Raw genomic sequence first — 126,352 nt, forward strand, 5'->3', positions numbered from 1 at the left:
GATCTAGTTCTTCGAAACTGTCGCAGTCAAGAACCAGATCAAAGGGAGACTCTTTCAAAAGGGACAATTGGGCAAATGTACACGATGACTGCAGTAGCATGCCGGAGTCGTAAGCGGGACACATCAAATGTATACGCTAAGCAGTTGGGGTTATATATGATCTCTAGTGGGACAAAGCGGCGGGTTGTGGATACAGCTGCTGGTCTCGGGCTCACTGATACATACCAAAGTATCAATGAGAATGTTTCGGATATGGCCCTCAAGGCGAAGGCAGGTTGATTTATAACTTAAGTTAGATCTTTTCTTCTAACTTTTCTATTAGAACCGCCTCCCACAGCTGGCCAAAAAGCCAAAGACAGTTCTTGTTTATGATAACTTCAACTTCAAAGATACTGTGCGCGAACAGACAATTGGTTCAACTCATATCATGCGGAATCTGACAACATGCCTGTTGGTTGAGAACCCATATTTGCCTGATGAAGGTTTATCCCAATCAAGTTTCGATCCCACCCAACTTCTCTCCTTCAAAGATATCTGTAAAGCCGATGGTTTAAAGCATGATAAAAAACAGCAGAGTATGGACATTCACTTAGTCTACGAGGCCCTGCAACACGTTCATTCTACAAGCATTGACCTGGTTTTCCAATCACAGCCGTCTACTGTCCCTGCTTACCCAGAGATCAACCGTCTATATGCAGGTGGGAATGCAACAAACATTCATCATCTTCGAGCTGCCCCTTTTGATGAAGGAACAATCCAAGGAACTTACGGAGTTCATGAAGATATTTGGATCCGACAGTTGGGTTTCCAATCCCAGCCACCAAGCGAAGACTTCACAAACCGTCTCTGGTTGGTATTTGGAGATCAGAAAACAGCCCAACATATCCGTACTCTGAAGGAGGCACAGAAGAATGCAATTCTACCTTTTGACAGACGGAGATGGATGTTAGGTCCATCTGGACTATTCCATGTCCTTATGAATCTAATACTAACGATCGTCCGTATCCATTTTGATACGGAGCCTACACTACCGTCGGATACAAAGCCTTCACTACCAACGGATGCGAAGCCTTCGGTGCCATCAGATGCAACGCTTCTATCGGATATCATCTACTGGGATCGAAAAGGATATACTCGAGAATCCCCAAAGTTCTACATGTTTGACCCTCTGCTCAGGCAATCATTTTATGCTCGTGTCTTAATGCTATGGTACCATGTTCTTACGAGACGAGGACATATCCAAAAGGCATTCCTTGAAGATACCAGTCCAAGTTCAAAACTGGATCTAATTATCCAGAACCTAGAGCTAGAAGAACTTATCTCTACAATGAAAGAGGTCTGTACACTGGCATTCTCTCCAGAGGCATGGGACACGACACAATACGGACTTGAATTTCGAAGTCTCTGCCGGCTTGTCCAGTTGATCAGCATCTTCCTTTCTTTGCGTAAAGCAGTCAAGAATAGCGACATCGGCTGGATTGACCGTTTAATCGATCCACTTGCAGTTATCTTCCACGCAACTGGACAGCACAAGTATGGTGATGAAATGCTCCATCTTCGTTGGATATTATCTGAATGCGTTTCAGAGAAGATTCTCCGCGACGCAATACTATCATCTAGTCTTGTGAATTTGCATGGCAAACCAGGCCAGTTTAAGGCTATTGATCTAGCCCTTGAACACGTTAATTGCGCATACAAGATTGATATGAAGTTATTAAAGAATTCAACACATAATGCAGACAAAACCTTTGGTAGAGTCGCATTATTAAGTAATGTCTTCTCTAAGATTCGTGGGGCATGGGAGAACTCATTTGGTTTTACCCAAAGCGATCGACATACAACCAAAGCTGATCAACGGGATATCTTTAGTCGCGCCCTTCAACTATATCTACGCAGTCCTTTGCTCACTATCCAACCTCGCGAAGCTGTTGGTTGGGACGCACCTGATATCTTCCGGATTGGTGCTGAGGTCTTGGAACAAAAGGTCAATTCCTTCAACAATCGGATACCAGTCCGCTCTAGTGTCATCCCCCAGACTGATCCTGAGGACCTTAATGAAGAGACGGATTTGAATCCTCATAACTCTGAGATCTCACCAGTAATTACCTACTCTGAGGCTTGTGAGGATGGGCTTGTTAAAGATCATGACATTCTTTGACTGCGTTATCGCTCACTTCATCTATACCCCTCGAAGCCCTCCATATCGAAATTGCAGTTTAATGGAAGTTATGAAGCATGAATCATCCTCAAATAAATCGTGATATCTGTCGCCTGTGACCTACGTAACTGTCCCCTCCATATACATAACTATTCTAATCCCTCTGTCTCTTAGTAAGGCATATCTTAATCTGTAGGCCTTCCTTTTCTAGAAACGGTCCGGGGGTTGAGGTGTGTCTTAGTATAGTATCTCTACCAATCCTTAGTGTTTTTCAAAGATGATAACATTGCTGGAATTCCCTTATTAAGGGCTACAAGATGATGTATATATTATCATAATTCAATGGGTTCCTACCCACCCTATTTTCTTTGAAGTTGGTACAAATTTGGAAATAAAAGGATACTATTAGTCTGAAAAGGGCTATCCGAAGTTCTCCCAACCAAAACACTTCTAAATCTTCTTGTTCTCTTTACCACGCTTCTCCCATAGATCCCTCCCTTTGGGCGTCAACTGTACATGAGAACGAAGACCAGCTCGTTTAGGTGTATTAGGCCTATCTTGTCTGGTGACCTGTCCTTTCTCCTGGTTTCCAGATACTCCCCTAAGCGGCGTCCGACTTCTCTTGTGTATACCTGAAGAATTGTGAGTAGTTCGTTTGGTCGTTTGGCTGCGCGACCAGATGTTAACAGGTATAGGGGCTCTGATATCGGAGGAGATCGTAGTCTTATTATCTGTACCAGAATCTAACTTAACGCTAGATTGTGATACGAACGATGACTCCCCTCTTACGATAAACGAGCTTCCTAATTCCTGCGACCCTTCCGATATCTCCGGCTGTGACGAAAACGAGGGCCAATGGCGGGGTTTGAACGTTTCCCGATACTCATTAAGCTTCTGAGCAAGTAGCTCGTTATGCATGATAACCCGGAGCCCATCCCTATCGTCTGCTAATTGACGACTGCGGACATATTGAGCAACCTTTTCCTCTTTAGGTAAACTGGGATTAGGTATAATACTCGAGTCTTGAGGATTACTCTCTAAGTTTTGAGCAGTACCCTCTGTAGCCTTTCTGGCCAGGGCCTTGATGTTCCTCTTGCACTTTCGTTCCTCTAGTATCGCGTTATGCTTCGAGCATACCTCTAGAACTATCCGGACAAGGAATGCCAGCAAAGGATCGAGGAGGGTGTTCTGATATTCCCAGTTTTCGATGTCAAAGAGGGCTGACAATGCCTCCTGATCCGGTATAGGTACCGTTGTTGAGTTCTTCACACAGGTATACATAGAAGCAATAGCCCACTGCGCTTCTTGAGGAATGACCACCCCAGCTGGAACTGGAATCATTTGCTGCGCTCGTGGGAAGATCGATTCTACCTGTTCAAGGCACCATACAACCAATAGATTCAGCGCAATACCTGCCTTAGTCTCCCTGCCAGGTTTGGTAGACTTGAGGGGGATATCAGGCATTGGTAGCAACTGGAACAATGCTATATTACACTCCTTCCCATTGTAACAGACCTTCTTGTCTGCTCGAATGGGGATAGTATCTGGCTCGCATTGGTCCTCGTTAAACTCCGCAAGGAATACCTGCCGTCTGCATGGCGCGTTTGCAAGAGAACGGATCGTTATTGGGAGGGTTGCCCTATGCTTGAGTTCATCAACAGTCCATGTAGGTAGACTATCTGACTTCCCCCTCTTCTTAGACTTTGGGATAGTTGATTGCGAGTTCTCTTGACTAGCGGCTTCGGTATTATCAGACTGTTGAGAGCAGTCAGACTCAGCTCCATCGCCTTGCGATAATGGCGATTGTGAATAGGTGGTATTAAGTAACCGGAGTGTATTCCGCCTGCCCTTTTTCTTCTGAGACAGTGGCTGATTATTACGCGAACTAGGCATTTGAACAGGATCCTGTCCCATTAAGTCGAACGCATAGTATGGCAGGAATATAAAAGCCATCCCATTGATTGCCTGCTTCACCCGAACAGCCCGACCAACCCGTTGCCAAATATCACCAAGATCGTGGCCGATTGGAAGTCCCCATTGAGCAACCACCATAATATCAGGAATGTCCATACCCATTCCAAGAGCAGTAGTTGCAACAACTACTCTAAGGGAAGAGCATGGGGATCTGATCTTATCGTATAGCAAGTCCTGGTCGTATCGTGAGGTATTCGATGTATATGCACCAACTGCATCCCGAACCATGGCTGGTTCAAACCCTTGAACAAAGAGATACCGCTCTAAGGATGCAGAGATATTGGCTACCGATTGAAGTCCATCTACAAAGATGATCGTTTTCGGGATTCGCTGGAGGTCGTCTTCCGTCCTACTAGTTGGATGCTCTAATGCATGATCAACTAGAAACCATAGCCGTTGGTAAGCCTTGCTCTTTCCTCTCTCAATGGGCAAAATGTTAAGTGAGATATCAGGTCGATCAATTGAGACTCGGATGATCTTAAGTGGCAGTTCATGGTGTGTCTCTTCATAGAAACCACCATAATAGATAACAGCCTGTTCTGTGGCCTTGTTCAAAGTGGCAGAACAACCAAACCAGATGGTATCAGCACGTAAGTACCGACGTAATTCCCTGATCTTGAGATATTCCAACCGGAATTCCTTCCATTGCTCCATAACATGGAGCTCGTCAATTGCAACCACACCAATCTTGTTCTTTACGTCAGGGTTTAACAGCAAATCACGAAACTCATCGCTAGCTGCTTGCTCAGGACCCATTAAGATATGGGTATATAACCCAGCTGCAATCTCCTGTAACAGTTTCGGATTCGTATGCTTGGTCTCCGCTGTAATAAGGCAAGGCCTGGCCTCTGGTAACTGTTCAATCGATCTCTTCTGCTCCTCCCCAAGCTTGCTTAAAGGAATCAACTGGATGACAATTCTGCCAATAAAGATTGGGATAGCATGGAAGATGATGCTCTTCCCAAAACCAGTCTTAGCAGAGACAATAGTATCTCCATAGCGAAAAACAATTCGTCGAAGAGCCCGAACCTGGTTGATACGTGGGAGCCGACCACCCAGGAGTCGCTGCAAACCATGGAAGATAATATCATGCTGGTATTTGATGTTCTTTCGTATTAGACAGGCCTTTACTAACTCTTGCAGTACCGAGCATAACTCTTTCTCTGGTGTCGTTGCAATTATGGATATCCGTTCTTCGATCGTTTTCTCGATAGGAGGTGGTTGTACAGAGGCTAAATTTTGGTATAGGGAGGTTTCACGCTGATGGGCGCGGCCTCGCCGGCGCTTCACTCGCATGGAGGCAGATCTGGAGGTTGATCCTCTATACTTGATGACGCGATATGCAGCTTTAAAACTCTAGTTACAGAATGAACAGTTAGCAATTTGATATTTAAAAGCCATAGGACTCTTTAACTAACTCTTATCTATATTTCATCAACTTCTGGTGCCCACCCAACTTCTCCGTATGATGTTATTCGCCATCTCGACATTTTACCCAAATCTCATCATCTACGCATCCATACACATTTTGCAAGCGTTTCTCAGACGGTACCCAAGACAGTTGCACCCACGTGACTAGTTTGTACGCTAAACATGGGTTTAATCTGGTTACGGTTTAGCTTAACCAGGGTCATGGCTTGGATACCGTCTGAGCCCTAGCTGAGATAAGTGTTGATGCCACCTTCGCCCACTTCATTCAACACTCAACTGTTTCGACTATTCGAGTGTATTACACCACAGCCAAGTCTTCGCCATTGCAAACTCTCCATGTCAGATATTAGAACTCCGATGTCTGTAGAGGGTCTCATTGGTCTTTGGGAAGGTGCTTCCACCCACCCCTTTTCCCCTGCCGTTGGGAAGAACAGTCAATTCGCGGTCGGATTTATCCTCCTACTTTCAGGTATGGGAGCTAAATGGAGCTGGCTGATCAAAGGAATTGAGGAAGCTAACTGTTGGATAGCATTCATCGTCTCTGGCATATTCGCTTTCAGTGTGTAGCTTCCTTGTCCAGTCTCAACTTTTCTAACAGAACGGCAGACCGATCATTAGCTACCGTCCCCGCCCTAGGAATTCCCGCGTCTTTGGCGTTTGGGTATGTCTCTTCCTACCTGTCTATAAAGGCCTGGCTGACCATCCATAGGTTCGGAGCCGTGTATATGATTTGTGCTGTGGGAGTTTACGTTTAGCCTGATACCCCAGAAGAGTTCGCTTCTTTGTACCATAGCAACTACAATTGCAATCGATTCCTCAACCGTTGTCCCAAACCATACAGCATTTGGCATCATGCAACAAGAGGCCGATGACGACGGTGACATTCTCTTCAGCGCCATCTCAAACAATGTTCGGGCGCTATGGCAGCTGCTCCGCTGCATAAACTTTACCAAAAAGGCGCGTGTTTACATTTCCAATGATGGCATCAGTTTTAGCGTGGAGGAGACAAGTGTCATGGATGGTATGTGCGCCCAGGATGGTATCAAACGCCGCAAGCTCTAAGAATCCGTATAGCCTCCGTCCTACTTACGAAGGAGCTCTTCTCAACCTACCGATTCAATCCTCCACCACAAGAAGAACCTGAAGGCGGTCACGATGAAGCAAACGGATCCAGATCCATGACGGACACCCTCCCTTTCGAAATATCCCTTCCAGCACTTCTCGAAACGCTTCAGCTGTTCGGCATCACCGAGCTGTCAAGTACACGATCTGGCCGAGACTTCGGCAGCGCTCCCCCTGCTGGTCCCTCTGCCTTTGATCCACGCGCCATCGGAATGCCATGCATCTGCCGACTCAGCTACACTCACGTCGGCGCACCCTTACAGATCATCCTGACCGAAGGATCCGTCACGACGACATGCGAGCTTACAACCTACGAGCCGACATCGGAGTCCAGCATACCATTCGACTCGGCGGATGTGGCGCTCAAAGTTCTGGTGCGATCCAGCGTTCTCTATGACGCCGTGAATGAGCTGGCGGGAACCAGTTCGGAAAAGCTTCTCATCACTGCATCGCCAAGGGCTCCGCGCCTGTCACTTACTGCGCCGGGCGCACTCGGGAGTGCACTGGTCGAATTCACCGGGGAAGGAGAAAGCGCCGAAAATCTGCTCGAAACGTTCAATCTGCCGTACGGTGTTCGGATCACGAACGAGTACAAGTTCGACTTGATCCGGAAAGCGCTCAGAGCCATGGCGATGGCCAATAAAGTAAGTGTCCGGTTTGACGGGCAGGGTGTTTTAAGTCTTCAGTTCCTAGTCGAGGTGGACAATGCCGCAGGAGGCAAGGTGACCTTCGTGCAATTTCGGTTCGTGCCGTATCTTCGTGAGAATGACAGCGAAGAGGAACGACCAGATTACGGCGAGGATTAGACAGTAGGCGAATGATAATAATGTAGAGCAGACAGATCGGTGTAGTTGAACATGATCATACAACTATGAAATGTACCCCGATTCATCGCCGTTCCTGTCGGCGCCTATCTCTGTCGTCGGGATATCTCTCCCTACTACGATGTCTCCTTCTTTTGTCTCTGTGTTGGTCACGACTCCTACTTCGTCTCCTTTCCCCGGGTCGAGGTCCTCCATCATCATATTTTGATCTTCGATAGTCCGGCTCACGGTTCCTACGTGGACTTATGCTCCGCGACCTGCGTCTCCCACCGTGATGTTCTTCTGGCGCTTCCGAAGGACGACCATTCCCACCCTTGCCCCGTGCCTTGTCAAACACCATACCGTACTTGTCAACCCTTGTGCTTCCCTCGCGGTCTTCCGTGCGATATTGCCTCTTCTTCTCCAGGCCTTGAATGCCGCCAAAGCCTGCCGCAGACTGCCGCTTCGTGTTGGTCGCTGTCCGCCACGTGTCGGATAACCGACTGACACTTTGGGAGAAGTCCACGTGGATGCGATGATCGTCGATCAGGACGTCCTGCATCTTGAAATACGCTTGTTCGCAATCCTTCGCATTCTCGAACTCGATGAATGCGTACTGGAGGGAGTCGCCAGTCCGTTTATCCCGAATGACTTCGCAGCTCAGGATCTTCCCGAACCGGCTGAAGAGGAGCTCCAGGTCTTCGTCGCGTGTAACGGGATTTAACTTGCAGACGAAGAGGATGTTCTCCGGGGGTTTGACTTCTGCGAACGGAAGGTCTCCCATCATCTCCAACGTCAACGCTTGTGCCCGCGCTTCTCTTTCTCGCCGGAGATTCTCAAGGGCTTCTTGGTCCATCTCCACGTCCAGGTCCTCGTCGTCTGCTATTCTGACCGTCGCCATCTGCGCAGGCGTTGGTAGCGGGCTCTTTTGGGGTAGGAAATCCACAAGGCCAGGAGGATCATTGATCGGATCGTCCAGTATGATGGTATGCCGGATGCGAATATCCTTGAGCGGTCTTCCCGCGTCGTCAATGAAGGCGCTGTTGATTTTCTCCAGCACATCGAACCCTTCCACGACCGTTCCGAATACGGCTCCCTTCCCATCGAGATATTCTAGGTCTTCCCCCAGTGTCACGATGAATTGACTCCCCGCCACCCGGTCCGTATCGTCCTCTTTGCCGATGGGCGCGGTGGCCATACTAACCGTGCCGCGCTCATGATGTTTCAATGAGGGTTTGAACTCGGGGGCGAAACTCTTGTTCGATGGCCCTTGTAGCAAGCCCCATATCGATGATCCACCATCGGAGTCGGCACTAAAAGGGCCCAAAGGATCGCCGGTTTGGAAGGAGAAATTGCGCTGGATGGAGTGAATCGGGGAGTAATTGTAGTATTTGATCTTGCAGAGCTTGAGGAAGCTGTTCACGCGACACGCGCACACATGGTTAGGAACTATTATATTCAGCCGAACAACACTCAAAGGTGGTAGGATATCACGTACTTTTCGCAGCACCTGGGCGCTTGATCGACCAAGAGGTCGATTACGATATCACCCAGCGACGTCTCCAAGAGAACCGACATCGTGGTACACTTAAGTGATTTGTGTGGGGAGAAGGGAGACTTGCAGAAGTCGTTAGTGTGCTGGTATACTCTATACCAGAACTTGAAGGGTCATATCAGCATTCATACAGGACGGAATATTCCCGTAGAGAGCGCTGACGTTGAGCTGGGGACGGTTCCGATTTAGCGCCTTGATGCCTCAGGCATACTTTCTGTAACGTCAACACCCAATCAGATGACCAGCTTTCTGTTGTTTTATGTTTACCAACAATGGTCACGTGATAGCAACATCCTTGCTATGTCGCACGTGCCAGTGGTGGCAGTCATCAGTCATCACTGTCTGGACTCTGGACTCGCCCCCACTCTAGACTAACCACCATCCAAAGCCAAATAGAACTCTCCTATCAGGTTCTCCAACAAACCGGAACTGAACAGAAGCGTCCCGTCCGATTCAGACCGGTCACTTGCTGTCGTCAAGGTGCCACAACCTCCACTCCTCTCTCTTTGCGATTCTGCATGTCCAAACGAAGGTCTTACAATAGTTACACTGCATCGCGCCGCTCCCCCCTGCATCCTCAAATGAGTGCGTCTGCCTGCTGTTCTAAATAAGCCCGATCATACAGAAGTCCTGTCTGTGTCTGCAGCAGTTCGGTTAAGGATTGACCGAAGTCGCATTGTGCTCCATGTCTAGTCCGACTTGATCAATCGCGTCGAGCCGTCCACCCACCTGTTGTTCTACCCTGAGGCGGTGTCGGGCCACAGAAAACGTGGTTTATGCTGCGCATCGTGATGTTGCCGATAAGGTTTACGGAAGGCTACTGCTTCGACGGGTTCAACGGTCGCCTTGCAGTATCTCATCGCTGATCCTCCATAATGTTGCTAAGCGATTGACCAGGCGTCTCCGATTTCCCTCGGGATGATTCGTGTCATCCAAGACCCGGAACGAATCACGCATCGATTTGCGCCCTCCACATCTAGGAATTGATCCCGGATGCCGAACGGGATGCAGCATTTCTCCTTCTATCGATACAACCCCTGCTATGCAAGTAGCCAGGTGGCTAAGATGCCTTGCACCGCCGACCTGTTGCTTTTGGCTGTTATTTCTATCATTTCTATGCAGTCAGGTTCTAGCTAAGATGATTCGGCGAGTGCCTGTGGGCTTCCGCTGCACCGATTTCCCTTTTTCCCGCTTCGGTTGATACGTTCTTTAATGTCGAACAGTATTCCATGCAGATTGCAGAAAAAGATACATCACCACTACGACACATGTTGGTGGCTTGGAAATGCGGACCGCTCCGCAACCAACCGCTGTCATTTAGTTAGCCGAGTTCGCGTTTCGCTCCATGCTGCTGTGCTCGATTCTTTTCTGATCTTTTCTGTGTTTCCTTGATTTCAACCTTTGAATTTGTCCTCCTTGGATGTGAAGAGCATGAATGGATGGATGGATTTACTGGTTCTAGAATCCATAATGCAGTTCGCTGGTCGTTAGCGTGACTTGCTCTTTGCATCAAGGTGTCACTTTTGGATCCTGGCGGCCCTGGTTGCTCCCTCTCTAGCCGACAATTCGACCAAGACTCATCTGAGATCATCTCATGCGCCATTGGCTTGGGGTAGCTGCATCGCTCCCTCGTGCGAATCATTCATCAGGTGTGACGGCAAGATTTCCTGTCCACGCAGTGGTCTAGGAGGTCGAAAAGATCAGTTTCCAATTTGCCGGGCCAATTTGTTTGCTAGACCCCTGTCCCTGTAAGTCACCAGGGTGCCTTGCTCGACCGCTCACTGTGCCCACGGAGTAGTGAGTACGTCCAACCCCTGGGAGAGCACAGCCGTTGAAACAGCGGATGGCTGCTTGCGTTGCCCACGGCAAATCATTAACGCAACGCAAACGTCTTCATTCGTAGCAGGTCAAACTTAGTCCAGGGGAAATGACATGGCAACACTGGAGACACCCTCACCTGGCAAGCTAGGAAACCTGCTATCCCAGGTGCACTCAGTACAGTATTCAACACAAAAGATTGAGTCTGGGAACAATACTTGCATTTCGCCACACCCCACTTTCCCTTGTGCCAGCGTCATCGCACGAACGTCACAGGACTCTGCTTCGCTCAATAGGGAGGTTCAGTCCTTGACAGGCTGACGTGGTACTAGGGTTCTGCGATCTGCGCGAGCGCACATTGGGAGTGGGTGCCGTAGCCACGATCCGCCCTGTCGAACTCCGAACCTGTGATCACAAACTTCGACGGATATTGGCTTACGATCTGTACTCCTTTACTATAGGATGGATGTATCAAGCGTCCGGTTGACGTCTGGCCCTGGAGTCACGTCTCGTCCTTACTATCCATGGACGCACCAATAACGCTTGTATCCTCTTGAGGTGTATAAAGCAGTGTTTGCTCTGATTAAACAGTGTCTACGTCCAGTGAGGCTACTTCTGTGGCTTCACGATTGGCCATCGAGGTCCCTGATTGGGCAATGTCTAAGCGTTTGCCCTCAACGAAACCAATACAGCGACTGCGTCCCTGCATACTACTCATGATTTCCAACAAACGGTACGACGACAATTTTGATCCCCCACAATCAACATCACTAGGTCACACACGAACCGAGAGCTCCAATGTGTCTAATTCTCCTGCACTGTCCCAGATCCTCAGATGCTTGTGGGGACCTCGTTACCTATCCGCATTGCATGTGTCTCATTTGTTTGTCCTTCACTTGCCTTTGCAGTGTCCCACATTCGACGAGCATTGGAGGGCGATGTGTCGAGACCACTAGAGTGAGAGCAAGAAAGTGGGCGAACATTTGACCATTCCTGGACTATTTGCAATACGTTGACTGGCTTTTTATTCCACGATGAGTAAACGGTGAGAGCATGGTCAAGCTGTGTTTCACGAGCTAGAAATTTCCTTTGCAATCAACGGCTGTTGTGTCCCTCTAGAGGCATATCAATGAACCGTACGAAAGCCTCAAAATATGGGTGGGCCTCCTTAACCCTGATTATGCAGCTCCCGGTGATTGGACCAGGCGACAGGCGCAGATCAAACCGAATACTGCTCCCCTCGGTTCAAGTTGCACAAATTGCTAGCAATGATTCTGTTCTTCAAGCAACCTAAAGCAGAATACGACACCCCGTAGAATATCTGCTGCATTCACTCTTCTGGATGTTGGCAAGGTTGGTCAACCTCCTCGAACTTGCCGCCTGGTATAACTTCATCCAACCCCCAGCCAGCCGGTGTACTGTTTGTTTCACTTCCTCCACATATCTGACATCTCCTTTAGTTTTCCCTGATGCACGCTGCGATACTTCATATTACGAGGATGGTCTCCCCTTGCTGTTGACCAGTGTGACCATACTCGTTCTCTGCGTCGTCTCTACCTTAAATGTGTCATTTCTTCAACGCATGTTGCAGAGGGGCTCTTCTACCCCTGGCTCTCGAAAATTGCTTCAGTCGCTGATGAAGAGCTGCCTGCCCGCTCTCTGCAATGACACCTGCACTACACCTCCAAGAGCATTTTGACCATGTCGGGGGTCGTTATTCTAATATGAACGTTCAGCATTATTATGCGGATCGACACGGTCCTTTACCCATAGCAAATGGTCACTACCACCGTCCTGACCCCCGATCTTATCCAGCGTCACAGCATCATCGGCCAGTCCGGATGCATCGTGACATGGAGGAAGTCAATCAGGCACCGCCGAGGAAAAGAATTGCCCTTGCTGTAAGTTTCCTTCAGTTCAGCCCCTCCGTCTGCAGCCCAAGTATGAGAGCTGCCGCATCTATGTTGAGAAGGAAAGGTATGAGTGAGTGGGCTAACAGTGATTACAGTGCGCACGATGCAGAAAACGAAAAATTAAATGCAGTGGCGACCCTGGTAATGGCTCGGGGTGTCATAATTGCAGGCAAGCTGGCGTTGAATCTCATGTTTGCCAGTTCAACAGAGTCAGTGCACTTCCCTTCCCATCGAGTTCTTTGTGCTGACAGCCCTAGGTTGGGACAATGGTTGGGACAATGGATTACTCGACCTTGATTGATACGCAACACTGCCCAAGTCCCGTAAATGGATACTCGACTAGTCCGACATCTGCGGACGGGTCTGAGACTGCGATGTCTTCCCGATCACTGCCAGGCTCCTCTTATTCCGTCCCGAGACCTGGATCAAATTACCCTCCTTGGATAGCGGCGACCTACCCCGATACCTCAAGCGCAGAGACTTACAGTTTGATGCCGCCCTACTCATCTTACGGCTCGACCAACGAAGCGGTCCAGTGGACTGGCGGCCAGTACCCTGTTCGTTCATACAGCGCCCGAAGCCTCGTTGACCCCGATCCATCTGCTACCTACCCGGGCCTTCCTCTTACCACAGTAGTAAATGTCAACGCTGCAGCTCGGATTTCCAACATGGACAACACAGCTCTTGACTCGGCTTCTGAAATTTCAGGACAAGAGTCAACGAATTTTGTTATGAATTCCCTTCAGTCGACCTTGCCGATCTCGTCTACTCGCCAACTTCCGATTCCTACTGGCCCTTCCCCAAATGCGTCTACCGTAGGCATCGGGCCCATACGCAACAGCAATATTATTGGAGCGCACTCTGTAGGAGAAACAATGGACAGTACGGCTCATTACACGCGACAAGCAATGTGCTGGCAATCTCAAAATGCAACGGATACCAGTCTCCATGGGACGAATACTGAACCATCTATGTCTGGCTCCGAGTATCGAAATGGATCCATCAACAACGTCTGCACGACCGCAGCCAGCGCGCCAGGCATTGAAAATCTCACGTCCTCTGGTTTCGCTGCAGAGAGGCATGTTTTCGGAAAGCCCTCCTCACCAGACGAACTCCGCGGTCATAAATCTCACAGCACAATCGGCCCGCTGGGCTACATCACTAGCTCCTTTGCCAACCAATCCAACTCGACTGATGCCGGCACAACCCTAGCAAAACTCGAATCAGGGACCCCTCGCCAGTCTGTTAGCAGTGCGTACATTCCAGGAGATACCTCTGCAACGCTTCCAAATGCGGCGAACACCCTCCCACGGCCAGTCCGTCCAACACCAACTGAGTCTGAATCATCGTCGGCCATCCTTCGTCGAGCTGACTCGTCTTGCAATCTTTACTCGTTTTCGACCGACGCTACCAAACGGCCCTCCACATCTTCATCAATGTCTCAGCTGGAGATGAGTGGTGGAGGCGGCCTTACAAGTTCCGCCGAGAACAGTCTCTCCGGATCGTCAACTCTCGTCAGCGGTCATACTTATGCTCCAGTGTACCAAGCACATACACCGCACAATGTACAAGCTTCGCATTCGGAATCACTGGGAGCTGATAGCTCCGTCGGCGGATATGAACGTGGTGTGGCAGTAGGTGGTGATCGAGGTGAATCCAGCAGAGGCTTTTAATTCCATAGCATCGAAATTCTTCTCCAGCCATTGCTGCTCACAACTACACCAGTCGTTTCCTACTCCCTTCGAAAATTTGCTGAATGTATTCTCTTGGTGTAATATGATAAACCTAGTATGAAAGGGTTCAACATTACCGAGGCACTAATAATCGGTGTTTGGAGTTATCGATGTATTAAAATCGAGTGTCGCTGGTGTCCTTTTGTCCGCTTACTAGAGCAGAACAGGGCCTCTCACAGAGCCATTGTTTGCATGCTGGTCGATGGGTACCTAGAGATGCTTCAATTCCACGGCACCTCCAGGAGGTGGACATGGTTAGAAAAAGGATGGGTTGATAAAAGTCAATTGAAGCTTTCGGTTAGTTGCATTGGAATGAATTGCCTGCTCGTGCTTGTCTTTGAATGTTACTGTATTCGCTGAAACTAGAAGCCTAGAGCGACGTCTTTGACGTCTTTTTTGTGAGCATTCCGGACTATGGACAGCAGTACCTTAATAACCAACACATTCCATCTGCCCTCACGCCAAAGTTCTTCGCATGCGCTTCGTTCACTCAGCAACATTAACTTTGCCAACTTCTAGCTGATTTATATCGATTCAAGAGGACGCCTGAGTGCAAACAATATATTCAGTTCGTCAAAAAGATGGCCACAACCACGCGTATAACGCGGAAAATGGCCCGAAGGCATCCCAATGTCGAGTTTGCCGAAATAAACACGAACATAAGGACTCGACCCGTACCAAAATTACCAGCTAAATTCACTATTGATGGGAAAACCCGGCCACGAAAGTTCAACGAAGTCGATTGGCAAACTTTAACACCCTACGAAACCTCACTTCCCGTAGCACTTGTACTCTTCGAAACCACCTACAAAGGCCGAAAAGAGGAGGCAGAAAGCAGAAGAGGAAAGAAGGTTTCTTGAAGCGAGAATGGCTACATTGCGTCATATTCAAAGGATGGCGGGTGAATATTTCGCGGATCTCACTGAGGAGTTCAAGCTGGGCAGAGAAGAATGGGTAAAAAGGAAGATGCCCACAGCAAGTTGCAGAATGAGGCTGAGACGTCGGAAACATTCATGACTCCTCGACAGCTAGCCCATCTCTAGAGAGCCTGGGAAACGTTTTATGACGCTAGGTGCTATTAGCACTCCGCAAGGGTTGACAAGGCTTCCAGAACTATCATCATGGTTGACCGGGCGTTTGAATCGTCACTTAGACGAGATTTCTTTAGATTCAACGAAAATTCGCACTATCGCTACTTTAATACCGCTCGCTTCCACTTGCAATGTTCGAAAACTACGATCCGGTCACTGAACAGCCTGTTGAGAGAGCCTCAATGGAGGATTGGGTGAACTTTTACCTGAGAAACAACTGTGCCACATTCTTACGAGCTGATCAAGTCCAAATCCTCCCTGGGCACATCATGGTTACGTACAAGAAGGCCTTGGAGGACATCTATGAGACGGGAGGTCGCATCCACGTACCAAAGGTCACCTACTACACTCTGGGCGACATAGAGGAGAGGACACCATAAACGAGGCACAATTGGAGACTCCGAAGGACATTGTGATGGAAAAACTTTCGCCATTCCATATCGGCATCTGGGGCATAGGGGCTGTAATGTACCATACCACATTGATGGTGAAAGTTTGAGTAGGGGAAAGTATATAAAGTCAACAAGAGACGTCAAAGGTACAGCCGCACTGATCAATCTACTAGGCTTTTCCGATCGAAGGATTTCGAGAATGTTGTGGAGACCAACGCAAAACTTGAACTATTAAAGTCAATCAGAAACGCACTTCACGATAATCCTATGGCAAGGCAGCTATGCATTAACTGGGATCGAATGTCATACGAATCAGGACTAGAAGTCCAAGGGTTTGTCAAAGACAACGAAAGGACAGGATGTCGCAGACACCGAGGAATCACCTGGCGTGATGGGAAACTCCATGTTGGAGTGCCAACCGGCCCATCTGATCTTGGTGAGGAATGTCCTGTCGATTACCACCTTGAGTCGTGACCATTCAATCCCTATAGGCCGGACTGGGAGGAATTCGAATTGTATTCGGAGCGACTGACGACACAGGGGAACCCATATACTATGGTGCTGAAGCAGAATCTTCGTGAACTGAACACACTACCGCGCGGTCTTGAACCACATGTTGGAGAGCATTTATAACTATAAATGCACAGTACATACTTTTGTGTTATTCCGCGGCCATCCCATTTATGTTCAAAAGCCGGAGAGTGAGATTCCACTGGATGACAAATGTCCTTGCCCTGGTGAGCATCAAGGGTTTGTGTAAGTGCAACGTCATGTTCAATCCAGCCCATTTTACGTTTGCTAGTGAACCTGGAAAGCAGCAAGGTATGCTCGGCAGACGACTGCGATGATTTCCAACAGCAGGAGGCAATGGATGCTCCAGAAATGGGCTCAATATCAAAAAAAGTAGGTGCAAAAATAATCCGAAGTACTGTCCGTTCAGTGTCCGCTAACCTTCGGTACTCTAGTTACCTGGAAGAACGGGAGGATCGCAGACAAATGAGGATCAACCTCCACCGTGACGAGCTCGAAGCGTCAAGAGCCTTTACCACTAGAACGCAGGACCGATATCCCGGAGACGGGCGCAATAAGAGAAAAGGGTGCGGCGGAATAAGGAACTATATTATGCCGGGACGTATATCTCGACCTGGGTGGTAACAGGTATTTAAAAAGCCCAGTGCCTCTCGATTTGTGCAATTCTGGGTACCAATATTCATGAGAGTCGTCGTGGATAACAAGTCCTTGCTCTTCACACTGTAAGATTCCAATTGCCATTTACAGTACGAAGCATTCGGTTTAGAACAGAATTTTAACAATATGTTTCATATAAACTCCAAGAAACACGCAAACTTTCGGCTGTTCAGCTGCGGAGGATCATGCAATAACTCAATTGCCTTGACCTTAACAGGAGTCGAATTTCGCCCCCATGTGATTAGGCTTGTAAAAGTCCCGCCATTCCTCAGATCGATAGTAAGCTGCTCATGCTGCCTCCTCGACGACCCCATGAAATTGACCACCACATCCTCCCCTTTCAAATTTTCGGAGGCCGATTCGATGGTATAGGATATGCCTCCCCAGCTCTTCGGTTCGCGCTTGGTTCGTAGCACTAAGCACTGGCTCCAGGCCGGGATCATGTCTTGTACTGCAATGACAAATTCCTCCCAAACGGTTTTTAGGTTGCCGTGCCAGAGCCGGTTGGGGGTTGATACCGCTTCCGTGTTTTGGCAGTTGCTTTTCTTTGCTTCGTCGGCCCAGTCGACCTGATAGTCCATCAGTCGTCGTGTAAGCCACTGCCTCTGGCCAGCTTCCAGGGTTGCCCAAGCATTGGAGACGCATTCTCGTATAATGTCCGTGGAATCGATCTGTGCAATGACTTCCGTAGCTCCCCTTGATTTCAATCGTCGACGTGCTGGAGCATTCCTTGGCACCCCCTTTATAGACTGTTCCATGACCAAGGAGATGACGTTGATAAATATCCTGCTGCTGCACCCTATCCCAGAGAAGGAAACAGCCAGTGAAGTGGCCGGCGAGTCAATAGCTCCGTCGTGCTGAACACTCTGGTCGTCAAGCATCGTGGAAGGGGCCGAGGTCATGTTTAAGTACGTGGCAAGGCCGATAAGTAATGACTGTGCTCCCGGTTCAAATTTCAACGATGCGGAAGTCAGTACCAGTCCGTACGCGGAGTCATCGGCGGTCGCAGCAGCTGTTTCTGTTGGCGCTGGAGTGGTTTGCTTCGGGAATCGTCTGATAGACGAGAAGATAGTTTGATTGATGGACTGAGGAGATTTGTCTTTAGAGTTCGCCGCATGAAAGAGCCGATCCCTGGCATATCGTCCGAACTCAGCGACAAGCACCTGGTGTAAGGATCGACTGAGCGGGATACCTTCGACTCTATTGGCTTTTGGTAGAACGTTACACTTTCTAGTCTGGAGCTTGGGGGGCAATGTTGGGGGATCGTTTGTGCCTGGTTCTGTGGAGTTTGCCTTGGTCACGATTACATCGCCCAAAGTCCCACTCTCTTCCCCAAGGTAGCTATACTCCCTTAGACGGCTGAGCCCAATTTTTCGCCGGACTCGATTCCGATTACAAGGCATGTTTAGAGAATAAAGCGAGGGCAATGTGCCCAAGCCCGAACCAAGGCTATAGAAAGATGGTAATGTTTGCAACGAGATTGAAGTTTAACGACTTTTAAAAGACACCTGGAGAAGAAAGAAAACATGTCGGCATATATGCAGATTTGCTAGGCATCACAGCATAGCACGAGAGTCCGCGATGGTATTGTCTGTTAGAGAACTTGCATATTTCTTTATGCATTGTGCGCTGCGGCTCCTTGAGACAAGGCGATCGGTCCAGCCTGTAATAGCATTGTCAGACATGTTTCTTTGTACCCTATGTGCTATGATCATTTTGAAATAAGACAGTTGGTCCTCAACACATTGAAGAGGTGAGACATGGGTCTAGAACAGAGTCGAATGCATGAAATGAATTCTAGTCTAAATTCACCCAATTGCGTCAGCATCAAAGGATCCGGCTTTAGAGTTTGATTGAGATATCGTAGAAATCAAGTATCAAAGCCGAGGTTCCGAGTACCGCCATGTATGCCAGGAGGACACCGATACTTTGCAGTTCGGTCATGTGCAGTGTCGGAAGGGTCATGTTGATTAAGCCGGTCAAGAGGTTTGCAAACAAAAAGACCGCTAGGCCGTTCCGGTTGATGGCATTGAGCACTTGGCTGGTCGATCGTTGAATCCTCTTCTTCTCTTTGGCCTTGTCCTCGTCCGAGGAACCATAGATCCAAGGAAAGGAGAGCTTCTCAGCAAGATAGCAAAATGCAAGCTGAGTGCAATTGTAACTTGCAACCCAAAGTACATAAGGAAGATTGGCAAGGCGACGGGACACTGAGAGATTGAGTGAATAGTACTCTGTAGTGATCAAATAAAGTACGCTCCAAATGATTGACCATGACACGAGAGTACCCAGTGCCGTCTGGCGGTACCTCATCGCTTTGGAAATGAACGATCCAGGTTTGTCATCCGGAAAGTCTCGCACCGACCGTTCTCGTGGCAAGATATGCGTGCCAGCGGACCGGCCAGTCAAGAATATCGCGAGATATCCGAAGAATGAAAAAATCCCCTCGCGATTCATGCTTAGGAGGTCATTTCTTGGCGCACTCAACAAAAACTTCTTTAAGTTGGTAGAGTCAAGCGCAATCTGATAGACTGCTGCAAGTACGAATGCCAGCACAGCATAGGATGGGACAAACCTCGCTGCAGAGTCGAACATCGCTACGAAGGGAGGCAAGAATGCCAAAGTGAAGAAGAAGTTCCAATGAACCCCATACTCCGAGACGTGCTCCGCGTAATCTAGCTCTTTGACACTCCACAATCTTGCCAGTCCCAGTACCAGTAAAGGCAGCGAATGTCGAACGCTGACGTAAAGCCGTTTCAATAGTGGCACCCGTTTCCCGAGCTGCCGTTCTTTTAGGATAGCTCTCGCCGAAACCGTTCCCGCCGTGAAGACGAAGCTTCCAACCCCCATATCCATAATGCTCGTGCCCCAGGTTTCGGCCTTGGCGAAACGACGAGGAAATATTCGGAAGTCGACGGCAAGAATCGCAGCACATGTGATGGACATCATCGCGCCACGGTACATGGTAACGAACGGCTTGATGGGTAAGTCAATTACCCCCGTCCCAGAATCGGTGCTAGTGACTGGATACTTAGGTTCAACTCTACGGCTTCGAGCAACGGTTTTCGACGTCGTGGGTCTGCGAGGGTTCGGATGAGTCGCGTAAATCGCGATTGCTGGTGCCAAAAGCAGTGCATGCAGAAGTAGAGGGTGGGATGAGTAGAGGGTAAGTGCAAGCAGCACAACCCCACAATGTAGTATCAGGTCGGTAATGCACGCAGCGGGCGTGTATGGCGTGAAGTACGACATCCGTGACTGAAGAATAGACCAGAGAAGAACCGATGACTGAAAAACGCGACAAGAGTTAGCAATATGAAGAAGTAGCGTAACAAGTTGAGACCCACAGTCATCACCCCAGTGACAACATACACCTCCCATACTGATCCACCAGATAGGTTCGAGACAAAAGCCTCCTTTAAGGCCTTATAGTTGGTTGTCATGTTGGCCGGTGTTCGGTGAAAGGCCGCCACACTATGGGCATAGTAGCAATGGGTTCAATTTATGATTTGGAAAGTTGAAGGAGGATTCGGATTGATGTATCGTACTAGTCATCATCGCCCAGAGCACGGCATGTTGACATCTGAAAAAACAATGCTACGGCGACGTACTTATTCATCTGATGGTGTTTGAACACGAAGCTCTGGTCGTCTATCCACTCCTCCATCAGCTGCGAACCAGAGCGTACTTTGGGCTTGGCATTGGTGCCTCAGGCCACAAAGCAGCCAACCCGGATCTAACCCGGATTTCTCAACTCAACCTCGTTCATTTTCATGGCCACAGGCTTTCCACGAATATTAATATTATTGCCCTCTTCTGGTCTATCTAATACGGATTCCAGTCTCATTCACGGCTGGCCTGGGATAATCCAGCAGGATCGGCTCGATCATGCACTAAAAATCGTTCTCCTTCACCTACCACCACCATTTGGGGCAGGGTGTTATTATTCCTGGGCACGGTGGGCAGTGACTCAGTCTGACGGGACTCATGGGAACATGGTTTTGAGCGACTGTCCCCTCTCGCTAGCTGTGTCTCGCGCCGATTCTTCCCAAGTTATGCCGCCAACGTGGGTGACGAAACACGGTCTACACGGATATCTAGACGCTGCCCTAGGAACCAACATCTCGAGAACTGTACTCTGGACCCAGGCCGGGTCGAACCGTCGATAGAACAAAACAGGCTCTTGGGACTAGGAGAATGCAGGGACCGCGAGGGCAGGCATTCTCGAGTCAAATATCTACATCAGATGACTAGAAAGCAGTAAGTGTATCCCAGGGCAGTGGATTGGGTCCAACTGCAGCGATTGCGAATACAGACATCAACGCTTAATCGGTGCTTGGATGGCTCCCAAATTAGAGGTCGCCTACCCGCTTCAACAGCAGCTAAGATGCACCCGATATGCTTATTGGACCTGTCAAAGGCGCACACCAGATTCCCACCTCGTTAGCCAGCAATTGCAACATTTGCGGTCGCATTACTGATTATTCCTTCGAAGCTTCTTATGAGCATATCGACCAATGTTTCGTCGCCAGTATTCAGAACCATAGCAACTATAGATGACTCGACATCCCAAGTTAGTCTCAAGCACGCTCTGTTTCTTTCCTCGAGTTACCCCCTGCCCCTTGCCCCTAGATATGCAGACCTAAATATTGCACCTTTCACATCGGTCATACCGATTTCGCAATAATTCTACGCTGCGATACCGTTCCTCTTGTTGCACTGACCTAAACACTTTCAATTCGTGTTCCTGTGGCTATCAGGTGGATATTTCCAAATCTTCGTCATGCTCAGGTCAAAACCAAGCCATGCAGAGCTATTACCACCCCTAGAAACGGAGCTCTGCGGGGCCGCTAGGAGATGTGCGGATTCTAACTCGACGACCGAATTTTCTAGAACAAGAGAATCATGCCCTGTCATCCATTTGTCAGACAGGGCTGAGCATGTCGTTAAAGGTGAAACCTCTGGCTCGATTGGTAACTTCGACTATGGATGGTTGGATGATGATCATATTGGGCCTCTCTGGGGCTTGAATGTAAAATGCCCAACATCGTTCCACAGGCAATCACCGCGAGTTACTCTAGATCTGCCCCTCCGCGGAGAGACCAAAAGAATACCGCCTTAGCCACGCGCGGTGCAAGCGTTGCTTAGGCATGCTAGGATTTGGTGATCCATACACCGCTTGCTGCAACTCGTAACCGCGAGTAGCAACATGGAACTCGATATGGTGTGAAGGCCACCCTTTACGATTTCCTTTTTCAGGGTAACAGGAAACGCGGTCTGGGGACCACCAAACACCACCTTGGCCGCCATCATTACACAACAGAGCAGCCATTCTTACCCGACCCCATACCGCCTACACGATCATGGACAGGAATAACCGAAAGCGGTGTTTCCTAAGATTAACACAATCCGGACGCAGCCGTCTCACCCAGTCCAACCTATCTATTGACACCTGTATGCACAGCTTGATCCTTCTTCTCGCCTGGCAAACGATGACCTCACTATCCATCACTCCCTTCTGAACTCTACGTTTCTGCCAGGCCTATCTATCTGCTTCGGCTTGGTTCCACCTAAAAGGTATAAATAGACAAGGCGACCTCTACATCAATTCCAGTTTGCGCAGTCACGATCATATCTATATTAACTTTCACTTCCGGGCCCTTGCTCCTCCTTACACCTTTCCTCTCAACTCACTCTGTTGCGCTTGGCGACGTTTGTCTCATTAGCTTTGCCCCTTCGGTCTTTTGTTCCGGATTGGATCCAATCCACCACGTGGAAACCCCTCCAGCGTCTTCGGTGCTCAAGTAGTCCCTTTCAATATGTGCTACCAAGTGGTCGAACGCTTCGCCGCCTGTTACTGCCTGTATCACAAGCACAGTATCGATCCGTGTTCCGCCTACGGGCAAAGAGGACACTTGGTTCAAGAAAAGACCGTCCTCGTCGGTCATGCTTGCCCGGCTCACTCGTCCTATGCTAGAACGAAACTTGTATCAGGTCTCGGAGTCCTTCCAGACCCTGACTATCAAGGCTGAAGGTGATTGGCCCCAGGGTTTTAATTCCTTACTATATACGTGTGTTTAACTTTACAACAGTTCGTTGCAATAATGTCAGTGCCAGCTAAAAGCACAGCAAGGGAAAGACACCCCTGGCTGCGAGATCGGCCTAATTCAACTACACGGCGAGCCCCGCATCCTCTTTGATTAGACTGTCGAGCCTTCAAGTTATCGTTGAAAGGCAGCAAATCGATCACGGCACCGAGTGTCCTATCACTCCATTTTGCCATTTCAATTGGCTATCATCTCGATACCCCCGCATCGATTGCGTCGACCAGTCCCCTGTTGGATTTGCTCGACCAGTCTCTCCAGATTCCAGAGCCCACTTCTCCATCATCACACCTTCAAACCCCGGCCAGAGGTTACGCCGCGCTTACTCAGTCCTTGAGAAGCTCCACATCGCGGATTCCGAGTACGAGCCGTCTTTTGCGGCATGCATCCAGCGTAATCCCTTTTTTAAAGTGGAACACGGCCTGGTGCAGCAAATCACATCCTCTCTTGTCTAGATGGCATTCAAATAATGCATCCCATGTCGATGCACTCCGATACTTTCTTCCCTTCCTCTTGGGACGACCTGAATCCATGGTTCTGGGGCGACCCCGGACTATAACTCTCCTACATGGGGTTTAGCGTGGAGGTGGCGACTTTCAGAACCCGCATGAAGTCCAAGTCACATGAATTTGCGCATCCGATATTCAGCAAGGGAATACCACATCGACAGGTGCATTGCTATACCTGATCAAGGTCAACTGGTCAAGATATCTTCCTCGATCGTTGGGGTCAAGAAAGGCATGCTGCATTTGTTCGAGCACAGGTACTCTCAGTTGCCTTAGACCCTCCACAGGTGTGCTGCGAGACGCGAAATCATACGGCTACGTGCACCTGCCAATCAATTCGGCACGCGTTTTGATCCCATCGATGGCACCGTCAAAATCGTCGAGAATTTAGCTATACAGTCGATCCGAATCTTTCGGTGTGCCCCAGTACACACCATAATCTTCCGCAAGTGGAAACAAAATTCCACGCAACTCTCGGCAAAGTTCTTTGACGAGGTCGAGACAATCGACACCGTGGGGAAACTCGTCCAGAATATATTTTTCGAAGTACCGGAGGGAAATCTGCTGCTCTTTCCGACAGGAAATTAGGCATACGTACCGGTATACCAGTAGGCTAACGGACTGCCTATTCGGAGCCCTTTCTTCCGATTCCAACAGACGCATTGCCAAACAAGAACATAAAGAAACGACTCCAAATCATAACGATAAGAATGACGGACGTGTTCCTTACTAGTTCTCAACACCCCGACCACCATGAACTTCAAGGTATCGGTGCGACTGCGAGCGCCGGTGGATTCGCAATCGCCTTCTATGGCAAGATCCAGATCGATCAGCATCCCCTTGGATTTGGACATCCCCGAGTCGGGTTCGATGATGCTGTTCTCCGAAATATCTCAATGAATAATATTTTCGCTGTGATACAGGGAATGGTCTGCTTCGATAGGGTCGCGAAGCGCTTCTACCAACTCCAAAGGAGTGCTCCGGTCGTATTTATAGATCGGCTTGCCAGCATGCGAGATGACGGATCAGCGGAAAACGCGGTTATGGAATAATTCGGTGCTGGGACTAGGAAAACTTAATGGCTGGGCGTCGGACGCGTTAGACGCGACTTGGTCTCGTAGACAGCTCAGTTCCATAGTGTAAATTATTGTTAGACCTAAATCGCTTTGAATTCGAACGGGTAGCAACCGAAGCCACCCGTTTCCTCAACAATCCTTGTCGAGAAGTCGATGGGGTTCTGATCACGAACTTGAAATACGTACGGTTTCCCAAACGCCAGTCCTTGGTACATGTCCTCCGTGCTCGTGATGAGCCGAGAGCCGATCAACAGGGCGACACCCTCAACTCCTCTATTCTGAGCCCTTTTGAGAAGCTGGGCTTCGGAGTAGATTTGTTCGAGCGTCCAGAAAAACCCCGCAACCCTGTTCCACACAGGGCTGGTCAGTCGCGGGCTGAGTAGGACATTCGTGAGCAGGTCATCCGCGGGCAGGTCATTCGTGGGCAGGTCTTTTCAGAGGTGGTCGTTCGCGGGATGGACTTTCGGGGGGACTCTCGCACGGTAGCAAGAGGTTCCGCGACACAACTTCCGATCGGTAGGTAAGCGGTGTGAGTTCCAGTTCCAGCCTCCTCCTCTTGATGGACTCTTCATCCCGACCTTCCGGGTCGATTTCTATAATTAGACGGCCTTAATCTCGCTCGGCAAACGTGTCCAGACCCAGCTCCTCCTCAAATTATCCATCATGGTGTAGCCGGGAATCGCCCGCACATATTTCTCCAGATAGTCATAGATATCGCTCGGGTTCGCTGTAGTATAGCATTGGCGATCCTCCCCTGAAAAGCACCTCGTCTGAAACCGAAATAACCAACCTTTAAGTTCTCCCTCGGTCGGGTTGTCGTGAATACGGAATACCGGTCCATCTGATGCCCTTACCCCATTCGTCCTCGACCAAGTTAAAGCACCGCGTAGCACGGGGTGTCCAAATTTTGCCCTCGAATTACTTCTCAACGAACACTGGTACCGGCTTATGTGTACAGTCTCTAAGCTCGTCGATGGTCTGTCTGCTCACTACCTTGTTATGAATTGGAGGACTTGACCGGTCTGTCGCCGAATTCAAGGGCACTGGTTTCAGGAGTGGCTCCTCAGCGGGAAGCAATGAGATCGAAGACCGCGTTCCAAATCTCTTAGTCGGGCGATTCCAAAACGATGTGGTTCGCGAGTGTGAGGGCCTTCTTGTAGTCGATCATGAAGCCAGAGTCATAGACTTGCAAAATAAGCAGCTTTATTTCTTCCGTAATGTTGCAACCGCTGGACTTCGAATGGAGATTAAGAGCGACGAGTTTTCTTGACAGGGTACCTAAACAAAGTAAAACTCCTGCTTTCAATCGGCATTTTGTTACGGCAGCGTCCAGAATCGATCGAAGCTCCTGTAGCATATCAGCCCTAATAGCAGGGCTTCGATGTGTTTCCGGTTATCTGAAGAGAGAGAAGAAACCAAGCGCAGGCGTTGAACCAAAAAACAGGATAAGGCTATCGGAGTTCATACAGGATAGGGTGAAGGGTGGTAACGGCCGCCTTGGGCAGGTTGCCCGGACAACAGTACCAAATCAGGTCAGGTAACATAGCTTGTCACTAACTAATTAGAGATAAATGGTATTAGACCTCATTCCCCACTATTATCCGGGCAAATCGAGCGAAGAGTTAATGCCCAGGAAAACAAACCATCAGGTTATCTCCGAATGACGTATTCAAACTTATTTGTTCCAATGGATCTGGTGTAGAAACGGCATAGGGTAGAGCGAGCGAATAACTTGCCGAGGCAATGACGGGCCTGAACCGTGAAATGGGCGAGAACACATGTCAGACTGCTCTTGCAAACATTATTTTGCAAACCCTCTATTTAACAGTGCGGGCCATCTGGGGCGCAGATGAATTGCAAAAGCCATCCAGTAATGAATGCAAGGACTACAGGCCTTTTAACCCCCAAGATTCACCATAGATTGGAAGCATAATGGCACAAGACGCCGCGGGTAGAATTTCAAAACAAAGTCCTCATCCGTGAATACGCCCCAGCAAGCTCAATTGGGGCGCGAAGACTAAAAGGGAACCAGGTATCTGGCGGGAAACTTTGCTCCCGTATACACCACACATCCATTGACACCATGTACTTACACGGGAGAGATACCAGCATCTCTTGCTGGCGGACAATACATCCGGAATGGATCGAATCCCCTGCTCAATGATGAGCAGGATCGTATGTACCATTGGTTCGATGGCGATGGGATGCTCGCGGGAGTCTTATTCCGCAAAGTCGAAGGCGGAATACAACCGCAGTTCGTCAACAGCTGGGTTGAGACTGACATCTTGAAAGCGAACCGGAAACTTGGCGCTTCTGGTTCCAAAATGTTGGGGTGGCCTTGGAGAATTACGAGGCCGATACCTCCAAGTATTTCCACACTTGTTGATCCCACTGCAGGGCCGTCAGCTGTTGGCAAGGAGATTCTGAGAACGGTATTGATTCGGTTCGTCTCCCATCTCCCCTGGTCAAAGGCCAAGATACGAAGGATCAGCGTCGCCAATACCGCCATGCTATATCACGATGGACGAGCTTTGGCGACTTGCGAAGCTGGACCGCCAATAAGGGTTGGTCTTCCCGGACTTGAGACAATCGGGTGGTTCAATGGTGCCTTCGCGGAAGGAGAAGAGAGTAGGAAACATGACAATGGTTTGCCACAATTCGCTGGCAGCTTGCAGATAACGACGGCGCATCCGAAAGTGGATGAAGAAACCGGGGAGATGATCCTCTTCCACAACATTTCCAACGCCCCATACGTTCGGTACTCTGTCTTGCCGTCATTAGAGACACTGACAGCAAATCCTCGACGCATCACCGAAGCTCCCGTTCTCGGGATGTCCACCTCCAGATTGATGCACGACTTCGGTGTGTCCAAGAGGCATACTGTGATTCTCAACATCCCTTTGTCGGTAACGCCTTCAAACCTTGCGCGAGGCAAACCGATGGTTCAGTACAACCCGAGAGAACCCTCTCGTTTCGGTGTGCTTCCGAGGCACGATCCAGACAAAATCGTTTGGTTTGAAGATGACCCTTGCATCATAACACATACAGCCAGCACATGGGACGAATATGATGCGGATGGGAACTCGACTGCAGTCTGCATGCTATTATGTCGATTGATCGCCCCAGACATTATCTACCAAGCAGGGAATCTTGAGCCACCTCCAATCCTGTCGACCCATGAACATTGGCGGCCTCCGGGCACTGGACACGGCGACGGAAGTGAGACATCCGACGGGTCATCTTCAAGAACGGAAGAGAGTCATATTTGTCGCCTTCATTACTATAGATTCCCGCTGAACTCAGGCAACTCACCACGCCGGCCATCGCATTCATTCCCCCTCTCGGCGGTTGATATGGAATTTCCCACTGTTGCCCCAGGTAAAAGCATGCAGAATGCTCGCTTCGTCTATGGCTGCAGTTCCAGGTCGACGCAGGTGAACTCGGCGGATGGATCACTCGTGAAGATCGACATCATTACGAAGATGCACGCTGGGGAGCTTGTTCGACGAGGTCGAGAATCATCACCAAGAACTCGTCGCCCTGTGGACACTCGTTTAGTAGGCGACGTCTCTTTGACTGACGGCAATGACAATTCCCATGTACAGCTTTTCGCCCTTCCGCCGGGGATTTACGCAGGAGAACCCCGCTTTGTACCCGATGGCGGCGCCAATGAGGACAGGGGCCACCTGCTATTCTTCACATTTGATGAGGAACAGCTACTTCCAACAGGAGATGCTCCGAGAGGTGCAGCCAGTGAGTTGTGGATCCTCGACGCAACAGAAATGAAGGACGTTGTCGCAAAGATTCAGCTAGTACAGCGAGTTCCGTATGGTTTGCATGGTGAATGGTTCACTGAGGAGCAAATCCGTGGGCAGCGGAGCCGGGCATCAAAGCACATCTAGGGTGGACGAAACTGATAACACTGCGCTCTCAACGCCCTCCTGGCTTCTCTAGCCTATGAAAAGGGAGGGGGTATAGAGACTTCCCTTGCAAAATAGGACATTAAACTGCACGGGTTGATTTCTAGGACTAGTATAGTCGGGTCAAATACGGTAACAATTGACATAAGTCAACCCCCTGGGTTTTCAGTGCACCAATCGTTATAAAAATCGGCACAGTTGAGTGCCCCTATTGCCGTGGTATAGGACTATTCGAGTCTGCCTTGACATCATCAACTCTAGCCTAGTAGCTTGATCAAAGGTATACAACTCGGGGTCTTGTTGCGGGGCGGTCTTGCTTTGTATAGGCTCATCGGATTATGTAGATTCGGAAATGTGCGCAGATTGAAGCATTCGAGCAATTACCATCGCTGATGCACCCTCCAAAACGGGGAAACACAATTTTTGGCAGAAACACTTTGTTTTTATGTTAGAGCACACAACTCAGGTCAAGACCATAAACAAATGGTTGGGAAAAAAAAATCGAGAAAAAAAAACAAAAGGTTAGGGAGTCGATCCCAAGAGTTCCAAAGATTGCGAAGCGGAGCATTGTGCGCTCAACCTACGGCTATCCCTGGTAAAAGGCAAGGAATAGGTTCTTTAGGGAGTCGCGCTCCAACTTGAAAATCGACCGGAATTAAATATGTAGTGTCAAAATTAGAGAATGCAAGGATGTGCTGAATAGTCATGTGATGGAGACCAAGGAAACCCTGGAATGTAATAATGTTGTCTTTCACTGTAATTACTATTGGTAGTAATACCGTAACAATTAGTGGAGGCCAGCTGAGATGCAGTGAGTTCGCCTTCTAGATTATAATAAGTTGATTGGCCTATTCTCTACAAATCGGCTTTAGCACTACGCTATCGAATTTAGTACATGGTAGTTAAACGAATGAACGTACATAGTACACTTATTATTAATAACACGTGAACAACCAGCCAAGCCGTAGCAGCATTGGGGCCTTGGCTCTTGGCTCTGGGGTCTGGGCAAGCTTGATATTCGGTCATCCCTGACTTCAATTCAGTTCACTTCCCTTTTCTTGTAAGTTGTAATTAACAAATCCTTGTCTGCAACCTTCGCTGTTCCTGTTGTGTTTCAATGAGCAGTGCAGACATGAGGGCATCTGGACCATGTCGCGACAAATCACGAAGGTCGTGATCACGCTCATTTCAACCGTTTCGTTGCTCTTCCTTGTCACCACTCTTTACCTCTTCAACTCCAAGCCGTTGAGCGCTTTCGGTTTCCCTTTCTCAAGGGGCAAACCCTCCCATCCAAAGTCAAATATCCGCATCTACGAGCCGAGTACGGCACATGTCCTTGGACAGAGCGTGGCATATGCTACCTTCCTCTCGACACGCGTTTCCAATGACAGCGAACCAGACGCATATTTTACTGCCACCCGCGTCCTCGCGTACCAACTCCTCCACCAGCCGCAGACCAAATCGACCCGCAACATCCCTCTTCTCGTCCTCGTTCCTCCACACGTATCGGACCATAAGCGGTCAGTTCTAGCATCTGAAGGCGCCACGATCGTCCCGATCTCAAATCTGAAGCCGGAGAAGGACTGGGTTGGCCCAACCGAACCGAGATGGGTCGACCAGTTTTCCAAGCTGCAACTTTGGGAGCTGGACAAGTATGATCGCATTCTTTACCTCGACAACGATATGCTCTTGACCCAGTCCCTCGATCCAATCTTCACGCTCCCTGTTGCTAGTACAGTTTTGAATACACTCAAGAAAGCGGAGGTCAAGGCAGATGAAGCACTGTTACCTTCCAAATACCTTATGGTTGGGGTGTCTGATACCGGCGGTGCAGAACATCCCTTCCCACCAGAGGACCGCCCAGGCTCTTCGATCAATGGCGGATTTTTCCTTCTGCGACCCGACAGGAAGTTGTTCAACTACTACCTATCTGTGATGGAAATTGAGGGCAGATTCGATAGCGGATTCATGGAGCAAGGTCTCCTGAACTACGCCCATCGACATGATGGCAACATGCCAGCGAAGAAGTTCCCACCAGGGGAATGGAATGTGAATTGGCCCAGTCTCCGGGACTTGGAAGGGGGCGCAGCATCTTTGCACGACAAGTTCTGGTATGTAGATCTAACTCCATGGCACGATTCCCACGACCTAACAAGCTTTTAGGGAGGAAGGAAATAAAAAATGGATTGACAGGACGTTAGTGGAGATGTGGTGGCGTGTCCAAGGCCAGATGGAAGGTTTTTGGCAGAAAGAAAGGGCTCCTCGAAGAGGCCGAGCTGAATAGATACAAAGTTGTATCTCCCTTTTTTAGCGTGTATAGATGTTCTGGCGTTGGGGTCCTTCAACCATGTCTCTACGATGTCGAGCATAATGGGATTTGTTATGGGGGGTCGTTGGGTCGGGTGTGGTCGTACATGTTAACTTTACGGCGATCTGGACGTAGGGGCGAATATTTGACGCCCTATCCCCCTGCTGGCTATCCGTAATTCCGCATACCATAGAGTAAATGCTCGACTAGGAGTTATCTGCTGGGAGGCAGACGCCTCCGATTAAACTTGGCCTCCGTACCAAACATACACACCGATATAACAATGAAGTCGAGAAGATAAGACTTATTCCCATATCAAGCAAGATCATTGGTCATTGTAGGCACTACGAACTCGGTTCCGCAGGAATTCCCTAGTCCAACAAAGGAGAAAGGCCAGGAAATGTTTCTTTGACTGTGGAGTCCCTAAAGGCTTCAATTTCATTCGGTGTCGTGCTCTGTCTATCGGACTCCGAAGGGCAGTGTGCAAATATCAAAATTCCAAAATTCGGCCCAATATACCCAATCGGTCGTCGGTCGGCTCATGAACTCGGGTGAAAGGGAGACAAAGGCACACAGAACCCAAATTTCGCAAATGAATAGCAGAAATCCCGATTTTTCAGCTCATATCGTTCACCTAAAGAGAGGTGCAAACTGCAAGGTCCATCTAACAAGCCCAGAACGTGGTGTGAAGGCGTCTGAATGTTTCCACCGGACCTTGAGGCGAGCGAGCGTGCACTGCTGTTTTGCTTGATTGGCTGTGTAGTATGTATGTACGTGGCGCTCTCTGCGGGTCTGCCTGATGCCTGACAACGGGGCTATTTGTTGTTGGGACGACGGCTGGACTGCTGCGCCACGGATACATTGGGACGTGGAACTGATCGCTAGTCACCAGACGCAATTGGGGACGTTATTCGGCGTTGTCGTCGACGTCTTCCATCGATATGGAGTTCTAGAAGGACGATTTCGGCGAAATTAGGCATGGTTAATATTAATGCAACTTGGTTGACGGTAGACGTCTGTCGTGAAGCATATTAAGCCATGTCGGGGAATGGAATGGTCAATCGATCGATTGGCCTTGGAGTTTAGAATACAAAAGGTTTAGAAAGAGTCAATGAGAGAATAAAATTTGATGCGGTTACGAGAATCAAACTTTTGGCTAACCTGTCATGACTGCTGCGAGTGCTGTCATTGAAAACTACACTATACATACAAGTTGATTCCTAAGATCTTACAGCCTTCTTTACCTCCATGATCGGTCCGCTCTTCCAGCTCGCGAACCCGTCCACAAGCATGTACTCACCTGGAGCCTCCGGTTTTCGTCCTTCCAGCCATCCGCCAGGAGCCTTCTGCGTAGCGGATAGCTTGAAATCGAACTCAAAGATGAGTCGACCCATAATAAGCATCATCTCGACATACGCCAAACCTTTTCCAATACAGCCGCGGGGACCATGGCTAAAGGGGCTAAATGCGGATTGAGCGAGCTGGACCGATTCAGTGGTGGCCTGGAACCCCTCTGCGCCTTCAATCCAGCGCTCGGGAATGTATTCAAACGGGCGGGGGAAATACGCGCTGTTATGGTGAATTGCGTAATGTGGAACGTAAACATCGATGCCAGCAGGGACATGATAAGAATCGATCTCAATACCTCCTTGCAGGACTTCTCGAGGCATGAAACCCGGGACAGGAGGTGACAGGCGCATCGCCTCATCGATGCAAGCACGGAGGTAGGTGCATCCAGTGAGATTCGGACCGGACACGATCTCCTCGACATTCAAGAATGCCCGGCGAACTTCGAGGCATACCTTCTCCATAACCCGGGGGTTATGGAGAAGGTAATGGATGGTGGCCGACATCGCGGTGCTCGTGGTATCGGACCCAGCAACGATCAGGAGATTCGCTTCGCCCCAGAGTTCGTTCTGGCTAAAACCTTGCCCCGTCTCAGGATCTCGGGCCTGGAGCAGGTAGTGAAAGAAATCCTTCCGGTCGATATCCTGTCCGAGAGCAGTCCGTTCGAGAACCTGTGCTTTGGAATAAGCTATGAATTCCGCTCGACCTTTCGCGATTTTGGGAAAGAGGACACTGTCAAGCTTGGCATGATGGAGTGGCAGAAATGACCCACACTAACAGTTATTGATCAGTATTAACTCTGAAACCATAAGCAATATACAAGAGACTTACGATCGTGTGTCTGCGGGCAGTCTTGCTGACCAAGTCCACAGCAAAACGGTTCTGTGGGCTCTCCAACATGCCAAAGGCCTTTCCAAATGCCAGGTCGCCCATGATGTCAAAAGTTAACCAGTTGCAGAAGTCCGCAACGTTGAGTCCATATCCCCAGCCTTTCGACTCCATAGATACCTTCTCCCCACCGTCTGAGCGGGTCGAAGTGGTATCTGTGAGGAGTTGAGAAGCAGTTCTTATATTTGCAAGGACGAACCGCTCCATAGCTTTAATCGCCTGATCCGAGAACGCGTAGGAAAGGACGCGCCGTTTCCGGGCATGCATCTGCTTATCGATGCTGCTGTGGACGCTGATAGCATGCTTGTTTGCGGGAAAAGCACGGTAGAAGTCGGACTTTTGTACGTTCGCTCGGTAGCCATAGATGGATTTCAGGGCCGTGTTCGAGTTGAAGGAGAGTGCATTGGGGCCTGCACGAACCACAGGGCCTAGATCGGAAAGTCAACATAGGACACACCTGGTTGGGTAGGCAATGCTACTCACCATATTTCTGGTGCAGCTTATATATGTGAACATGTCGGTCTCCCCTCCAGGCATAATATGTCATATAGATATTTGTACATGATGCCAAAAAGGGACCGGGATACTTGCGTAAAGCATGGAAATATCGAACGTAAACGCAATACACTACGAGCTAAAACGACCTGACGTTAGAATCATGCGATATCGAATGTAATTTCACACTTCTAGGCTTACGATGCTTGTAATGATGCCAACGAGTAAACGAAGGACTGGACCGATGCAATCGCTGAGGGTGCCAATACTGAAGGTAGAAACGATACCCATACTGGGGATTTTGGGAACTAATAACGGTTGACGTGCTTTCAAGGAGATAAAATGTCCGATGGAATAAATCTTCCAGATAAAGACCGAATGGAAAGACTAGACCGACAAAGAAAGCGAAAGGAGTATCAGAACGAGCAGCAAAAAGAGAGTCCCGCCCTTTATCTACCACAGCCTACCATACCTACCTACTCTGGGGTAACCCCTCTTTCGAACCGGGGAACTACAGATAATCGGATGTAACATGATAATTCCGGAAGACTTGACTGCAAATCGCTCCGGATCTTCAGTTGGTATTAAATGACAAATAGCATAAGTTAGTTATAGGGCGAGTATCGAGGGTTAGTATCGATGGTTGGGAGTTTTTTGGCTGGTCGGTTAGATGCGGCGTTTTATGACTAGGGATGTCGACAGCTTGTTAGGCCGGTATTGTACTACTTCGACATAATTGGTGTCCTATATATATATATCTCATTGGCCCCGCTCAGGGTTTCCATACGATAATGAACAGCAGGAATTGAATCCTCCAGTGAAATATCCATTTATTCCATGTCACTGCAGATCTTTGGGTTTTTGGAACCCTCCTAGAGCTATGGCGCAGCAATACGATCGTCCGGTCTCACCTCAGCTGAAACATGAATGACGTAATTACAGGATGCAGGACTTGCTGATACTGGGCGGGGATATTTGATATTCCTACATACAAGTAGTTAGAGAGTGTTCGCTGGTTTTATATAAGTTCCAGCGTGAAGGCGGTGAGTTTAAACCATTGCAACCAAAGGTCCAGTTGGTAGTGAAGTCATGCAGCATGTCATAGACGCATTTGTGGGTTAGCACAAGTCCGACCATCAAGGTCCCCGTCTACGGCCAATCGCGCATGGCAAGAGACGATCGAGCGGATAACGGACACCGGAATCACCAATGAGGATCAACGACATGATGGAATTCAAGACGGGTTTCCAGGGATATCTTCAAACTCAGGAACCTTTTTTTGGAGAAGATGCCACTGTAAAATGTTATCTCGCATCGCCAGGTCCCTGGACTATCCAAGCACCCTCCTCTTCAAACTACCCATCTCACAAAGCACTCACGCACTCTACGACTTGATCTTCCCCACTCGAAGCCATCAGGTCTCGACCCTTAAGGAGAACGAACTTCGGCCGTTCCGCTCACTCCCACCCGGCCCGGACCCAGCGACCGTTTCTTATACTAATGCAAGACTTGGATATTGCATCAGGTATCATGTGGCATTCGTCGAGCTACACAATCCACTGCCTGGATACTTCGACCAGAAGTACTATACAAACTGACAATTTCAATTATCGTCCGCGGAAGTGCGTTAAATTCGCTAGGAGGAATGATCATGGACTCTGGGGCGTGTGCGAGCGCATTGGTTGGGATGGATGATGTTGCTGTGGTGGCTAGGAGTCTCTTGGTCCCAAATGCCGAACTCCCAGCAGTGTGGAATGGCGACTAGGTCTATAGAATCGCGTGCGGTGCTGAATGTGTAAGGATGATAAGTGTGATCGTCATACTGCATGGAGTAGAATATTCATCGGAGCTGGCATTGGTATATGGATATTTCGCGTGTATATGGCGGGAGTCGACCAGGTTCTATGATCCAGTGGCATGGTCCTTATGATTGGACTTAGCGATATTTGGCCCCTCTACAGCAATATGGTATGGTGGAAATGCCTTATCATCAGCCACCTCCTCCCTCCCCAGGCACTGGTCTAAACGTATTGAGACTTGAGGGTACTTAGACAATGAGTTCGATGTCAGCGCCTATGTTACTTATTTGTCTAGTTCTCCCCTTTGGCCTTGCCCGAGAACACATCATTCATAACTTCCTTCAGCTTACCCTCCGCCTCATCCGTGACCTGATAGTGTATAACGAGCCGTTCTCCCATGACCCGGAGTCCTTTCGACTCCGCGAGCTTGATGAACTCATCCGTGTCCACGCCTGTACCTTTCAGGCTCAGCCAGACCATATTGGTCTCGACTGGGAACTCATGCTTTCCCCCTAGGCTCTCCCAATAGTCCCCAAGCTTCTTCGCCCGTACATGCGCAGCCTGGAGCCCCCCCCCCAAGAACGTCTCCTCGACGGCCACTCGAGCGGGCGCAGCAATTATTCCTGTCTGCCTCATGCCGCCGCCGATGCTCTTCCGGACCCATCTTGCCCTCTTGACAAAGGCTTCCTGTCCAACGAGGATACTGCCGATCGGCGCACCTAAACCTTTACTGAAGCAGAGACTCACGGTGTCGAAGCACTCGCAGTACCCCTTGAGCTCGCCCGCACCAGCCACCACCGCTTCCCATAGCCTTGCACCGTCAAGATGCATGATTATGCCATGGCCTCTCACCCATTCACTGATCCGCCGACACTCTTCGAGTGGTAGGATAGTTCCGTTGAGGGTATTTTCGAGGCACACCATCTTAGTTGGGCATGCATGTACATCGTCACTGAGCACAACATGCTCTTTGACGTCTTCCAGCGTCAAATGTCTTCCATTACTCGGCTTCACCGTCGTAACCATTGCTCCACTCAAGCTCGCCGCGCCGCCGGCTTCATACCGGATGATGTGCGAGCGATCATCGACGATGATGGAATGCGGCGGAGCCTGTAAATGGGTCCGTATCGCAACCTGATTCCCCATGGTACCTGAAAGCACTAGGACTGCGGCCGGCTTACCCGCAAGGGACGCGACAAAGGATTCTAGGGAAGAAGTAGTTGGGTCTTCTTGGAAGACATCGTCGAAGAGGGAGCAGTTGCCGATAGCTGTGAGCATGGATGGTGTGGGCGTGGTGACAACGTCGGAACGCAGGTCTATAGCACTCGGACCGGGTGATGACCAGGCATTGTGGGATGCGGAGGTAGAGGGATTCTCCACGGGTGTTTCTGGAGCGGTCGATACGTTTGATTTGCTGTAAATGGACATCGTGCGGGTGTGATTGGATGCCCTTCGGGCGCTCGTGGGGCAATATGGTTGATTGAACCGAGTGATTTTGCTGGAAACTTGGACAGACTGGGTCTCACGAAATGTTCTTTGGAACACAAGTCGAGGAGAAAACATTGATGTTGGTTTCAATGGCAGATTTAATCTGACACGACTTGCACGAGACTCCGTTGGAGAAGTTTTATATGTACGTGTGCAGTCTTGGGAAGCTGGTTGGGACAGAACAGGAGTCCAAATTCACGGGAACTGTAGACAATAATCAAGCTTTCCCTGATAAGTGCCCCGCATCGGAAGATTGTCTATTCGCCTATTCCCTTTTACGATTAGCGGCCGATGTGTTCCAAAAGACCAAAACTGTGGATGGCGGAAAGCTTGACTTCGGGCCTCCGCGCTGTTACTGTGTTGGTTAGTTACAAGTTACAACGCGACGCGACAGCAGCGAGCACCCAGGAGACGACTCTAAGGCTTAAAGTCCCAAACGATTGAGCAACGTCCGAATGGGTGACGAATCTAATAAATATTTACCCCTGGAGACGCATCTGTCTATTGTCGTATCGAAATCTTGCGCAACCAGTTACGTGAACCTGGGCTTGTGGAGATAGCGCTAGAATCTCAGGGCCGAGTTTCCCGTCCCGTCCGCTAATATTAAATCGAACCAACGATTCCTTCTAACTCCCCCCTCGTGGAGTCTCGTTTTTTCGGATTGGATATCGTTACGCCTTCTTTCTCTTTATTGCCCACGAATTAACGATTATCATGGCGCAAACGCCAGAGGCCCTTACATTCCGCTGATATCAACCGAAGCAAGCCCATGACACCGAACCAGGCGTCGGCCAGGCTCGAGGCCGACAGATCGAATGGATTGGCGAACGCGACTACGACCAATCCTCAGGATGCTGTGTCAATAGCGGTACCACCCGAAGAAGATGCATCCTGCACATCGCAGAAAGCGATGTCTGCAGGAAAAGTGAGCACATCAACGGCCTCTGCGGCGCGACCGGTAGAAACAGATGGGCAGCGGGAACCTGCTGCAGAGGCAGAAAAGACGGAGGAGGGGAAACCGGAGAAGACAAGGAGCAAAGCGCGCATTGTCGTCATCCTAATCGCGTTATCGGTATGTGAATTTGTGATGAGTCCTGGGAAATGGGTTCGCTACGACGATCTTCAAGATAGTTCTAACTCGTGGTGCAGATGGCTGTTTTCCTTGCAGCGCTCGATATAGTAAGTCCAACCCTCCGTCCCCTCACTCCGCCTTCAGTGGTGGTCGAAACCGTTGGCCTATGATGGCCCATTCTGTCGACATTCATCTCTTGCCTGCGACACAAGAAAAAATACGAAGCAAGGAGTAAACACCTTGGGACGTTTCAAGGCCCAGAGATCAAACTCAAGGCCATCGATGTCGACCACCACGGAGGCCCCTCTTGATATTCATTGGGTATTGACATCTTCGGCAGACCATAATCACGACCGCCCTCCCGACAATATCATCGCATTTCGGATCCGCAGCCGGTTATACATGGATAGGTTCGGCGTATATGCTGGCCGCTGCCGCTTCGGTCCCAGTATGGGGCAAGTTCTCCGATATCTGGGGTCGTAAAATCATATTGCTACTCGCAAACCTTCTCTTCTTTATCGGATCACTCATTGCGGCGCTTTCCGTGAGTATTGGTATGCTGATCACTGCCCGTGGCATTCAAGGGGTGGGCGGAGGAGGCCTTCTCGTTTTGGTCAATATCGTCATCTCGGACCTATTCTCCCTTAGGTACGTCGGTGGCTGCCCAAAGCTAAACTTTTACCTACAATTGGCCAGAGGTCGGGATATGGAACTGACATTTATGATCTGTGCAGGTCTCGCGGCGCTTATTATGGCATCATTGGCGGCGTTTGGGCAATTGCATCAACGCTAGGCCCCATCTTGGGTGGTGTTTTCACGGAGAAAGTGAGCTGGCGGTGGTGCTTCTACATTAATTTACCACTTGATGGCGCTGCATTCCTGCTGCTGCTCATTTTCCTGGACGTCCACAACCCGCGAACCCCGCTCTGGGCGGGTTTAAAGGCCATCGATTGGATTGGCTGCGCTGGGGTCGTAGGCGGCGCCCTCATGCTCCTCCTTGGACTCGAGTTCGGCGGAGTTATATTCCCATGGAACAGTGCCAAGGTCATCTGCCTGATCGTCTTTGGCGTCTTCACACTAGCACTCTTCCTAGTGAACGAGTGGAAGTTCGCAACCTGGCCGATTGTCCCACTGAAGCTTTTCCGTCATCGGTCGAATTGCGCCGCAATGATGGTCTGCTTCATCCACGGATTCGTCTTCGTCTCATCCTCGTACTTCCTCCCCCTTTACCTGCAGGCGGCTCGGGGATCCTCCCCCATCATGTCAGGCGTCTATCTTCTACCCATGGTCCTCACAATATCCATTGGTAGTATGTTCTCCGGCGTCTTTATCAGGAAGACGGGCCTCTACCAGCCTCCTATTTGGATCGGTCTCGCATTTATGACGCTCGGCTTTGGACTGTTTACCGACATCGACGCCCACTCGAGCTGGGCTAAGATCATAGTTTATCAGTTAGTTGCTGGATTTGGCGTTGGACCGAACTTCCAGGCACCTCTCATTGCAATCCAATCCCTCGTCGAGCCGCGAAATATCGCTTCAGCCACTGCGACGTTCCAATTTGTTCGGAATCTGGCTACATCGATGTCTATTGTTGTTGGAGGCGTTCTTTATCAGAATGTCATGAACCAGTACGAAGGCAAACTTGTCTCCGCTGTCGGGCCGGAGAACGCAGTACGACTTGGTGGCGCAAACGCGGGAGCCAATATCGGAGTTGTATACTCTCTTCATCCCAACCAGCGCGTTGCCGCGCAGGAAATCATCGCCGACAGCATCTCGAAGCTTTGGATCATGTATGCGACTTTTTCTGGAGTCGGCTTGTTAGTTAGCTTATTGATCACTAAGCAAACTCTGGGAAAGGACCATCAAGAGATCAAGACAGGGCTGCAGAAGGATCAAGCTTCTGTTCATGAGCAGCCTGCTCAGGCCATCGATCCACAAAGCGCCCAGGGCGTGGCGAGATCGGGTGGAGAGACGGAGACGAGGCCTGAAGCAGACAAGGAGGTCAAAGTGTAATTGTATAACTTAGATCCATTGCTGTAGTATAGCGCAGTTATAAATATTCCCTATTCCAACTCCAGTGGAATGATAGTGCTAAAAATTCTTAAGTAGACAAAGCCTACAGTACGGGGGCCCTGAAACGCTGTGACTGGGGCACCAGTTTCTGCTCTCCATGGCATCAGATGAAAAGCCGCACTGGTGCCTTGCTGCATGGATCTACGATTCAGAGTTTGTCCACTCTCAAGTCATCCTGACCGCCGATTAAGGTAATTATTGCGTTTTAATGTCTGAGTCTACTTTTGCACGTCACAATACGCTTTTGATCTATTGTGGTGGCTTGATGTCGGCTTAGCGACAGAGGGCTTATGTGTTTCATACTTTCATTTGTGCTCCAGACAATAAACAGCTGTCGTGCATCATACTCATCACACATGAACATCGTCTCATGCAATGAATCGTTCTTCAAGGAAACCATCAACTTACGCCTAGATTTCTTAACGTGTAGCTCGGACCTTCCCAGCGAGGAAGGAAACTCCACGGGTCACACTGCCGTCAGTAGTGTACAAGAGATGGCCAGCTGTAACCACCAGACCTATGCCGCAGACACCATCGTCAAGCCGGCAGATGATGAGGACATCATTCCTCGGATAGTTCTGACAAAGGGTTAGCAAGAGCACGGAATCAGTCCCACGAAAAGGTGGTAGTACTCACATCGATCGCTCCGCCCTCTTCAAAATTGCGGGTGTCGCCATACAGAACTCCGCCAACTGTCTTCGCCTTGATGGCGCTGGAGAGACGGGACACCGCACCGTGCATGACAGCGGCACCTTGACTGTTGAACATGTCAACGTCAGCTATTCGTACTTACAGACGAGCCTGTCGGCGAATATGGTTTAGACATACCTGTAGCCTCCAAAGACAAGGGTTGCGTCAGGGCATCGTCTGCTTGCAGTTTCGAACAAGCTCACGGCGTTGTTGATCGCGGCCGACGAGGTGCCCGCCGGTAGAAGGTTGTCCCCGACACTCGCCCTGTACTGGGGGCCAACGCCTTGACACCCAACGCTCCCCAGACCAAGGGTGATTTTCAGGCCCGAGCATGTGACAGGGCCAACTGTGAGGCCCATATTCCCGGGCTCGGTGGACCCTCGAGCGAAGATGAAGAAGACGTCTCGACAGGCGCCACTGACTACGTCGTTGGAAGACGAACCTTGACGCTTCTCCTTCATGGTTGGCATATGCTCCGCGAAGCTCGCTTCCAAGGCGACGAGCTCTGGCGATTGAACCGGAGTTGCGGAAGACAATGCAGCGACCGCTGCAACAATGGTAAGGAGCCTCATGTTGATCTCTTGTCTTAGGGAGTTCTTGTAAAGGATTGATTCACTAGCCAGTAGAGACTCGAGTTCTTATAACCAAAGTCCTTTCAGCACGATGGAACTCCCACTCTTTATACTGAGCTTAGAACTCTTGGTCGGTCAGTCCTAGCTATTGGCCGTCGAGTTGACCTCGATTCCATAGACAACATCGTCCCCAAGCCCCCAAGTCACGGAGCCACACAAGATCTGCTAAGCGCGGAACCATTGATATTTACAGGCATCCTGTCCAGGGTACAAGAAGTTCGGCCGCCGGTCATTTCGGAACGCTCGATTTTATATTAAATTTATATTACACGGCGACGAACTGGCCATGCTTCGGGGGTGCCTTTAAAATATATGCAGAACTGGGTGTAGGACCAACATGAACTGCTACCTGCCTTTCGCGCTCTTCCCCCGCATTAGAACTTTTCCATTGTGTTGGGATTGGTTTTGCTAACCGGATACAGATTGGAATATCTTGGCCATTGTCAAGTCCCTCGGACTTCGGTGTCGACTGGGAGCGCTTGAGGACGGATATGTTTCCTTGCTGGTGATGAAGCTGGGGCCTGCAAGCAACACGTACATGCGTCATCCACACCTCGTCCACACTTCGTTCCCGTCGTACAAAAGACGGTAGCGCCACCCGATCGAGAAACTCCGGACCACTGATCCGATACCTGTATGATGTGCATATCACTAAGGCAAGGATACCTGCTTCGGTCTCATGATACATCGCATAAATGGCGTTCGGCGCTCTGGGCGGTGATACTCAGGACGACTGGTAAATAGGACTTTCGTAGGCTAGGGCGTTATAGTTCCCTTTCGATAATAGACTCTTGCCTTATAGGTTACTAGCTGCCCTTCATAGAACCAGACCGGAGAGATGTACCCTGGAGAGATTTTGTAGGCGGGGTATACCGTATAAACCTCTGCCCGTCATGCTGCCCGACTCTCCCTACATTAAAAGTCTCCTAATATTCTTTAGGTGGAATCCAACTAGTGGGGTTTTCCATCCGAGTTACCTCCACGTGGTTCAGAACACCCAGAAGTCGGATAACGGTGAGATACTAGTGAAGCCAACCCACCCTTTGGGCCAACAGCTGTGCCTCTGATATAATTGAGTGTGGGAAAGGATTGTCTGACGTCGAATACACAAATTGGACTGATGCTACTGCAGTTGATGAACATTTCGGCCCCCCAGATGACCGAGAAGCCTTGTCTGAATCTTTGTAGAATGAGGGGCATAGCAGAAGCGTGGCGTCAAATCGAAGGATCACAATGTCTCGCGACACGTTCTTGAATGACCGGTAGATTATCAACCTCTGCGTCACCGGGCAGCGGCATGGCCTCGACGGCCGCTTGATTCTACTGTGCAAAGATCGATGCTTTTTTGTTGGAATGACTTAACATCTATAAAATCTATACCTGGGACATCTGAAATTTCGCTATCTACCATTACAAGTGTTCTTTCTATGTACGAGCCATCGCAGGACCATCCAAATATACATCTCCGCCGTATTACAAACGATCACGAGATTACGCCAAGTGTGGCAGTGTGGATTTCTGGGTTTCGATAATCCACTGCTGTTCAGTGTGCTTGGGATCAGGGTAAAGGCTGTCCAAAATCGGTAACGCCCTCGGAACGATGAACCGAAGTTCAAAGCTTTGCCAAGCCATTCTGTATCTTCATCCATGCTGCTCCATCTAATACTCGATACGTATCTCCGTCCAGCCAGTATCGCGAACTGGCTTGGCTCGGCTCGGCTGGGTCCCACTGTTCCTTTTTCCATATCTGCTTGTCATGCTTGAAGGACGCCCCAACATCAAGTCTAACAACCACCATGATTAGTCTCGCCATAGTTCAGTCAGATATAGTCAACGTACCGATCAACCATAGCTAGAAGCCGAGGCACTGCATACTGAGGGACTCCACGATGCTTGAAAACACCTGGGAGCTTGCCGACAAATGCGACTTCTGCGTCTTTCGACAACTGCGTCAACGCCACTGCAGCCGTGCCCATCTGCCCGTCATAGCCATCCATCTTCCTACCCACGACAATCGCCTCCAAGACTTCGGGCATATCCGATATGTACCCCGCAATCTCCCCAGCGCTGACGTTCTCCCCCTTCCACCGGAAGGTGTCCCCAACACGGTCGTAAAACCGTATCCATCCCCATCGATCTTGGATGACAAGGTCTCCGGATCTTTGAAACATATCTCCGTCGGCAAAAACATTCCGTAATATCTTCGCATCGGTTGCGTCCTGGTTGTGTAGATAGTCGGTATATGTCGCTAGGCTCCTGATCCGTCCAATCGCTTCTCCAGGTTCATTTGGAGACGCCGGAACGCAAAATCCGGTCCGCCGATCCCTGTAAGGCTGCTGAGAAGCTTCATCGAATTTGATAATGAAGCAATCGTCCTCCAGCCACCTCCGCACCAAGCCTTTGTAGCCTACATATCCTGCGCCGAATTTATTATGTAAATGCCGATTGTCGTACTTCGCCAGGCCCTCGGTTGATCGGTAGAATTCACGGATTTCCGGGATCCCAAACCGCTTCTTGAAATTCATCCAGACGTCCTTCTGCAGCCCATTTCCCATCGCCACAATGCAGCCATGTCCCCGATCATGCGGGGAGGGGGGCTGGGCTAACAGGTAACGGCACAACTCTCCAACATACAGCATCCTTGTTGCTCGGCTCCGCCGGATCTCCTCAAAGTGTCGTGTTGCTGAGAATTTCCGTCCAAGACACAGAGCCCCCGAGGTCCCCACGCTATAACAGAGACCTGTAAATAACGATGTGCCGTGAAAGAGGGGCATGGAGGTATATGTCCGAACGGGAAAGTAATATTTCGGCTTGTCGGTATCAGGAGTCGTCGGAGTCGAGACAATACACATATGCATGTTCTTGACACTGCAGGCTTTGGGCATTCCAGTTGTCCCTGAGGTATATACCAGTGCTGCTATATCGATGGGCCGCCTCTTAGCCTTAGCTACTTCGCGGCCATGGTGCGGGTCTGATGGGGTGATCGATATGACTTGCCCATCTGGCTTTTCAGATCGAGGAAAACTGCCAAAATCGACGACCACGAGCCCTTGACCGGGGCATTCAGAAGCTGCGGTTGCTGGAAGAGTAAGAGCGGACTGCACTGTATCGGGGCTGCAGATGATGTACTTTGAGCCAGCGAGGTTTGTACAATATTGGAGGGGGTCCCCTATCACGCCAAATTGTCAGCTCCTCATCTTCCTTCATGCTGACTGCTGCTTCACAATGACGGCGTGTGCATTCATCGCAAAGGCGCCGTAACTGCTCAAGCATGATTTAGGGCAAATGTCTCGAAGCTTCAAGGAAGAACGCTTTCACAGCCGAGGGCCTTCGAATGACAATCAACACCCTGTGTTCCCATGACAGTTGAGTACATCCTTCATGAAGCCTAAGTTCCTCGAAACAGCTAAAGATATAGATCACTAGAAAACACCTGGATGTTGGAGAAGTACTCCAAGACTGCGAATCATGGCAGATATCTTCACCGTTGCATAATGGAACTCGGATACAGGATAGGGTTCCTAACACCTTTAAACATTATCAAAAGAAAGGGAACACATACCTTTCAAGTTCGAGTTGATCAATGCGGGAGCCGCCCCCAACTTTGCCAATGCATAAATGACGAACACCATCTCAGGCGAATTGGTCATGTACACGGCCACCAGATTCCCATCATCGACGCCCAAATCGCTCAACGACGCCGCAATCCGATCGACATCTGCTCTGCGTCAGCCCATTGTATATTATGCCCATCCAATAGTGTCCGACCGACCATCCTTCATCGCCCGATAACTCCAGCTCTTCCCTTCGAACCATAATGCATCCGCATCCTCGTCCGCCAATCCCAGCATGCCATAGAGCGTGACATAGTCCCCCAACTGCTCCACCCGAGATTGTAGTCGTTGGCCGAAGAGGCGCTCGTCGCGATATTGAAGGAGGTCGTAGTGGATCCCCAGCGTGGAATCCACGAGGGCCGCGCCTGTCGCTGCGGCGGCTGCGGAAAGAAGGTGACGGTTAGCGTTGCGCATCTTGGCTTCGCGGGATGAGGTCCGAGGATGCTCACTGCGGTTCAAAAATCATCGGCGCGGGAATGGGCTTTATGGATGGATGGCCGAACGCAAAGCCACCCGAAGGTTAAAATGCCGTTCTGTACAGCCGTCGCTAATTGCCGATTTGCAGCCTCGCGGGGCAGGGCCCGCCATGGGGTGTGGAATACGGCATGGATTGTTGTCGCGTAAATGGGAGTTGATTGCACTTTCGCGCTTGGGTCCGCGCATGATACATATTGCGGGTTTGATGGAGCCTGGGTTAAAGTAGTGTACTCCATACTGGAAAAAGTGGAAATGAATGGATCTGGGGAAGACCTTGCCGATGAACGAAGTTCCCCGGACGTGAGAAACGGCATCTTTGAACTCGCGCTAATTTACTGACCCTCATCAATGATCAGGGCCTCCTTTTATCCTTTATCTCACTTCAGCCTGGCGAGAGGCGGGCCGATGAGTGGTGACGGCTATGAATTATCAAACCATTGATATTGATCGGTCCGACCTTCGTTCGTCAAGTGTGAAATCTGAGTGCCCGTAGTTAGAGCTTCCGCACCACAGGCGACTTGGGAGGTTGGATGCGCTGGATCGCCTGGATGGGCTGGGTGCGCTGGAAAATGGGCGGATCTATCACGAACACGACGGCAGGAGTGCACAAGCCGGATTTTTAATACCTCGTGGATTGATGATGCTACCTATGAGCTGAGGATTTTGTTGGCGCTGGGGGAAATTGGGGGTCGTCGTTCTCTGTCGTCTGCCATGAATGGCCGAGTCAGCAAATGCCGCTCGCCATGGTAGTCCTTCTCTCTGTCGTCTGCCATAAATGGCCGAGATAGCAACTGCTGATCGCCATGGTTGCCCTTCTCGATCCTCCACCACCATCGACCTCTCCGAGTGTGGCTTTTTTTGGTGTTTTGATTTCTCTGAGGGCCCGTTCCCTGAACCCAAGCACTGATGAACTATGCCATTTTTGAATTGCGGCACGGGTGAGACGTGTCGGACACATCCTAGAAACCCTGATCGCGGAAAGGAAAGAAAAGAAACGGAAACGGAAACGAGAAGTAGGGAATTCGAACTATGCATCGTTGGATGGACCTGGCGGCTCGATGCACACCTGTCGTCCATGAAGTCTTGAGATCAAGACTTACATGTACCAAGAGGTGAAAGGGTACCAACTGTGGTACTTGTGTTGGATCTTCATCAAGTCAGATGCCTCGTCACCTTTGACCAAGCCAGTCGGATTGTTGGGATCCTGCTTCTCGAAGTCGGAAGGGGACTTCGACGGCTCGTCTATATATCCCTTCTTGCTCTCGGGAGACTTGCTCTTGGACCGCTTTGATGCGGACTCGGACACCTTATCCTTTGGCGGACCCCCAGGAGGTCCCTTATGTGCATTTTTCTTGCCCGATGACACGAAGGGCTTGTTCATATGGGCCTCTCCACGCTTCGCAGCCAAGTGTGCATAGTACACAGCAGGGAACAAAGAGACGGGAGTTGTTGCTCGAGCGTACTGGAAGCTGTGCTCAAAGATGAGCTGCTGCAGTTCGGGGCCGGTGAAATTGTTCTCATTGTAAATACAATGATAGTGGATCGGACGGCAGGTTCCTTTGATCGCAGAGTGGGGGTTCATGTACCAGTCGAACTCGAAGGGATGAGTGACTCCGGTCTCTACAAGAACGCCGGGAACGGGATTGCCATTTTTATCGCGGGCAGCTTGGCTCTTCGGATTGAAACGCACATGGTGGCGTTTGCTGGCAATTAGGACCGTGATCGGGATTTTATATTTAGGGTTCAATTCCCTAAAGAGCCGCTTGATTTCATTGACCTCGATGTCAAGAACCTGGTTGTATTGTTGTTCGGAAACACCGTCGCGGACGTAAAGAAGCCGTCGTGGCGTCTGGCCTTTGTTCAGGTCGATCCAATGGGCGACGGGCTCCTTGAACATCTTAACCCAATTGGATGGCCGGATAATCTCCTCCCGATGGCCGTTGGAGTTCACCCACCCCATATAGTTGCAGCACTGGGGGTCTTTGGACACAGTGATGGAGGCCATAGAATGTTCCTCAGAACCAGGAGGCCCGTGGCTCACATCTGCGCCAATGATCATGAGTGAATCTTGGGAGTGGCGCGGACGATACATGTTGAGCTGGGATTTCTTGGTCAGGAACCCATTCTCCTTGAGCGCGCGGGAATTGATTCCCCCAAGCTTCGAATTGACCTTCAGGAGAACGTTGCTGATGTATTGATCCTGGCATTTCATCACGCCTGCGCTCTGCAGGACCTGGGAGGCAAGCCCGAAGCGGCAATCGCAATTGCGTTTTATGATCTTGTAAAGATCGGCGGTCCGGTCCTGGACAATGAAAAAGATAAGCTTCGGGAGAACTCCCAGCTTCTTCCCGCTCTCATTCCAGGCATGTAGGATGTTGTTTCCACCGGCACCCGGAGCTCCGCGGATAAGAGCTGGGATTGTGGCTGGCAAATTCAAGCCGTGGGCTTTGGCAATAGCCGACATTCTCGAAAAAAAGGCTTGGTAGGGGGCTGGATGTGGGTTCTTCGGGTCACTATCTGGACCAAAGACCATGACACCGTACGGGATCTGTCCTGGGTATGGCTTCAGGAACTTCTTCCCATCGATCCTCCACCGGCCTTGCCCAGCAGAGCTACCAAGTATCTTGCCATTTCCGAAGTGGACGTCAGGCGCCTCGAGAAGTCGACCCTTAGTGACTGTGGGCTGGTCCGAAATATGAAGCCCGTATTGGCGGAGATGCGAGTCATTTTGCCAATCTAGGGACTTGATGCCTTCGCGGATGGAACCGAACCGCTGGTTCGGTAGAGTAGCTGCGAACCTCATCATTGAACCTACCTGCGCCTCATCAAGCTTGTACAGGTAACGCTGATTTGGTTCAACTTTGGCAAACTCCAAGGCGATGAACTGGCCCCGGGTTGTCTCGATCAAAGGCAATTCGCGGACATGAGCGTTGTAAGCCTTTCGGTAATACTGTTTTACAGTCATCGAAGTGCCGTCCTTCAATTCGAAGGTTTTCAAATCCGGCGTTGACGCGATAAATCGCTTGACGATATAACGGCGCGTACAGTTCGAGCGCATGTCGGTGGTGATCGTCAGCTTGTTCAGCCGTTTGGTCGCCTTGTAGAAGCGGCTCTCGGGCCACTTCTCACGGTTTCGAACGAAATCATCGATGAGCCAGTCGACATTCTTAGCTCCGAGCATCGATCCAAGCAAAGGAATGACCTCCGACGCTTCGAAAAAGCAGGTATTCGCCACGTCGACATTGACAGCAAGATGTGCGCGGAGGTCTGCAGTCAATACTGGCCGGATCGATGCATAGACGCCCTTCACAGCCTCGACTCCCTTTCCCAATGAGATCCGACCGGTGAGCGGCACCTTAGACTCCGAAGCAGGACGCCAGTAAGGAGGGAAAAAGTTCCGCTTGGCCGAAATCATGCGACGGGACGGACCCTCACGCATCAGATGGTCAAGGAACGTCAGAGACTCGAGCACCTTGATGTCCCAGTCTGCCTGCTTGCCGAGCCAGGCATGAAGATTGGTGAAGTCAACTTTCTTGGCCAAGGCAATGCGAACATGCTTGACTTCACGTCCAGCCCGATCCGGCTGGTTCTTCGCTATCGCAGGATCTACAGCGATCGTCGCCACTCCTGAGAGCTTCTTGGTGGACCTGAAGGTGGTTAGCGAAAAATATTACTAAAAAAAGATATTCCAGAATATCAAAGTTGCAGAATCTTACCAGGCAAGCTTGTTCCCATCCCAGATCCAGTCGTCGAAACCACCTTGCGAGCGCACTTGCTTGACCTCACTGGAATCCCACAATGTCTTCATGAAGCCCCGTTTCTCAGCTCCGTCGCCGATCTCAATGTCGTATTGATAGACATCCTTGGTGGGGATTTTGTCGAGAGCATAGGAGTTCAGCTCGATGTCAACTGGCTTCCCGTTCATATTGAAGCCATGAGGACGTTTGGGGATTTCACCCAGAGAGGACTGTGACCCAGCGTAAGTACTAAGTATAAGATGTCCAGCCTTCCACGCATTTGGCTCAAGAATATTGAGCCCCCGAAGACGCATGTCGCAACCAAACTTGTCCAGCTCCATGCTGGAGTAGACATCTGGGGGGTCTGCTGCGCGAGGGTATAGGGGGAGGGATGCCATTTTGGGAGTTGGGCTCTTGGACTTTGGGGGGGAACGAGACTGCCCTCCATTCTTGGAGTTCCCCGAGCCCGCCATGGCCGTCTGAGTGGAGTTGTGCAATAGCAATGGGTAATGAATGATTGAGGAAATAGATAAGAGAAGAGAAAAGGAGCGAAAGAAGAGAAGTCCTGAAGAAAGAATTGAGGGCTCTGCAGAAAAGAAGGAAGAAGAAAGTTGGAAGCACGAGGGACAGAGAGCAGGTTTTAAAGGAACAGGTAGTATGGATCTTTATTGATGACAGAGATCAATGATGGCGAGCAAACGGGAGAACGCCGACATTCGTTTGTCGAACTCCACCTGGATATGCAACATAGGCCGCTAGCCGCAACTCTACATACATAGGGGTAATGCCAATTGGCGGCACGCGAAACACCGGGAAAGGAGGTGATGGAAATGTGATCATAACTTACAACTTCAGGGCGGAAAATTTGGTAGGCGCGTGCACCCAACTCAACATTCCGAAGATGATTCGGCATAATGAACGTGGGTTCTGGTGCAATAATACGCTCGGGGGACAATCGCGAGCGAGGCTGGGAACGGTCCCGGTTACCATCCAAGCCGGGAATTGAGCGACCGTACGACGAGGACGGCACGCTTATGCTTTCATATGAGTCCTTTGCAATGGTGCTGGTCGGCTTCACGGTAGCTGACGATCCTGAAGGGCGACCCTTCCTGTTGTCTCCATTGCCGCGTGGCCCACCCATGATGGGCAATGAGCTCTTGAAAATGTGACTAAGTTAGGGTCAGTAATGGTACAAGGCAGAGATAACAATTGGGGAGGTTCAGTGCAATGTGAAAACACGGCTCATTGGAGAAATCTACGCATAACGGACAGCCAGTAGTGCCGTAGCCTTGACAAGTCGAGCAGTAGACTAAAATCAGTGACAAACCAAAGCGATGAGTGGCTTCGCTTCAATGACGAGCAAGCACACTCTTTGCTAAAGTTAAGGAAACAAACAATGCCCTAACTCCAAGAGGATGCTGCTGATGACAGGTCAAGACAAGGAAACATTTCAGTGTTGGGATATAGATGTGACAGGAAGGTGAGATCAGATACCCCCCAAAATGAAGGCGAAGGTGGTGGTGACAAGTGAGGAGATGCTTGGACGACTAGATCACTTGAGACTAGACTGTATGAGTTGGTTTGGGAGATGGAGAAAGCGATGGCAGCAGCTAAATGAGAAAATGAAAAAAGGGAAGGAATGAAGACTGAGTCTGATAGACTTGAAGCCGATAAGAGGTAACTGATGGTTAGGGAATGGGAGAGACGGTGACGTTGATAGAGATGTAAAAGATGTTGACTCACCAGGAAGCTGATCAGGGTGAAGTCAAAGCCAATGCTGTGGCGAATATTAGTGGTTTCCTAGGGCGGTGAGTAGAAAGGATAGGTTTACCGACTGGTATCTTGGAGTAGTCGATGATAGGAAGGAGTGGGAGGGTCGATGATGGGAGAATGAGAGACGAAAAAGGGAGATGTGGAAGATGAGGGATGGAGGAAGAGGGAAAGGAAGGTGGGAAATATGTGGAGGGAGGAAGACCAAAATAAACAGTGCTGTGGTTGTGTGAGGTAGAGATAGCCGAGTGGGCAACAAAGGACACGTGAGGTTGGGTCCCAGTGGTAGGTGAAGGTCAGGTTGATAACGGATGGCTTGAAGGAAGGAGTGAGGGAATGTTTACATACCAGTACTGTACCACGGCGGATCAGATCTGAGTCTGGGGCAGCTGAGATTGAAACAAGGCGTCACTATCTGGTATGGGTTGGTAGACGTGAGACCTGGGTGGAGTGATCAGTGAGTCGATGAAGTTCAAAGCGAGATCCGTCGAGAAGAGAGGGAGGGTAGTTGGGTTGGTAGGGGAAAGAAGGTTGAGATGAGAGGGATGAAGGTTAGAGGGATGAAGGTTAGAGGGATGAAGGTTAGAGGGTTAAGGTGAGAAGTATGGAAGTGAGAAGAATGAGAGTTGATAGGGTTGAGGATAGAAGAAGAAGTTGGTGGTGGATGGAGGGGAGAAGATACAGCAGAAGAACTGTGTCAGCAGATATACGTTTGGCCGTATGACCGGGGACACAAATGTAGGCAACGATGATGGAAAAGGAAAGAGAACCGAGTGGAGAGAGAACCACTCGTAGCTAGTAATCTAGATGACTTACGACTCCAGGCTGCGATGATACTGTGCTTATTCCTAATCAGATCGTATGGTGCACGTGTCGCCACAGGATGGATGGTGTACGGGGCCTTCACTCCATGTTCGTTGCGATGAAGTGTATGGACGGTATGTGTCGTGGTAGGGAGAACAGAAGTAGGTGATGGTAACCTCTATAGTGGGGGGACTGATATCCTGGAAGGGCAGGCAGGTCCTGTAGTGGTTGTCAAGGGCGCCGAGCGCCGAGACTCCATGTCGATATCTTCCTGAAGATTCTAAGGTGGAAGGGGCGACCACGGGGCGAGTCTCTCTATTAGACATGGACTGGTAGAGCACATCTTCATCCCCGCCGTTCTATGCGGCTGCTCTAGTGCCATGTGACTTCTAGTTCAACTCATGTCCATGTCTCGACCGCTGAATGGCACCACACGCAGACGCAGCAGAAATCCCGTTCTCCCTCATCCTATCATGCTCTTGCTAGGTGACATAGGGTATCCACTTATGTTGGTCAAGGCAGCGATGAGGTATGTGGGCCCCTACTGGTAGTTGAAGCTGGTCTGAGTCTGCTAACTGATCCGGAGAAAAGAGCTAGGAAACGCACACAACTTCTCGAGACTTGGATGACTAGAAAATCAGACGAAATTGATACTGCACAACATGAGAACCAAACTTGATGAGACGGAAACAATACAACATAATGACCAAACGATTGGATTCAGATATATTGAGGACACTGGTAGAAAAGAGACAAAGGATGATGCACACGCATACCGGCCCGTCGATGGGTTCCGTTCTAGAATGTGCGAGGCCACAGAAGGCACAAGGGACATTACATACGGAAGCAAGGATGAAGAGCCATTGAGGAAAACAAAGAAGGAGCAGCTGGAAAGGTGGAAGGAATGAGTTGACTGGAGATGCTCGGATTGGAAGGGTTTAGCCGAAGACGGGCCGGCCCGTTTCTCCGCACTCCTGGTATTTGGAACAAGGGTCGGACAGACCACGAAGATGAAGCGCAATAATAGCCGGGAGGCTACGAGCATCGAGAAGAACGACGGTCCCGGGGGAAATACACGGAACAATTTCGATATGGGCGGCACAAAAGTCAGGGAAAGTTGGGATGCGTCGTTGAGGAATCGGTGAACTTCATTGGGCGGAAATGAGCCGACGACGTTGAAAGCTAACGGGGATCACTCTCGCGTATCAGCCACTCCTATTCCGTACATATCATATGCTGGATACCAAGCGGGACCTTTACGGCGGAACAATTTGTACACATTCAGAAACCTAGACATATGCAGAGACAGCAAGGGGTACCGATGCAGCATGGAATCCAGACGGTATTAGTTCAAGGAAACAACAACGATCACCAACTCCTAGCAGGCACACTTGGCGAGGACGAGAGTTCTTCGAGGAGTAGGGCCCTACGAGGACCAGAGCACCACGAGGATTGTATCATTGTAAATGTTCTTGCATTTTTGGTGTCTATTTACGGAAAGCCTAAAGGACTCCAGCCATATGAAGTGCGCTCCTGTTAAAAGTCTTTCCATTTTTGCGATGAAGTAGCACAGCTCCCAACATCTGTGAAAGCGCGGAGATGGATTCCAGCGACGGCGAGATCGCAGCTCCGTTGCTGCTGCGTGATACCGACAGCGAGGGGTCGGGAAAGGATACCTTATGGACTTCGCAGTGACCTGTCCAGACCCATTCCGGCATAACCCCGAACGGCCAACCCCAATGCAATGGATCAAGATTCCAACCTTTCGGGCACCATGTATCCGAACTGCAACGACCCGAGAGAAACCCCCTTCCGTGAAAGCATCGTCCACATACCCCGCCTCCCTACCATCGCTTCCCTCCCGACGTATTCGCTCGACCCAAGTCCACACCCCGCAACAAGTCCACCACCCGCTCCGCATTGAACCGCGCCGACCCCTGGTACTTCTCCGCGTTCGGCAGGATCCCCAACAGGAACATCACCATGTTCGGCAGCGGCTCCACCCCGCCGCGCTGGATCCCGATCCCTGGCGTGCCTGCCCCGCCGCCACCACCACCGCCGAGCCGTCGTTGCGCGTCGAGCCGTCGCCCTGCCGCGCCTTTCAGCGGGGACTCGCTGCGGTCCGTACGCGCCAGTTTGCGGGACCCGATGCCGAGGGAGTCGTTGTCGGATTCGTCGGCGGGGAGGGGCCGCTTGGGGGAGTTGGTAGAGCTGTTGGAAGCGACGAACGCGGCGGCGAGAGCGGAGGGGGATTGGCCTGGTTGAGCTAGTTGCATCGGAAGCGGGCGAGGAGAGCTGATTTGGGGGGTTGGGGCGCGATAGCCGCCGGTCTGGGCGGGCTCGTGGATTTGCGGGGGGAGGGCCATTTTGGGTCGCATCTGGGCGGCCGGGGAGGTGACGAGGCGGACGGCGGTGGGGTCGAAGGATTGGAAGATGTATCGCTGGGTGAATCGGGTGAGGCGAGGGTCTTCGGGGAAGAGATCCGCCATCCGCTGCTCGAGCTTGACGATCTGGCTGAGTTCGCCGTACTGGCATTCATATTCGTGCAAGAACTGGAACAAGACTTTGGCCCTGGGGACGTTCTCGGGTTTCTTCGAAAGTTTGGAGACCGCCGTTTCGAACACCGCTCGAGCATTGGTGACGTCGTTCGTGTTGATGAGGTGCTTCATGTATGCGAGGGCGAATTGTTCGTCTTCGGGGAAAAGCTTGAATCCGGCGTCGAAGATTCGTTTGGAAGCCGGATCTTTGTAGCAGTGGTACTCCATAAGAGCACTGGCAACGAAGACGTCGCTCGTCATGCGACCTCTACCACGTGCCTCTCGCAAATAACCCCGGAGGCCACCGACCCATTCCTTCTTGACTAGGCTGCCTTTGTGTGTGACGTCAACCATCTTGCCTTTGCCTTGCACTCTCCTCATGGCTCGCATTAAAGCAATCCATGAGAACGAAATGGTCCTGGATATCATCTTGATTTGCGCAGCATGGCCCTTCTTGATGGCACCGAGTTGTGCGTCAAGGGCGGCCTTTCGAAGCGCCTCCTCTCTCGCTCCTGCATCCTCTTCATCGTCGCTCTCTGGAGCTTCCCTCTTCTGCTGCTCTTCGAAGTTTTCTTTGGCGATGCCTGCCGCACGCGCTTCCCGGGCCTTGACTTTGTCAACGAGACCATAGAGTGTGTCCAAGAGCTTGTCGTAAGGCTGCTTGATTGCATCGGCCCTCTTCTGGATATCATCGTCACCGTCGGCGTGTGGTGTAGTCATCTCAAGGTGGTCAGCCTTCCTGAATGCCAAGAGACAGCTTTCCGGATTCGCATCGGTGCCATCATCTAGAAGCTTCTCCCCGTCTTCCTTCATGCCGTTCCGGAAGCAGAACTCGATGGCATCGTACCACATTGGAGGCCAGAACCACAAAGCCATGAGGGCCTGTCGATAGGCGTACAAGATCCTCCGATTGTATGCAGCGAGATCTTCATCTTTGAGAACCAGTGGATCTTCTTTCTCCCACTCCACCCATTTCTGCCAAAGGTGGACCTGTTCCATGTATTCCACATCCCCGTCAAAGCCCAGCGCAGGGGGAAGGCGCGGCAAAGTTGTCCTTCGCAATCCGTTCGTGACATTTTGTAGTGCGATGTTTGCACTTCTTGCCGTGATGTAGGTCGGGGAGCGTTCCTGGAGGAGTTTACGACCCTGACGATGTAAGCGTAATTCCACAAGTCTTGGTTATGAATTGACCTACGGTTGTCCTGTTCAAGCCAGTCTCGAAAGCGTCATATTCCTTCCACAGCGGAATGACGGCGTCAGTGGGTACCGACGTGGCTCTCTGATACGCCTTTCGCAAGAGATCCATTTTCTGCTGATCTTGCCATCCGCCGCCACCGAGATTGCCGGGTCCTGATCGAAGGAATTGAATATATTCCCGCCAAATCTCACCCGAATCCTTGTCCGTCCCGACCTCTTGCAAGACGCGCTCGAAAGCTTCAGAAACCGTTCGTCGAGCAGTTCCACTGAGATCGGTTGTGAGATTGTTGAATCGTCGCACGAAGTCCAGGTAGACTTTCCACAACTGAACATTCCTGACCTTTGCCAAGGAAGTCCCAAGAATCTGCGTGACTCGCGGGATTTCGTTGTTTTCCAGTTCCATATTGGCGTAAGCGACCCATTGCTCCGCCTGGGGACAGTTAGCTGGTGCGCTTCAAGGAAAAGGAGCGACTCACAGCTTGAGGGAAGATGGTGAAGAATCGGTCGTAGACTTTGCGCGCTTCATCGAGCTTGTTGCGCTTCTGATGCAATTGAATGAGACTCAACCAGGCATCCAGATCGCCGCGAGGATCCTCCGCGATCCGGTCCTCGAGCATTCCTACATGATCACTTGGAAGCCGGGCGTTGGAAGCATTGAGGGTAGCAGCAGGGTCCGCGGGAGATTGCAACGCGTTGACTGTAGCATTAGGAGCTTGGTTTGCAGGCTGCGGAGAACGGCTTTGGTCAGGGACAGCGGAGCCAAGAGGCTTGTCAACGGGATGCGGAGTAGCAGACTGAGAAGGAACAGCAGGAGTAGCAGCCGCAGAACGAGCTTGGTCTTGAGGAGCAGCTTGTTGTAGTGATACATAGTTTGCTGAGAACGCGTTGCTTGGCGATTGAGTGATGGTGGAAGACATTGCAGGAGCCTGAGCGGCATTCAACATCCCATTTCCATTTGCATTCCCATGCGCCAAATGTACCCCTTGTTCCTCCTCCTCCTCATCGTCCTCGTCCTCGTCATCATCAACAACGAACCCAGCTCTTGTCTTCGGCTGCTTTGGCGGGCTGGGCTCGTCGGGTGTCTCGTTGAGGTCATCGCGGAGGGTGGGGTTGGTGTAGGTTGAGGGATCGTATTCCGGATCGGGTTTCGGGTCATCGGTGGCAGGAAATTCATCTTCAGGTTCGTAGTCTTCTTCGTCCTCTTCGCTAGCGGCAGGTTGATATGCTGGATCGTATTCTTCGTCGGCGCCAAGCGCAGCGAGAAAGGCTTCCTCTCCGCTCATCGTGACCGGCAGTCGCGATCAATCGATAGCCGTAGAGGGTGAGGGTCGAACCCGATTTCCAAATGCGATTAGGAGGGTTCAAATGTATGCTCGAGCAACGGTTTGAAGGGAAGCTATGGATGAGTGGAGAAAGCGTTCTTTCTGTTGCTTGTGTGAGAAAGTGAGAAGAACGCAATTCGCTAGCTGTTAGAGTGATGGAATTCGAACTAGGAGAAGAGTCGGCACGCGTGGAAGGGAGCGATGAATGAAAATTCCACGACTAATCCCAATCTCTTGCAAGTCGCACTGTTGAGAAGTGAATACGAATACAATTTAACCAAAGAAAGTGTGACAATGGGTATGACGGGTCCTAGATCGTGATGAATGGACGATAGACGGGACAGGCGGGCACAGTTGACAATAATACGCCAGGAATACGATGATGATGATGTTCTTTCATTGATGTCAATGAAACTGGTCCGTGCCTAGAGTGGTGAGAGTGAATGAGTAATTAACTAACTAGTTAGGATTAATTAAGTGAGTGACTGGTGACGCTTCGCTTTATGCTGTTATGGACTACCGTAGCAGTTCATTACGTCCACTGATCCGTCACTTTTCAATAATTAGTTCTCTTGAATAGCCAATATCAACGCGTATGGTACTCAAAAGCTCAATGAGTAATTGAATGACTTGAAAAGTCCACCCACCTTCCTCTAGTCCAGTGTTGCCTTCCGCGCCTTCATCCACCGCAACTGCCATTCGCCGCTCCTCCAACCCCAGCGAACATCCGGACAACAACACCCCGTTGGAGTGATACGGAGAGATCCCCAGCTCTCCCGCTGTCCATCAGTCTATACCGATGAATCCGCACATCTCCCTTCCTCGACAGCATGGTGGCCCTGCCAACTTCGGCGGCACCCCGCCGACTCGCGGCGAGACCATCCGTATGCCACGCTTCTTCAAGCGGCTCTTCAAGTTCCCCCAGATGGACTTCGAAATGGCGATCTGGGAGATGACTAGCCTCATAATCGCCCCCAAGAAGGTCTTCCGGTCAATATACTATCATGTATGCCCGTCCGCGTCCCCGGTGTCAGAGCTTCCGCTAACCTTGGCCAGAAACGTACGTTGTATCCTCGATATTCCCACTACGCCAGCTCTGACGGATTGCAAAGAGACGAAGAATACGTGGCATAGACCGGACCCGTCATTTACCTACCTTCTATCCGCCTTCTTATTACTGACTTCCCTTGCCTGGGGATTGGCATATGCGGACGGCTTTGGAGGAACCGTGAAGATCACCTTGGTGTTCATCTTCATCCACTTCATTGGCCTCTCCCTCCTGGCGTCAACAATAGCATACTTCCTTGTGGGACGTTTATTAGGGCCCGGAGTACCCGGTTTACCGGGCAGAAGGCGACAAGGTCTCTTTGCGCAACCTGGGGAATCGGATCCTCTGGAGTTCGGATACTGCTTCGACGTACGTCATGGTTTCTCTCCATGGGCACCACAGATACTGACATACCGTAAGGTCTCAATCCGCGCGTTCTTCCCGGTTTGGGTCTTTCTCTACGTCATCCAGTTCCTCTTGATGCCGGTCATCGCGCGAGACTACTGGGTGTCCCTGTTCTTCGGCAACACGCTGTACCTGCTTGCATTTGGCTACTACACAATCGTCATGTTCCTTGGCTACAACGGTATATTGTATCCTTCTGGAGCCTATGTTACAGGTTGCTAATCGCAAGTACAGCGCTTCCCTTCCTCCACCACACGGAATTGCTCCTTTCGCCGATCGTCGTCTTGGCGATACTCTGGTTTGCCAGCCTATTTGGATTCAGCTTGCCCAGACACCTTGCCCCAATATTGTGGGCAGGTGCAAAACTGCGGAAACATGTGTAAAGTACAGTGGCAAGAAGTGGAGATATACAGGCTTCATCAAGCCTTCTATTCATGCGGTCTCTTTCTCCCATGCGCCTCTGATGCCGTGAACCTCGAAGTAGCAGACCCAACGCGGTAACGCCGTGGTTGGTACGGAAACAACCTCTTCGCGAACGAGCTCGCGAGTAGAACTCAGGTAAGAATCCTCATCCAACTTACAAATACCTCTTCTCAAGGGACTCGTCATAGCATTGAATTTGGTCGCCAACTTTGAAGTCCTCCCAGTTGTCAAATCCAATACCGCACTCGGTACCCTTGCGCATTTCCGTGGTGTCCTTCTTGACGTTTTTTAATGAAGAAAGCGAGCCTGTGAGAAGGTTAGCCAGGAACTTGAGCGACGGGGATAATTACGGGAAGGCAATGGGCTGTTGTTCCGAAGCTGTGTCGACATACCTTGGTAGATGACGTCCTTATTCCGCAGAACTTTGACTTTGCTGTTTCGGGTCATGACGCCGTTCTTGACCTTGCATCCCGCAATGAAGAGCTGCTTGTTGCGCTTCATGTTGATGGGGAAGATCTGCGCGATTTCCGCCTCGCCCGTGACCTTCTGTACCACAAGCGGAGGAAGGAACTCGCTCAGCTTCGCCCGGATATCTTCGGTTACCCTGTAGATAATATTCTGGTCGAAAATATCGACACCGAGCCTCTTCGCTTCCACCATGAATTTCGGGTCGACCCGCGTATTGAACGAGATGATGTGACCGTGGGCGACGGCCGCGAAGTCCAGGTCCGTCTCGGTGACGGGGCCGACAGCCGACCGAACGATGATAGGGCGGACTTCTGCGTTTCCAATGCCAGATATGACGTTCACGACCGCTTCGACCGATCCCGAAACATCGGCTTTGACGATGAAAGGAATCGTCTTCGGCCCTGTAAGCGCGGTGTTCTCCCCCATTTTTTCCGCATCCTCGCTTGCTCTATCTTGATCTTTTGCTTTTCCATCTGCCGTCTCCTTCTCCCGCTTCCGTCGCTCCTGTACAAGCTTGCGCGCCTCATTGATCGCTTCCATGTCCTTCGCCATCCGTTGTCGATCGGCTTTCGCCTGACGGAAGTCGACCACCCGGGCGGCGTGCTGCTCGTCTTCGGCCTGCAAAACTTCATCGCCGGCCTCGGGTTGCGCTCTCCATCCGTCGATTTCGGCCGGCATGCCGGGACCGACCGACTTCATGGGTTTTCCAGCTTCGTTCATCAGGCGCCGGACGCGTGCCCATGTTTTGCCCGCGACGATGATATCGCCAGGTCTTAAGGTGCCTCGTCGAACGAGAACCGTCGCCATCAATCCGTCCCGCTTCTTGCTTGATTCGAGGACCCACCCTTCAGCTTTTCCATCCGGGTCGGCTCGGTTGTCCAACATTTCTGAGAGTGTCACGGTGGCTTCTTCGAGCTCGTCCATTCCTTGACCGGTCTTTCCGCTCACAAGGATGGCTTGAGTGTCACCTCCGAAATCTTCGATCTCGATTCCATTGACTGCTAGGTCCTGTTTGACCCGCCGAGGGTTTGCATCTTCCTTGTCAACTTTGTTGATGGCGACAATGATTGGGACTTTTGCGGCGTGGGCATGCTTGATTGCCTCGAGAGTCTGGGGCATAATGCTGTCATCTGCAGCAACAACCAGAATAACGATATCGGTAACATTCGCACCACGCTCACGCATGGTCAAAAAGGCCGCATGGCCCGGAGTATCCAGGAAAGTGATGGTCTTTCCTGAGGAGGAGAGCGGCACGCTGAAAGCACCAATGTGCTGGGTGATCCCGCCATGTTCGTTTGCGGCAATCGATGATTTGCGCAAGTAATCTAAGAGAGTAGTCTTTCCATGATCGACATGTCCCATGATGGTTACGACAGGGGGTCGTTGAGGCCAACTGCTTTTGTCTTCTGGATTAGGAGCAGGGAACAAGTCTTTCTCATCCTCATCCTTAGTTTGCTGAGGGTTAAAGCCATACTCTTGAGCAACCAAACCCGCATCTTCTCCTGTGAGTACTTGATCGTGATTGACATCTTCAAACCCAAGCTCGAGCATCTTGTTGACAAACTTGTCTAGTGGAACCCCAAGAGCCTGGGCGAGGTTGGAAACCGAAATGAATTCGGGGAGAATGATTTCCGCCCTTTTTTTCTTGGCTGCCTCAGCCCTTCTAAGGTCTTTCATCGTCCGGCGAAGGGCTCGGTCGACGTGGGCTTCAGAATAGGAGACATCCCCATGCCCTCGACCCTTGGCGACCACCGGTCGGCGTCGTGGTTTCTCTTCCATTCCGGAGTGACGCTGTCGCTCCGAAGACCAACGCGAAGGGCTCGGTTGTGGATTGTAGAAGTCATCAGTAGACGCTACACGTGGTGCAGGTTTTGGGACGACAGGGTTTGGGAACCCTGCCTTTAAGTTTGTGTCTGGCTGTGAGCGCAGCGGAAGATGCGAGTCAAATGTGGGCGAATAAGATGCAGTGGCAGGCTGTCTTCTTGTTTCAGTATCTGGTCCACTGGGCCCTTCGTGTCGGGCCATTGGTGTTTTGCGGAGGCAATTCATAGACCAGTGCTCCTTGCTCCCACATATTCTGCATCCTTGCTGGCCCAGCTGAACGTAATTGCCGCCCCGTGTCTCCTGCCGGCGTTTCTCCCGACCCTGAAGATATGCCTCCATCTTCGGGTCCCGCTCTTGCACGGCTGGGGCCACTATCTTGTGGCTTGCTCCTAACGGTTCTCCTCGGGATCCTCCCAGTAAATTCCATGACGCTGCGTCTGGGGGTGGTTGTGGGGGTGTCGTGGCCTGTGGCGTGTCGTGCGGATGAAGTCGGAATTGCAGCGGCCTCGATTCGAGTTGGGCTTCTCTCGTGCGGGGCGTAAGGTTATGCTGCCAGTTAAGCGGTCGTTTATTTTGGGTTGGAGTACGAAACCCAGGGGTAGAACCACTGCCGCTATCTTCTCTCACGCCCGGTGAACGGGGAGCCTGAGAGACACTCGGAGCGGGAGTCCTTCTTACAACAGGCTCGCGCCGAACAGGACGTAAACCTGCCGCATGGATTCGGGGCCCAGACTGTTCCTTTCGCTCGAATAAAGCCTGTCTTTCCCGCAACTCTCCCTGTGACAAGTCCGAGTTTACTCTAGGTCTTGTGATCTGGTTCGACGGTATACTAAACTGTCCGAAGCCCTGCCACTGACTCCTGTCTCCATCTTGGTTGGCTTGCGACTCTTCCCGTGGAGCGACTTGCCATTGAGGGCGTGATTGAGAAGGTTGAGAGTAGGGTCGTCGAGCAGTCCATGTCAGAGCATGTGGTCTAAAGAAGCCGGCGCATATCGAGCAGATCTCATGTGGATGAGAAAGTTTCTGAAGGACGATCAGATTGACAGACACGAAAGGAGAGGGAAAGTTATTCCCATACCTTGATAGACGCATTTCGAGGCATAGTATAGAGTGAAACAGCCCCAATACAAAGAACTTCCACAACTAAAAAGAGGTATCAAGTGGTTCCATCGGCGATTCAATTCCGCAGTGAGCTCCAGCCGCGAGATGCCAACAGGAGATACCGATTGCCATCAAAAAAGTTCCGGTCGAGATCCCGATAATAAGTGGGGCCACTTTATATATAGCACGTGACTGCCTGAGATACTGGCAGGGACATCGACGATCCAGAAATGACATGAACTGTTTCAACTCCAAAAACCTCTCCCATTCACAGTTCACCTAATTATATTCGATATTCGATAATGTCTTCTGAGTGCCTTAGCATTGATTGGTTCGCAGGCCTAAAAAATATTTTAGAACTCAGTTTCCCTTCTTCATTTAATATATCCGATCAGGCCGTGAATCGACTGACGGCATCAAGAGTTCAGGACTACATCCTCAAATGATCCCCCTTCTTTCATTGCGCACCTGATCCGTGTACAACATACGGTACGCCATTCAATCGAGGTGCTGGAGTGGCTACTCTGCTATCTCGGCAGCTTTGGGCGGCATTGGGCTTCCCGATTACGTACTTGCTTAAAAATGCTATGCCTGACACGTTTGGGATTCCGTATCGCGATCGCTATCGCGTTACATCAACCCTAGTGCCCTCCGTCACCAAGAATGTTGCTCTCGTATGTTCCATCGTCTTTCTCCTCTGCATGAGGTATTTGCTTCCGCAATTTACAAGAAATCTCAAGTCAAAATTGTTAACTAGGGCTGTGGTACCTATTAATACCTACGCGACCTCCCGCAGGACCCAGGGGCCAGGACAGGGACAATGCACAATAATCAATAATGGAGCTTTGTTGGCAATCCAACCACTTAGCCAATGGGAGAATTGGCAATGAATGATCACCAATTTGGGTCAGACATGCTGCATGAGTGATGAGGCAATCGTCCAAACGAGTCAGGAATGTATTTCAAGAGTTCATCCGCGTAGCAACTAACTGGGGGTAGCCCACTCTCACTAAGAGCTCTAGAAACATGAATAGCAGCGACAGGCCAAAAACCCCAAACCATCGAGGCGGAGCACCACGTGTGAAGTCCAGAAATACTTCCTAGCTATGCCTTATCAGGTTATCCTAGATTTCCATGTACGTACTTGGCGACAATCCCCACTCTTGCCTCTCAAAGACCAGGGTAACTTGAGGGTCGGCTTGGAGTCCACTGCAGGTTGCTATATATTGACAATGGATTGTTTTTGCCATCATGGAGACAGCCGAGATCGCGACGCCCGTGAACTAAGGAACTCTCCGCCGCTGCTACAACTCCCCTGCGACACACCGGCGATTCTACCATCCGGGAGATAGTCTGTTTGGCATGAACGAGATACTCATCCAGGGGCCTGGCCTTCGAATGGCATCGGCTTAAATGGCTACCGTATTATCTATCATGATGGTAATTATATTTACCGTGAGACAGTCGTGGTGGGTGCTAGCCTACGACAGACCGCCGGTTTAACCGGACCGTAAGCGCATGCCAACATTAATAATACAATGATGACCATGTACGGCATGTACATAATAGTATCAGAGACTCGGAGTCAAACAAGCCAAAAGATGACTGGCGCGGATCGGATGGCTTCCGCGTCGTGGTGGAGGCGCGGAGCAATTTAATCTTTCTAAGTTCTTACATAGTTACTACTTACAGAACGGCGCATGCAGGGCGATCAGCTAAAGAACCTTAACACGAACTTGCTGGAACCGCTCTCTGTCATTCGAAGAAATTTTCCAGGGATACGAGTGGTTTAGAACTTATTATCTGTCAGAACATTTCAATATTCCATGTCCTTCTATGCCCTTTTGATGCATATCGTACACAGTGTATAAAAAATGCTGAAGCCAAGGGAATTAAGAGTTAGATCACACAGGTTTTCAATGACCTCAGCGGCTTCGTTGTCATCCGAAATTTCTATTTTCCTTCCCGAGGCATGTTTATTTAAAAATTCCGCGTCTCTCAGCTACCACCATGTCAGCGTTGCGAGTGGGTTTGAGCATCCAACAGTACAAGCCGCGCCCTATCCTCCGGATAACGTCTATCCGCAGAAAGTTTCCTGGTCGCAGCTGCATTACCAAGTCCGCACCTTGTTTCTGACTATAATCCTTCCATGTTCCTAGGCCAGTTAAGCAAAATTCTACCGGTGCGCGGCACTGTTCTATCTTAAATTGCTGCGGTGATCTCAGATCTACCCATGGTGCGACATCTCCTCTGCCCAACCACCCCACGCTGCAAGGCCGCCAGCCCGTTGACAGGCGGTCCGCGGGATCTCCGGCCTCCACATATTTCGTGCAATCGCGCCACACCCAGTCGGATCGGGATCCGCCCGCACATGAACCATGATAGATCAAAGTATCGGGATCAACGACTCTGGGTCCTGGGAGCAGATGTCTCAGAAACGTGGTTGTAAGGCTGAAGGGTCACACCTGGTTTGATGTGCTGTTCGATGAAGTCTGATAGGCGATGATTCCGCGTCAAGCGTCGAATCATTGCTTAAAGTCGCTTTGGTGCTGCGTTCAGAAACATCCCACAAATAGACTGGGGCTGGAAGTGCGGCGTGGATCCAAACATGCGAAGCCTATATGCGGGGGACAGTGTGGAACTATGGAATCATTATTGTCCTACTACAAGTTGGGCCACTGAAAATAGTGATGGAATTTCCATTTCAAGAGACAGAAAGTCTGTTTCTAGTATCAGGTAATGATGGCCGTATATGGAGCATTCAAACTCCGGTCCTATGATTCGTTATGTCGTGGTATTCCAGAGGCGCCGCCCTTGATACATCAAATCCCACGTAAAATGTCCATTGCGGTTCTAAAGAGGAGCCAATGTCCGCAACTCATCTGGTGCTCCATTGGCGCCGCAATAACCCCACCCAACTCCATATCATTCAGAGAGGTCAGTCATTAGGGCTTACTTAGCGACAGCCCGCGTAAGTTCCTCTTGTTTTGCCGCTTTCAGATGAATTCGCTTTACATGATCCCGCTGTTGGAGGTTAGCGTAGAGCATGAGCTGAGAAGAGGCTTGAGCTTACCATATTGTCTACTCGGCTGAATACACGCTCGCAGCCTTCCCATTCGCACAGCACGCCCGGGTTATGTTTGGCCTCATGCCTCGCCAGGTCCTTCTTAGAGCTGAAGCCGCCACCGCGCGCTTGCGGACACCCTTCGTGCCGGCAGAAGAACGATTTTGTGTGTCTCTTGTGATGTTTTCGGAGATCGCAGCCCCGGGTAAACACTGCCCGCGACGTGCAAGCCGGATATGCACAGCTCCAGGTGCCTTGCTTATTTAGATATCCGTATTGTCTCAGATCACCGGAACTGGGGGATACCGAGCGAGAGTAATCAGACCGCTGCGGATCTGGCGACGACTTGGCTGTGTAAACCCCGGCAGACGTAAAGGAGGGGGATCGAGAAGCGCGAGTGTGTAGCTCTGGGCTGAGACCAAGGCCATTATCATGGTATTGATGATGTGACCGAGGAAATGAGAATGCTGGATCCGAAGGAGGGAACGCTAGTTGCTGAGAATCCGCAGATGGCGGCGGCGAGGACCAGATCTGCTGGCCCGTGTAGGATGTTTGCGAGTACGGTGCGTAGGTCGTTTGAGGAAGGTATTGTACAGGTGCATATGGAGGCGAGAATGTCGGTGCAGATTGCGGAAGAGAAGCTGCTCCTGGTCCGTAGATGGCTGGTATCGCAGTGTTCCCGGTCGAAGACGAGGCTAATGATGCCATGACTTCCTCGTGACTCATCATGGAGAGGTCTGTTTGGGATGGGTAGTAGCCAGACATGACGAGAGACATTAAGAACTGAATTCAATGAGATGAGATGAATATGACGATTAATTATCAAATTATAAAAGAAGGCCCAATTGTTGAGGCTCAGCCCATGCCTTGCAAGTATACAAGGCTTCGTCGAGCGACCAGCCCTGTGGAAGGTGACAGGTAGGAATGAACAACAAGAGGCCTCAAAGACTTGGGAGTTCTTGTTCGAAAATAAGAAGACTATGAAGCACTCGAGGTAATGCGGGTCATAGAGACTTGATATAGGCTATCTCGCCCGATCGGTGAGCTTGTGGTCAAGCGTCTTACAATACTTAAGTGGCGGAGTTTAAGCTATTGTCCGTACGTTAACTGCAGATGGCCAGGCCTTGTAAAAGCCCACACGTGATCCTCCGTTCCCATCGGTCATTATTTAAGAAAAGCGATGTACGGGAATAGAAGCTGAGGATCGATGCTTGCCCATAATAAGACAGTTCCGGACACTGTCCCAGGCGGGCAAGTCTTGGTGTGTGGAGCTTTTCTTAGCCCCAGGGGGCTTAGTAGAAGGATCGACAGGCACGTCAGAGCCTCGAGGAGAGAGCACTAGAGTTTCATGTTATTTTCTCTCTTTACGGAATAGACTCTCGAAGAAATCGTGTCCTATGGCCTGTCGGCGGGTAAGCATCCGGCAGCTTGGGGAATTGTTTGATCTCCGTCCAACCGATATGCAGAATGCCGCTATTGCAGGCTGCAGCAAGATCCGAGCAGTGGGAGGGGCCATGGACAGGCAGGAATCCTGCATGCCGCTTGGAATAAGTTGGGTGATAGGATTTAGTCTCATGTATGACAAGAGGACGGCTCGCAAATTGAGCCTTTTCCACACCAATGAATGCTTGGATATCAACGTAAACATTCCGACCTTAGGACTTGATGGCTGCGATCTGCAAAAGAGCGACATTGTGCCGGATTCTAGTTTGTTTCGGGTTGGTCAGCACCAACTCCGAAAGATTTAACGCGACGGCTCAACTCGGGTTCGGCTTTTGGAACTATCAATCGGTGGAAATAGAATATTTGAGCAAGGGATCGTGAGCAAGGTCATCCTTCATTCCAGTCGGTACATTAATATCGACTCGATCGCAGCATGATTAATGTTATAGTAATAGATGCTGCGAAATATGGGTAGAAGGGATCCGTAGCGCGTATCTGATTATTCTGGTAGAAGTTTGATGGAATCTCGCCTCTCGGGTTCATGGGGCCGAAATCCAAATCCCACGAAACCAATTAAGCATTTGCTTAGCGGTGAGATGCTTATATTCGAAGATCCCGGGGAAGAGTCAAGAGCATTATTATTGGAAACGATGGTTAAGCGGTAAGGTTTATGAGTTTTGATATTGGTATTGACTAGCTTTGAAGACAAAGATGGTACCTTACATGTAGCAGTTACCAGGACACTGCATGACCCAATAGAGAAAGGGGTGTGGTGTTGGAGAGAAGAGGCGGGAGGTTCCAAATTCCAATGTCCATCCAGGGGGTGTCCATTCTCTCACCTTCACTTATCTCAAGGTCTCATAAAATTCGGGAGAATTGGTACCTATCCTCAACATGCAAGTCAAACATTCAAAGAGCAAGGACGTGGAATACATCATGGTTAGAGAGCATTCTGCAACCTGGTTCTACCAAAGATTCAGATGGTGGGTCATTGACCCGGGGTCTAATTATATTGCCGACAATTCACGATACTTCAACCCCTGCTTGATTGGGATTTGAGATGACGTGAATTGTATTTCATGCTTATGATTTAACGGTAGCTGTCACTGTTCAGCGCTCCGGCTCCTTACCGACTGAAGGGTCGAGTCGATCTCTAGGTTGGTGTTGCACAGTTGTAGAATAGAACGATAGAGAAGACGTAGCTCAATGCTATATGGATCGGTTGCGGAAGACAAAGAAGAAATACTTGGTGGTATGAAAATAGCATTTCCCCCACTCGTTCGGGTTGTCTTGTAGGGAAGCTAGTCATGTCATCGTTTCGGAATGGATTTCGGGGCAAAGCTGATTTCCCGTGGCTTTGCTGGCGGAACAGGAACCCAAAACAAGTCAGTGCTATCATTAGCAGGAGAAGTGAGGCTAGTCCAGCCGGTCGGATATATATTCCTATTGTTGGATTAACCTATTCCTGGGATCGAGTGGGTAGTGGTTTGGACTCTCCACGCAGTTCGCTCAATAAACCCGAACGCAGTTCTGAACTTGGGTCCTATCGCCAATTTGCATGCTAGTCATAAAATAACATTCAGTGGGTTACCTGCCATCAAATATAAGGCCTCCTAAAGCCGATTTAAGACCGCTCGTGGTACTCAACACCCAGAACAGTCAATAAGGTGGGCATTCAATTGTATATTCGGAAGCCGAGTTGCGAGAGCTATGTATCTGTGCTCGTCAATACCTTAGCCATGGTTTAACTCTCTTAGTTAGAACAGTCCGCTACTACTCATTGGCCACCATAAACCGCCCTGTACTGATTTTCAGACTAGATGGACTGATGTAGTTCCCTGTTCACCTCCCGTCTTCTCAGTCAGCTCACTAAAGGGCTCACAACAGGGCAGTTGCGCTTTAAACAATTCCAAATATTGCACAGTCTAACTAATCTCTGTTTTATGGAGAATACTTGATTCCCTTCTGCAGAAACGGAACCAGCCAGCCGTTCTACACCCATCGTGATTGCTGAGCACCCTTTTTGCATGTCAAGCAGCTGAATACGAGAAGGGTTGCACCACACCAAGGTTTCTCGACATTAAGCATCGTACAACCATTCTCCAAAGGTTGAGTAATACGGAACATTATGCATATTCTTCCTTAATCAGACGGCACTTTTCGGCTGCGTGGCATTTGGCTGGTAGGAGTATTCTTGGATACACGCCTCAGTCTCCGGTAGCAAGAAAACTGCAGGATGCCGGAAGCATTCGATCAATGAGAAACATGCGGGACGGATTCGATGAGCATAGCCTATATTCGACGAGCATATCCTATTCATCGTGGTAAGGATACCTAAGACAGATATATTCACATCGAGGACTTGCTATCGGCTAATCAGTAGCAGTTATAGGAAATACTACTAGAATTTATCATAGATGGGATTATATGATCATTGGTCATTCATACTCGCACCCAGTATCTTCGAATCACTCACAGCATGGCTTCCAACCCGCTGGAGATTCTTTTCCATTACCGTCACCGTCGTCTTCGATCCAAGGGCGTCTTCTATGAATGTCAGGGTCCTATTTTTGCTCTGTGTCTCCACGTCATAGATGGCTACGTTCCAATTATCCGAAGACATATGCTCCTTTGATTAGGGTGAATAGATAGATGTGTCTCCGAACTCCGGGCGTCTCTTAATGGAGCATATACTTAGTATGCCGTCGACCTAGTCGTGGTCGTTGACGCACGCGCAAGCTCATGATGGCCGATTGCGGGTCCGGGTCCAGTGAACTAGCCAAAACATTTCTTTTGGGGGGTTGAGCAGTAGAGTGACTGGGCCGGTGGAAAACTGTTCAATTGAATTTGAGGTGTAAGAGGACCGTTAACACAGAAACCCAGCAAACCCATATCTTCAGAGGAGGGGAGTGATCCAACGTTGGTTACAGATATGAAACTGGGGTGAACTCGTGCCTACGCTGACCACAACTGCACGATTGTGGACCGAGGGACAGATGGGTCAGGAGCCAGGAGTACCAGGCTCAGGATCTGAAATGACAACCGGTCGAGAGGAAATGAGAACTCCAGGGTGTCAAACTAGAGTCTTGATTCCCAAAAGAAAGGGGCACGTTCCAAAGCCTGCGCAAAGATGTCCAAAACGCCTTCCAAGAGAGGAGTGTATTGCCTTCCGATTGGACGGCATCGAAGCACCGACGCCATCCCATTATGCCTTTTTTGGTATCAGGGCAGTCAAATTGCGCCAGGGTCTTAAATTATCCAGCGCCCATAAACCATATCTCAACTCCGAGCACGTCGAATTTGGTCCCTTCGTCGCTCAGCGCCTCGTTACCGAATGTGGGACATGAACTCGAAACTCCTTTCTCAAGGTTGTCGTCAAGCCAAAGACCGTAATGACCATCGCTGGAAGAGATCAGCATCAGCCGCATCAGGACCGCGCCATTGAACTTACCCTCCGCCTACGCTCAAATAACTCTGCTCGCAGTATATCATATAGTCGTTGATCCCACTGTACGGGAATGCTTTGAACCTGATCCGCTCTGGTGTACTCGTCCCGCTTCTGCTTACACCATTGGATGACGCCGGACTCAGCATGTTCCTTGCGTGTGATATCGTGGTCATTCGTTGCGCATTCGTCGTGTCTGCGGACGGCGGCGGAGGGAGCGAGGCAAGGGTAGGCAGCTCTTTCAAAATCGAAGCGCGCCATAGAAAGCATTCGCCGGTGCCGTAATAATAGGTGGTTGGATGTGGAGCATCGCTCAGATATGCTCCGAAGACCTGGAGAGTGAACGTGTTAGCTTTGCCGTCGACAAAGTGTTCAATCCCGACGTACATTGTCACCACCATCTTTTACCACCAAAACGAACCCTCCTCTTTTCCCGCGCAACGGCTCTAGCTTCTTGTATAACGTCGCCAAGCTCACGCCGTCCTGCGCCAGACTAAACGCCAACTTCCAATCCTCCACCAGCTGTAGCCGTGGGGGTAACAACAACCGAATCTCCTCCGCCAGCGCTCGCGACAGCAATCTTCCAGAGCCTGTCGTGCTTTCCTTATACCCTTCCAGGGATAACGGTGTCAATGGCGGGGGTTGGAACGGGGATGCGTTCCGCCGTGGGGGGGTGTACACGCGATCCATCGTCGCCTTCTCGTGGGTGGCCGCGTGACCGGTTCGGGGTGGTGTGGAGGAGCTCGCCCGGGGCCCTTCGGATAGGCGTCGAAGTAGGCCAGATACGGCGTAGGTCACCGGGTAGGTAAAATAGGATGCGGATGGTCCGCTAGGTGGGGAGTGGGTGGGCGCCGGAGGGGCGTGGACTCGCTGCCCGGGAGATGATGACGGCATGCGGGATCCAATTCATCAATGAATGTGGGAATCGATAAGGATCGGGGATTAATGGTCTAGGAACAAATCAGAAATGGCATTCCCATCGAATGGGTAGGTTATACATGAGGAAGATGCCTTGAGGCCGCCTGCGTAGTCAGGCGAGTGGGGTATGGATTTCATGGGTACGTGTCATGGAGTTGAAGAAATCATGGAAGGTCAGGTACACCATATCGACCGCTGTTTTTTACGTGACGGGCCGAACGGAAGACCTAAGTCCTAAACTAATTACCCCGGATTTCTTGGCAGATCCCATAGGGCTAAATGACAGGAGCGATTCAGGTATAAAGATCACTGAACTACTGCAACATGTCAAAATTGGGTGACACGGGGGAATCCTTGATTCACGAGCTCTGAATAGGTACGTAGAATCGTGCTGTACGCCAAACCCTTGGTTCACCGCGGCGCCAATTTATCCAGATACTTGTGCAACGGGATCACAAGTAACAATCTGAAAGTTCATAGCCGTAGCGCCCCCAATATTAAAACCGAAAAGAACACCGAAAAGGCACGGATTCCAGCCTAAACTCCAGCTTCCTCAGGCGGAACGTCCAGATTCCAGTTGATCTCACCATCTTCGCCATATCGTTCCCGAAGCCATTCGTTCGTCTTTTTGAAATGCCCACACTCGAACTAGATGACGATGTCGTCGGTTAGCCATGTCGCGTTCAAACCGGGGATAGATGAACCTACGAAGCCTCGAGAAGCACTCAAGGGACTCGGATGCACGCTCTTCAAAACCAAATGCTTCGATCCACTAATTCCCGCACACCGCTTCTGGGCTGGGTTCCCCCATGCTAGGAACACCACCCCTCGCGTGCGCACCTTGACGACGGTGTCGATCACCTTTTGCGTGAATCGTTCCCAGCCTCGGCCGGCATGGCTATTGGCATCGTGAGCGCGAACGGTGAGGCAGGTATTCAGCAGGAGGACGCCACGGTCCGCCCACGGAGTTAGTAGTCCACCTCTGTTCGGAGGAGGAACAAAATCGGGATAATCGATCGCCAGCGCTTTGTAGATGTTCTTGAGGGATGGAGGGGCGGGGGTGGGAGGTCGGACGGAGAAGCAGAGACCGTGGGCTTGGTTGACGTTGTGATAGGGATCTTGACCGAGGATCACGGCCTTGACGGTATTGAGGGGCGTATGACGGGACCTGCATGCCGTTGTTTAGCTCAGCTTTATATGGCTGCAGAACTCTCCTGACATACCAGCTATACACATCAGAGCTGGGAGGGAAGACTTGCTTCCCGCTCTGCACCTCGTTCTTGAGGAATTTCTTCAGTTCCAGAAATTCCTTGCTTGTCACCTCATCCTTCAGGTGTGCCAGCCAACTTTCATGGAGCGTTGCAATCTCCAGCGCCAGCAATTCCTTTTGCTCGTCGGTGAGCTTGGCGACCCAGGCTGTTTTGTCGAACTTTGGAGCAGGTCCTTCTGCCGCCGCAACTTTAGCAGTGCCATTGGTAGTTGTGCTTGGTGCAGCATTTCGCTTGAAGAATGAAGTAATGGTTCCTGAAGGCTTGGATTTCTTTGCTGCCTCTTCAACAGCCCCGGCCGCTTTCCGTTTGAGTGACATTGTGCTCTTGGTGATCTTGAGGAGCTAAATTGAATTGTTAGAGGAGTTTCCACTGATGATGGATTGTAGACAATGCTTGGAACACCACAACACGATGCAAAAACTTGTGTTTGAGCAATGCTCAGCTTTAGCTCATGAATATATATTGGGATAGACTGATCCGGATATGTTCATGTTAACCCCTGATTAACTGCTGAATGTTAACTTCTGATGTGACTGAGTGACTGGTCACTCAGCTGGACGCGTCGCAGCGCGTTCTGGTCCGAGCGGGAGGCACCATGGGTGAGTCGGTGAGACGGTGAGCGGGTCCACCTATGATGTATTGATGCCTGTATTGATGCCTAGTTTGATGCCTCAGCATCAGCCCAGGCCTAATCCATCCCACACCACAGCCACCTGCACATCGGGTGGGGGTTCATATCCAGCGACGGAGCAGCGTCCACTGTGACCGCTGACCAGTATCCAGACTTTCGGATTTGGGAGGACTAGCTTCTAATTTTACAGACAGAATCTACATTTGCGTGTAAGGGCACGTTATCTACAAGTAGCTCTCACCTCGGAAGCTCCAATTTCCAACGCGTTTACTTGAATCACCAGTCCGATATGTCGCCATGACCGGGCGGTTGAATTGCCAGAGGGAGTTTGTCGTGACTCTGGAGAACGTCCGGATTCGGAAGTAGGCATAGGCAGATCCGAACTGAACCCAACGGGTAGTCGACGAGCCATATCAGAAGCACTCCTGAATTGGTCCAGAGAAGAGCTCGAGATGTTACTCGGCGACGATAGGTGATAGATGAAAACGGGTTCTTGAGGGTCATCGGCACTTCACTCTCGCCCCCATTTTGAGCTTATATTCAGATTATTCATCGGTAGTATCGGTGGGATATCAAGCGGAATCAAAATCGGCTGACAGATATAGAATTCTCCGGGTTGTCCGAACTACCAGAAGGACGGCTCAAGGACTTCACCTCAATCGAGCCAGAGTGCGTACACTGGCAGACTAGTTTTACCACGCAGAGGATGCCTCAACTGTCAACTGTCTTCTGATTAACAAAGTCCAACTTCTTTGCGACCAAAGGTCTCAGACTCATCATCAAACCGGGAATCCGACGAGCAATTGCATGCGAGATCACCACGGTCAGCATCCTGCACCAGTTTGAAGAGCATACTGGTCGGTTAGGTCCCTCGACGCTGGCCAACCTTCTCGTTTCTGGATTCGGCCCCCTTCAAAGAGCATCTGGTCCGACCCTGCGCTGCGTCTCATGCCTCGCAAAGCGGACCATGAATTGGCCCCCAACGATGTCCTATTCACCCCCAATCCTCCATGCCTGGGCTGGAGCTTGGAAGATCTCACATCGATCTCTGAGCGCCGTTAGAATGTCTACACGCAGTCTCTATGGTCATTTCTCGACATCACCGTCGTTGTGCCCTACTTCGGATGTTGGATCCTTCGAATGCGCAAGATCAACGTTCTCCGGACGAAACGGCCTGGCTTATGGTTCAGCTTCTCACAGTATTCGGGTCACGGTGGCATCTAAGGGGTATTGGAGGATGGCCTCCCCAATAGGTCATAGAGCCGATCAAAGCGGAGGATGAGCTCTGTTAGACAACGTTTTCTAGGCTGAATCTTCGAGGCAGGGCAGCGAGCCACAGGCATAGGCTGCCAAGTATAGGAAACTGAAACTAGGCAATCTACTGGCATTTGTATTAGTGGTTCGATTCTTATCCCTTCGGAACACTCACATAATACCTGCAGCATGGGAGATATGTGGAGGAGCGAATGGACTGAGCAGTCCTGGGAAGTTTGATATTGTTAGAACCACACGACGATGCCTCCGGATCCTTCTAATGTGTGATCAAGAATTCACACAGTTAACAGATTCGAATGGAATGGTAGGAATGTCAGAAAAACAGTGCACAAGTTTGGTACGGTAATTAATGGTGACCACATCCGCTCGCTCCCTCAACTCACCTGGTTCGGCTGAGCCACAGCGCCACCTGAGGTCTAGGGTCCAAGTCGCACACAACAACGCTGGCGTGGCTGGTGACATGACTGACATTTGCCTGTATCGAGGTGATCCCACAACGTCACCTCTTCTTCAACCTAAACAACTACTTACCCCTAACCTCACCTTGTACCCATCCCGCACTCCCGCCTTCCTCTGAATATCCTTAGGTGACTCCGCATCCTACCCCCTTCCCCTCCTCGGCTTTGGTCCTCGGTTTTCTTTTCGTCACTCCTTCACAATGGCCTCTGAGGATCAGGATCAGAAGGTCACCCTCGACCCTACCTACGATCATTATGACTTCCCCGTCCACAGCGCTACCGAGCGACCCGGCCACCCGGGCCATACGACCCCCGAACAGGATGCCCAGGTCTTTCAGCTGCGGTCCCTGTTGGAGCAGGAGGGGTACAAAGACCGGTTGGACACATTGACAATGGTGCGGACATCGTGGCTGGTGGGAAGCCCGCGCTAACATGGCATCTCCAGCTGCGATTTCTTCGAGCACGAAAGTTTAATGTAGAGGCATCTAAGAAGATGTATGGGCTCCTGCGTATCGTTTCGTACGCCTTTACTAACGGTTTGGGATGTCAGGTTCATTGACTGCGAGAATTGGCGCCAGGAATTCAAACTCGACGATCTTGTGGTGAATTTCGACTACACGGAAAAGGCCCAAATCTTCCAATATTACCCTCAATACTACCACAAAACGGACAAGGTAGGACACGCCATCACCCGTCGTGCGGACTGTGAACAGCTGCTGACACGTCGGTAGGATGGCCGACCGGTGTACATCGAACAGCTCGGCAAGATCGACTTAGCCGCCATGTACAAAATCAGTACCGGCGACCGGATGCTCAAGAACCTTATCGTCGAGTATGAGAAAATGGCTGACCCCCGCCTCCCGGCCTGCTCTCGTAAAGCAGGCCACCTCCTCGAGACCAGCTGCACGATCATGGACCTGAAAGGCGTCGGCCTCGGCTCCGCCTCCTCGGTCTACGGCTACCTCAAGCAAGCCTCCGGTGTCTCGCAGAACTACTACCCGGAGCGCCTGGGCAAGATGTACATCATCAACGCCCCCTGGGGCTTCTCCACCATCTTCTCCTTCATCAAGGGCTTCCTGGACCCCGTCACCGTCGAGAAGATCCACGTCTTCGGCGGCGGCTACCAGGCCACCCTCCTGGACCAGGTGCCCGCGGAGAACCTGCCCAAGGCGTTCGGCGGCACGTGCGAGTGCGCCGATGGCTGCGAGCTCAGCGACGCTGGCCCGTGGCACGATCCGCAGTGGGCGAAGCCCGCGTGGTGGCAGGTCAAGAAGACGGAGCAGGAGGCTAAGAAGCCGGAGGATATTGCGACGGAGGATGCGGCGGGGTCGGCTAGTATACCCGCCGAGTCCGGAGAGGCGGCGACGGTTGAGGGGGCTGCCCCGGCCGAGGCCAAGCCGGCGGATGCGCCGGCCGCGGCGACTGACACTCAAAAGGCACCCGTAGCATAAATGACGCCGTTGGTGGTGCTAGAATTTTTCAAAGGGGCTTTTGGTATACCTGTTCTTTCCCCCTCACCTACCTATCGGAGAAATGCACACCTGTTCCTGAATGCGCTGGTCCACTCGCCTAAAGCAACCCGTCAGGATAGACAAATATTAAACCCTTTTCAGTTAGCCTCAATAAACGCAGGCGGGCAACGACCTTTGAGATGATGGGATCACAACGACAGTGGTGTTTTGGAGTGAAATATGTGATTTTAGACGCCAAGACCGGCGACAGACACTGCACACCTCCGGGATCTATATATATCCCTCCCAGTACCTCATCTGCTCCAAAGCGCTCGACAAATAATCCGCGACCCCCGGTCCTCCATGCCCATCAGAATTCAAACTCCCCCCGAAACCGGTCGACGTCCATCTCCGGTCCAACGATGTCGCTCAAATCCCGCCGTCCCATCTGGCTGAACACGCGTCGCAGGGTATCGTACAGGTTCGTGCTCTGGTTCTGCAGCAAAATCCGATCCACGTCCGCATCGCTAATGTTCGCCCCGTCGCCGCCGTCGCCGCCCGCCGAGCTGATCAGCTCCTTCGCCTTCTCGCGACTCTCGCGCTCGACGACGCGGTGCATCGCCAGGGCGCCCAGCAGGTGCTGCGCGGCCTCCTCGTAGCATCCGATGTTGATGCACGAAACGCCGAGATTGTACCGGGCACGGACGAAGTTTGGTCGGAGCGAGAGGGCGCGCTCGTAGGCTTGGATGGCCTCTTCGCTGCGGCCGCTGTTGGCCAGCGTGGCGCCGAGACGGTTCCAGAGGAGGTGCAGGGTGCTTTCCTGGTTGGTGGTGCCGGCTTCGGTGCTGGCGAGCGCGGCGCTGAAGCAGTCGACGGCTTTGTCGTACTCTTCGGCGCCGTAGAAGAGCACGCCGAGGCCGACTTGGACATCGGGGTCCATCTGCTCGCCTTCGGGAGACATCTGGGCGGCGCGGATGAATAGATCGGTCACCTTTTCGTGAAGTTGGTGGCGGTCGGTGAAGCCGAGGTCGGTGCCGGAGTCGAGGGGTCCAGTGATTAGGGCGGGATATCGAACAGAGATCCAGCGCTCCAAGGTCCGGTATGCGGTGCTGTCGTAACCTTCGTTGGTGTAGGAGACCGCCAGTCCCATGAGCGCTTCAAGCTTGGATGGATCCAATGTGAGTGCCCGTTCCAGAGCTCGAATCGCCGGCGATTCCTTTTCGTTCTGGGCTTGCGCGGTCCCTAACTTAACCCACGCATCAACGTGATCTGCGTTCCGTTGGACGGCAGCTTCGAATGCAAGCGCGGCAAGACTGAGGTTCCCACCGTTGTCCATAATATCCATCCCCTCCGCAAATGGATCCACGTGCGATTCGAACGGATTGTGTTCCTCGAATAGATATTCGCCCAACTGTGGATCTCGCAGGGAGGAATGGGTGTTCAGACCATCGAAGCTATCCCACTGATCCAACCCGTCCATATTCAGTTCCGAGGGAAACGTGTTCTCTTCGTCCACGAGCGCCCTGGCGTGCGCCGTTTCAGCTTTTATGCCTCGCCAGATGGATTCAAAATCCTCAAACGCGTCCGTCTCGTTGATAGGGTCTTGATTTTGGGGGACTGACCTGTCTAGATCTCCCAACTCTCGCTCTATGTCTCTTCGAGCCTGCTCGTCCACATCTTCTTCCGTTTGCGGGGCATCGAGAGATGCGAATTGTGCCTCCCAATCTTGGTCGTCAAGCTCGACCATCCGTGCCTTGCCCTTCCCTTCGGCCTGCTGAGGTTGTTGCGGTTGTTGGTATCCCATCTGGTTGTACTGTCCGCCCATCATGCCCATGCCGCCCATACCCATGCCCATACCCATACCGCTCATGCCCATACCGCCCATACCGTAGCCCATCGGACTCTGGTTCATCATCGACGGGGCAGCGGAGACGCCCGCGCTAGATGTGTGCGCGACCGGGCTCGAGTTCATCTGCTGGTATTTCGCGAACTCGGCGGGGTTGAATCCGGGGCCGTGGAAGCCTGCATCCATATGCTGCGGTGCTTCCACCCCAGGATCGAACTCAGCTGCCCACGCAGGGGAACCGCCGCCGTGGGCTCGTTCCAATTCTCGCCGCATCTGCTCCATGGCGAATGGAGAAGCGGGGCCAGGGCCATGTGGCAGTTGTGAGGGTTGCTGGGCGAATTCGTCTAACATCTATACCGACGTCAGCGGCTATCCTAAGCCGGCTCGGCATTTCGAAATCGGAGAAACATACCTGATCCCCTCCAGGACCTCCCGTCTGCGTCCTCATCCCCTCCTGCAGCCCTGGACCCCGCCCCACCAACCTGTCACGCTGGAGTGACTTGTCATCATGGACGTGCTTGGTGAACTGACTGAGCGGGTTGCTCCCGGTCGAGCACTCTGGGCCACCGAGGAAAGACATGTCTACCGAGCAACGAGGGGAACACGATAGAATGGGATTTGTAATCGACCGGTCCAACCGTTCGTGGTATGGTGTTATGACGTTCTTCGAACCTGTCGATTGGAACTATTCTGGTAGAAGTAGGGAAGGCAAATAAAGGCCAGAAATGAAGCACCAAGAGGTTGACAGGTAGAGGAGCTCGTGCAATAAATTCCTTAAATTCATGGAGCTCGGTAACTTGGATGTATCCTGATATTGCTCAACGTGATTCGGACTCGGAGCAGGTGGCGACGACGGATGCCCTCCCGAGGTTAAGGCGTTAATTAAGGCCTTAAGGGCGGGCCGTAAGGCACCAGTTTCCCGTCTTAGGCACCTAAAGATTCCGTTGCATGTGTTCCTCCATGGTGTACTGAGGTAATTATTATGTATGGTGCTCGACAGAACATATTTATTTCATCAAGAACGGAATAGTATTTTGAGATAAATGATAAGTTGTCTGTCCAAAACTGGAGTACATAGTAAATCCTACTAGCACCGTTCACTGGGTGTAGACTACAAGCCATATGTTCGCTGTACAAGACCTACCATCATCCCTTTATCGATATCCGGCTGTTGACAAAGCAAATCGACAATATCGAAGTGCCCACTCTCCGCAGCGTGAGACAGGACTGTCCGACCATTCATATCAGCCTTGTTGATATCGAGCTTGAGCTGCTGCCGATTTCCTAAATCCGTGCTGTTCACCCGGGGGACCGTCCGCTGAGATAGCAGTAAGAGCCTTTGCACCCCGTCATGAAAGCCCTGTGAAGCCGCATAAGACAACGCAGAACGGCCGTACAGGTCTAACGCATTGAAATCCAGGTCCACTCTGCTTGACAGTAGTTCAATCATATCCACGCGCTGCCTGAGAGATGCTATAATCAACGCAGTGCGTCCATGATGATTTCCAATGTTCAGGTTGACTTCTGGACATTCAAGAAGGACTTCGAGGATTTCGGTGTTAAGGTGTCCCACGGCAATATGGAGAGCGGTGCCTCTTTCATTTACGTCCGTGTAGTTCACATCTTGCCCTCCTTTCAGAAGCAATAGGCTCAGCACATGTTTGTGCCGCTCCCTCGCGGTCTTGATGATCGGGCGACCAAGAAAGACCTGCTTGCCAGAATCTAAGTCTAGAATGTCCTGGATATAGGCGTGGAATCCCTCACTGGCCATGATGAGATTAATCGGAAGCATTGTACTGCTCTGCTCCAAATGACGCCATAATGCCGAGCTTAGTCTTCCAGAATTTCGAACGGCGGTGCTCAACTGGAAGAGTCTTGTGATACCGTCGTTGTGTCGAAATTGTGACCTTGGATCTTTTGCGCTGCAACCATAGGGATTATGAATGTCCGCAGTGACTCCCCCGTCGCCTAAAAGAGCGAAGACGATGCCCAAATGACCTTGCCTGACAGCGTAATGGAGGGCTGTTAGCCCAGCCGCCGTGGTGATATTAGGGTCCAGATCCTTAGATTGGAGCAATCCTGAGCATGCGCTGATATTACCGACCGCTGCGGCGAAGTGCAAAGGCGTAGCAAGCCATCTGTTCTTCGCGTTTACGTCTGCTCCTCTTTCAACAAGTCTTTTTATCACCTCGGGATTATCGGATTTCCAAGATCCTAGATGGAGTGGGAAGTTCCCGAAAGAGCGCTTGGTGTTGGTATCGTAGTCTACCGTTTCCAGGAGCCTGAGGATCATGTCAGAACCGCCAGAGCCGTAGCGGAACAGCACTGCGTGAAGCAGTCCATACCCCAGGAATCCCGACAAGCGGTATCCGCCAGCTTTCGAAAATGCCTCTATTGATGAAGCGTCTCCGGTGGCTGCTGCGGGTAGAGGCAACGGCGAAGCGTTTAAAGTGGGGTAGATCCCTAATTCTTGTAGATGCGCACACATGCGCTCTTCGAATTGTTGATAGCACTGGGTGAACTGAAGCCAGCCACTAAAAGGCATATAAGAGAAAGACGTGCCTGAGTAGTAGGCATAAGCTGCCCCATGATTTCCGGTCATCCGCATGATTTTCATGGAATCCAAGTTTATGGTATGTTTAGAAATATCGACCATTCCGGAATCCAACTGAACAAGCAGTTGAGAGAACAGGAGCGCCTGTAGAGGCTCCTCAGACCCCGATTTTATGACCTTTAGGCGCAATATTTCTCGCAGATGTTCCATCCAGGCGTCATATATGGACCGGAGCTGATCTAGACTCGAGCAGACTTTATCCGCGACAGTTGTGTCGATGTTTCGAAATATTTCTTGGAGTTGAAATCCTTTTTTTGGTCTTGTGGATCGTCGAACGCAAAATATGTGCATAGTTCAGATGCTCTACCCTTGATGTGGCTCCATATTAGCTTGAACTCGGGAGGGTGGAGGAATCTGGGCTTTACGCACATCATTTGTACCTCCTCTAGCGAAGCCGATGAGGAACTCGAACTTTGGGGGGTTCTGCTTGTTTCATTCTCTGAGCAGGGAAATCCTTTCTGTTGGCACCGACCACATTTCTGGCCAGGCCTCCGCTCTGTTGGTAGGCACTTCGGCCAAGTGTTAGCCGCGCGAGAATGGTACCAAGAAATGAATTGAAATGAGTACTTGGAAGTTAAATGGAAGATTTGAAAGGGCAGAACATTATTAACATAGAGCATATTCAGTGAACATGAGTATAAAAGACTGTAGCGGGCTATGTGAGAGGCAGTCTATCCGATTCAGGATGCTCTGTATAGTGACTCGGTTGCCCTTATGGATAAAGGTGCCTGTCTTGCACGGTATGTATCCGGGGAACGTACTTTTTGCTTATCCCGACGACAATGCCTGCATTTCAAGTATTCCAGTTTTCGGTTTCTTCGCCGCCCAGTTCTTGCGGGTGGCATTTCTTCAGAGAAATAAATAATCGGTTGCCTGGATATCGTTTGATGGAGTTGAAAGCCGTAATTTGCAGAGTATGAAATGCTGGTGGACGTGTTCGGTATCGTCGGAGGTGGAGGAGTAAACTTCGAAGAAGATATCAAGGCGGTTCAACGGTCAAAGTCTCCGGACTCGGGAGGAGGACGCTAACCATCATTGACCAGCGTGAATAAAAATTGGCCCTGCCTGGCGACGGTGGGGAGGACCGAGGAAGACAATATTTAATGAACGGCCAATGACGCACCCGACGCACTGAAAAGACCTATGCGACGGTCTTGGAAAGGTGCCACACTACCGGACAATGTACGCCGTACGGAGTACTGCCATATTGACACTGAAGTCCCGTCCCAGTTGCTGGGGGTGTCGTAGTTCAATGTGACGGTCTTGGAAAGGTGCCACACTACCGGACAATGCACGCCGTACGGAGTACTGCCATATTGACATTGGAGTCTCGTCCCAGTTGCTGGGGGTGTCGCAGTTCAATGCGACGGAATCGTGGGAGTTGTTTTGTTTGGAAATGTCATAGAATTCATGACCCACTTGCCGCATCTGGGCCCGGGTATCGCACTGAAGTGCGATAATGAGGTTGTTGATCCACTCTCGCAAGAGAAACGAGAGTTGACCTCACCATGCGACCTATGAGCTTCATCATGTCTACTAGATGTAAGCGGTGGCTCTCTCCATAAATATTTAATTGCTCCCAAAATCCTTTGCACTCGACGAACTGCAGTCTTGAATCTTTCTCTTTCACTCCTAAGTCTAAGTCCCTGCTAGTTGGATTGCTTCGCGGAGAATATACTTCGTTCTGTACGAAGATCGCTTCGCCTATGCTTTAGCTTTGCAAAATGGCTCCAGCCTTGCCACCGCCCATCGAATGGGCCAGTGTCGAGTCCGATGAAACCTCAGCAGCCTCGATCACCTTTGGCATCATTGCTAGCGTTCTCGGTATCGGTACGTTTGTGCTGGGATACATCCAACTCCGCCGCTTGATGAAATACTGAAATGTGGTAACGAGGGAACCTGACCATCCCTCGACCGAGTAAGTCACCCTCGTCAAGCGTGAAGCAGCGGCTAATAACCTGAGTAATAGATCCGGTATCCGCAACACTCAATCGCAGAGTGGGGAGCACGACGGACATGATCTGACGAGCGTTCAATCGACTTAGCATTTGGCTTTGAAGGAGCGATGACAACGGCGCTTGTTTGGAAGACAATGAGATGCGATGTTTAGGTTTGGTTTGGTGTTCCTTAGGAGTATCGGCGTGGCACTAGGTGAGTTGAATAAAACAATGAAGATATATGGGTTGGATCGCGAAAGCTTCCAACGTACCGACTCGTGTATTAGACTGCTGGAAGATAGTATACATGAATACCCAGGCGAAGTTGACTTTGTTCGCAAATTGTGTGCTTGAACATGGACGTCGCGCGTGACAATCCCCGCAACAAATGCTGACGATCATGGCCAACGGGAAGGAATCCGATTACAAACCCCGCAGATATGGTATTGACAAGTAATGGAAGACAAGACAATAGAACCCAAATATCTGTCAGCACAGGGGTATCTTAACTGAAAAGAAACATGAACTCGAATCACTGAAACTTGACTTTTGGCTTCGACAAAAACGGATTGCGCCAGTATCCCGATTGAACCATCAGCATACCGAGGCACCAGGTGTAACACAATGAAAACCCTGCCGCGCCGATAAGAACATTTAGCACGACCCAAAGGTCAGGTTTGTTGTATGGCGGCGCAATGAACGCCTCGCAAATGTGCCATCCCACCATGGCGATGTAGAAAGCCGAGTGGATGATAGCCTCCGCCCAATGAAGACCAGGCTCATCGACGACGCGTCTCCCAGGCAAGTAGAGATGCCATGAAACTGGAGGAAGCCCCAGGAGCCACGCCCAAAGAAGAGTGAGTACGACGTACGGCACCGCTAACCCGTCGCGATTAAGAAGTGGGAATAGTGTCCATGCCGCGAGAATATTTGCAAATCCGATCCAGGAGCGTAACCGAAGTGCCAACCCACCCGACCCAGACAACAAGACTGTCATTGGAAGGAGAGGAAGAAGCACGTTCTTCTCATGGACCTGGTAGCTTGCAAGGAAAAAGCCCCAAGCTGTCGTTGCGAATGCAAGAGGTATTGATGAGCGTTGGGGTTTGAGGAACAGTATTATACATGGAGGAAGAATTAACAACAGCGTCAGGGCAAGTGACACGTGCTGAAGCAGCGCCGAAGGATATATGTGAAGTTTGTGGAATGTGTGAAGTGCACACCAAAGGTTGGCAACTTTATCCTCGAATAGACCACGGGCGAAGGGGAATATGCGGTGGTGAGCTTGGGATAGTTGAAGCACGAAGGGGTAGATTGCTGAGCCATCCGGAATATCGAACGGTAAATCGGAGAGAAGCGGCGGAGGCGGTGTCCCGGTGGCGGTGGTGGGTAAAGGCAGCCCTCGCCGGTAATTGTAGAGTGAGCCGAGAAGAAGAGGGAAGCATAGTATAGCGAAGCTGACGATAGTTGTGACAGCAATGGAAACGAGTCGGCCGAAGCTGAACTTTGGGAAAACACACTTTCCAAGCAAGTAGGCGAAGATGGCCGGGGCGAAGAAGAGTGCCATCTGCTTAAAGCCAAGAGCGGCAATAAACCACACGCAACTCCATAGCAGGTTGTCTGCCATTAAGCCGGACATGCTCGCAAGGACGAATCCTAACATGACGGTGTTGTACTGAAAGTGGCCGTGGTCAATTAGAATCGTTGCCGGCTGCATGAGAACGGCAGTGACGGCAATGAGGAAGTCCCACTTCCCAACACCCTGGCTATGAGAAAAGCGGCGCATGAACGAAATAGCTGCGGGGATGTACACAGCATACTCGGACAGCAAGACAGAGGCTCGCATGAAAACCTTGAGTTCTTCCGATTCGAGCCCGCGTGACGTGTCCAGCTCAAAGAACGATGGATTAACTAGGGAGCCTCTGGATAGAAGTTAGAACATGCTACAGAATCTAAGATCTTGTTTGGATCATACATCTTGCCAAGTACCCAGCTATGATACGCAGTCAATGGAGGGTAATCTAAGCCCCACCATTTCAAATCGTAGAAGTACCATTGAGACACAGGCAGGTGGATAGTTAACTCCATCCAGTGTCTTTGGGCTTCAAAATCGCCAAACATCGGTGGCTTCTGGTGTCCTGTAGCAATGTCAGATACCGATGACTAGCATGAGTGGAGCAACGAAGCAGACCTGAGTAGCCCCAGAACGTGGTCGCCCACCGAAATAGCCCGACTACCATCAGAATGATCGGGAAAATAATCCATTTTGATATAGTTACTTTGGCAGGCCCAAGGAATCCTACGAGAGGGAACAATGGCTTCTTTTCTTGCGTGACAGGATCCGTATAGAGGAGGCCATGGGAAGCAGCAGATCCCAGCTCTCTACTTTTTCTCCTGGGCTTGTGAGAGTTGTGGTTTAGTGAAGACATCACGATTCCCACAATTGAATGACTGGGTTATACATTCATGGTATCCGTGTCAGAATTCAGATGAGTTGATTTCTGGCAGTCAATAGATTCATTCGTTGAATGATCTAATCGAAGCTTCGTGATACGTGTAGATTGTAGAAGCCGGGCGGTGTCACGTGAGGCTCCCGGTACGCGGTCCGTATGAATCGTGTAATATTCGGTTGAATATTCCCAACTGGACCCTGCGCTGCAATGCTCCACTCTCACATTCTGTCCTCTGATGGTCTGTGCGTTGGTTCACCGAAATTTTCCATATCTCGATTCGAAAATTTCCCCGCCTCTCTCTTTTCCTTCTTCATTCACTCACATCTTTTCCGCTCGATATCTTTCTGAGCCGCCTACTTCGATCCTCTATATCATTCTTGTGGGCAGTCACTTGAGGGTTACCGGAGCAATATTCAAAGCTCCTATATCGTGGGATTTCGCACTTTGCCAACAGTTCTCTATAAGGGAACATACATCAGCAACTGGTCAGTGAATGAACGTCAGGACTGCAGAGCCCGAACTGCAGCTTCCTTTGAAGCACACACTTGGAAACTACTTGATTGGGTCTTGACTGTCACACCTATCATTCGGCACTTGTGGGAACACTCAGCCTTGTATTGGGAGTGACAGATCGCTTTTCGTGGGTTGGCTCGCCGTGGGTTTTGCTATCTCAATCACGGAGATCGGTTACGCCGCACTGAGGGGACCTCAGGACATCTTGTCCTGAACAATCGCATTTTCTTGGGCTCTGGGGGACAGCACATCGATTGAAACATTGACTCCGAGGGTGGCTAAGCTAATACTTATTAGGACTAAGAGGGAATTGACATTATCAACATCATGTCTAAGTCAAAGCCAACAACTAAGGTCTCCAAGAAGGATGCCACTGAGGGCGTGAAGAAGGGAAGAGTTGTCAAAGCCTCTGCGGACTCTGGCAAGAACAAGTCGGCGCTGAAGAAGTCTTCCAAGGGTGACAGTGGAAAGTCTGCCAAGGCTGTCGAGCAGATCAAGAAGGCTGTTGAGTCGAAGGTCGATTCTTCATCGGACGATGACAGCGACATTTCTGACAGTGTCGCGAGCGAGGATGAGGCGGTAGCGAAGAAGGCTGCTACCAAGGGCGATTCCAAGTCAAAGGTATGAATATTCTCCGCCGCTTAGATTTCTATTACTAACCCGTGGATAGAAGGCAAAGGCTCCCACTGATTCCGAGGAAAGCTCCGACGATAGCTCGGACTCCGACGCTGAGAGCTCGGCGGCATCTGACTCCGATGAGGAGGCCAGCTCTTCTGATGATAGCTCCGAATCTGAGTCTGAGTCTGAGGCTCCCAAGCCCAAGGGCAAGGCTGCCAAAGTCACGCCTGTCGTCAACGGAAAGTCTGCTCCTAAGGACAAGAAGGCGGCTCCTGCTGCGGATGAGACTTCGGACTCGAGCGCAAGCAGCGCATCTGAATCCGAAAATGAAGCCGAATCAGGATCCGACGCAAAGAGCGATGCCTCTGACTCCGAAGATGGCTCCGATAGCTCCTCTGATTCTGAGTCTGAATCCGAGGAAAAGGAAGTGAAGGCCGCTCCGGTCAACGCCAACAAGCGCAAGGCCATTGATGAGGAGGCTACTCCTGCGAAGAAAGCCAAGGTAGAGACCGGAGAAGGCTCCAGCCTTTTCATCGGCAATCTCAGCTGGAACGTCGACAAGGAATGGGTCGCCCGCGAATTCGAGGAGTTTGGAACCATCACTGGATGCCGTATCATCACTGACAAGGAGAGCGGCCGATCCAAGGGGTAAGCAGTACTATGAAATTCATCTGAAATGAACGCTCGCTGACCTCTCGTTCCACAGATACGGATACGTTGACTTCAGCACCCCCGAGGAAGCCCGCGCCGCTCAAGAGGCACGCCACGGATATTTCCTCGACGGCCGCGACCTCCGCGTCGACTTCGCCACCCCCCGTCCCGAGCGCCCACAAGACTCTCCCGCCGCCTTCAAGGACCGCGCCAATTTCCGCGCCCAGAAGTTTGGTGACGCGACTTCGGCGCCCACCAAGACCCTTTGGGTTGGCAACCTGCCTTACGGCACCGATGAAGATACGATTAAGGCTGGGTTCGGCGAGTACGGCGCCATCTCGCGTGTCGGCCTGCCCCGCGATCGCGAGACCAATGAGATCAAGGGTATCGCATACGTGACATACGGAGAAGTCGAGGAGGCCAAGGCGGCGTTGGAGGCGCTCAACGGCACCGATTTCAATGGACGTGCGCTGCGTCTCGATTTCGACAAGGGCCGTGATGATGCCGAGGGTGGACGAGGTGGCTTCGGCGGCCGCGGTCGTGGAGGGTTCGGCGATCGTGGTGGCCGTGGTGGGTTCGGTGGTGGCCGTGGCGGGTTCGGTGATCGTGGTGGACGTGGCGGCGGCCGTGGGTTCGGCGATCGTGGGGGACGTGGCGGCCGTGGCCGTGGACGTGGTGGTCCTCCTAATACCACCAACCGTGGTGGATTCGGTGACTTCAAGGGCCAGAAGGTGAGCTTTGATGACTAGAGGATTCGTTGAAGGGGTTTTGCTTTCGAACTGGTTTGTTCCACTGTAATGCTCTGTTTCCATTGTCTCGTGTTTTCTTTTTTCCTCATTGTAGCTTGCGATTGAGCTGGTATAACCACAGCCAAACGGTTGGGGCTCCCACGTCCTTGTTAGGTCACTAAAAGTTTATATTTGGGTCCCGGTTAGGCAGATCAATCAAGTTTCGATACTCTCTCAACACTTTGCCATCCTCTAGTAATAGATTCCGAGTGCACATTCGTTAAATCTTATTGAAATTCATGGTGATCTGAACTAATAAACTCATGACAGCGCCTCATAAACTCTCAAGCCCCCTCCCTGCGCATTCACCTACCCCCCACCCATCCCGCGCCTTGCCCCCCCGTCGTTTGATCCACCGGAGCGCCCCCAAACCTCCCATCCGACTGCTGACTCAAATGTCGGTTCTCCAGCTCACTCGCCGCACTACTCCTTGTCGGACTGCTCGCCTGATATCGAGCCGGGCTCGAACCCGGCGGATGCGCAGACTGCGGCGGCGAATAGGCGCCCATCCCCACCTGCTGCTGCTGCTGATAGTACTGCTGCCGCGGATCCATCGTCAGCAGCGGGGCCATCGGCTGCTGCTGCTGCATCGGCGCGGCGTACGCGGCGGGGGTCTTCCCCTCGCCATAGAATCCGACCGCCCCCGCATTATCCAGATACGCGCTCGGGTGCGGCGACGTGGTGCCGCTCTGGGCGGGAACCCATTCGCTGACCGCGGGCACGTCCGCGCGGCGCTTGTTGCGTCGTACGATGAAGAAGATGAGGCCGATGATGGCGGCGATGACGACGACGCCCCCGACGGTGCCGCCCGCTACGGCACCGACGGGGAAGGGGGTGGGGGGATCGGTGGGGGGGGGGGGGGGGGGATCGATTGCTGAGACGACTACGAGGGCGGTGGAGGTAGAGGTGGAGGTAGAGGTGGTCGTTGTTGGACCGGATGGACCGGTTTGGATGATGATGGTTGTAGCGATGATTATGGTGGTTGAAGTGGAGGTGGAGAGGGGTCTGATAACCGATGAGGAAGGGGATTCAGATGCTGGAAGGTGGTTAGATGGAGTACGGCTGGAAAACGCAGTTGAGGGGAGGAAAGGAGGAGGAAGGTGGGGATGAAGAAGATGGTGTAGACTGCTCTCGAGAGGGCATCGACGTTTCAACGAGCTACTTGAATGATTAACAGAGTAATGCTTACAAGTCGAGGGAGTAGTCGGCCTCGGAGCGTCAGGAACACTTGGCCTGGGGATAGATGGCACCGTCGGACGTGCCAGCGGATTTGTAGACGTGGTGGAGGCCGTAGTGTACACATCAACTGCGAGCGAATTGGCGGACTCGCACTGATAGTTGCTGAACAGTCGACCATTCATGGTCATCCAGTACAGATTACAGTACGGCGCGGTAGCAGAAGAGCTGCATGGGAAGTCAGCATAACTCCTCCAGGCGAGCGTTTAGTACAACCATGTAGTAGCCCCGACATCGTGCAAGCAGCTGCCTGTACATGCGGCCGCGAGTGCCGATGGGACGCATGTCGTCGCCAGCGTGCAATCGTCGTTCGCAAGACTAAGCAAGTTGCAGCACCCGAACGCATAGAATGTGGTGTCCGTCGCGCAGACGGCGGTGGACCGGCAGTACCATGGCCGATCTGAACATGTATCTTAGCACTCATCCATCGGTTTACCCTGCGGTAGTGCGAAGTGTACCTGGAGCTCCGAATTCATAGCCGCAAGTCTGCTCGGGCCCTCGCTTCATCAGGCCAAAGAGCTCTTCCACCCCGCCCGTCGGCCGCGGACTCGTCCCTCGCGCTACCATGTCCTCGAACTGTGCCTTTGCTGTGGGGTACGGGCCTACCCATGGTACTGCGTCGACGACGGCGATGCTAGCACCGAGCAGCATCACTAGGGATGGAAAACTCGACATGGCGAAATTCCAAGGCTTCGGCGAAACCATTGTCGAGCGATTGACGGGAGAAACCGAAAGGAAAACCCTCCTAGGACCACGAGGCTACGCTCATGGCGGAAGGGCTGCAGTTAAGTACTTCGGGCTCTCTGCCGAGAGGGGCAAAATGGTGGCCAGCATAGCAGGTCGGGTTCGGTTGAGCCTCATCGGAGTATAAGTTTGCTCATTTCCGCACTCTAGACGCTTGAAAGAGGGGCACGATGGGGATGGGTAGCCTGGTGGGCGTTGTTATCAATTGTTCTGGTGACCATGGTGTCATGGATGCAGTGGGAGGCGAAGTAGGCCCGCAGATGTGAATCATCCGTAATAGGATAGACTTGGCGAGCTAGATGGTGAAAGGACGTCCAGAGTAAAAAGTGGCTTGCAGATGCAGGTATGACAGCACCACAATGGTCATTCTGATATTGGACTAACTAGATATGGAACGATAATGCTGGGCAAGGTCTGGATTTCGGAGCCTAGACTGACCCAAAATGCTCGAAGCTCATGGTTCATGGTTGCAACATGCAGCCGTGCAGGACATGGACAAAAGCATCAGGCAAACTGGAAAAGAACAAGAAGCGATTAAGGGAAGGGCCGCCGACCGAATTTGTCGGATCATAAGGTGATGGATGCTTGGCGGTGATTTGATAATTTATGCTCGACAGCCCTCCATTGTGGCTTGATTTACGTGCAAACGTACACCAAACAGCTATCCCTTCTCGTAGCGCAGCTCTGCGGCACAGTTCCATATCATCCTTACGCTGTTGTAAACGGAGGTAGGTGAAATGGAAAATGCATCAGATATATTGTTCGCAAAGCTAGGTGGAGTAGGTCTTATTGTGAACGCGGCGGATTTTCAACAGTAGAGGGGAGCAAGATCTCGGAGTTTCCAACTGTTAACAACCAAAGGTATGTGCATGACGAGTTTATAAATGCCGACCGGAGTCTGAGGATGCGTCGTGACTGGATAAAGGGACATGGTATAAAATACGCGAAAAAGAGTACCGCCTTGCCTTGGCGTTCAAGTTCCGAAGCGCATTTGGGCTTTGCCGAATTTATGAAGCGCTCTCAAAAAGACCTGGTAGCCGACTCCCGATGAATTGTCTGGACTGCAGCTGGGAGGCATGTTAGTGAATCCATAACAGTCGTTCCGGTTCTCCGGAATGCAGCAATCACTTACAATATCTCACTTAACCGTATCTGCCACGGCGGAAATCCATCCAGTTTCATCCGCTCCCCAAAGCAGACCACCAAATCCGGTTCGCCCATGACGCTTTCGGTGATTTCCGCGTCCACGAGATCGGTGCTGATATCGCTCGGGGCGAGTTTCCCGCGCTGACTCATCTCGGTGAGGGTCTTGGTCAGGTCCACGATGGTGTCTCGACCGTCCTCGGCGGAGAGGAGGATGACGGTAAGGCGGGGGTTCGGAGTCTGGGAGAACGGCGAGGGAGGAGTGGACGGTGGAGAGAAGGAAGGGTGGTTCGGACAGCGGAGGGAGAGGGCTGGGGTGGTGTGCGGAGGGAAATAGGTGTGGAGGGTAGAGGTAATGTGGGCATGTGTCGTAGGTATGTGAGTTTTGAGGATTCCTGGGTGAATAGTTAGCTTTGCTTGAAAGAGCGGTCCGATCTCTAGATGACATACCCGTCCTTTCGTATACACTCAACGTTTCGATTCCAGCGCTCGCACACCATGCGCTCAACTCGCCGACATGATTGAGCAATCGCTCCAACTCCACGCCTCCATTTCCACGCGGGTCATAGCTCACCACCACGCTCAGATGCCTGGGAATCTTCGACAGCTTCGCAACGTCTCTCCGAATGAGCTCGGGGGTATGGTGATGGTAATACGTCAGCGCGAACATGCGGTCCTTTAACGCACGCACTACCCGTCTCACGCGCATGTAGACGGCAAAGACCGCATGGACGATGAGGAAGAGGCACAGGTAGATGCGCTCCCGGATGAACTTCCGCACGGGTTTCCGTCGAGGAGGTTTCGGCTTCGATCCATTGCGCTGCGACATGGCAAGGATCTCATTCCGCAGCGACGAAGATTTCGGAAGGGTGACGTTCGAAAGACGCTGGCGATGTTTTCGTTCGAGCGGGATAATGGGAGGGAGGTCCGAATCCGGTGGCTCCGGGAGGTACTTGCTGATCACCAGTTCCCTCTTCTCCGGTGGAAGGTCATCGAATTTCTTGGAGTTGCCATAGGGAGTTGACAAGGAGGGAACATCGCCGGTGCTGGCGGTCATTGGCATGTTCAGCAAGAACGCGTCGCTTCAACCGAGCTTGCCAGTGAATTTTTGCGGCTCCAGTACGGGAAAGCTCAATCAACTAGCGCACATGGAGCTTCGGCCTTAAGCTACCAATATTGATTACCAAAACGTTCAGGAGGGCGTCGTCAATGTCAAAAGGGTGGGAAATTCAGGTATAAATCGTAGGTATGGTAGAAACGGAACAATTGCATGTACGGGATGTATTACATAGGTGGCATTATTCTCAGAACAGCGTCATCCCGTCGCTTTTAGTAGTCCCGGATTCCCGGTTGCAATGGTTGGTCCCCGACCAAGGTGTCGTAAGACCGAAGGACCGTGAGGCGTGAAGGCTGAGCACTGAGGAGTGAACGCCGCAAATCGCCATCCGCCCCAACTCCCAAGCCACGGGAACTCCACGGCAAAGGGGGGTTCCCTGGCTCGGATATGGAAACGTCCAATCCGACTGGATCTGACGGATCGTGTTCATGGACTGACGTCGATCAATGTGGTGATGGTGCATCAAGCAGCTTCGGCAGTCAGATTTAACATGTGGAATTTGCGGGGAAATGAACGTGAAATATAGAGGATTGCATTCCAGACTCCTGTCGTATATCAGACCTTGAGTAGTTGAGTTCGTACTCCGTACACTCAGCACAATAATGGTGAACTCATGAAACTGGTCATGCTCGAGCCTTGAGGATCTCCATGCCCATGGTGCTGGAAATAGAGACACAACCATGTGATTTGTCCACGTGATCTCGCATGAGTCAGTTTGGGGATGAGACCGTGAAGAATTCCGAGCAAGTCTCAGCAGGTGATGGACAAGCATGACTCATGCAGCTCCTCAGCCGCCGTGTTCACATCAGCCATGAGCCAGAGAGCCCAGACAGGGGAACGAGCCTCCACGTCCTGCTTCTCTACTCGGACTCCAGGTGTGCTGTATAATACGTATCAAGTGCGTTATTTGTAAATTCCTCCTTTCTGTGAAGCGGGAGCCTTTCGGCTATAGGTTACGTGCGCGAATCAATGACATGGGAAACATCGAGCATGCCATTCCGAACCCTCCAACCTTCGTCGACATGAATTGATAGCTCTCATGTCTGTATGCGACCACGGAATAACCATATAGTGATCTAGAGACGTTCATGCAAACATGTCCTCCCGAGCCTCCATATCAACTCGATCCCCCGCATTCTCCCTCGATACCTTCTCCTCAAAGGATTTCATTGTCAAAGACTTCATCGAGTCCCTGTCCGACACGGTCATCCCTACAGCCACCCGCCGCTCCGCACCCACCGCCAGCGGCTCATCCACCGCCGCATTCGACCCGAAACCACTCATCAGGACGTTCGAATCTGCATTAGCTCGTCTCCGCGGCCTCAGCGAAGATCTCGAGAAGCGCGAAAACGAGTTGTCGAATGCGGTGAGGAGAGCTGAAGCGCAACATACGAACGCAGCGGGAAGCTATGGACAGAGGTTGGAGGGGGCCGTGGACAGATATAATCAGCTGGAAAACAATTTGAACGCGAGTGCCTCGAGCGGCTTGACCGACTCGCAGGTGACGAACGGCAATGGATACGGATACGGGAATGGGAACAGGAACGGGTCGGAAGGACGAGATGCCGTGAGCATTGGAGAGCGTCTGGAAGAGCTGGATAAGCAGAGGCAACGAGCGCTGGACGCAAAATTCTTGATCCAGTGCTGGCAGGAGGTCAGCAGCAAGGGTCAATTGTCGAGCTTGGAGGATATGCGACGACTTGGCGGGAGTGAGGGAAAGGTTCGCTGTGCATCAATCGCGAGACAGCTGCTCCGAATCTGCACGCGGCTGGATCAGGAGGGAATTAGCGGACGCATCACCAAGGGCAATGGGGTCCGAAACGGCTTGGGAGAGGCCGATTCTCCCGCCCGCGAAATCATCGAGAAGTTCCTGGAGATGCTGGAGAAAGATCTCCTGAAACAATTCGACAACCATTACCGGAAACAGAATTTCGACGGCATGAGGGAGTGCGCCATTGCGCTTCGTGACTTCAACGAGGGCGCAAGCGTCATGGCGGTCTTTGTCAACCAACACGAATTCTTCATCGACAAGAATCAGTTGCTGGCCGACGAAAACGTCGGCGATGGAGAAGGCTGGGATAAGCTTGCTGATCCGGATACCGAGCCTCCCGGAGTCGATCCGTCCTTGCAAGCGTTGGTTGACGAGGTCAAGCTGGTTGTGCAAGAAGAGAGCTTTATCATGAAGAAAGCCTTTCCGTTCTCAGAGGAGGTGCTCACTCGGTTCTTGCAACGAGTGTTCCAGCAGTCCATACAACAGCGACTCGAAGTGGTTCTAGACAAGGCAAGCTCGATATCGTCGCTTGCGTTTCTGCGATCGTTGCAGGCCGCGCGAGGTTACATTGGCGCTTTGGTCGACAGTATGAAATCTCATGGCCTCACGGAACATCCAGAACCCGTCACTCCTCAGATCGCCGCCGTCCTGGACCAACAGCTAGATGAGCTGTTCGTGCCCTACTTTATCGGTTCATCATACATCGAGCGTGAGAAAAAGAACCTGGATGAGCTCTATGCGTCATTGCTCTTCAAGTACACAACCTACCATGTATGTGGTCCGTTCCCACGGCAAACTATCCACTAACCAGAGCATTAGTCCCGTCGGAAGAAAACACCAACTGGCTATTTGGCAGCCCTTAGCATGAGGAGCAAAGAGCTGGTGTCATCTGCAAGAGACGCATATATGGAGCGGTTGGACTCGACCGAGTTGCCTCCCTCTCAAAAAGCCATGCTTCTCCGGATCGCCGGAATCAAGGACTCCGAAAAGGACAAGAAGAGCGACATCGAAGTTACGGAAGCGGACGGCGAGCTCAGTCTTGCCGTGGCAAAGCGCATGATCAAATGGCTGGCAGAAGCCGTGGGAAGAGGATTGGAGCTCAGCGGGGCCGTCGAGGTTCCAAAAGATATGCAGGCGCTTCATGGCTTGGTGCTGCTGCATATCGGCGAAATTTACATCGAAACGGCGCTCGAAGCGTAAGTCCACCGAACGTCTTGAGAAGCCAAGGAACTGACCTGATCACAGAGCCGCCGAGCAACTCCCTGCCACCGACGCCCTCAAAACCGAACCCTCCTTCAGCCACTTCCCCACCCTTCCACCCATCATCTCCACTCTCCACCTCCTCCGCCTCGCCATCACGACCATGCTCCTCCCCCTCGCCGCTCCCAACCTCACCATCCGCCGCGACATCGAAAAGACCCTCGAAGGCACCCTCACCGCCCTCGAATCCCGCATGTCCATCATCCTCCACCGCTCCCTCGACGTCTCCCTCCTCTGGTCCTCCAAGCTCCTCGCCGCCCAGAAGAAAAACGACTTCCGGCCCCGCGACGAGGATCTCACCCGCCAACTCGACGCCCTGCAAACCCCTACCTGCGCCTCCGTCCACGCCTTCCTCACCCGCGTCGCCACCGCCGCCGCCGCCGCCCTCGACGGCAAGAACCGCACCGTCTTCTTTTCTGAGCTCGCCCTCGGCCTGCGCTCCCTCCTCTTCGAGCACCTGCGCAAGTTCACCGTAAGCCTCGCCGGCGGGCTGATCGTCAGCAAGGACGTGAACAAGTACGCGGAGCTTGTGCGCGCGTGGCCGATGGACGCGGACGGCGAGTTCCGGCGCGACGGCGGCATGGAGGTGCTGGTGGAGGTGGCGAACCTGTTCGTGGTGGGGCCGGAGGCGCTGAAGGAGCGGCTGAAGGTCGGGGCGAGCGGGGCGGGATCAGGGGCGCGGACGCTGGAGGAGGTGGGGGAGATGAAGAAGTATGTGGAGCGGAGGGAGGATGTAGGATCGGTGGCGGTGCAGGCGGTGTTGCATGGTGTGTAATGACCGTTCGGCGAGTTCGTTGGCGAAGTCACGCCTGGGGTTTCGAAGGACAAGATCCCAAGGTGGTCGGGGACGCGGTTTTAAATCGACCATGTCGCCAGCAACCGTTACCCCCGACCGACGCTCACCAAAGCATGGCGAAGTCTCCTTGTCTGTCCATGGGGAGCAACGCTTTTCCACCCACTTATAAGCCACCAAATTCCGTACCTCCAACATCTCCGATGCTCGAATAGTAATTATTATTGATACTCTCATGTGGCCTATGTTCAGGTCTTAGGTGAAGAGCATTCCTTAATCTAGGCGAGTCCACAACAGTGTAGATGTTGTACCGGCCCCCATGTTAGATCTAATCCTGTCACGTAGAGAACATCGACAGATACATTGGCCGGCCTAACATAAAACTCATAGCACCCTGATTGTGATGCTGGACAGGAAATCCGCCATCCAGTGGATGATTACAGATCCACAAAACAAACAGATAGACAGGGAATCAGCTAATGCCCATCGAGACCACTCCATGGTTTCGTCAATTACACATATTTTCTCATTGTACCCCACTTTCTATTAACATGAACAGTCCAAACACTTAGACGCTGTGTAGAGAGACCTTCCCAGAATGCATGTACGCTTTCGACCAACGCCTTATCCCGAACCAGCACCTAATCACACCCCATTCCCCTCCTTCCTCTCGTTCATCTCCGTCGCCATCTTCTTCCCAATCTCATACGTGCTAATCATGATCGCACACGCCGGCGCCACCTTCAAGCACCGCGCCGCCCACCCCTTAAACAGCCCCGCCATCCCCTGCTCCCGGAAGATATGCAGCAGAAACCGTGGCATCGACTGCTCTTCGGGCACCAGCGCCCGCCGCGTGCCCGCCGCCCCCTCCCCGCCCACCGCGTGCTGGAACACCTGCTGCCGCGTCTTCCCCACGTCGAACGGCTGGGTGACAATCGACGCGACCCCGCCGGACGCCGCGCCCGCGAGGAAGCTGTCGATCAGCGTGTTCGTGTGGTTCTCCTTGTTCATATTATGTCGCCGCCGTGCGAACGCCTCGGGGCTGGTCGCTTTCGTGGGGGGGGGTACCCCCGACCGGCGTGTCCGCATGTCAGTCAGGATGTTGCGGCCGGCTTCGTAGCCCCACCAGTAAAGCGCGGAGAAGGGCGCGTCCCGCCAGAGGGTGAGGGTGAGGCCGCGCCAGAGGCTGAAGGGGCCTTGGACGGCGACCATTTCTTTCAGGCCTTGGAAGGTCTCCTTGACCACGCCTGTCGCGGAGTTCGATGAATGAGAAGCCTGCATTCGTGTCCGAAACATCTCGATCGGACTGACGGCCATCGCTGCTAGAACGCGAGCCGAGCTGCCGGCGACTAAGGGTGCGTATTGGTCGCTCACTCCCACCCGCCGGACCGGGGACTTTCGATTGTACCGCAACCAGTCGTAGCCTGAAAAATAGATGACATTGGCCGGGACGGCCATGATGAGGGTGGGGGTTAACCCTCGCCATAAGGTTCTCGGCCCCTCGTTCCGGGCGATCTTGCGCAGGCCGTCCAATGTGGAGGTGATGGTCTTTCGCTGGATTTCTTCGGCGGCACAGTTCGCGGGCAATCGAGGGATGGCGGCGGGGGTGTTTAGAAGTGCCATGTTCGATCCCGCGACGCAGTATGGGGCGTTGTTGTTGACCCAGAAGACCTCTCGACAGCAGGCGGATATGCCGATGTTTGAGGGGAGGTTATGGAAGGCATTGGAGGATGCGAAGGTTCGGGGAGGGCGGGTAGGTCGTGAGGGGGTCGGTTGTGATTGTAGGCGGACGCGAACGACGTCTAAAGGAGTGACTGTGATCTGTTAGTCCAATTGATATCCGTTGGTCTGATATGACAATGCCATATGACGTGGTGGGTTACCGAGGAGGGATGTGAGGATGCTTCCAGAGAGGGCGGAGACCATCTTCTGCGATAGGGTAGTTTGGACCTCATCCTCAGAATCGTCTGCACCCGCGGAGCCATTGTCGAGAGGGTCGCTAGCAGGGAAATCTATTCTATCATGGCTTTGGCTGCCGGTTGTGTTTGCCTCTCGAGTGGAATCCATCAAAGCCGCGATTAGCTCCAAGAATGAACGAGTGTGTGGATTGCAGACAGGTGGTCTATCACCTGGAATGATAATATGAAGTTCTCATGTTTGGCAGCGATGGAAGTGTTGAATGGCAATGAAGAAATATTCATATGAAAGTGGGAGTCAGTTCACGCCTCCACGAATTATTATTCCCCCCCGATTCCAGGCCTCTCCGCATCCGCGAATGACGCTGCGGGAGGGAACACTAAGTCTAAGAGCTATTTTGCACTGATTACGGCTGCCGATAGCGACCAATACGCCAATTGAATATTTCACCTACACCCCCTCAGTCCAGAAGCAAAGTGTAAAGGGCCAATTAATGCTTTGGCAGTTATCGTCTGCCGTAAATCTCGGTCTTTGTTTGCCATCGGCTCTCTATCTCCGATGCTATCCAGTATGAGCTAATCATCGTAGTTATTCACTTACTCGTACAGGTAAGTTACTCAAGCGAAGTATGACACACAAGTCCGTCTTGCACGTAATGTTTCCCACCGAATATCTTTCATAGATCCTCAAAGAGCAAGGGATCACACCATGGACCAAACAGAGGCCGAATTAGAACGTTTCCGCCAGCAGTGGAAAAAAGAAGTGTCGGCGAGGAAGGACCACCGCCAATCCACCGATGCCGGCACCAGCGGACAAGCTCCTCGAAGTCAAGATGCCGGTTCCACAAGCAAATCCGGGTTGCCTCCTCCACATGTGCCTGCAGGAGCGGCAAGGAATCCTTACGAAGGGTGGGACGAGGTGCAGCCACATTCATATCATGATATAGAGCAAGTCTCGAGGCAACGCGCCTTGGAGTCATCGTCACATCCGGAAGGGTTGGGGAATCCGCCAAAATCCGCTCTGGAGCATTATGAAGAAGCTGTGACGAGAGAGACGCAGGGTAATCTGGGTGACAGTGTTAATTTATACCGCAAGGCATTTCGGGTAAGCCATATTACAGTCACCTCATATTGTAGCATCCGTCGACTCATGATAGCACTGTAGCTGGATTCCTCTGTCCATGAAATCTACAAGAAGAAACATTTCCCTCCAGCAGCCAAACAAAATGCCGCCGAACGTCAACCGACGAAGGGTTCCTCATCTCAGGAAGCCGAACGGCAGGATCCCTTGCAAGCCCTTCCACGACCCATCGCAGATCTCATTCAAGAATATTCTCATGCCGAGATATCCCCTGAAGCGCCCCCTACGGAGCTATCCCCTCCTCCACCATGTCCAATGGCATTCCTTCCAGAAGAGCTTCTCGTCGAGATCCTCGGACATCTGGCTATCTCGGACGTAGCCTCCTTCGCTCGTGCGGCGCAGGTGTGCAAAAGGCTAGCGTACTTGGTCACGACGGAGGAAACCATATGGAAGCGAGTATGCGAAGGGGATAAGTTCGGGTTTGCCGCGATGCATTACCGCTATGTCTGCACCATTCGAGGCAACCCCATTGTGGAATCGGTCTTGGACCCAACGTCGGTGGAAGGTCTAACGACGGCTCATGCGGGCCTTTCTATCACGGACCCATCGACGACAAAGATCCCGATCTCGCTGTCACCATCATATCCAACCTATCGCCACATGTTTCGAACGCGGCCACGTATACGGTTTAACGGCTGTTACATCAGCACTGTCAACTACTCTCGACCTGGTGGGAATATAACATCACAGGTGACCTGGAACTCTCCTGTCCTGATCGTTACCTACTACCGGTACCTCCGCTTCTATCGCGATGGAACGGTCATCAGCCTTTTAACGACGTCGGAACCCACCGAGGTGATTCCGGTGCTGCATGAAGGTTACCTGCAGTCAAAAAACGAAAGAAACCGCAGATTACGGGAACAGTTGTCTGCAGCTACAGAAGGGGTTGGTCCCGATCAGGAATCCCATCCGAGCTCGAAGGTAATGAAGCATGCCTTGCGGGGACGGTGGAGGTTGTCGGATCCCATCACAGAGGGTGAAGGCGATGTCCACATCGAGACCGAGGGCGCGGTCGCCAAGTATACCTTCAAAATGCAATTCGCCCTCAGCAGTGCAGGCCGCGGAGTGCGAAACAACAAGCTGACCTGGAAGGGGTTTTGGAGCTATAATACGTTGACGGACGATTGGGGAGAATTCGGGTTGAAGAATGATAAGAGTTATTGGTGGAGCAGAGTTAAGAGCTGGGATGTTGGGTCATGATACTAGCACTATTGGTCCAATTCCGGTCATCCAAGTCCTCGAGGGGGGGTTCTTGGACGGAGCTGCTCTAACTGGACTTTCGCTTTACCATGGCCTCGACTCCCTTATCAGCGTCAAATATCTCCTCCAGCGACCTCAGGATTACCGTGGGCTTCCCCTTCTCCCCAGCCACGAGTGCATCAGTCCAGCCTTTTCCTAGCCTATCAACCCACGCTGCCTGCATTCCCGCAGAGCGAGCACCGACGATGTCGAACGGATTCGAGCTAACCAGCCAGATCCGTGCCATGTCTTCCGCCTTTCCCGGATCGAATCCGACTCGTTTCGCTACGAGGTCATATGTTGCTTTGGCAGGCTTGAATGTCTTGATTTCGTCGACGGAGACGATCTGTTCGAAGACATTCCCAAGACCAGCCAGTCCGGAAGAGCTGGACAGTGACGACGCCACCATATTGGGTGTGCCGTTGCTGAACAGCACTGCTTGAATGTTTGGATGGCCCTGGATGGTCCGAAGTGCTGGCTCAACATCCGGATATGCCGCTAGGGAGTCGTACACGGCCAACACTGACTTGATGGCCGAGTCGTCGAGGTGGACGTCTTGGTCTGCCAGTGTTTGCAGAAACGCTCGGTGGAGAAGAACTGAAAAATCCTCATACAGACCTGTGAGGCGGGTCAATATTCTTATTTTGATGTTCGGAAAGGCAACCGTAGCCATGCAAGAGAGTAGACAATAGAGCCCTTACCCATACAAGTCAATCTCCACGAATAGCTCAAGTGATATTGGCGCCATACTGTAGCCAACTGTTTGGCCTTCTCCTCCCCCACAAATCCAGATAGTTTCTCGGCTACGCTATCCGTGGAAAGAATCGTCCCGAAGAGATCGAACGCCAGGACGATCCGGGACGTGGACGCCATTGCGGGTTGTCTATCTCCTTAAAGCTGTTCTGGCGTGTATTTAAGATTCGAAAGGAGTATATACTAGATAAACCGCTAGATTCTTAGGGAATAGCAAGAAAATATATGAATACGCCTTTTTCATGCAGATACCTTTGTATATGTCTCAGCAACGGTCCTAGCATTGTCAGATTACATGAGCAACCCCCCACCCCACCTTTGTCCGATCGATACTGTTCGGTGCCGGTGGAAACCTTACTACGTAGTACATCATTGATGGCTACCATTTACATGATCATTTTACGGTGGCTACTCCAATGTCGAGAAGCACGGATGAACCAAACTATAATATATTCCGAGACATAGTGTCTGAATTCATAATCGCCCAGTTTACGATGCGACAAGTTAAGAAGAAGGCGACGAAGCGCGCCTCAAGAAAGAGCAATGGATCTGTGTCTATCGAGGCACCAAGAGAAGATAAATCTACGGAGGATGTTGGAGGCCCGGAAGGGCTAACGGAATTTATTGATGTAAGGACGCAACCACTCCGAAAAGCGTGGCTTAAAAAGGAGGCAGTACATCGCCACAGAGATATTCCAGTCACTCCCAAGTGCGCTCCGATCCATCTCATACGCAACCTATCGAGACTCCGATGCGGTTCAAGAAACGTATCCTTCCTCGCCTCCTCTTCCCTTCCCCACGATCGATGCTCTCAAATCATGCATCCCGCCAGATGTAGCAGAGACCTTATCTCTCTACGTCTCCGTAACATCGGAGCTGGGTGATGTAACAGTCCCCATCGTGCACGACATGATACCAAACTATATCTCGCAAGCCACCTCCGCTCCACCTTCTCATAACACCGCTCCTCCTCCTCCTAGGTCGCCATGCGAGATCTGCGAGCGCACACAGCTCCCTCTAACCTACCACCACCTAATCCCGCGAGGTGCGCACGCGAAAGTCGTAAAGTGCGGCTAGCATCGAGAAGAGGAGCTGAATACCGTGGCGTGGCTCTGCAGAGCGTGTCATAGTTTCGTCCATCGGATTGCGTCGAACGAGGAGCTGGCGAAGGACTGGTATAGCGTGGGGTTGCTGCATCAGCGGGAAGATGTCCAGAGATGGGCAGCGTGGATAGGGACTGTTAGGTGGAAGAAGCGTTAGGGGACTCTCGACGCCTTCTTCACAAATTCAGCCAGCAAGTCTGGCGCACTAATAGGACGCATTAGTTAGCATAAAGGATGCGTGTAGGACACATACTCCTCAAAGCATTAAGGTCGTCTAGGGTTTGGGGTCCCCAACATGATAAATTATATAATTACAATTACAAGCAGTTTTAATGTCCTCGATGACGGCGCTGCTGTGCTCTGATACGACTTATTTCCCCGCGCTTGTCGGCCCAGCAACATGTGCATCGAGGTAATAATACACCAAATCTTATCCAGAACCGCTCTGGTTCGTTCCCGGCAAGCCAACCCAATCCCTCTCGCCCCACAATTTGATGATATCAAGCGCAGCCTTCATGTCATCTTCCTCCATCCTCTCGTCCAAAATATCTCTCAACCGCTTGCGCTTCTTCTCCAGCTGGGGGGGTCCCCTTTCCCCTTCTGGGCGCGACTTCGGCTCCTGCTTCTTCTTTTGTTCCCGTAGGCCACCAATGTGATCGGCCCCAGGCCGAACTTCAGGCGTTGACATTGGCGTCGCGATCGCGGCCACGGGCTGGCGCACGCTGACTTCTTCCGGTTCAGAATCGGACTCGGAATCCGAATCGTCGGATGAAACGTAAGAACTGGTGGATGAGACCGACTCTGAGTCCGTGCCTTCGGAACTGGTGTAGCTGATCAGACCCGGTTTCCTGGAGATCTCGTCAGGTACTGGAGCAACTCCTTTACGTCCTGCCGCAGGATTTCCAAGAGCCTGTTGTCTATGGGCCATCCTCGCCTGTCTCACCCTCGCGTACTCCTCATCTCTTTCTTTCCTTTCTTGCTCGGCCTTCTCTCGTTTCTCCTTCGTAGGAAACTTCTTCTTTCTCTCTTCCAACCACTGGGACAGGTCTCCTCGTTTCCCGATCATCTGCTTCAACTCGAGAAAACGGTAGTTACCCATGGATTGCGCTCGAGTCACCTGCTCCGTCTCATCAAGGTCTTCTTCGCTCAGTACCGGACTCGGGGAGCGCTCTGGGCCCGACGGAGTGAGTCCCAGTTGATTCGTCTTCCATTTTCGTTTCCGCTTCTGTCCTTGCGAGGCGGTTGATGAGGTTGGCTGAGTCGGTGACGCCAAGGAGTTGAGATCGAAGCCAAATGAAGGGATAGTAGGAGGTGCGGACACTCTTGGCTGAGCGGTCGGTTTAGGCCTATGCTGATGGATAGTAGAAGGCGGTCGCGATTGGGGAGATGGACTGAGATTAGTAAAATGTGACCTCACATCCTGTATTCTTGGATGTGGTGCAGGTTGATATGCTCCGGACGGGTTCGTCCTCTGGGGGTTCTGATAGTCGTTCCCGGAAGCTTGCTGATGTGCAAACGTAGACGTATTCAGCTCTTGTGGAGTGTCAGGAGGATTTAAACTGCCTGGATCCACAGGCGAGAGAGCGACCATAGCCTGTGCCTGGATTGCATTCGTCATGTTTTGAGCCATCTGCATAATTTGCTGAGGGCTGCAGCCTTGAAACATGTTTCCGTTTGCTTGCGCTGCCATCATAGTCGAAAGCGCTTGCTGCATATCAACTCCTGAGTTGCCTTGATTCGAAGGGGCAGCAGGGCTGGGAGTTGGAGGGATTGGTCCGGTTTGAGAAGCGTTCTGGTATTGTCCATAACTTTGTCTCTCGCTATCGCCATTCCTAGCACCATTTTGGTTCAATGACCTTCCACGAGAAGGACGCGGATCGGCCGTATATCCTCCACGGCTCATTCCACCTCTTGGATAAACCCTGGGAGGAACGTTTCTTGGCCCACTAGATGCGTTATGGAAGCCTCTTCCCCTTCCTCTTCCACTTCCTCGTCCTCGTCCTCTTCCTCGAGCATTCGAGAATCCACCTTGTTGGCCATCATTGCCAGGGTTTCCTTGTGAAGGATACGGAGAATCATTGGTTGTATCATAATCCGTCGCAGCCTTTGGGGGCGGTGGAGGCGGAGGAGGGAAAGCGAATCCTCGTCCGGAACCTTGCGAGGACATTATGATCGTGATGAAATTTGCTGCATCCTAAGACCCTGGCCGGATACTATTGGATTTGCAAGATGTTTGAATTAGGAGTTATGATGAGAAATTTGTTGTATGAACAAGATGCAGAGCAATGGAAATGTGAAACCCGATCATCTGATTGGTCAAACGCCCTTGCAGAGATCCTTTACAGGCAAAGTTCAGTTGACGAGCGATGAGCTTCTTCCAGCGCACATTCGCCACGGGCATATGGCAATCTTAACTCTTGACGCACAATCTCGAGGTGTTGGACGAATACATCAGGGAGTAGATAAGTCTCGTTCTTGCGGTGGTTGACCCGACGAATTCCATATGTGATGTTTATCCTCGTAAGCCTCCCGATCCTCTACGAAAAAGCTTTAGGATCGACGAATAGCTAATCATCCCGATAGACGACCTTCGACGACCTTATTCAAATTCCTCCTCAGGAGTTTGACATCCCAAGCCATCAAGTTATCGAGGACAAAATCAATGGGAGATACGCGGATCGGGTAGAATCCATCATCACATTAATTTGAAGTCCACGCTAACCGGCCATAGGTGATTCAGAAGGTAGGACTCTGTATCTGCCTTTATGATGTCCTGGAAGTTTCAGATGGTCTCATCGGCCATGGCACTGGAATGGTCAACGTCAACGGTATGATCAAGAGCAAGGAATTACGGGACAGAGCCTAATAGATCACAGTGACGTTCCGAATGGTTGTATTTAGACCTTTCCAAGGGGAAATTCTGGAGGGCACGCTGTGGAACTCGGACGCGGAGGGCATCAAACGTAAGAGCACCGATTTACGACTGCTGCAACGCCGATACTAATTGCCACCAGTACACACCAACTTCTTCAGCGACATCTACGTCCCCAAGGATGCATTGTTCGACAACACGAACTAGTGAGTGACCTCCGTGAATGATTGTAGCTCCCTCACCCCCTAACCCGGCACCAGCAATTCCAAGGAACGTGTTCACGTCTGGGACACCAACCCTGACGCCGCCAACCAACACCCCGGGGCCGCCGATGACGACTCCCGCTACCTCTGGTTCGATCTCGGCGAGACGGTCCGTTTCCGGATCGAAGGCGAGGTCTGGATGGAAGAGGAGTCCACGACGCCCAAACCGCCGATTATCGACGCACCGCCGCCGGGAAAGCAGCCGGATCCTCATCGAGTGAAGGCGGAGGCCGGGGATGTGGGACAGGAGAAAGGCAAGAGCAAGGTTCCCCCGTATCGTATTATGGTAAGTATAGCTACTACGGGCGTAGGGAAAGAAATGAGTGTTAGGAGCTAATATACGTTACGTAGGCTTCAATGTCGCGAGAGGGACTTGGCCCCACGATGTGGTGGACTGGAGGGGAGGATGAGGGGATGGATGAAGAATATCAAGAGGAAGGGGAAGCCACCGAAGGCGGTGCTGCGGTGTGAGTTTGGAAAAACAAAGTATTCCTTACAAATGTTTCCTATATTGTCGAGATACCCTAACTTTGAAAATTGATATTCTATTCCATGATCCATCCAATGAAATTATCCACCCACTACCAGCTCCCAGTAAGCTCTGCCAGGGTCGGAGTTGATCAGTTGAGGCCTCGATCGTCAGGTCCCATAATTGGTAACGTCATAACGAACCTCAATCGTTCCTTTCAGAGTCTCAGCTCCAACTCAGACACCACTCTACATCAACAATTTCTATCGCCGTTGAAACCCAGCCACATATTTCGATTGTGTGAACTCTCCGCGACCATGCCAGCTGAATCCCCCGAATCGCTGGTCCGCTCCTGGGGCTTCGGACACGTCTTCACCTGGAGCGATCGTCCCGACGCGCACTATCCGCCGCACTCGCACTCCATGCTGACGACGCATTTGATCCTCTATGGATCGTTGACCATCACGTACCCCGACGACGAGGCGCCGACGAAGGAGACGTTTGGAGAGGGGGCGCGGGTGGACGTGGCGGCGGGGCGGAAGCATGAGGTATGGACAGGGGGGGAGGGGTGTACATATGTGATCGGGGAGATGTGAAGGGGTCGCGGATGAAAAGATGGGGAGCTGGGTAAGGACAGAAATAGCTGTCTAGGGACGAGGAATCCTCCCCAGCCGGGAGATGCGATGAATGGTAGCAATTTATGCGCGCAGTTAACCGAGATCGTGGTTCGTTCAGACTTCTATGCTACCTTGAATTATTGCTGCTAAGTGGATAAAGAAGCTATAACACAAGTCGAACGTACACCACATTAGATCCATCCGCAGCCGCTCCCAACATGCATTGAACGCAAACGAGTCCTTCCCCTTCGGTATTCATGATCGATATACTCTCATGGATGATGCTAGGTCAAGGAAAGTATTAAGACAGACATGCTTAATCCAACGATGCTTATACGTCACGCGGGGCATCAACCAGATTTTGCTAATGCAATTAACCCCGACATACCTCCGACAACCCTAAATCCGACACGCTTAGTGGAAGAAGATCATGGCGGCAAGAACGCCGAAGAAGAGAGCCACCGGGCTGGCCTTGCTCAGGGCACCGGCGCCGGGAACGTTGGTAGCAGCGGGAGCCGATCCGCTAGGGGTGCGGGAACCACTGGGGGAGTTCGTTGGCGTGGGGCTGCGCGAGGTCTGTGTGCCATTGGAGCTGCTGCTGGGGGCTGACGAGGGGGCCGAGGTGGCCGAGGTGCTCTCGGAGGTGGCGCTGGATTTGGAAGACGAACCGGTGCCTCCGGTGATGCCGAACTGGGCGGAGTAGTTGGGTGCGCCGCCGCCTTGGGAGATCTCAAGGGCGTAGTCAGAACCTGGGGCGAGATCGGACGCGGGAGTCCAGGTGAAAGAACCGCCGGTCGAGGAGGCTATGGGAAGGGTATATTAGAAGCTGTTGTTGTGAAAGAAAGGGAATGAGAACATACTGGTCAAGGTGGAAATGGTGTCGAGGGCACCAGGGTTGCCCTTTCGGAGGACGATGGTGACCGGCTAAGAAGGATGAAGTTAGCTAGGTGCTAGAATAGGATAAAATGCGAAGTCCATGTATTGTTGCAGCTTGCAGGATTGCGCCGTTGTATGCACAAGTCTCAGATTCTCGTGGCATCGCTCCACGGGCCCGCAGTGTGACATAGGCACCCTGCATCTTATACATCTGCCAAATTCTAGACCGGTGGCTCCAACCGCGACCACTGCATTTTCATAGTAATGTGGGCGGGTGGTTGGTTGGTTGGCCCGAGGCGATCTGCGCGTCGTGCAGGGCCGGCATGTTGTTAATCAACACACAACAGCAACACCGACAGAAACATCTCGATTGTGCCCCAGTCTCGCATCATCGGTGTCCACTGTACGCTGTGCAAGCAACCCGTACGACTAGCCGGCAACCTCGACGTTTTTGCGCAATTCTAAATCGCGAGCTGATGCCTTGGATTTTGGAAATAGTGAACGCGAAAAAAACTTACCGCGGAACTCGGGGCGGTATAGGTGATGGTGACTGGCTCACCAACACGTGCGCCGGTGCCTGGGAAGTCGTTGATAGCCAGAGTACCCGTGGAAGGACCAGAAGGCGAGCCAGTGGGAGAGGTTCCTGCGGCAGAAGTAGCAGCACCGCCTGCGCTGGTCTGCGCAAACACCGACGAGGTGAGGGCGAGGCCCGAAAGGATCGTAGCGAAGAAGCGCATGTTGATGATGTGTCGCGGGTCGAACAATGGGAGGACGGGTCGGTCAATTACAAGATGATATAGGTTTAATAACGATGGACTGCAAGCAGATGCTTGGGATAGGAGTACCCGTTGGAACGATTGAGGGACTGGAATTGAAGATTATTGAGGATAGAGAAAGGAAGACGAGAGAAGGAGAAGTCGGAAGGAAGAAATAGGGGACGAGATGAACGACGCCTCAGCAGTCAGCACTTTCAGAAGTTAGCACATCATTCAGCAGACAGCAATAACGGAATTTCAGCACGCTAGTTAAGGGAGGGATTCAGCATTCGTCAATCAGCCAGGCTCCTCTAAACGCAGAGCCTGAGACGCTGAACAGAAGCCGAAGCCTGAGAGATGATAGCCACTACGCCTCCAATCCAGCCTCCCTAGCCAAGTGGCGAGTTTCATTTCGCTCTCTCACCGGTCAGGCCATTCTGTGATTCGTGCCGGCAAATTTGACGATATTGGTTACTTCTGCCCCTTGCACCGTACTAGCCCATCCCAGCGTGCCACTGGCTTTGAGGCTTTGATGCTACTCCGTACGGTGCTTTTCATCGTGTTCATGGTGCTCATTGTCACTCGTTCATACTTCATTCCATTGCCACAACGGTCCAGCCATGGCAGTACCAGACACCAGTACACATGGAAATGGGACTTGGGAGGGCTAAGGCTCTCATGGATTCGATTGTTATTCAAAGACGACGCGTACGGTACAAGAACAATACGCATGATTGTCCCCATCCCGTTAGAGCCGCTAAAGCCAAGTAGCACTGTAGCAGGGGCTTGGACGGGAGATGGAACTTTCCATCCATTCGACAGGAGCTCATAGTCCTCACTTTTTTACTTTCGGCGCTCGAGACGGCCTATCACGAGAACAGGTCGTTTTGTATTTCGTACATATAACATTGACAGTTGATAGGAAGTGCTTGTTTTACTGTTTCACCGTTCCACCGTTTCGCTGTTTTGGGGAGAAATTTTCAACGGCGGAACATCCTCGCGTTCGCGCCATTAGCGTGCCTGTGATGCTCCCAGCCTGCCACTCCGGCCGGCTTGGGGCTTGCCACTTGCTAGGCTCAATTCTACCGGCATCTCGACTTAATTTAGTGTCTTAGCCTCGATTCGACCTGTCCTGGTGATCTTTCATTGTTGCCTTCATGGAGTCATAACTCATCATCCTCATTGTCCTCATTCCTTCCGGTGCAACCCCTCAGGGGTTCTGTTGCAACTGCAATTTCACGGTGAAAGAATTGCATTTGATTGTTGAATCCTTCGTTCCTGCAGCCATCTGTTCAACCTAGGGATGTGTAAAGTGCGAAAAGTAAGGTCCTTACCGTAAACTAGCCCTAGATTTCTGGAAAGGTTATTTTTTACCTAACATGACGGTATGATACGCTAGCTTAATATGGTTAGTGTATTTTTGGTATCAGCAGAACGCTAGCCGTATATAGTTAGTGGAGACGATTCTACCAAGGCCCCAAATTCCAAACCACCCTCATTTCTATCTACGATATCTTCACAAAACGACATTTAATCTTAATATACAATACATTCCTATAATGCCCTGATCAAAGGCTACAAAGCAATGTTTATATCACATGAAAAAGTCTATGTTCTACTCACTTCAAACTGTCGCGTCTTCTTGTCAACTGTCGAGCCGAAAGATGATGCACGTTGCCTTGGGCAACGAGCAGGAATATTTGATGCATTTTCTGCCGCCGCCCATAGCCGTACGAAACCTCACTTATTATTATTATTATTTACATGAGCAGATCCCTCTCGATGAGCTGTATAATTTGATATGGATAAGACAATATCTAGACTAGGTTTTCGTTGGTTACGGGTATGCCATTGCGTTGAGCATGAAAGTGCTCAACTTCTTGAATAAGTTTGTGGCCACTTTATTCATCAACTACAGAACTCAAAATAATTTCACCAAACATCGATCAATTCGTACTTTTTTTACATCAAATTATTCGTCTTGATAAGCTCTACTACTCCATCTATTCAAATGCCCCCTAAAGATCGTCTTGTCTGGAAATATTTCGAGGAGCGCCCAAAGCTTGGCATACCGAAGCAAAAGTATTGTACACTCTGCAATAGATACAGCTGTCAATCGAACGCCACCAGAGAACGCACACATCTCGTTACTATTTGCAAGGAAAATATGGAGGCAAAGGAATCAGAGAACAGAGGAAAGGATGAGATACAGAGAAAGAGGCCTCTTTCTCCAAATGAAGATGCTTCGCCTATTGTCAAAATACCCAGGCAAACGACGCTGACAGCAAACGGTATTACCTACCGTACGCAGGGCGAGAGACTGCAGGAGAGAATCGAGGCTCTTCTAACGCGGTTCATCGTGATGTCTGGATCTCCGTTTTCACTTGTTGAAAACAGCGATTTCCAGAGTTTTATCAAGATACTCGATCCTGCCTTCAAACTCCCTAATCGCGAACGCCTCAGTGGTGAGCTCCTCGCCGACCTATATCACAAAACATCGCTTCAAGTCCAGCACATTATCGACCATCGACGCGACCATTTCGGCCTCAATTTCTGTCTGGACGAGTCGAATAACCAACAGAACGATCGCGTCTTGAACTTCTCCGTTGTCCATCCCGACTTTGGATCGCTTACACTCCATACAAGACCTGTCGATGCGCAAGCCTCCTTGACTGGGGAATTCTATTACGAATACTTCCGCTCGGTGGTAAAACCGGTGGTGAAAGGAGATTACAAGCGGATCAACAGTATCTCGACGGATACCTGCAAGACAATGAGGAAGTTCTGGAAACTCTGTCAAAATGATGAAGAGCTATCGCATATCATCTGTGTACCTTGTCAATCTCACAGTTTAAACCTCCTCATTGGCGATATCATCAAGATGGACCATTTCCGCGATCATTTCACCACTTTCAAGAATCTCGTCCGCGACCTCTCGTCCTCAAACAAAACCATCGGTGAGATTAAAAAGATACAGCAAGAGAACGGACGGAAATATATCGCTTTCGCTTCAGCGGTAGAGACGCGATGGGGAAGTCATATCGCGATGCTGAAATCGCTGCAGGCGAACAGAGATCCTATACAAGAATTCTTTTTCTCGCGATTACCTCTGCTTACCGGTGATGCGATTAAGAAGCTGAAACCGTACCGCGATGAGATTTTGGGCCCTGGTCTGTGGAATGAGCTTGATCGGACTCTCCACGTCCTTGATCCTATCACTAAGGCTCTGAAAAAGACGGAATCATCTCGATTAGACATTGGGCGTGTCGTAAAGCTCTGGAACGACCTTAGGAAAGAGGTTGAGTCTGCAGGAATCCGGTTTGGTATGGATGCCTTCGCAGCGAAGCTCCTCGCGGTGTTTGATAAGCGATATCAAGACCAGCTGGATGTCTCATTTCACCACCTCGCGTTTTATATCCATCCAGAGTTTAGGAAAGAGCCTCTCCAAGCTGATTCGCTCGATCACATCAAAAGCACGATCCAGGATCTATTTTTTCCAGAGGAGGAAGATGTCCAGGCCTGTCTTGATGAGATTATGCTATTCAAGTCTTCAACGGGCATCTTTGCATCAAATAAGGACCTAGCGAAGCGAGTTGGTGATCCTGAGGGATACTGGAGGTTTGCGGAGACTCTCCTTCATCGCAGTCGTATCGCTTCTATCGCTGCCCGCATCTTTTCAGCTCCAACGAGCTCAGTTCCATCTGAACGGGCGTTTTCTATTCAGAATCTCACGATGAGTGCGAAGCGCTCACGATTGGATCCAGAGAGATGTAATAAGATGATGTACATCTATATGAATCGGCGATCGATGGACGCGATGAAGCAGGAGCGAAAAGAACGCGGTGTTTCGCAGATTGAGATGGAGGATCTCCTCCTCCAAATTGAGGAGGAAATCGGGCTGCGATATCACGCATTTGACGATGTCTAAATAGCTTCATAACTTCCTACTTTAGCGTGTTTTGAGTCTGAGATCTCCATCACTTATGGTTGTCTGTGAACATCATCAGTCGTATTACAAATTTGTATGGTAATATGGGCCGGTAAAGTAAAAACCCTATAATACCGCCAAGACCCGTAATTACGGGCGATCTATCTTTCATGGCTGGTGAGATTTTCCCCCCCGTTTTGAGATTTTCCCCCCTTCAGAAGTACCAAAACCGCCGCTTTAGAAATTTACAAGGCAATATAGCCACACTTTCAACATTATTTTTAAATTCAAAACTTAGATAGAGTTCTTTAGGACTCCCTCTTGCTCCTAGACTCCGAAATTTAATCCTAATAAGTTGTGGTGTTACGTGATTTAGGATTAAAGCTATGGCAGTTTTTTCATACAACTCACCAACTTCAGCACAAAATTAAACCACAACGCAGAGGGTATATAGAGATCTAAAATAGTAGGCTCAGTTACCCAGGCTTTAGTATTTTCCTAAGCATTTAAAAATTATATTATTTCGAAGCTGGTGTTGAGCTGTTTGGCGTTGAAGTTGAAATGTGGCGATTTTGGTACTTCTGAGGGGGGAAAATCTCACCAGCCATCTTTCATACATCTTACATTACACACCCCTAGTTCAACCGGATTATTATAATGATCATTGTTCTCTGAAGTCAATTAAAGTCGAAGCGACAGGGAAGAGCCAGGTGTACTTGCGCAAGGTATATCGATATTACATTAATTCCTCTCGGACTCCCAGGCTCCTGCTAGGTGAACGCCGCAAGAGATGAAGAGGCGTATTCCCTCGTCCATCCGTATTCCTGACATTATTAGCCATTCAGTTGTGTAGGGCGCCGATACTTATCCCCAGTCCGCAATTGAGAACCGCTATTTGTTTCGTTCTGTACTCTTGGCCTGTCGAATCCATGGATATGACAGCCTCATTGACTGGACTGGCTTGTACCTTACAAGGTATTGTATGCTGGAATTCACTAAATCATATCCTGTAACAGACACTCGTTGAGGCAGGTGTGAGTATCCTTGAGACCACGACCTGTGAATGAACCTTTTGAAGTTGCTGACAAGTGACCACGAGACAACGATTTGTCGCATAAAAATAGTTGGACATTTGATTTCGCTCCCCATGCCTTTCTACAGTTGGTATCGGAATTGCGGATTCTTCCGGTCCGTGAGGTCATCGTCGTAAGCATGCTCAAATGCTTCAATACCCTTCGAGTCTCGGCGCTTGTTCTCCCACATGCACACAAGCCGATAGACAATCGACAATCCCGCTGCGACGATGGCAGTAACCAGCACAACGATGAAACCCGGGCCATAGCGTGGGGCGTCCTTTGGCTTAAACACTAGGGGTCCGACAACGTTTCCTGAAATGGCATTGTTAGCACATCTAGGATCATGGGAAGCTGCATCTTGAAGCCAACCTACCTAAGCAATATCCCATGAATATTCCGGAGCTGGTGATACTTCGCTTGGTATATCCAGCAGTGTTGGCAATCTGTTGTCCCATTTGGACGGCATAACCACCCCCAAACGACGCCAGGATGTAGACACCAACCAGGAGGCCACCCTTTTGGTCGCGCGGCAGGAGCCAAAGCAAGAAGCTGCCAACAATGGTGCCGATCTGGCACACAGCAATAAGGTAGCTTCGAGTGCCGGGGACCTTATAAGCAATGTACGGCACCACCCACTCGATCGTACCGGTAACGACCCCCGCCGGCATAGTAAGGAGCAACGAGTTGAGGGTGCTATAGCCAAAGCCGGAGATAATGATGGGAATGAAGGTGCTCACGGGTCCGTTCGCGATCATGATTAGGAAAGCCATGGCGAACATGATCCAGAATTTGATGTCGGTGAGCGCATCGACGACCTGGTCCATCTTATAATGCGTGTTGCGGACACCGGTATTGTTGGATCGGACGCGCGCAACGGCAATATACCGCTCGCGGTCGGTGAAACCCTTGGCACGAACTGGGTCTGGAGGCATGAAGAAGTAGATGCAGAAAGCCCAGAGACTACAATTTGCATGAGCGAGACGCCCCAGTGTTTGGGAGCGGGATAGGATGGAACTTACATCGTGATTGCACCAGCAACGAGGTACATGTACTGCCATGAGTTCAAACTACCCCCCTTGATATGGCCCAGTCCGTAGTTGATCAGGGGGGACACAATGGAGACGTAGCCGGTGCAGCAGTACCACCAGCCTTTGCCACGGTCAGCATGAGATATTTTTTACATCGATTGCACTTACCCATTCGCAATGCCTGTTCATCCTTCTTATACCATCCTATCCTTTCGGTTAGCGTTTTGCCGAGATGTTTATGAGATTTGGGCATTCCACGAACCGCCAACTACCAACATGAACATCGGAGAGATGCCCGACTCGAGAAAGCCGAGGAAGAAGCGCTGCACGTATAGGTGTCGCCACGTTGAGCAACCAGCTGTCGACATCAAACAAGCGCCCCAGAGAATTACAATGCCAGCTGCAACACGCTCGATTGGCCATCGTTGTGCCATTACGATGGCTGGATAGCTGCCGACGATGAAACCGAGATAGAAAATTGCGGCAGAAAAGGAGTACCGATCTCCAACATTGAGATCCAAATCATCTCGCAATCCAAAGAGTGCCTAAGGAATCCGTCAGCGACTATAGTTTTGGGATAGCATGGGCCTCAGGTGGGATGGTCTTACAGCTTGAGACAGCATAGCCTTATCGTAGTACTGAAGACCATAAGTCATACAAAGGATGCTCATCAGCTTCAGGTCGATCTTGCGCCTGAGGCTCTTTTCCTCCTGCTCTGTCCATGTCTCCTCGCCGCGGTAGGCCGCCAGGACTTTCATGGCCTCATCACCATGGATCGTGTCCACCGTCATCGTCTTGTGCAGGTCCTCCACGACCTGTGGAGCCTCCGCATCGTGCTTAACATCAGGGACGAATTCCTTCTCCTGTGACATGCTGGCGATTGAGAAAGCAGAACAAGTATCCCAAGTCTAATCAAGTGAAAGCCAATGGGACTGACTGGAAGCGATGGAAGGAAGGGACTCTCGCTAGACTGACTTCAAGGCGGGATGGAAAGGATCAATAGCTATGTTATGGATACGAGCCGGAAATGGCTTTACAGGTATAAAAGAGCCGCAAGCAAAAGGCAAATCCCAAAGTTAATCTTAACCCGAGGGTATGGAGGTCTAGAGCGTGCGGGGAGTTGTCCTGAATATCATCATGTCGGCAATAGTGAATTGCGTGCATTTGGAAGCAGTATCCGGCGGGATAGCGACTCATCGTGCAGAGTGAATGAGCAACAGTAGGGAGAACGTGCGTTAGCGACTTGGCGTATCCCCATTTCTCCGCCTCTGGAAGTGGATCCGCGATGTTAGGCATGAACGATTCATGCTCTAGGTTCGGGGTTAACGAATCGGAGCCTGAACGAATGCAAGGCGGACCTAAACGAGGAGATGCAACCCGAACCTAGGGGATAACTTACGGGTAAGATCTGCAAAATCTTTGCGACCTTGTGGCCGGTTGAAATCGCCTGTAAGTTAGTGCTGAGATCGGGGCCTTTCAATACTGGTATGATGGTATCATCTACAGATATATTCTGTGGGTCTCTCAATTCTCATGCCTCTCATGAAACAAGAGAACGAAGATGTGTCCTCGAAAGATGTCTGGTAACATTCCGATTCCTGAAGCATCCCCAGCTCTTCGCCGTATTTCCTGCTAACCGACGTCTGCCGATGTTCGCCTAAGCTTTGGCGTCCGTAAGCGACGATGCCTAGAGTGCTTGGAAACCTTGACTATTGGTAGGGTGCGTGAATGGTCATTCCCGTGTCCGAAGAAATGGAAATAAGACATTTTATGCAGGACGAAATGCGCCAATGCCTTGAACCAGGGTATAAAACGGATGGTCCGCCATAAGCCCCAAACAGGACACTGAATAGTGAAAAGTGGAAGACCAGGGACACGAGATCGAGGACATAAACGAGTCACGATCGGTCGTCAGTATGTCATTGAAGGCGGGTCTATTGGTCACTTGCCCGGTTGACTGATTCCCAACTTCGGCTGGTGTTCACAGCTCGCGAGAGCTCAGAGCTCCATATGTTTTATGGCACGCTAAATCTAGAGAGCAGATGAGGGGAATCATGTACGTAGTAGGTTCAGTATTCACTGATTCAGGTTGGAAAACCGCGCCAGTCGCCCTAGCATCTTGTGCCGCACCATAATAAGTGAGGGGGAAAGGGGTCATTTCATGTTCTGTGTGGAGTATTACTGAGAGATGTGGAAACTGGAAAGATTGGTCAACTCCCGGTGGCTGCCGGGTTCCATCAAAAATCCAGAAGGTTGGACAATTGGCGATTTCCAGCCTCCTCAATGGCTCAATCCCATCTCTGCGTCCCCGCCTGCCAATAAACATCTGATGAATCATGAATCGTGAATCCCAATTCTCGATGCTCCCGCTCCCCGCATCCGGAGATCATGATACAGCGAGCGGAGAGTGGGGATGGGGTAATTCCCGAGTGTTACCGAACTTGCGGATGAGACTAGGATGAAGAATGACGAGACTAAGTTCTCACGCATCATCATTGATGATCATCATTCTTGGAAGTTCTGTAATCTATATTAATAGTAATACTGCCTGAAGCTTCCATGAAAGTCCAACACGATTGACTAACATCCTTTAGGGCCTGGCGAATAGTTGGCTGAATAGAGAGTCGGAAGAACTATTCCCGAGCGTTTAATGGGCCACCTCGTGTTTCTGCCAAGGCCCATAGGTCATAAGAGCGACAGGGCATGCCAAACGAAGAAATTAGCATCCTGCCAGTCCCAGGCATACTGGTTTTTGATCCATCAAGTTGGCGGACAAGGGAGAGACCTCGTCAGTTGTCTAGGGTGGCGAAAATTGTCAATGATGTCGGGATAGAGAGGGGACACGCATGATGGAGAGAGAAACCTCATATTTTGGGTTCACATTCGTGGCCCAGATCAACCAACAGAAGAGCCCCAGAGGTCGTTATCTGGTCGTTAGGTATTCTATGCCTTCGATCCCAGCGGCCTCATTACATAGACAGGCTCCCACCATGCTGCCGCAACTGCTGCTGCATTTGCTTGTTATATTTGATTCTCCAGCACTCGGACACGTAAATTGGGGTAATACGCTTTTCTTTGATGCTTGCAAGCGATTTCCAGCTGACAATTGCGTGTTTCTGTCGCATTTCCTCGTGCCGTTGTCGAAATAGGTATCCTGGTAGGTGAAGCCCGACCATCCCCTCTTCGTAGTCCAAGCGATTCCAGTTGAGGGCTCCGGATCCGTTAAGTCATAAAATAATTTGGTTCAGAGGGAGCCATGTCTGCGAAGTATGAAACCCTCCAGCTTCGACCTATCCAAAGCACAGGTCTAGATGGTGGTTAAAGAAAGGATATCCAGGAACGCCACATATCCTCGTTCATCAATGGATCCCGCAAATGTATGAAGCCTAGATCTTCGAGGCCGCGATCATAACCTCTTGAGTGATTTGATCACCCTTTTTCCTGATAGGTCCCAATCTCCCGATTTTCATAAGTCGTTGTATCATATCCTCATCACCGAAATGGGAATTGTGCTCAAACTCGGGCTCCTCTCCATACGCTAATCGAGCCGCGTCGACACAGATGCGAGCTGTCATGCCAAAGACACGGAACCGGTCTGGCGGGGCATCCTTGATGCGGACAGGATATGTTGGATCGTTCTTGGGATCTGTTTGCCTTAGGGTGCTGGAGGTTGGCATGGTCCGCGTCGGCTTGGGTTGATCCTTCGTACTCGTCCCTAGATCTTTTGCCGCCTCCGTGGAGGCTTCTTCAAGCTGCCTCGCCCACGCGACAGATTGTCCTGCTCGGGGGACGAAGAAATTGTGCATCCTCCACTGGCTCTCGTGCCACCCGGTCCACTCCCCTCGATACCATTCCGCTGGAAATCCTGCGGCTTCAGCCCCAGGGGCGGATCCCGCAGGGGCAGCGACGTGCTCTTCAGTTGCCCGCAGGAAGTTATGGAACGATGCCGTGAACACCGCGGCGACTTCTTTCGGGTCCAGATGTGGGATCAGGGCCTCTTCGGCGGTGGGAATTCGCCGTGACGTATCCTTGGAAAGCCGCGATGCACTGAGGAAAGCGATGCATGGTCGGACCCCCAGTTCGGTTCGGGCCAGGTTCGTTGGCATTTGACATAGGTGTTCGATGGTGTAGGGCCAGGGGAGTTCGGTGTCGAGGAGAGGGAGCCCAATTTCTTCGTATGCTTCTCGACGCGCGATTTGAAACGCAGTTTCTGAGGTTGAATCGGCCTTACCTAATGCTTGTGTCAGCTACCTACACTGCAGTATATCTAGATAGGATTGCTGGATTACATACCTCCGGGAAATGCAGCCTCTCCCGCATCTGCAGTGTCACATTAGTATCTGTCCCGCTATACAATCGCAGTGGTCATACAAGAATTCAAGTGTTTGGACCGGATGGTCAGAACAACCCTAAGGTCTCCCCTCTTGTCGGCGAACAATAATATTAGGACGGCGGCTCTGCGGCTCAAGGGAAGGCTGTAATAAGGAGTTGGAGGTGGGATGTACGCTCTCATGCGCGCTATGGCTTGCTGCTGTTGTTAGCAACGGCAGGTATCAAATCCCATGCATTGGAACACTTACCGCCGAAGCTGATGATAGAGTAGCCATTGAAACCAATTTACATACTCATTGTTCAGGGAAGCACCCATCCTGCAAAGGGCGATCTTGGTGACTTTAACCACAGTCTGTCGCTGGAAGCCGAGGTTTGACAGCGGCTGGGGTATGCCGCCTGCCGGGCTGTGATTCTTATCCCAACGACGATCACTCCTCTAACTACGTCTATATGTAGTAGTTAGGGCCAATTGATCAATTGAACCTCAGGTCAATCCGAACGATATCGCCCGCACAGTATGCTCCGGCCATCGAATTAAACGGCGAGCATCGTCGCCATAGGCATGTTTGATGGCTTAGAACTATCCTCCAGTGCCCCCACCCGTTCTGCAGCTTGAAGTCGACGAAATCAGGGACGTTATTGACGATACCCTGAAATTTGAGTACAGAGACTCCACCGTTTAATGTCTATGTCCGAATCATAGTTACGGTAAGCGTATCCCCTCCGTGAAGTCCAGGTCAGAGTGATGTTCTTGCTCAAGTTGTATTTGTTCATAGTAATATCCAATTTTAACTGGTCATTCGCGGCGAAGCTGAAATCACGATGTCGTCACCCTTTCACAAGACGGTGTTATCGTACTATTCAGTATGACGACCAACCCCCTTTTTCCGCTGGATTCCCTCCGTAAGGTTCCGTTAGAGTTTTTATATGCGTTTTCGAAAAGCTTCCTCAGAGTCTATTCATTGTTCAGTTCAAGTCAGTTCACTTTTCCTGTCTACTATCAAAGCACTCCCGTTGTTTGCCAGCAATCACCTTGTGACTGGACACCATGTCGTCAATCGCAATTCGGAGCATGGGCCCCGAAGGGACGGATGTTGCAAAGTTGTCTGCATATGGGGAGGCCCGATCAACCGTGAACAAGAACCCATTGACAAAAGATGAATTGGAGAAGAGCACCAAGTACTTCTACGCCTCTCTCTATCTCTCTCTAGGGATGATCTACCTCAAGCAGAACCCTCTCTTAAGGGAACCTCTCCAAACGAAGCATCTGAAAGCTCGATTGCTGGGACACTGGGGTTCTGATGCAGGACAAAGCTTCACCTACATCCACTTCAACCGATTGATCAAGAAGTATGACCTCGACGCGATATTCATTTCCGGTCCCGGTCATGGAGCACCAGCTGTTCTCTCCAACTCCTACCTCGAGGGTGTCTACTCCGAGGTGTATCCGGACAAGAGCCAGGATATTGAAGGCATGCGTCGGTTCTTCAGGCAATTCTCCTTCCCCGGCGGTATTGGCAGCCATGCGACGCCCGAGACTCCTGGCAGTATGCATGAAGGCGGCGAGCTTGGATACTCGATCTCCCATTCATTCGGGGCAGTGTTCGATAACCCCAGTTTGATCTCAGTAACGATGGTCGGAGATGGCGAAGCGGAGACTGGCCCTATGGCGACCAGCTGGCACAGTACCAAGTTCCTTAATCCCATAACAGACGGTGCTGTTCTTCCTGTGCTCAATCTCAACGGGTACAAGATCAACAATCCCACCGTTCTGGCTCGAATCGATCATGAAGAACTTGAGAGCTTGTTTCTCGGCTACGGTTGGACCCCCTACTTCGTCGAAGGGAGCGACTTGGACTCTATGCACCAAGCCATGGCTTCTACCCTTGAAGAGTGCGTCCTGAAGATCAGGCAGTATCAAAAACAGGCTCGGGAATCCGGAAAGGCGTTCCGTCCGCGATGGCCAATGATCATACTTCGAGCTCCCAAAGGGTGGACGGGTCCCAGGAAGCTCGGTCCCCATTACTTGGAAGGGTTCTGGCGGGCCCATCAGGTTCCAATCACCGACGTTCATACCAAAGAGGAAAGTTTGAAAACCCTCGAAAAATGGATGAAGGGCTATGAACCCGAGAAACTTTTCGACAAGAACGGTACTCTGGTGCCCGAACTGCGGGAGCTGGCACCGAGTGGCGATCGCCGGATGAGCGCCAATCCGGTGACGAACGGCGGACGCATGAAGCAGAAGCTGCATATCCCCGACTTCCGAGACTATGCGTTCAGAGATGTCTCCCCCGGTGCCACGTTCGCCGGCAGCATGGAAAACTTCGCCACTTTCCTTCGCGACATTGCGGCGCAGAATCTCAAGAGTTTCCGGGTTTTCGGTCCCGATGAAACCCAGTCGAACAAGCTGCAGAAAATCTACGAGGTCGGGAAGAAGGTCTGGCTGGGAAGTTACTTCAAAGAGGATGAGGATGGAGGGAATCTGGCGCTGGAGGGCCGCGTCATGGAGATGCTCAGTGAGCATACGGTTGAAGGATGGCTGGAAGGATACGTCCTGACTGGACGACACGGCCTTCTGAACAGCTACGAGCCTTTCGTTCACATCATTGATAGCATGGTCAATCAGCACTGCAAGTGGATTGAGAAGTGTCTTGAAGTGGAATGGCGAGGGAAAGTCTCGTCGCTCAACCTTCTCTTGACGGCTACTGTTTGGCGGCAAGGTATTTGGTGGACCGTGATTTCTTAGTTACCTGGAGACTCTGACCGATGAGACAGATCACAACGGTTTTACACATCAGGACCCCGGGTTCCTCGATGTCATTTGCAACAAATCTCCGGATGTGGTTCGCATCTACCTGCCTCCCGATGGAAATTGCCTTCTGTCCGTGGCCGATCATTGCTTCCGCTCATCCAACTATGTCAACGTTATCGTCGCGGACAAGCAGAACCATCTACAGTATCTGAGCATGGAGGACGCGGTCACGCATTGTACCAAGGGCATCGGCATCTGGGACTGGGCGTCGAATGATGCTGGCGAGGAGCCGGACGTGGTACTGGCTACTTGTGGAGATGTACCAACGCAAGAGTCCCTGGCTGCGACTAGTCTCCTTCGCGAGCATCTACCCGACCTCAAGGTCCGCTTCGTTAACGTTGTGTAAGTTTGCAAGATCAATCCCTTTTCAGTCGATACTCACAAGATGCCTAGGGATCTGTTCCGAATCCAGGCCAAGTCCTTCCACCCGCATGGTCTAGACGACAAGGAATTCCAGGCCGTCTTCACTCCCGACAAACCCGTCATCTTCAACTTCCATTCCTACCCCTGGCTCATCCATCGCTTGATTCACAGCCGGGCCTCGTCGCACAACTTCCTGGTCCGAGGATACATGGAGAAGGGCAACATCAACACTCCGTTGGAGCTGGCCATTCGCAACAATGTGGATCGGTTTTCGATCGCCATCGATGCCATTGACCAAGCTCCGAGGCTGGGGAACTCGGCGTCAGGGGTGCGAGACCGGCTGTTGGATCAGCGGGTCAAGGCGCAGAATTTCGCGTATCATGAAGGCCTTGACATCGCCGAACTGACGGACTGGCGCTGGCCATATTGAGGGCATGTTGCGCCGAACCAGCACAAGGTAATCGAACTATTCTGCTTTCCGATGCCATAATGGTGTTGAGAATTGGAGTCACTGGGTTTTAGTAATGGTATCTGTTTGGACTTTGTATCTCTCTCCTCTTCCTGCCGTGACTGGTACACATCAGTTCATCTGTCGTGTCTGGCATGCAAATTACACTTGCGAACCCCCCCACTGCTGATTCCCTCCGCCCTCCAGAATCTAGACTCAAGAGGCGTGAATCACGGTAGAGGAGTCCAATATTGATTGGGGCGGCACCGCCCTGGATCCTCGTAAAGGAGCATTTCCAATGCAGGATGCAGCACATGATGTTTGGCATGGCTAGACGTTATGTAGTTCATACGCAGAAGTATGTCTTGCAACCGTCTTGCCGGTGCTTCACAATTTGGGCAACCATGTTATATCGGATGGCCCGTTGCGGCGGCACTGTTGAACCATGGCTAATATCCAACTCATTGCCTAACCATGTCTCTGGGGTCTTATTGGACCTACTCTCGATGCGATGGACCAGCTGCATCATGTATGCAAGACAATATCTGTACAAGGGTCGATACGAATTCAAACATGGGAAGCTTCGGTGTTTTGAGCAGCGATTTGGAGGAGAAAAGAATGGTCTGCTCCTTAGTTGGGCACGCTGTGAGTATAGATATTCGATGGTCTTGAACTGCACGAGCGAACTTGGCGATTTTCTCCACCAACAGAACTGCCGGTTGGGTATAAGAACAGTAATGATAGGTAGATCAGGCTTACCATACCTTGACCTGACCCGATATGCAACCATTCCACCATTTAGGATGCACGTTGGGGAAGGAGACCTTCCATCCCGACCAGGGAGGAGGGGTTTATACAGGTTCCTACCTTCCGTCGTACGTAATCTATCTATATCGCTCAGCATAAGGTCAAGGGGTAGGATCGCCAGGATGAGGCCAGAGGAACGGATTTTAAAGGCGGAACACCCGAACACTTGTCGAACACTGGCACATACGCGAGTCGGGTCCCGTTCCAAGAGATCCAACCAGTTTCCTACAATCGTCCCGCCAATGTCCGTGATACAAGTTACAACTGGTCTGCATCGTCGCATCGGAGGAATGAGGTGTAGTTGACTCATTTGGTTCAACGCTTCCAAGTCCTGATGTGCACTGGTTGTTCCCAGTCGGCTGGGCGGGCAGGGATGGACAGGCCAATCTATCCCAGCCTGTTTCAGGTGTTCAGCAGAACATGAGGATGAGGATGGAAACCCAAACGGGTTCGGAGAATATGGTGGGCGGTGGCACCCAGGCTGGAAATACGCTGTCATCCAAACCGGCCGCGGACCTTCGAAGGTCCAAGTTCCAACGGATCTAAAGGGCCATGGGATCCAAGGCCGGCCTAGCAGAGCAACGGCATCGGAGCCCACACCGATCATCATGCAGCAGCGAGAATGGCGTCGCGTATGCATGAGAATTCAGTGCAGCTGGCCTTGCGCGTTACGACACGAAGCAGTTTTTCCCGCACTCCCACCCCCAGTTTCCCCTCCTTGCATTAGCCAGCGGTTCCCGTTGGCCAGGAACCGGAGGTGCGACCGAACTAAGGAACCAGAGCACCTGGGCCGCAGCCCGGCACAAGCCACCAGGACGCAGCGTGGAGGATGATGCTCCCTGATGATCGTGGAACGGAGGCGGAACAGAGGTTGGATGGGCGGGGAAGAAGGGTCACGCGGGGCGGAGGACGCCAACCAGAAGGGCCAGGGGTGGTTAGCTCCCCAAAACTCAAACCTTCAGCGTATGGTGGTGTCCGCAGATGGCCGAATATCGACGGCAACGGTCATCAGGAGATGAATAGAACACCCTGTTTGGGAGGCAATGAGCGGAGGATGGATAAGTCAGTACGAGTAGGATACCGTCTGGCGGTACTCTGAGCAATTACAGTCTTCTGTGAGAACGGTAGGACCGAGGACCATCGAATTTCTCCGCTGGTCCCACGAGGGTTGGACAAGCAGAGAGGCACGAGCAGGAGAAGCAGTGGTTGATGTTGAGCCAAGGGGGGCTGCATGTCTGAAGTTACGGTGCTCAGAATACATAGTACCAGTCGTCGCTTTGCCAAATGGTTGCTCATAGTAGTAATGTAGTACCTACTGCTTCAGTGTATCGGTACTGTAGGTGTTATTATATTAGATTATTTGCAAGTTGCAAGCCATTAGGTATTAATATTGGAGGCCGATGCACAACATGAACTGGGACATGGCAAGAGGACAGGGACAGGATGAGAAAGCAAATGGATGAGGAAGTTGACACCTTGTCGCCTTATAGGTTGTATTTATGCCTTGGCGCCTTGGCGCCTTGACGCCCTAAACGCCTGCTAGTACCAGCAGCAGTGGGAACGCGGTCTAAACCTCCAATCCCCCCAGAATGATCTCCTCCTCCATGTCCATATCCATCCCCACACCCACTTTTGTCGCTCTCCCAATCCCATATCTCCTCTCCTGATGGCTACTTTATCCTTTTCATCCTGTTACTACCTGGTCCTGTCGGCATCTCCGGTCTCCTTTTGATCCATTCTGTATTCCACCCGTCCTTGTGCAGCATCTGTCGTTGTTGGTGGTGACGTGCGTGGTCCTGCACCCACATGTCAGCTGTCTCTCGCCATTTCATTTCCCAAACCACGAAAGAAAAAAAACGCTGGGCGGCCAATTCTCTCATCCTCTGCAGCCGACACGAGTTCTACGTTCCGGTCGACTTCTCTGCTCTTGACCGGATTCAATTCTAGAGCTTCGACCGCCCGACTCGGATATCCTCCGGAGAATATCGCGTTCGGTCGTTCTTCACCTCCCGCTCGCTCCTTCCTTCTCCAGGATTGGGAATCTCGTACGATGATTTAGCAGCGTGGTCGGTCGTGGTCGGGTTTGTGTATACCGGTGTAAAGAACTAAATATCCGAGGTTCTCCGTCTTTCTTCGATCCAACTTCGACTCTCGTTTCCCTTCCTGCCGGGCGTCGAGGGGTCGTCCCCCGCCGACATTCGATATCAAGCGCGACATCCACGCGTCGTCCTCAGCATCTGTACGGAAGATTCGCCATGAACTCCCTCGCTGGATCTGTCTGATCGATTCGGAATCTGGCAGCCCATTGGCATGTCGGGAGGACAATTGCACGTTCGGGGATATTGTCAATATACTGGGAAACGGTCTGCCGTTAGGTACATTTTACGTTTGGCACGCTTCATCTCGCGTCGTTCGTTTGTTCTGAACTTCGTTCCTTATAAATGGCCGACGAGAAGAGCACCATGGCATGCGATGCCGATAAGCCCGATAGTCAACAGGAAGGGCAACCCATCACGATGGTTAGGTCTGCCAGCGAGGACATGAGAGAAGAACGTCAAGATCTGAAGGAGGCGGCGGAGCACAATCTCAACGTCATCGTCGATCTTACCCTCGATGGCCGCATCCGTTGGGTGAGTCCGTCCTGGCTGGATGTCATCGGAACGGACCCGGACAGCGTCAAGGGGAAGCCAATCGCAGATTTCATTGTCGGAGAGGACAAGTCAATATTCGCCAATGCCGTGGAGCGCATACAGCAAGATGATTCGAGGAGCAAGATCATACGTTTTCAGACTGAAATGGGCCCACTATCGAAGATTGGGAAACGAAGGCAGCTTCCCCATGCTGCCGAGGAGAGCACAGCCCCTGTATCGGACGAAGTCGGTGAAGCCGCTCCGGCGTCTGAGAAACCGGAGGCCGAGACTGGAGAACAGGATGTGCCAGAGGATGTCGATCTTACCCTGGAGCTTGAAGCTCAAGGGATCATCGTGTTCGATCGAGCCTCTGGCGGCGAGAGTCATGTAAGTCTTCTTTGTCTCAAGACATTATGGTTGGGTCTAACTTTTATAGACAATGTGGATGATGCGTCCCACTGTGATCAGGGAGGTTACCATCGATCTTCCTAGCGTTCTCGTCGATGCCCTTGGTGTCGGCGCAGAGATGCTAGCCCACTACCTTAATCAATTGACCGAATCCGGCGCAAGCCAAGATGAGACCGGCGAACTCCCTCCCCCGCCTCCCGTCCTTTGCCGGATTTGCGAGCGTCAGATACCTCCCTGGTGGTTTGAAAGGCATACCGAACTCTGCCTCCAAGAACATAAAGCGGAAATGGAGGTTCAGATGGCCCATGAGAACCTCACCGATCACCGTAACCTGATCGTTAAAGTCCTGGATGGTCTCGAGGCCCAAAGCCGGCAATCTCGCCAACCGCCAACTTCCGGGGAATTGAGTGTTACGCCTCCAGCGCTGCCTGAATACAAAGGTCATCGCATTGGACCGCTGTCGAATCCTTCCTCGACCCCTTCTTCAGGTCGAGCATCACCTGCAACACCGCCGTCCCGCTCCAGAGAACGGCCTGTATCCGGGCTCGGACACCGGCGAGGAAGGTCATTTGCGGTTCGCCGCCCCATTGCTCGGATTGTAGAGCTGGTTTTGGACCTTTGCGATACGGCTCTCGAAATTAACACTCCTGTTCTGAAGGAGACACCTGGCCAACAACTGGGCGAGTTTCGCACGCAGTCCCCGCAATCGGAAAACCACCTGTCGCAGGTAATGCAATGGCAATCACCAAGCACGAGTACATTGCAAGAAGATCAAGGCCTCT

The 126,352-nt window shown here is 51.3% G+C and overlaps 48 protein-coding genes across 48 annotated transcripts in view; 19 read left to right on the plus strand and 29 right to left on the minus strand.

Moving 5' to 3' along the window:
* Positions 1–176: 176 nt before the first annotated feature.
* On the plus strand, positions 177–2,215 carry P152DRAFT_517097 (uncharacterized protein). Its single transcript, XM_033682987.1, has 2 exons — positions 177–270; positions 323–2,215. Exons 1-2 carry the CDS (start codon positions 253–255, stop codon positions 2,156–2,158), a joined length of 1,854 nt encoding a protein of 617 aa, XP_033530530.1. The 5' UTR covers positions 177–252; the 3' UTR covers positions 2,159–2,215.
* Positions 2,216–2,524: 309 nt separating this feature from the next.
* P152DRAFT_442723 (P-loop containing nucleoside triphosphate hydrolase protein) lies at positions 2,525–5,640 on the minus strand. The gene is made up of 2 exons (XM_033677755.1): positions 5,551–5,640; positions 2,525–5,488 (listed from the first exon to the last, which is right to left on the minus strand). Exon 2 carries the CDS (start codon positions 5,426–5,428, stop codon positions 2,609–2,611), a length of 2,820 nt encoding a protein of 939 aa, XP_033530531.1. The 5' UTR covers positions 5,429–5,488; positions 5,551–5,640; the 3' UTR covers positions 2,525–2,608.
* Positions 5,641–5,920: 280 nt separating this feature from the next.
* Positions 5,921–6,318, plus strand: P152DRAFT_404373 (uncharacterized protein; the record flags this gene model as incomplete). Its single annotated transcript, XM_033676759.1, has 4 exons — positions 5,921–6,032; positions 6,093–6,122; positions 6,170–6,224; positions 6,273–6,318. The coding sequence occupies 4 exons, from the start codon at positions 5,921–5,923 to the stop codon at positions 6,316–6,318; spliced, it is 243 nt and encodes an 80-aa protein (XP_033530532.1).
* Positions 6,089–7,532, plus strand: P152DRAFT_175838 (Rad1-domain-containing protein). Its single transcript, XM_033674137.1, has 4 exons — positions 6,089–6,122; positions 6,170–6,224; positions 6,273–6,584; positions 6,638–7,532. Exons 3-4 carry the CDS (start codon positions 6,416–6,418, stop codon positions 7,489–7,491), a joined length of 1,023 nt encoding a protein of 340 aa, XP_033530533.1. The 5' UTR covers positions 6,089–6,122; positions 6,170–6,224; positions 6,273–6,415; the 3' UTR covers positions 7,492–7,532.
* A 34-nt stretch (positions 7,533–7,566) lies between these two features.
* Positions 7,567–9,126, minus strand: P152DRAFT_461952 (cyclophilin-like protein). The gene is made up of 2 exons (XM_033680238.1): positions 8,987–9,126; positions 7,567–8,903 (listed from the first exon to the last, which is right to left on the minus strand). Exons 1-2 carry the CDS (start codon positions 9,064–9,066, stop codon positions 7,574–7,576), a joined length of 1,410 nt encoding a protein of 469 aa, XP_033530534.1. The 5' UTR covers positions 9,067–9,126; the 3' UTR covers positions 7,567–7,573.
* Positions 9,127–13,745: 4,619 nt separating this feature from the next.
* On the plus strand, positions 13,746–14,447 carry P152DRAFT_476847 (uncharacterized protein; the record flags this gene model as incomplete). The annotated part of the gene is made up of 1 exon (XM_033681542.1): positions 13,746–14,447. The coding sequence occupies one exon, from the start codon at positions 13,746–13,748 to the stop codon at positions 14,445–14,447; it is 702 nt and encodes a 233-aa protein (XP_033530535.1).
* A 2,862-nt stretch (positions 14,448–17,309) lies between these two features.
* Positions 17,310–18,581, minus strand: P152DRAFT_452401 (uncharacterized protein; the record flags this gene model as incomplete). Its single annotated transcript, XM_033678291.1, has 1 exon — positions 17,310–18,581. One exon carries the CDS (start codon positions 18,579–18,581, stop codon positions 17,310–17,312), a length of 1,272 nt encoding a protein of 423 aa, XP_033530536.1.
* Positions 18,582–18,800: 219 nt separating this feature from the next.
* Positions 18,801–20,780, minus strand: P152DRAFT_175936 (GPI-anchored wall transfer protein-like protein 1). The gene is made up of 2 exons (XM_033674138.1): positions 20,520–20,780; positions 18,801–20,460 (listed from the first exon to the last, which is right to left on the minus strand). The coding sequence occupies exons 1-2, from the start codon at positions 20,613–20,615 to the stop codon at positions 19,021–19,023; spliced, it is 1,536 nt and encodes a 511-aa protein (XP_033530537.1). The 5' UTR covers positions 20,616–20,780; the 3' UTR covers positions 18,801–19,020.
* Positions 20,750–21,766, plus strand: P152DRAFT_175978 (uncharacterized protein). Its single transcript, XM_033674139.1, has 2 exons — positions 20,750–21,432; positions 21,668–21,766. Exon 1 carries the CDS (start codon positions 20,946–20,948, stop codon positions 21,339–21,341), a length of 396 nt encoding a protein of 131 aa, XP_033530538.1. The 5' UTR covers positions 20,750–20,945; the 3' UTR covers positions 21,342–21,432; positions 21,668–21,766.
* A 1,225-nt stretch (positions 21,767–22,991) lies between these two features.
* Positions 22,992–23,144, plus strand: P152DRAFT_378555 (uncharacterized protein; the record flags this gene model as incomplete). The annotated part of the gene is made up of 1 exon (XM_033675676.1): positions 22,992–23,144. A coding segment is annotated over one exon (153 nt), but the record flags the coding sequence as incomplete, so codon positions are not given.
* A 3,605-nt stretch (positions 23,145–26,749) lies between these two features.
* P152DRAFT_517105 (retinal pigment epithelial membrane protein) lies at positions 26,750–28,760 on the plus strand (the record flags this gene model as incomplete). Its single annotated transcript, XM_033682988.1, has 2 exons — positions 26,750–26,837; positions 26,891–28,760. The coding sequence occupies exons 1-2, from the start codon at positions 26,791–26,793 to the stop codon at positions 28,758–28,760; spliced, it is 1,917 nt and encodes a 638-aa protein (XP_033530540.1). The 5' UTR covers positions 26,750–26,790.
* A 1,111-nt stretch (positions 28,761–29,871) lies between these two features.
* Positions 29,872–31,491, plus strand: P152DRAFT_461958 (nucleotide-diphospho-sugar transferase). Its single transcript, XM_033680239.1, has 2 exons — positions 29,872–30,889; positions 30,942–31,491. The coding sequence occupies exons 1-2, from the start codon at positions 29,928–29,930 to the stop codon at positions 31,060–31,062; spliced, it is 1,083 nt and encodes a 360-aa protein (XP_033530541.1). The 5' UTR covers positions 29,872–29,927; the 3' UTR covers positions 31,063–31,491.
* A 710-nt stretch (positions 31,492–32,201) lies between these two features.
* Positions 32,202–34,196, minus strand: P152DRAFT_461960 (cytochrome P450). The gene is made up of 4 exons (XM_033680240.1): positions 34,018–34,196; positions 33,805–33,955; positions 33,265–33,749; positions 32,202–33,206 (listed from the first exon to the last, which is right to left on the minus strand). Exons 2-4 carry the CDS (start codon positions 33,866–33,868, stop codon positions 32,307–32,309), a joined length of 1,449 nt encoding a protein of 482 aa, XP_033530542.1. The 5' UTR covers positions 33,869–33,955; positions 34,018–34,196; the 3' UTR covers positions 32,202–32,306.
* A 1,464-nt stretch (positions 34,197–35,660) lies between these two features.
* P152DRAFT_176002 (uncharacterized protein) lies at positions 35,661–37,286 on the minus strand. Its single transcript, XM_033674140.1, has one exon. It carries the CDS (start codon positions 37,176–37,178, stop codon positions 35,907–35,909), a length of 1,272 nt encoding a protein of 423 aa, XP_033530543.1. The 5' UTR covers positions 37,179–37,286; the 3' UTR covers positions 35,661–35,906.
* Positions 37,287–37,659: 373 nt separating this feature from the next.
* On the plus strand, positions 37,660–40,245 carry P152DRAFT_461963 (uncharacterized protein). Its single transcript, XM_033680241.1, has 4 exons — positions 37,660–38,175; positions 38,253–38,282; positions 38,516–38,823; positions 38,910–40,245. The coding sequence occupies exons 1-4, from the start codon at positions 37,873–37,875 to the stop codon at positions 40,186–40,188; spliced, it is 1,920 nt and encodes a 639-aa protein (XP_033530544.1). The 5' UTR covers positions 37,660–37,872; the 3' UTR covers positions 40,189–40,245.
* A 422-nt stretch (positions 40,246–40,667) lies between these two features.
* P152DRAFT_476854 (putative cutinase 3) lies at positions 40,668–41,510 on the minus strand (the record flags this gene model as incomplete). The annotated part of the gene is made up of 3 exons (XM_033681543.1): positions 40,668–40,826; positions 40,885–41,005; positions 41,077–41,510. 3 exons carry the CDS (start codon positions 41,508–41,510, stop codon positions 40,668–40,670), a joined length of 714 nt encoding a protein of 237 aa, XP_033530545.1.
* Positions 41,511–42,813: 1,303 nt separating this feature from the next.
* Positions 42,814–45,263, minus strand: P152DRAFT_461966 (bifunctional fatty acid transporter and acyl-CoA synthetase). The gene is made up of 3 exons (XM_033680242.1): positions 45,133–45,263; positions 43,410–44,739; positions 42,814–43,354 (listed from the first exon to the last, which is right to left on the minus strand). The coding sequence occupies exons 1-3, from the start codon at positions 45,218–45,220 to the stop codon at positions 43,183–43,185; spliced, it is 1,590 nt and encodes a 529-aa protein (XP_033530546.1). The 5' UTR covers positions 45,221–45,263; the 3' UTR covers positions 42,814–43,182.
* A 1,078-nt stretch (positions 45,264–46,341) lies between these two features.
* P152DRAFT_442765 (Piwi-domain-containing protein) lies at positions 46,342–49,776 on the minus strand. Its single transcript, XM_033677756.1, has 2 exons — positions 49,378–49,776; positions 46,342–49,308 (listed from the first exon to the last, which is right to left on the minus strand). The coding sequence occupies exons 1-2, from the start codon at positions 49,737–49,739 to the stop codon at positions 46,758–46,760; spliced, it is 2,913 nt and encodes a 970-aa protein (XP_033530547.1). The 5' UTR covers positions 49,740–49,776; the 3' UTR covers positions 46,342–46,757.
* Positions 49,777–53,664: 3,888 nt separating this feature from the next.
* On the minus strand, positions 53,665–56,217 carry P152DRAFT_176284 (uncharacterized protein). The gene is made up of 2 exons (XM_033674141.1): positions 55,705–56,217; positions 53,665–55,655 (listed from the first exon to the last, which is right to left on the minus strand). Exons 1-2 carry the CDS (start codon positions 56,107–56,109, stop codon positions 53,817–53,819), a joined length of 2,244 nt encoding a protein of 747 aa, XP_033530548.1. The 5' UTR covers positions 56,110–56,217; the 3' UTR covers positions 53,665–53,816.
* A 1,324-nt stretch (positions 56,218–57,541) lies between these two features.
* Positions 57,542–59,212, plus strand: P152DRAFT_461970 (UNC-50 family protein). The gene is made up of 4 exons (XM_033680243.1): positions 57,542–58,034; positions 58,143–58,445; positions 58,497–58,662; positions 58,716–59,212. The coding sequence occupies exons 1-4, from the start codon at positions 57,828–57,830 to the stop codon at positions 58,862–58,864; spliced, it is 825 nt and encodes a 274-aa protein (XP_033530549.1). The 5' UTR covers positions 57,542–57,827; the 3' UTR covers positions 58,865–59,212.
* On the minus strand, positions 59,059–61,151 carry P152DRAFT_404322 (initiation factor 2; the record flags this gene model as incomplete). Its single annotated transcript, XM_033676755.1, has 2 exons — positions 59,059–59,210; positions 59,297–61,151. 2 exons carry the CDS (start codon positions 61,149–61,151, stop codon positions 59,059–59,061), a joined length of 2,007 nt encoding a protein of 668 aa, XP_033530550.1.
* Positions 61,152–64,829: 3,678 nt separating this feature from the next.
* P152DRAFT_452415 (uncharacterized protein) lies at positions 64,830–66,126 on the minus strand (the record flags this gene model as incomplete). Its single annotated transcript, XM_033678292.1, has 3 exons — positions 64,830–64,914; positions 65,254–65,321; positions 65,371–66,126. 3 exons carry the CDS (start codon positions 66,124–66,126, stop codon positions 64,830–64,832), a joined length of 909 nt encoding a protein of 302 aa, XP_033530551.1.
* A 3,938-nt stretch (positions 66,127–70,064) lies between these two features.
* Positions 70,065–71,104, minus strand: P152DRAFT_375881 (TLD-domain-containing protein; the record flags this gene model as incomplete). The annotated part of the gene is made up of 3 exons (XM_033675609.1): positions 70,065–70,206; positions 70,256–70,581; positions 70,637–71,104. Coding segments are annotated over 3 exons (936 nt in total), but the record flags the coding sequence as incomplete, so codon positions are not given.
* A 322-nt stretch (positions 71,105–71,426) lies between these two features.
* Positions 71,427–73,002, minus strand: P152DRAFT_461976 (uracil-DNA glycosylase). Its single transcript, XM_033680244.1, has 3 exons — positions 72,391–73,002; positions 71,876–72,335; positions 71,427–71,815 (listed from the first exon to the last, which is right to left on the minus strand). The coding sequence occupies exons 1-3, from the start codon at positions 72,753–72,755 to the stop codon at positions 71,705–71,707; spliced, it is 936 nt and encodes a 311-aa protein (XP_033530553.1). The 5' UTR covers positions 72,756–73,002; the 3' UTR covers positions 71,427–71,704.
* Positions 73,003–74,839: 1,837 nt separating this feature from the next.
* On the plus strand, positions 74,840–76,601 carry P152DRAFT_461979 (Sec14 cytosolic factor). The gene is made up of 4 exons (XM_033680245.1): positions 74,840–75,197; positions 75,248–75,297; positions 75,353–75,476; positions 75,534–76,601. The coding sequence occupies exons 1-4, from the start codon at positions 75,003–75,005 to the stop codon at positions 76,251–76,253; spliced, it is 1,089 nt and encodes a 362-aa protein (XP_033530554.1). The 5' UTR covers positions 74,840–75,002; the 3' UTR covers positions 76,254–76,601.
* A 22-nt stretch (positions 76,602–76,623) lies between these two features.
* Positions 76,624–78,679, minus strand: P152DRAFT_404388 (TPR-like protein; the record flags this gene model as incomplete). Its single annotated transcript, XM_033676760.1, has 2 exons — positions 76,624–78,450; positions 78,512–78,679. 2 exons carry the CDS (start codon positions 78,677–78,679, stop codon positions 76,624–76,626), a joined length of 1,995 nt encoding a protein of 664 aa, XP_033530555.1.
* A 531-nt stretch (positions 78,680–79,210) lies between these two features.
* On the minus strand, positions 79,211–80,392 carry P152DRAFT_404443 (ankyrin; the record flags this gene model as incomplete). Its single annotated transcript, XM_033676761.1, has 3 exons — positions 79,211–79,363; positions 79,412–79,780; positions 80,108–80,392. The coding sequence occupies 3 exons, from the start codon at positions 80,390–80,392 to the stop codon at positions 79,211–79,213; spliced, it is 807 nt and encodes a 268-aa protein (XP_033530556.1).
* A 366-nt stretch (positions 80,393–80,758) lies between these two features.
* Positions 80,759–81,636, minus strand: P152DRAFT_176569 (uncharacterized protein). Its single transcript, XM_033674142.1, has 3 exons — positions 81,475–81,636; positions 81,083–81,222; positions 80,759–81,021 (listed from the first exon to the last, which is right to left on the minus strand). Exons 1-3 carry the CDS (start codon positions 81,556–81,558, stop codon positions 80,910–80,912), a joined length of 336 nt encoding a protein of 111 aa, XP_033530557.1. The 5' UTR covers positions 81,559–81,636; the 3' UTR covers positions 80,759–80,909.
* A 1,274-nt stretch (positions 81,637–82,910) lies between these two features.
* On the minus strand, positions 82,911–85,165 carry P152DRAFT_442793 (ALG6, ALG8 glycosyltransferase). The gene is made up of 3 exons (XM_033677757.1): positions 84,839–85,165; positions 84,623–84,785; positions 82,911–84,569 (listed from the first exon to the last, which is right to left on the minus strand). Exons 1-3 carry the CDS (start codon positions 85,074–85,076, stop codon positions 83,183–83,185), a joined length of 1,788 nt encoding a protein of 595 aa, XP_033530558.1. The 5' UTR covers positions 85,077–85,165; the 3' UTR covers positions 82,911–83,182.
* Positions 85,166–86,751: 1,586 nt separating this feature from the next.
* Positions 86,752–87,631, plus strand: P152DRAFT_404334 (RNA-binding domain-containing protein; the record flags this gene model as incomplete). Its single annotated transcript, XM_033676756.1, has 2 exons — positions 86,752–86,879; positions 86,938–87,631. Coding segments are annotated over 2 exons (822 nt in total), but the record flags the coding sequence as incomplete, so codon positions are not given.
* A 964-nt stretch (positions 87,632–88,595) lies between these two features.
* Positions 88,596–89,812, minus strand: P152DRAFT_176706 (uncharacterized protein). Its single transcript, XM_033674144.1, has 4 exons — positions 89,365–89,812; positions 89,123–89,306; positions 88,860–89,074; positions 88,596–88,675 (listed from the first exon to the last, which is right to left on the minus strand). The coding sequence occupies exons 1-4, from the start codon at positions 89,609–89,611 to the stop codon at positions 88,644–88,646; spliced, it is 678 nt and encodes a 225-aa protein (XP_033530560.1). The 5' UTR covers positions 89,612–89,812; the 3' UTR covers positions 88,596–88,643.
* Positions 89,813–90,623: 811 nt separating this feature from the next.
* P152DRAFT_404285 (uncharacterized protein) lies at positions 90,624–91,622 on the minus strand (the record flags this gene model as incomplete). Its single annotated transcript, XM_033676754.1, has 3 exons — positions 90,624–90,717; positions 90,783–91,188; positions 91,244–91,622. The coding sequence occupies 3 exons, from the start codon at positions 91,620–91,622 to the stop codon at positions 90,624–90,626; spliced, it is 879 nt and encodes a 292-aa protein (XP_033530561.1).
* Positions 91,623–91,957: 335 nt separating this feature from the next.
* On the minus strand, positions 91,958–92,844 carry P152DRAFT_176609 (uncharacterized protein). The gene has a single exon (XM_033674143.1). It carries the CDS (start codon positions 92,680–92,682, stop codon positions 92,098–92,100), a length of 585 nt encoding a protein of 194 aa, XP_033530562.1. The 5' UTR covers positions 92,683–92,844; the 3' UTR covers positions 91,958–92,097.
* On the plus strand, positions 92,749–95,716 carry P152DRAFT_442803 (exocyst complex component Sec10; the record flags this gene model as incomplete). The annotated part of the gene is made up of 3 exons (XM_033677758.1): positions 92,749–94,452; positions 94,501–94,877; positions 94,927–95,716. The coding sequence occupies exons 1-3, from the start codon at positions 93,007–93,009 to the stop codon at positions 95,714–95,716; spliced, it is 2,613 nt and encodes an 870-aa protein (XP_033530563.1). The 5' UTR covers positions 92,749–93,006.
* Positions 95,717–95,939: 223 nt separating this feature from the next.
* P152DRAFT_517127 (mitochondrial carrier) lies at positions 95,940–97,997 on the minus strand. The gene is made up of 2 exons (XM_033682989.1): positions 97,618–97,997; positions 95,940–97,548 (listed from the first exon to the last, which is right to left on the minus strand). The coding sequence occupies exons 1-2, from the start codon at positions 97,799–97,801 to the stop codon at positions 96,380–96,382; spliced, it is 1,353 nt and encodes a 450-aa protein (XP_033530564.1). The 5' UTR covers positions 97,802–97,997; the 3' UTR covers positions 95,940–96,379.
* Positions 97,998–98,359: 362 nt separating this feature from the next.
* P152DRAFT_476872 (uncharacterized protein) lies at positions 98,360–99,991 on the plus strand (the record flags this gene model as incomplete). The annotated part of the gene is made up of 2 exons (XM_033681544.1): positions 98,360–98,755; positions 98,816–99,991. The coding sequence occupies 2 exons, from the start codon at positions 98,360–98,362 to the stop codon at positions 99,989–99,991; spliced, it is 1,572 nt and encodes a 523-aa protein (XP_033530565.1).
* P152DRAFT_461988 (HAD-like protein) lies at positions 99,955–101,053 on the minus strand. The gene is made up of 2 exons (XM_033680246.1): positions 100,732–101,053; positions 99,955–100,648 (listed from the first exon to the last, which is right to left on the minus strand). The coding sequence occupies exons 1-2, from the start codon at positions 100,901–100,903 to the stop codon at positions 100,059–100,061; spliced, it is 762 nt and encodes a 253-aa protein (XP_033530566.1). The 5' UTR covers positions 100,904–101,053; the 3' UTR covers positions 99,955–100,058.
* Positions 101,054–101,199: 146 nt separating this feature from the next.
* P152DRAFT_495336 (uncharacterized protein) lies at positions 101,200–102,148 on the plus strand (the record flags this gene model as incomplete). The annotated part of the gene is given in 2 exon segments (XM_033682236.1): positions 101,200–101,438; positions 101,452–102,148. The coding sequence occupies 2 exon segments, from the start codon at positions 101,200–101,202 to the stop codon at positions 101,858–101,860; spliced, it is 648 nt and encodes a 215-aa protein (XP_033530567.1). The 3' UTR covers positions 101,861–102,148.
* A 168-nt stretch (positions 102,149–102,316) lies between these two features.
* P152DRAFT_452429 (uncharacterized protein) lies at positions 102,317–104,053 on the minus strand (the record flags this gene model as incomplete). Its single annotated transcript, XM_033678293.1, has 1 exon — positions 102,317–104,053. The coding sequence occupies one exon, from the start codon at positions 104,051–104,053 to the stop codon at positions 102,317–102,319; it is 1,737 nt and encodes a 578-aa protein (XP_033530568.1).
* Positions 104,054–104,394: 341 nt separating this feature from the next.
* Positions 104,395–105,492, plus strand: P152DRAFT_476875 (uncharacterized protein; the record flags this gene model as incomplete). Its single annotated transcript, XM_033681545.1, has 7 exons — positions 104,395–104,406; positions 104,470–104,568; positions 104,618–104,714; positions 104,763–104,849; positions 104,901–104,964; positions 105,019–105,307; positions 105,373–105,492. The coding sequence occupies 7 exons, from the start codon at positions 104,395–104,397 to the stop codon at positions 105,490–105,492; spliced, it is 768 nt and encodes a 255-aa protein (XP_033530569.1).
* A 53-nt stretch (positions 105,493–105,545) lies between these two features.
* Positions 105,546–106,175, plus strand: P152DRAFT_461990 (uncharacterized protein). Its single transcript, XM_033680247.1, has one exon. The coding sequence runs from the start codon at positions 105,808–105,810 to the stop codon at positions 106,084–106,086; it is 279 nt and encodes a 92-aa protein (XP_033530570.1). The 5' UTR covers positions 105,546–105,807; the 3' UTR covers positions 106,087–106,175.
* A 128-nt stretch (positions 106,176–106,303) lies between these two features.
* P152DRAFT_176787 (uncharacterized protein) lies at positions 106,304–107,877 on the minus strand. The gene is made up of 4 exons (XM_033674145.1): positions 107,561–107,877; positions 107,502–107,533; positions 106,968–107,031; positions 106,304–106,910 (listed from the first exon to the last, which is right to left on the minus strand). Exons 1-4 carry the CDS (start codon positions 107,718–107,720, stop codon positions 106,522–106,524), a joined length of 645 nt encoding a protein of 214 aa, XP_033530571.1. The 5' UTR covers positions 107,721–107,877; the 3' UTR covers positions 106,304–106,521.
* A 4,884-nt stretch (positions 107,878–112,761) lies between these two features.
* On the minus strand, positions 112,762–114,912 carry P152DRAFT_509568 (MFS general substrate transporter). The gene is made up of 6 exons (XM_033682622.1): positions 114,379–114,912; positions 114,033–114,315; positions 113,939–113,974; positions 113,762–113,891; positions 113,116–113,702; positions 112,762–113,054 (listed from the first exon to the last, which is right to left on the minus strand). The coding sequence occupies exons 1-6, from the start codon at positions 114,640–114,642 to the stop codon at positions 112,822–112,824; spliced, it is 1,533 nt and encodes a 510-aa protein (XP_033530572.1). The 5' UTR covers positions 114,643–114,912; the 3' UTR covers positions 112,762–112,821.
* A 2,244-nt stretch (positions 114,913–117,156) lies between these two features.
* P152DRAFT_476880 (uncharacterized protein) lies at positions 117,157–118,377 on the minus strand (the record flags this gene model as incomplete). The annotated part of the gene is made up of 4 exons (XM_033681546.1): positions 117,157–118,001; positions 118,064–118,090; positions 118,142–118,298; positions 118,351–118,377. 4 exons carry the CDS (start codon positions 118,375–118,377, stop codon positions 117,157–117,159), a joined length of 1,056 nt encoding a protein of 351 aa, XP_033530573.1.
* A 532-nt stretch (positions 118,378–118,909) lies between these two features.
* Positions 118,910–122,015, plus strand: P152DRAFT_442826 (phosphoketolase). The gene is made up of 3 exons (XM_033677759.1): positions 118,910–120,822; positions 120,878–121,256; positions 121,308–122,015. The coding sequence occupies exons 1-3, from the start codon at positions 119,151–119,153 to the stop codon at positions 121,705–121,707; spliced, it is 2,451 nt and encodes an 816-aa protein (XP_033530574.1). The 5' UTR covers positions 118,910–119,150; the 3' UTR covers positions 121,708–122,015.
* On the minus strand, positions 121,890–123,267 carry P152DRAFT_176968 (uncharacterized protein). Its single transcript, XM_033674146.1, has one exon. The coding sequence runs from the start codon at positions 123,170–123,172 to the stop codon at positions 122,072–122,074; it is 1,101 nt and encodes a 366-aa protein (XP_033530575.1). The 5' UTR covers positions 123,173–123,267; the 3' UTR covers positions 121,890–122,071.
* An 859-nt stretch (positions 123,268–124,126) lies between these two features.
* P152DRAFT_176970 (uncharacterized protein) lies at positions 124,127–124,500 on the minus strand. The gene has a single exon (XM_033674147.1). The coding sequence runs from the start codon at positions 124,410–124,412 to the stop codon at positions 124,203–124,205; it is 210 nt and encodes a 69-aa protein (XP_033530576.1). The 5' UTR covers positions 124,413–124,500; the 3' UTR covers positions 124,127–124,202.
* Positions 124,501–124,861: 361 nt separating this feature from the next.
* P152DRAFT_176979 (uncharacterized protein) overlaps positions 124,862–126,352 on the plus strand; it is a 6,609-nt gene continuing 5,118 nt past the window's right edge. The window contains exons 1-2 of the mRNA XM_033674148.1: positions 124,862–125,549; positions 125,599–126,352. The exon at positions 125,599–126,352 is cut by the window's right edge and continues 5,118 nt beyond it. Of these exons, the coding sequence (XP_033530577.1) occupies positions 124,974–125,549; positions 125,599–126,352 (1,330 nt within the window). The 5' untranslated portion in view covers positions 124,862–124,973. The remainder of the gene's footprint in view (positions 125,550–125,598) is intronic.

Source organism: Eremomyces bilateralis (genome assembly GCF_010015585.1).
Source record: "Eremomyces bilateralis CBS 781.70 unplaced genomic scaffold P152scaffold_29, whole genome shotgun sequence".
Lineage (NCBI taxonomy): Eukaryota > Fungi > Ascomycota > Dothideomycetes > Eremomycetales > Eremomycetaceae > Eremomyces > Eremomyces bilateralis.

Coding starts and splice junctions, on each gene's coding strand:
- P152DRAFT_442723 (XM_033677755.1), bottom strand. CDS start 5,428: ATGCGAGTGAAGCGCCGGCGAGGCCGCGCCCATCAGCGTGAAACCTCC.
- P152DRAFT_175838 (XM_033674137.1), top strand. CDS start 6,416: ATGCAACAAGAGGCCGATGACGACGGTGACATTCTCTTCAGCGCCATC. Junction 6,585..6,637: donor GGAGACAAGTGTCATGGATG/GTATGTGCGCCC, acceptor GAATCCGTATAG/CCTCCGTCCTACTTACGAAG.
- P152DRAFT_461952 (XM_033680238.1), bottom strand. CDS start 9,066: ATGTCGGTTCTCTTGGAGACGTCGCTGGGTGATATCGTAATCGACCTC. Junction 8,904..8,986: donor GCGCCCAGGTGCTGCGAAAA/GTACGTGATATC, acceptor TCGCGTGAACAG/CTTCCTCAAGCTCTGCAAGA.
- P152DRAFT_175936 (XM_033674138.1), bottom strand. CDS start 20,615: ATGACAACCAACTATAAGGCCTTAAAGGAGGCTTTTGTCTCGAACCTA. Junction 20,461..20,519: donor TTGTCACTGGGGTGATGACT/GTGGGTCTCAAC, acceptor CGCGTTTTTCAG/TCATCGGTTCTTCTCTGGTC.
- P152DRAFT_175978 (XM_033674139.1), top strand. CDS start 20,946: ATGGCCACAGGCTTTCCACGAATATTAATATTATTGCCCTCTTCTGGT.
- P152DRAFT_461958 (XM_033680239.1), top strand. CDS start 29,928: ATGTCGCGACAAATCACGAAGGTCGTGATCACGCTCATTTCAACCGTT. Junction 30,890..30,941: donor TCTTTGCACGACAAGTTCTG/GTATGTAGATCT, acceptor ACAAGCTTTTAG/GGAGGAAGGAAATAAAAAAT.
- P152DRAFT_461960 (XM_033680240.1), bottom strand. CDS start 33,868: ATGACATATTATGCCTGGAGGGGAGACCGACATGTTCACATATATAAG. Junction 33,750..33,804: donor TAAGCTGCACCAGAAATATG/GTGAGTAGCATT, acceptor TTTCCGATCTAG/GCCCTGTGGTTCGTGCAGGC. Junction 33,207..33,264: donor CTGCCCGCAGACACACGATC/GTAAGTCTCTTG, acceptor AATAACTGTTAG/TGTGGGTCATTTCTGCCACT.
- P152DRAFT_176002 (XM_033674140.1), bottom strand. CDS start 37,178: ATGTTTTCTCCTCGACTTGTGTTCCAAAGAACATTTCGTGAGACCCAG.
- P152DRAFT_461963 (XM_033680241.1), top strand. CDS start 37,873: ATGACACCGAACCAGGCGTCGGCCAGGCTCGAGGCCGACAGATCGAAT. Junction 38,176..38,252: donor TCATCCTAATCGCGTTATCG/GTATGTGAATTT, acceptor CTCGTGGTGCAG/ATGGCTGTTTTCCTTGCAGC. Junction 38,283..38,515: donor TCCTTGCAGCGCTCGATATA/GTAAGTCCAACC, acceptor CATCTTCGGCAG/ACCATAATCACGACCGCCCT.
- P152DRAFT_461966 (XM_033680242.1), bottom strand. CDS start 45,220: ATGACCAATTCGCCTGAGATGGTGTTCGTCATTTATGCATTGGCAAAG. Junction 44,740..45,132: donor GATCAACTCGAACTTGAAAG/GTATGTGTTCCC, acceptor TTGGCGTGATAG/GGGACCCCCTCCAATATTGT. Junction 43,355..43,409: donor CTTCTAGCTATGGTTGATCG/GTACGTTGACTA, acceptor GGTGGTTGTTAG/ACTTGATGTTGGGGCGTCCT.
- P152DRAFT_442765 (XM_033677756.1), bottom strand. CDS start 49,739: ATGGAGCTGGACAAGTTTGGTTGCGACATGCGTCTTCGGGGGCTCAAT. Junction 49,309..49,377: donor GATGGGAACAAGCTTGCCTG/GTAAGATTCTGC, acceptor AACCACCTTCAG/GTCCACCAAGAAGCTCTCAG.
- P152DRAFT_176284 (XM_033674141.1), bottom strand. CDS start 56,109: ATGGAACTGGAAAACAACGAAATCCCGCGAGTCACGCAGATTCTTGGG. Junction 55,656..55,704: donor CTGGCTTGAACAGGACAACC/GTAGGTCAATTC, acceptor TTACATCGTCAG/GGTCGTAAACTCCTCCAGGA.
- P152DRAFT_461970 (XM_033680243.1), top strand. CDS start 57,828: ATGAATCCGCACATCTCCCTTCCTCGACAGCATGGTGGCCCTGCCAAC. Junction 58,035..58,142: donor TCCGGTCAATATACTATCAT/GTATGCCCGTCC, acceptor GATTGCAAAGAG/ACGAAGAATACGTGGCATAG. Junction 58,663..58,715: donor CATGTTCCTTGGCTACAACG/GTATATTGTATC, acceptor TCGCAAGTACAG/CGCTTCCCTTCCTCCACCAC.
- P152DRAFT_461976 (XM_033680244.1), bottom strand. CDS start 72,755: ATGTCACTCAAACGGAAAGCGGCCGGGGCTGTTGAAGAGGCAGCAAAG. Junction 72,336..72,390: donor AGCTCTGATGTGTATAGCTG/GTATGTCAGGAG, acceptor AACGGCATGCAG/GTCCCGTCATACGCCCCTCA. Junction 71,816..71,875: donor TGAGTGCTTCTCGAGGCTTC/GTAGGTTCATCT, acceptor ATCGTCATCTAG/TTCGAGTGTGGGCATTTCAA.
- P152DRAFT_461979 (XM_033680245.1), top strand. CDS start 75,003: ATGGCCTCTGAGGATCAGGATCAGAAGGTCACCCTCGACCCTACCTAC. Junction 75,298..75,352: donor GTAGAGGCATCTAAGAAGAT/GTATGGGCTCCT, acceptor TTGGGATGTCAG/GTTCATTGACTGCGAGAATT. Junction 75,477..75,533: donor ACTACCACAAAACGGACAAG/GTAGGACACGCC, acceptor ACACGTCGGTAG/GATGGCCGACCGGTGTACAT.
- P152DRAFT_176569 (XM_033674142.1), bottom strand. CDS start 81,558: ATGCCACCCGCAAGAACTGGGCGGCGAAGAAACCGAAAACTGGAATAC. Junction 81,223..81,474: donor GTCGTCGGGATAAGCAAAAA/GTACGTTCCCCG, acceptor ACTTGGCCGAAG/TGCCTACCAACAGAGCGGAG. Junction 81,022..81,082: donor CTAGAGGAGGTACAAATGAT/GTGCGTAAAGCC, acceptor AGCCACATCAAG/GGTAGAGCATCTGAACTATG.
- P152DRAFT_442793 (XM_033677757.1), bottom strand. CDS start 85,076: ATGTCTTCACTAAACCACAACTCTCACAAGCCCAGGAGAAAAAGTAGA. Junction 84,786..84,838: donor CACGTTCTGGGGCTACTCAG/GTCTGCTTCGTT, acceptor ACATTGCTACAG/GACACCAGAAGCCACCGATG. Junction 84,570..84,622: donor AGCTGGGTACTTGGCAAGAT/GTATGATCCAAA, acceptor ACTTCTATCCAG/AGGCTCCCTAGTTAATCCAT.
- P152DRAFT_176706 (XM_033674144.1), bottom strand. CDS start 89,611: ATGGTTTCGCCGAAGCCTTGGAATTTCGCCATGTCGAGTTTTCCATCC. Junction 89,307..89,364: donor CTATGAATTCGGAGCTCCAG/GTACACTTCGCA, acceptor ATACATGTTCAG/ATCGGCCATGGTACTGCCGG. Junction 89,075..89,122: donor GATGTCGGGGCTACTACATG/GTTGTACTAAAC, acceptor CTTCCCATGCAG/CTCTTCTGCTACCGCGCCGT.
- P152DRAFT_176609 (XM_033674143.1), bottom strand. CDS start 92,682: ATGCTTGTCCATCACCTGCTGAGACTTGCTCGGAATTCTTCACGGTCT.
- P152DRAFT_517127 (XM_033682989.1), bottom strand. CDS start 97,801: ATGGATTCCACTCGAGAGGCAAACACAACCGGCAGCCAAAGCCATGAT. Junction 97,549..97,617: donor CATCCTCACATCCCTCCTCG/GTAACCCACCAC, acceptor AACAGATCACAG/TCACTCCTTTAGACGTCGTT.
- P152DRAFT_461988 (XM_033680246.1), bottom strand. CDS start 100,903: ATGGCGTCCACGTCCCGGATCGTCCTGGCGTTCGATCTCTTCGGGACG. Junction 100,649..100,731: donor GTGGAGATTGACTTGTATGG/GTAAGGGCTCTA, acceptor CCCGCCTCACAG/GTCTGTATGAGGATTTTTCA.
- P152DRAFT_461990 (XM_033680247.1), top strand. CDS start 105,808: ATGCCAGCTGAATCCCCCGAATCGCTGGTCCGCTCCTGGGGCTTCGGA.
- P152DRAFT_176787 (XM_033674145.1), bottom strand. CDS start 107,720: ATGCGCTTCTTCGCTACGATCCTTTCGGGCCTCGCCCTCACCTCGTCG. Junction 107,534..107,560: donor GGCTATCAACGACTTCCCAG/GCACCGGCGCAC, acceptor TTGGTGAGCCAG/TCACCATCACCTATACCGCC. Junction 107,032..107,501: donor ATACCGCCCCGAGTTCCGCG/GTAAGTTTTTTT, acceptor CATCCTTCTTAG/CCGGTCACCATCGTCCTCCG.
- P152DRAFT_509568 (XM_033682622.1), bottom strand. CDS start 114,642: ATGTCACAGGAGAAGGAATTCGTCCCTGATGTTAAGCACGATGCGGAG. Junction 114,316..114,378: donor AGGCTATGCTGTCTCAAGCT/GTAAGACCATCC, acceptor CGGATTCCTTAG/GCACTCTTTGGATTGCGAGA. Junction 113,703..113,761: donor GTTGCTGGTGCAATCACGAT/GTAAGTTCCATC, acceptor TGCAAATTGTAG/TCTCTGGGCTTTCTGCATCT.
- P152DRAFT_442826 (XM_033677759.1), top strand. CDS start 119,151: ATGTCGTCAATCGCAATTCGGAGCATGGGCCCCGAAGGGACGGATGTT. Junction 120,823..120,877: donor GGCTACTGTTTGGCGGCAAG/GTATTTGGTGGA, acceptor CCGATGAGACAG/ATCACAACGGTTTTACACAT. Junction 121,257..121,307: donor GTCCGCTTCGTTAACGTTGT/GTAAGTTTGCAA, acceptor CAAGATGCCTAG/GGATCTGTTCCGAATCCAGG.
- P152DRAFT_176968 (XM_033674146.1), bottom strand. CDS start 123,172: ATGCATACGCGACGCCATTCTCGCTGCTGCATGATGATCGGTGTGGGC.
- P152DRAFT_176970 (XM_033674147.1), bottom strand. CDS start 124,412: ATGAGAGAATTGGCCGCCCAGCGTTTTTTTTCTTTCGTGGTTTGGGAA.